This window comes from Stegostoma tigrinum, chromosome 20 (assembly GCF_030684315.1).
Source record: "Stegostoma tigrinum isolate sSteTig4 chromosome 20, sSteTig4.hap1, whole genome shotgun sequence".
Taxonomy (NCBI): domain Eukaryota; kingdom Metazoa; phylum Chordata; class Chondrichthyes; order Orectolobiformes; family Stegostomatidae; genus Stegostoma; species Stegostoma tigrinum.
The window spans coordinates 17,803,296-17,947,474 of NC_081373.1; the positions used below are offsets into that span (position 1 = coordinate 17,803,296).

Consider the following 144,179-nt stretch of genomic DNA (forward strand, 5'->3'; position numbering starts at 1 on the left):
ATGCTGGAGAATCTGAGATAACAAGGTGTAGAGCTGGATGAACACAGCAGGCCAAGCAGCATCAGAGGACCAGGAAGGCTGACATTTCGGGCCTAGACCCTTCTTCAGAAAATTTTCGGAAGAAGGGTCTAGGCCCGAAACGTCAGCTTTTGTGTCCTAAGATGCTGCTGGGCCTGCCGTGTTCATCCAGCTCCACACCTTGTTATCCCTCTTTTCCCATCCTATTCATGTATTTGTCAAGAGCCCTTTAGAAGTCACTATAGTATCTGCTTCCACCACCTCCCCTAGCAGCGAGCTCCAGGCACCCAACATCCTCTGTGTAAGAAACTTGCCTCGTACATAACCCTTAAACTTTGTCCCTCACACCTTAAACCTATTGCCCCTGGTAACTGACTATTCCACCCTGGGAAAAAGCTTCTGACTGTCCACTCTGTTCATGTCCTTCATAATCTTGTAAACCTCTAACAGGTTGTCCCTCAACCTTGGTTGTTCTAGTGAGAACAACCCATGTTTCTCCAACCTGGCTACGTCCTGGTAAATCTTTTCAGTACCCTCTCCAAAGCGACTACATCCTTCTGATCACATTTGATGACTTTTACTATTTGATGTGCATTGATGTATGGTCATAATCTACTACCCATATGTACCACGTGTAAAATCAAGGTGATAGAATATAAAATGTACGTATACATAGATTGTATTGTGGTTCTGCCAAAGTACAGTAAAATTAATTGTTGTTTGGCGTGGCCAAAAAGAATAGATGGTCGAAATCCTCCCAGCATGTGGGCATTGACAAGTCACTTGGGAAAATACACCTAGAGGGCAAAAATTAGATTCTTGAAGTTAAGAAAGTGAAATTTGAATCTGCAACTAAGTTTTGAATGGTGAGATTTGTATGTATTTGTATGCATTGGTGTGTCATTAGTACCAAATCTCACCTCATTGATACATAGTTTCCACACAGTGGGTAGAAAGTAGATGGTGACAATTCCCTACATCAACTGGTATTCTGGGGACTTCAGATTGTTCCTCCGAGCCTCCACCATAAGCAGCAGTCCCAAACATCTCTGGGCATGGTGCATAGACAGTGACCATAAGTAGATCCCATCTATGGACGCTGGCTTTGGGCATGTACTAACAGCACCTCTGTATCCTATTACCCACTTACAGTTCTGCACTTCACTGTCAAGTTTTTGAGTGCATTGGTACCTTCCATTATAACGCAGCTGCTGGGGCACTCTGTATGGATGGATGGGCATCCACTTCATCAACTCCACCAAAATGCATCGCACAGCTCCTCACTTGCTCGCTTAGCATAATCATATGCTCAATATGGTTTCTCACAGAAATTCTGCTCCTGAACAAGATCTTAAAGGTTGAGAGTTCTTCTGTTTTGCCCTACTGTTTAGTGCAGACAGCTTGTCCTGGCTGCAGCATTGATCAATTAAGGGAGCAGACATACTTCTGCACAGAATTGTGCTGTATCAGTATCACACTTGCATCAGGAGATAGCAGCTTATGGTGCAAACATACCACATATGCATCAATCAAATGACCATGTCTCAAAGTCAGGGCAAGGGAGATAGTATTCAGTCAGGGAGTCCCAGCACAGTAAGTCAAAGCATTGTCCAATATCAGTCCAGGGACTTTGACGTGGTCAGGCACTCACTTGGGACAGTCAGAGTTAGGGAGTTTGTATCATTCAAGACCTGAAAGTGGACCACAGTTTATCCCGCGGGTGCAGTGCTATCAGTCTGGGGATTCACAATAAATCATTTGGAAAGTTGCATGAATATCTCTCAGAAGCCTGGTCACCCATCAGCTGATGCTGTCTGTCCAATGCAGTCAGGGGTTAGGCCACAGTCAGTCCTGGAGATCAAATCAATTGAAAGCAATGGGGTTATTAGGGCCTTTGTTGTGGTTGAAAAGTTGGGGAATTTATTTTTGGGAATTGGAGGCAATTGTGAAAGGGGCAAACATCTAAAGGGTGAAATAGAGCACTGTCTGACAGGGGTTACCGAAGGAGAAGAGAGGGCATCACGGGACACAGCATCCCTGATCCTGATGAGGGACAATGTTTCATGATGGGTGACAATTAAGCTCATATGGTAGGAGCTGATTGGGTAATGTTGGGAGATGTAGTTGTAACTCAAAGAGATGTGTGGAGGGACAGTACTGACATGCTCAATGGGGTGCAAGGCAGAAAAGAACATGGATGTTCGGGAGTGCCTTTGATGACTAGGCTGTGCCAAGCACACCATGTGATACCTTCTACAGTCATGTATAAAATTCAATTTGTAGGTGTTTCACCTCCAGGTCTACGTATGGACCAGACTACTGGAATAAGTTTTTATTGTGAATGGAGTGATCATTCTATTTGCAACAAATTTTGGATGCTTCAACTTGGCTTCTGCTGAGCATGCATATATGGTACAAACTGCTGAGAATGTTGTACTAATTGGAACTAAACTGGTTGCGTCACAAATAGCAACTACAGGATTGATTTGGTGTGTGCAGTTGGAATATTACACATCAGTAGGAGCTGATTTCATTCGTAATCATCAAAAACATGTTAAGGGGTTTCAGCCTTCATTTAAAGGTGCTTCTTGCAATTGAAGAACAAGCGTACAGAATCCTCAGAGCTCTTCCACCATCAGCTGTGAAAGAGTTGACCTTCATTGTTCTGGTTGCAGCACTGACCTAGATTTCTTGAGTCCCAAGAGGTAGTCTGGCATTTCGATTTAAAAATAAAGCAGGTGTTCAGATTGCCTCATTTTTCTTTTAGCAGTGGGAATTGTGACTCTACAGCTTTAAACAGGAGTAGTGGCACGGAACACGACAAAAAGAATCCCCATGGAAAAGTTACAGGCTGGCATCCATTCACAAACACCAAAGCACCATGTTGCGTAACTGACAGTGTTTGATGCTGAGATGTGCAAAGCCATTTTCTCATTCTAGGTAATACTGGAATGAGAGCTGGGAAATGTAATATTTATCCATTCATTACTGTGCTAATAGCTGTTTAGTACTCAGATTTTATATTAAATGGAAAATTCCACTCATATTATCAATATTTTAACATAATGGCCCAGATATGAGAAGATTAGAAGTGACAAAGATTTTCAAAAAAATCCAGGGACTTTTAGCCATGGAAGGGGGCACTGAAGGTAAGGAGATTTCATGCAAAAATTTAATATTGTCAGTCGCAAAAAAGCTATATCTGGGATGCATTGTATTGTGACATTAGATTAAGGGGAAACTTTTTGGAACGATATCAGAAAAATTTGTTATCGCACAAAGAATGATGAGTAAGTATGGAGAGTGGAGAGCGTGGTCAAGTTGTTTAAGAAACAGTTAAATGCTGTGTTACGACATACAACTGAATCAAATGAGATTTTCTGCCTTGTATTCACAACATAGTAAAATTAAATCTGTCAAGAACCGTAAAAATTGCTCCAACAGTTCCGAACCAAACAGTTGTTCTGAAGAAGGGTCACTGGACCTGAAACAGAATCATACAGAAGCAAAGCACGGAAACAAACCTTTCAGTCCAACTCTTCCATTTCAACCAGATAATCCTAAAGAAATCTGGTCCCATTTGCCAGCATTTGGCCTACATCCCTCTAAACCATTCCTATTCATATACCCATCTCATTTTGAACAACCCCACCCCGGGGAAAAGGCATTTTCTATTTATCTTAGCTGTGCACCTCATGATTTTTTAAAACCTCCATTAGGTCACCCCTCAGCTCTGATGTTCGAAGGAAAATAGCCCCAGCCTATTCAGCCTCTCCCTATTGCTCAAACCCTCCAACCCTGGCATCATCCTTGTAAATCTTAATCCTTTCAAGTTCCACAATATCCTTACTATAGCAGGGAGACCAGAATTGCAGATAGTATTCCAAATGTTAACTTTGCTTTCTATCCATAGATGTTGCCAGATCTGCTAAGTTTTTCCAGGAAGTTCCAATTTTGCTTTTGAATGAACAACCCAGATGTTGTGAATAATTAATTTCCAGACACTAGTTTCAAAGGAAAAAAATAACAATTTATTAATTACACAGTAATTTTCGCATAGAAAAGTTAAACAAGGTAATCTGATAAATGTCTGTGCTTTAAATGTGAAAGGCTTTCAGCCCCCAACCACACAAAAGACACAGACAAACACAGTTGAAGGATAAATAGAAGAAAATAACACAACTAACCAGATTACTTGCATGATTTTCAGTCCGTTGTTTTCTCAGTGTGGATGTATACACTCTGGTTGCTTTTCTGAAACATTGATCAGCGTCACCTTTTCAATTTATTCAGTTAAAGGGAGGCATTATTCTAAGTGATAACGGGAACTGCAGATGCTGGAGAATCCAAGATAATGAAATGTGAGGCTGGATGAACACAGCAGGCCCAGCAGCATCTCAGGAGCACAAAAGCTGACGTTTCGGGCCTAGACCCTTCATCAGCATTATTCTAACTCCACTTTTGACTCTTTGGACTTCTGGAAGCTGATGTATGAGATTAGGCAGGGATTTTCCACAACATCCTTACTATAGCAGGGATCTTCATGCTGCATAATCAGTAGCCAAGCTAATTTCTCCAGAAAACATTGTTCAAAAGACCAACTTCTCCATCCTGAAAGACCAACTGTCTTTTTTTGAGGCTTCAATTACCACACAAAATCCACCAACTGCTTGAATAGGGTCACTTCTGGACTTGCTGGAACCAATTCCCAGGTACTGATGTCATTCATAGCTAACTTCTGCTGTCTGTTTAAACACAATGCTCTCTCCCAGGTTGCTGTGTATGTAGGAATCCTTTTAATGAAGACTCAGCATGGAATTAACCTCCATGCCTGGCCTCACACATCAAAACTTGTTGGATCCTTCATCTTTATTTTACCAAAAGGTGTTCTAAAGTCTACAAGTCATCTCCAGCTACAAATGTAAACTAATAGAAGAATAAAAATTAAAACTAATGAACTACCGAGGTGGTCAAACCTAAGGTGCTGGCAGAGAGTAGCTGGATGGCCATTAGGGAAAGGGAGTAGGCAGAGAATGCAGGAATCTCCTGTAGCCTTTCTCCTCAAAAACAAGTATACCATTTTGGAAACTGTTGGGGGGTGACCGATCAGGGAAAGCATCAGTAGCAAGCATCAATAGCCAGGTTGGTGGCACTACAATTGGATCTAGGGTACAGTGGGAAAGGGTAAAGGTAAAGAGGACCTTAGTGATAGGAGATTTGATAGTTAGGGGGACAGACAGGAGATTCTGTGACAACCAATGGGAATGCAAGATAGTGTGCTGTTTCCCAGGTACCAGAGTCTGGGATGTCTTGGAGCAGCTGCGGAACATTCTCAAGGGAGATGGTGAGCAGCCATAAGTCAAATGTGCACGTTGGCACAAATGACACAGGTAGAAACAGGGTTGAGGTCCTGCAGAGTGATTATAGAGAGGTAGGAAAGAAGTTAAAAACCAGGACCTCAAAGGTGGTAATCTCTGGATTACTTCCAGTGTCACGTGCTACTGAGGTTAAGTACAGGACGATATGGCAGATGAACGTGTAGCTAAAGAATTGGTGCAGGGGGCAGGGATTCAGATTCCTGGATCGTTGGGATCTTTCCTGGGGCAGAGGTGACCTGTTCAAATGGTGGCATTCAAATGGAATGAGTTGCCAGCGGAAGTGGTTGAGACGGGTGCTTTATCAACATTTAAAAGGCATTTGTACAAATACATGGAAAGGAAAGATTTAGAAGGATATGGGCCAAGTGCATGGAAATGGGCTTAGTGTGGATGGACATTTTGGTTGCATAGACCAGTTTGGCCCAAAGGCCTGTCTCTGAAATGTAGGGCTCTATGAAAGTTCAGCAAGCTGTAATGGGAGGTTAGGCAACTATGTTAGTTGTCAATTAATAAGCTTTCTTATGATAGAAAATAATATTGCAATTTAATATATAAGTTGTGGGATATGCTTGATGACTGGGCTTATTAGCATGTGATGTTTACTAGATAATTGAAAACTCTTTATAATCTTTGTCTATTGCAAGATGTAGAGTTCAACATTGCTAGACAAAGACAAGAAATCACCTTGCAGTCATCAAAACTGGAATGTAAGAAACAGACTTGAAATAAGGGACACCATTTCATATGGCATAAGAAGAGTGCTGTAGATTTCACTTTTAGAAGTTAGTTATTTTAATTTCAAGAGACTACCTATGCTGGTTATAAATGATTTTCTCAAAACAGAAAACAATTCTTGATTCATCGGATTGGCTGTGACTGCAGCAATGTGATGATAATCAACCCCTAGCACTCCAAAGTTGTTCCAGAATATCAAGTCTATCCATTCAGTCACTAAAATGGCCAATTGCTTCTTTTATTCTACGACAAGAAAGTTCACCAGGGATTTTTTAAAAATGAATTCAAAATAATCCACTTATTATAGCATAAACCTTATTCTAAAGGAGTGACAAACACTAGTTCACATCCAAGATACAATGCTGAATTAAAATAACATCCACTTAATACCAAACATCAACATATTCACACAATACAAAAAGTCAACAACTTCAACACAGTTGATAGTTTTAAAAAAAGGCAAAACTGAAAAAAGAAAACTGAATGATGTGTCTGGAAGGTAAGATGGAGTTGTCTTAAGTCATTTTAATATTTTAGTAGATGGTTAACCTCTATGAACCAATGATTCCGGCTGTAACAGTCACTGATCTATAATTTGAGATATCACTAGGATCACTGTGTTGATTGCAACGCAGGGACTGAAGTGAAACTGACAGATTGCGAAGTTACTGTTCTTGGCCTTCCTTCTCAGAATGTTTTCAAGTGCTAATTATCCACTTCTTGGAAGTTACTTCATTCACCTTCATCTGCATTTCCCTGCTGCTAGCTTTCACTTTCACTAAAGGAAGGGACCAGCTTATCTGGATCCCACTTGCACCTCTGATGAAAAAAAAGAGAAACAATGCTACAGAGAGCTGCATAGCAACAGCAGCAGTAGCTTTTTCCTCAGCCTTATACAGTTCTGCTGGACAGAGGGGATGGGCACAAAGATTAATTCAAAAGGCGAGGAAAACTTCAACAAAGGGTCTCAAGGCAGAATATCAGTTCTCGCACCAGTGACTCAAAAGCTCAGGCTTTTATGGCAAGTCATTGCTAACATTTGCAGCCTCCATTCTAGTGGGTTAGTTGGTTCCCAATATAATTCGCTGTCAAGATACCTACCTATGGAAACCCTTTCGAGGTTCCCTCTCAATTCAAGTGGTTGTTCTAGGCTTAAAGATCCATGTACAGGCAAATCTGAACATTTAAGTAGCGGCTAAATTCCACCTAAACAAAGGTTGATGACATGATTGTCAAAGTTTGCCCCTTGATGACATGGGCCATAGTGAGTCAGTTGGAAAAATATGGCAGGATCATAGGCCAGCATTTGTGCACATTCCTAAAGGGCTGTTCAGAAGGTGGAGGTGAGCTGCCTTCCTGAACCATTGGCTGTGCACTATATGAACAGCAAAGTATTGTCAGAAAGAGGGATCTAGAATTTTGACCCATTAGCAGAGAAGGAAAGGCACCATGGTTACAGATAGTGTATGGTTTGGAGAGGAGTTTGCAGGTGGCATTCCTATGGTTCTGACATCCTTGTCTTTCTAGTTGGTACAGGCCACAGGCTTGGAAGCTGCTGTCAAAAGAGGCTTGAGTTCCTATTGAGAATGTACAGTCCATTGTTCGGTTAAAACGCAAACATTTTCTTTGCACATAGTGGTCGCTATGTCTGGCTCTCCCTGTAGATACAAAGCTCTTTGGACTTAAGAGTGAGATAAGTCTGTTTGGGAAAAGAGTTTACACTTACAGATTACAGTTGGAAATTTCTCAGTGGTTGGCTCGTGAACATAGCTATGGGTTGCTAAACATGCCAGTTACCTGGGTATTCAAAAAAGAAATAGCAGCGCAATTGGATCATTATTTGTTATCAGTTTGGAATGAACTTTTCCCATTTCTTATATAATTTGATATTCTCCCTAAAATCAGACACTTATTGGTCATCATTATTGGATCAAACTCTAAAGTTTTTGACAATCATGAAGTTCCTGAATCAATTCTTTGGAGGTTTTCCATTGCTGGTTATGTATCACATAATGCTTACAATGTTTCACAACAGAACTTATTACTCAACTTGCTTTAGTCAGAATATTTCCTTAAAATTGAGACTATTTTTGATCATCTTAAGTGGCAGCTTAAAATTTAGCAATATCAAAGCTTCCTACATTTTTGGGTTCTGTGCTAACAATTCCCTTTAAAAAATCATGCTGTTTCTGTAGAATTAGGGCTAGAACACTGTTTAAGTCAAATTGCTTTCAAACTACTTATATAAGTCACAGAGACTTTCAAACACTTGAAGTCAGATTCTGTGGTCATTTATTGATTACTACTGGCAGCGGTGAATTCTCAGCCAGTTAAGGATTTAATTTGCTGGATGCAACTTTCATATAAATTCTGGGTGTTTGCATCTTTAGCCTTGTCCCTGATTTTTGGTTTCATAATGAAATGCTTGTTAGTTTGGGCAAGCCTCTGAATATTTTCAAAAGTACTACACAAACAGCTTACAAGGGAAATACTTAGATTTTCATGTATCACCACGGAATTGCAAAGTTTAATCTTGTTTTCTTTCCCTGTCTCACCTGTTTTGTGATGATAATGGTAAAATCATTAATATTCACCGTCAAACCCAGTCAGAAACTGATAGCAACTTCTGGAATTCCTCTTAGTGATTCAAGGGTGAGCAATTGAAGAACTTGCAGATTGTGCTTCATGTGTGGAATGAACTTCCTGAGGAAGTGATGAATGTGGGTACAATTACAACATTCAAAAGACATTTGGATAAGTACATGAATAGGAAAGGTTTGGTGGGATATGGGCCATGAACAGGCAGGTGGGACTAATTTAGCCTGGAATTATGTTCAGCATGGACTAGTTGGACCAGTGTGTTTCTGGGTTGTATGACACTATGACCCTATAACTTGCCCTTTTACATGACTAGTCTCATTATAAAATTCATTGAAATATGTATAACACAGTATACAAAAGCCCTTGAGAGGTCACACCATATTAAATGGTTTGAAACTGGGTTTTTAAATGGTGTGCCAAGTTCACAATTATCGCTGAATAACAATTCCAGCCCAATAATGTTATTTTGTGCACATTTATAAGTAAAATATCAATTTTTTCCATTATGATAAAATAGTATTATTTTAAGAGTGTGTTTGCTGTTTCAGCTTCAACTTCACTCGTATATGTTCCAATCAGTTATTCTGTTCCATAAAATTTACTAAGTACTGAAAGGTAAGCAGTGTACTTGACTTAGTGACAGATACAAACTGAAATTCTGAAAGGGGGAATCCACTCAATCCTAGACCTTTGTGACAAGCTTTCTTTCAAGTCAGCAGCAAACATCATCTCTGCACCACTCACTGAGAAATCCTGATCATCAGTTATTCTCGTTTCTACTGGTATATTGAAAAATTGGTTCTTTTCAAATTTACCTTGTTGCAACAAATTGAGGCAGGGAGAAGGGATCCAGTTCAGCCTTCCTCATCAGGGATCATAATGAATTGGAGAATCTCCACTTTGGGTCCACTTGTAACACTTCTTGATGGGTCATGACGCTAATTCCCAATAATTGATCAGTAATGGATTTCACTGGCATGTTGTGGTCATCTTAAAATCTAAATCCTTCCAAGAATTATGTGTGCACAGCTTTTCCCGGAACTAAAAAAGAGGGTTATTATCGACTGTTTGCACAAATGGGTTAGGTGCCTTTGGTTTTCCAGATTGGAATTATTACTGTGCAGATCCAAATGTTTGTGATCACCTCCTGCTCCCAGACACTGAGTATTCCATTGTGAAAGCCTTTACAGCGTGCTTCTTTCCTCCAGACCTTCCAAATATGTTGGTCTTAATGAAGACTTCTGCTTCAAACATGCTTGGCTGGTCACAGCATTTGGTATGCCTTCATTTACTGATTCAAGTAGTAATTCTGAGATCTTTGAGAGGAAATTCTAGAGGATTTCAAACCAGTTCTTTCATCTTTCTGCTCACTGCCCTGATTGTATTGATTTACATTGCCAACAAAATTTGCATACTTTTTTAAAAATTAGAATTACATTCCATTGACTAGACAAATGACATCAATAACTATTTTCAGGAATGCTAAAGTAAGGGGAGATCATCAGAATAATGGTATGCAGAAATTGATTGTTTCTTTTTACTCTAATGTCAAGATGAAAAAGCAGCAACCTTATGCTGAATATTTTGTGGAATAATTATGAAGCATCAGATTAGACACAGGACTTGTCTGCTGCACATTAAAATTTGAAAGCTAAGAATACTTGGTTGTGTGCATCAGAGATGTGTTCTAAAGGAAAATGCAACAAATGTGCCCCCTGGTGGCTAACACTGTGTTTTACATTTATATTGTCGGCTGAATCATACCACACTTTGTAAGTGGCATTTTTGCCAAATTTCACAAAAGGTTCCTATCCATGAGGCTGAACAAATATTCTTGAGTGCTCATTGCAAACTCACCTCATTTAATGTCCACCACACTCCTCTTGTCTGATGCCAGCGCGATTCTCCCACTCACTGCACCAAGTGGATGAGATGGTGTACAGGAGGGACAGCTCTTCCACAGGACCATCAGAGAAGGCCATAACACCAAACTCTGCCAGCCTGACCCATGGTTTCCACCAGCCTCAGCTGTCTGGAGGAACATGCAACAGTAAGGTCAATGGCCTTCGCTGCTCCATCAGATTAAGGGCCACACTTCTCTCTGCTAGCTTGCACTCAGTTACTGCATACGCCTCCCACCAAGGCTCATGCTGTGCCACTCTCATGATAGCCAGCAATATTTTCACTCACTCACACCCAACTAATTTCCCTTATCCCAACAGTGCATGGCTTCTATGCTACCTACACTCACTTGGGATACCTCACCACTTTCCCCTGCCAGCATAAGCAGTAACAATTGTGCCACTCACTTTCATATTAATCAATCCCTCTCCTTGAATTGCAGGGAAAAGGAGACCATAATAGGGCAGAAGAGCCAAGATGGGTGGGGAAGTGCTTGATGTTTAGCTCCTTACCCACTACGATAGGAAGATCCTGATCGTGACCACCCCGAGCAGCCAAATGACTGGACCCAAGGAGCTTATCCTTGATTTACTGCATCAGGACACCCTAATTGAAGGCCATATCCCTTGACTTGACTGCAGACTATTCTGCTTAGACTTTGAGACTTGGCCATTTGTTCAAAGCACAGTCAGTGTGTTTGGTGTGTAGGCTGCTGGCAAATGGTGTAGATAGGAGACTGATGTACCATGGTGCCGTGTAGTACATGTCCATCTCCTTAACTGTTGAATACTGATAGCCATGACAAACTTCCTGGCTTTGTGCTTGTGTTAAAAGGCATGATAAAAATACTGTAAGCCTGTTAACTCCAGCTAAGGGCACAAAGAGCTGAAAAGCAAGGCAGAGATGCTGTGAACATTTAGTTAAGTTCTAAGTGAGTAAGCACTAATAAAGAGAGCGAAGAGTACCGAGCAAGAAGCACACTAAGTGGATTGGAGGTTGCCGTGATTGTGTGAAGAGGTTGGCTTGTGCTGAATGCCAGTCTGTGGACATATGATGCACAAAACAGTTGCCTATATAGCATTTCTGTTGGTGCCGCATGTTCAAGATGGAGGTCTACAGGAGGAAGCAGTGAGCTAGAGTTGCTAGCTAATGGGCTCTGACTTTCATGGCAGGGGTTCTCACTGTCTTGTTTCTAACTGGCAGGTAGGAGAATGGGAAAATGTCTGTTAACAGGGTGTGATTCAGATTGAGGGTGATAAAGAGCGATAATACCCATTAATAGGCCTCTCACTGTTCGCTATCGAGAATCTGGTTATGTAAACCGGAATTTGCTTAGAAAATGCGACTTGTCGCTCTAACTGTTCAGAACGTCCTTGTTTGACTTCTCATATGATTCTTCCAAATTTTTCAAGGTTGTTCAGGACCTGCGAAAATTTTGACCAGTGTTTCAGATAGATTTTACAATGGGATTCAATTTGAACATACCTATATTTTTGGAAAGACGCGCAAATAAAATTAATTCGTAAAGACATCTCACAGTGCTAACAAATGGATAAATAAAAAAAACAGTTTCTGTGTCTGGATTAGAGATGCAGCATCATGTCATTCAGAATACCATGGCTGGGGAGATGTTTTATTCTGCCAGAATGCCCAGAAGTAACCAGAATGAATGTGACACTAAGTTGCTCAGGTATATATTACCGCCATGGTGGTGTTTTGAATAACTGTCTTTTAGCACAATAGAGTTAAGATCTCAAAGTAAATCAGAATTCCACTGGGTTATATTGACAGTTTAGTGGTTCTTTATGAACAGTGAAAACCTTTCCCCATACTGATCATTTTGAAGCAAGGCAGGTAGTTATTTTCCTAAATGGCCACATACATTGAGAGGTGCAAATATTAATTGAAGCAAAGATGACATTCATTTTGCGTCTCAAGTATACCTGTCATAATATTAGTATAGCAGTCAATTAATAGCTATACTCAGAGCTACAATAAAAATTGAATTTTTAAAAAAATTCTGTTAAAATTAGCAGCAAAGGTTTGTGTCTATTCATTGTAGAGTATCTGATTAAATTTTTTTTCAATAATAGGACTGTCATTGAGACTGAGATAATGGGAACTGCAGATGCTGGAGAATTCCAAGATAATAAAATGTGAGGCTGGATGAACACAGCAGGCCAAGCAGCATCTCAGGAGCACAAAAGCTGACGTTTCGGGCCTAGACCCTTCATCAGAGAGGGGGATGGGGAGAGGGAGCTGGAATAAATAGGGAGAGAGGGGGAGGCGGACCGAAGATGGAGAGTAAAGAAGATAGGTGGAGAGAGTATAGGTGGGGAGGTAGGGAGGGGACAGGTCAAGGAGGTGGGATGAGGTTAGTAGGTAGCTGGGGGTGTGGCTTGGTGTGGGAGGAAGGGATGGGTGAGAGGAAGAACCGGTTAGGGAGGCAGAGACAGGTTGGACTGGTTTTGGGATGCAGTGGGTGGGGGGGGAAGAGCTGGGCTGGTTGTGTGGTGCAGTGGGGGGAGGGGACGAACTAGGCTGGTTTAGGGATGCAGTAGGGGAAGGGGAGATTTTGAAACTGGTGAAGTCCACATTGATACCATATGGCTGCAGGGTTCCCAGGCGGAATATGAGTTGCTGTTCCTGCAACCTTCGGGTGGCATCATTGTGGCACTGCAGGAGGCCCATGATGGACATGTCATCTGGAGAATGGGAGGGGGAGTGGAAATGGTTTGCGACTGGGAGGTGCAGTTGTTTGTTGCGAACTGAGCGGAGGTGTTCTGCAAAGCGGTCTCCAAGCCTCCGCTTGGTTTCCCCAATGTAGAGGAAGCCGCACCAGGTACAGTGGATGCAGTATACCACATTGGCAGATGTGCAGGTGAACCTCTGCTTAATGTGGACTGTCATCTTGGGGCCTGCGATAGGGGTGAGGGAGGAGGTGTGGGGACAAGTGTAGCATTTCCTGCGGTTGCAGGGGAAGGTGCCGGGTGTGGTGGGGTTGGAGGGCAGTGTGGAGCGAACAAGGGAGTCACGGAGAGAGTGGTCTCTCTGGAAAGCAGACAGGGGAGGGGATGGAAAAATGTCTTGGGTGGTGGGGTCGGATTGTAAATGGCGGAAGTGTCGGAGGATGATGCGTTGTATCCGGAGGTTGGTAGGGTGGTGTGTGAGAACGAGGGGGATTGTTCGTCCCCTCCCCCACTGCACCACACAACCAGCCCAGCTCTTCCCCCCCACCCACTGCATCCCAAAACCAGTCCAACCTGTCTCTGCCTCCCTAACCGGTTCTTCCTCTCACCCATCCCTTCCTCCCACACCAAGCCACACCCCCAGCTACCTACTAACCTCATCCCACCTCCTTGACCTGTCCGTCTTCCCTGGACTGACCCATCCCCTCCCTACCTCCCCACCTATACTCTCTCCACCTATCTTCTTTACTCTCCATCTTCGGTCCGCCTCCCCCTCTCTCCCTATTTATTCCAGCTCCCTCTCCCCATCCCCCTCTCTGATGAAGGGTCTAGGCCCGAAACGTCAGCTTTTGTGCTCCTGAGATGCTGCTTGGCCTGCTGTGTTCATCCAGCCTCACATTTCATTATCTATTATCCTGTCATTGAGACTTCCTGGTATCATTCTTACAATGCTTCTATTTTGTCTTTAATAATCTAGTCCCTACAGTAGGTGGTAATCTTATCATTGTGTTCTATTCACATGGCATGGTATTCCAATAAGAAACCAGAATTTTACAATTATGTGCAATGAGATAAGCCTTAAGAAATGAAATGATAAGGCTTCTTGCTTGCTTCATACTTGGGATCTGTCCACCTGCTTCCAGACTAAAAAGAGTCAACCCACTCATCCAAATCATAGCTGCTGTACTGTGAAATTACACTGGGAGAAATTTTTTCATTCAGGGTGGGATTCTAACCCTCATCTGGGAGAAAGACCAATTTGACTGGCCCGCAACTTCGCCGTCCTAGCAGTACAAGGATTTAGAAGTGGCTACTGCTGAAACTACATGCAGTCTGAAAAGGAATATTATGAATCTGAGACTTCAGGCAAATTCAGGGATTTTAGACAGATCTGCCAGGCCTCAGAAAGAGTATTGGAGAGAGATCCATGTTTTACGGCTTGTGGGAGGATGCCTACGATGAGCACAAGGGATTCCCCTGAGACTCTCATCCCGGTTACCTGACAGCAGTCCATGAGGTGAAAGTTGCTGGGATACTCACCTTGCTACTGTCGATTCCTGGCTAAAATAGTAACAGAGCTGAAATGAGAACCTTAATTGGCCTGTAATTGGCCACTTAAAGATTACAGTAAGCCCAAGAACAGGAAGGCTGACTGATGCCTTACCCAGCCACCGTAATATGAGAGATCCATTGAGGATGAATGGGGATGCCACCCATTTTGGGTACCCCCATTCCAAAATGTCAGGTGGGGTGCTCGGCACAAAATGGAAGCAGATTAAATATTTAATTCATGTACATACACCTGCGATATTCACCAGTAGCACTGGAGTAGCTTCCACAGATCAAACATAACAATCAAGATATTACTTTAGGTAAGTTTCATTATGTTGTATCTCATTAGTATTACTCAACAATAAAACTAGCTCGGGTGGGGTGGGTGTATAGATTATACAAAAACACAGCTGAAGGATCTTAAAACACGACAGAAACTCAAAAATCCATGCAGTCTTATACTAGTAAAAGTACTGATATTATTTAAATTTTTTGACAATTTTTAAGTTTGCAAAACTGAAAAATTGCATTACAATACAGCATTGTCACAAAAACAGCATGATAGTTTACACAAGAAATCGGTCACAAAAACATCACATTTACATGCTGCATCTCTCCACATGTAGAAATCCCGATTGAACTTTGATGACATAATTAAGATGCTGACCAAGATCATAATAAATTACCATTATTTGTCTTTTACAGTTGCGCAGCTTACCAGCTATTGAGCACGGTATTGCTTAATAAAATTATTTAACATTGGCAATGGCTGACTTACTTATTTTTGTAAGTACTCTTATATTACTTTTGTATATCTTCTTTCTGTGGTTGATACCAAAAATCAGGCACAGCTTAGATTGATCTTCTATGTGAATAAAATTAGTGATCTGAATCAGCTACAAATACGCTAAGTTAAAAAGAAATCCAAGGTTAAAAATGAATTTCTATTTTAAAAGATAAACAATTTTGATAGGGTTAAAATTTAAAGGGATTGATAATTACACTGCTCCCTGACCCGTGTTGTTCAAAAAATTATATTTACCAACTGCCTTGATGCTGGTATTATCAATAGCAGATACAATGGCAAGTTAAGAGTCCCAGCATTTTAAAGAAAGCTCACAAAAGTTCATTGGAAATAAGTACAGTGACCACACAGTATTGTTTGCAGTTACAAAGAACAGTACACCCGAGCACAGGTCCTTCGGCCCACGAGGTTGTGCCAACCAATAATTCTATAAGATCAATATCTACCCTGCATACCCTACATTTTACTATCCTCCATGTACCTATCCACAAGTCGTTTAAAAGTCTCTAAAGTATCTAACACCACTACCACTACGAGCAGCACATTCCACATGCCTGCCACTCTGTGTGAAGAACCTACCTCTGACAGCTCCCCATACCTCTTCCAATCACCTTAAAATTATGCCTCCCTTGTAATAGTCATTTCTGCCCTGGGAGAAGGTCTCTGACTATCCACTCTAGCTATGCCTCTCAAACTTGTAAACCTCTATCAAGTCACCTCTCATCCTCCTTTGCTCCAATGAAAAAAAGCCTTACCTCCCTCAACCTTTCTTCATAAGACCTACCCTCCAGTCTAGGCAGCATGCTGGTAAATCTCCTCTGCACCCTCTCTAATGCTTCCACATCTTTCCCGTAATGAGGTGACCAGAACTGAACACAAAATATTCCAAGTTCTGGTTGCAAAAAGGATTTGAAGACATGGGAAAGTTGTGGAAAATGGATTCACAAGGATGTTACCAGAAAGTCGTGAGAATCTGTAATTCACTGCCTGTAAAGGTGGTAAAGGCAGAAAATCTCTTAACATTAGGAAAACCCAAAGAACTGTGGATGCTTAAATCAGGAACAAAAACAGACGTTGCTGGAAAAGTTCAGCAGGTCTGGAAGCATCTGTGAAGAAAAAAGAAATCAGAGATAATGTTTCAGTGACCCTTCCTCCTCATAATATTAGACATTATTTAGATGTGCATTTGCAATGCCAAGACATCTAAGACTACGCGACAAATACTGGCAAATGAGGTTAGAATAGAATAGGACATTGACTGGAGTGGCCGAGAATGGCCAAAAGTCCTTTTTCTGCACTGTAGATCTCTATGACATTAAGTGCAAGGCTGTATCTACCTGAATGGAAGAGCAGGCCATTTCTCATTTGTCTTGTTTAAAAACAGAACGCCGAGAAGCGACCTAAGTTTTTTTTTAAATTAAAAGGGGTGTTGCTGGAGTAACATCGAATATTTGCGGTTGTGGGAATGAGTAAAACTCCAGGCCACGAACGTGACAGTCACCAAGATATCAAACACGGAATTCAGAAAATAAAACATTCCAGAATGGTGACAATTTAGGAACTTGACCCACAGGGTGTGGCTGAGGCAAATAGCGTAGATGCAGTTAAGGAGAAGTCAGATAAAGTATAACAGGAATTGAGAGTTACAATCAGAAGACTCGAATGAGCAAGGAAGCTTGAATGGAGCAAAGGTCAGTATGGGCTGGTGGGGCCGATCGGTCTTTTTCTGCAAAATTGGCAGCAAAGTCTGGTCGTCGCCTGAAGAGTTCTGAATTGGCCGAAACAAAAAGAAAAATTGAGGAGAAGCTTTTACACCAGAGCGGCCTGACAGAGAGGAGGCCGGATAAAGCGCCGGGAGCAGATTCGGCCGGAATTACGCCCGAAATTCCGCCACCCGTTTCCTTCGGCGACACCCCTTGTCTCTACTGACCGTAGAGCAGGAGGAAAGCCAAAAGGGGAGCGGATCTCCGTAACGCAGACTATGGAGAATCATACAGAAAGCGCTTTGCAAACCGTGCGGGCCACATCCACACAGCCAAGGCTCGGTTCACAATGGCGGGGTTCCCCTGGCAACCGTCACCAAGGAACGGCGCCGCCGCCTCCCGGCATGCGCCGATACGCCGCATCGTGAAAGTGCTGCAAAACGCAGCGTAGAACTGATCGGCGGTAAAAAGCCGTAAAGGAGAGTCCGGTCGCTAGGGGGTGGGGGAAGGGAGGAGTTGGGTCGAATAAGGAGTTGAGCCCGTTTGAGGGAATTGGGGAAGGTACTGGTATTCATGTAGGAGGAAATAAATTTGAATATACAAGTTCGCCCGCAGATCTGGCTTAAACGTCCCTTTCCCATCCCCCTGTCCCTTCTCCCTTCCCCCACCCCTCCCTGCCTCCTGTCCCCCCACCGTAACGATGGAGGAGAACATGGAGGAGGACCCCAGTTACCAACAACTAATGATGGACGATCACAACCACAACAACTGGGAGGCCAACGCGGACGCTTATCACCATCAGCAGCAACAGCATCGCCATCAACACCATCATCCCAGCCAGCCCGTTCTGCCCGAGCCGGGGGGCACGCCGCTAGCGCAGCAAGATCCCAAGGTGCTCCTCCCGCACCCCACGCCTCTCAACGGGGAAGAGCGAGGGCCGGCGTCGCACAGGGAGCCCGACACCGAGCCCGTGGCCGGCAAAGTAACCCTGAACATCAACAGTTCAGCCTCCAAGTTCTGTAAGTCAAGCTAGAAGAAATCTGAGCGAGAGAGAGAGAGAGATAAATGCGTCAACAGTCGATCGTTAAGCCAGTGAGGACTAAATATTTTTAGATGGTTGTGTATGTTTGAAATCTACGATTAATCTCTTGGAGACCGTGGAGTTTGCGGTGCTTGATGGTGACTAGTGTTTTCTGCACTCTTCTGTCTGCTCTACAAAGCGGCATTGAGCCCCATTTAACTGTAGTGTGTATGTAACTATTGTGATTACAGTTATGTAATCGGAAACTGGAATAGAAATACAGTTCAGTTGAAAGGCCTGGTTTCCTTAATGCTAGTCCTGAATTGGGTGCAAATCTAAATTAACAGCCTATTTGTAAACTTTAAATCTAAAAGACTAATAGTTTATATATGGAAGTTTATTTTAATAGTTACTAGCAGTAAATAACTATTCCTAGTTACTTTCTGTCCTCGGATGGAAAGCACAGATTATTTTCACCAGAATGGATTTTGCCTTCTTAAGAAATGTTAGGATGTTTTCCACAAGTAACCTGGTTGTGTTGTCTTTAGCATTAATTTAGATATTTTTGGACATGTTGGACTTGTCTCATTGACAACTGATGATTGATGCAGTGTAGTTGATAACTGGAAGTGATTCAATAAATTGATTCTGTTAATGTAGTGAGAATGGTAAACCATTCTTTCAGGGCCATCAAAACCAGCAGATTGAAGCTGCTTTAAAATCACTCTGACATTTATTGTAATTGATTTTTTTTTTAGTTTTCTTTAACATTTGAGCTGAGCTGGATTGTGAATAATAAAAATAGCATAATTATAACCTGGAATTAAGGGATTTAGTTAACCTTGTTACGTGTTGTCCTGATATTTGTGTATCACTGCACTCGTCTGACATTTAATTTTTCAGCTTCAAAATCCATCATCGTGCTGAAACGTTTGGAACTAAAGGATTTGGGGTTTCATCCGCTGCACCACATTGAGTTACTCAACCTGGTGATTTGCTGAGCAGGGGTGTAATAATTAACAAAATACTGCAGATGCTTGAAACCTGGAGCAAACACAGAGAATGCCAGAGAAACTCATATCTGGAGATAGAAACAGTTTAACATTTCTAATATGACTTCTTCAGAATGTTAACTGTCAACAGATCCTGCCAGACGTGCTGAGTTTTTCCAGCATTCTCTGTATTTGGTGTATTCATTGGTCTAGGTGACATAAACAAAAACAGGAATTGCTTAAAACTCAGCAGGTCTGGCAGCATCTGGGGAGTCCAATGAAACATTACCTCTGTTTTCTGTCCACAGATGGTGCCAGACCTGCTGAGGTTTTCTGAGCAATTTCTGTTTTTGTTTGTGAAAGAAGAGAGAATTATGTGATTTATAAGTTAGTTTTGTGGTTTTGAAAAGTGACTATAGTTTCCTTCTGCAGTCATTCAGTGTCATTAAGTTCTCACTGTGCAGGCTTTAGAATCAATTTTGTGGAGTTGGTTGAAAAATCCCATGTGTTCAGGTCTTTTGAAGAGATCTGAGACTGCTTTTCCACTTACACTAAACTTATTCCAGACAGTAAACTATAACTAATAAGTAAGTCAAAATTCAGACTGCTTACGTGGTTATAGAATCCAGCAGTGAAGTACAGTTAATTCCAGTTGCTGCAGTATAATTTTAAGAAAGAAACAAAATGATATTTTATCTGGATGAGATGTGAACTATTTGTAAAGCACCATTTATGACCTTTGGGGGTTCCAAGGTGTTTTATAGACAGTTAGCCATTTTCTTCTGGTTACGGTTGTAAAACGGTGAAACATGGCAGCTAATTTGTGTACAGAAAGGTCCTGCAAACAACAATGAGATAATGCCAGTTAGTAATAATGTTAGCTGGGGGGAAAAGATTGACCACAATACTGGAACAAGCGCCCTTGCTGGTCTATGAAATAGTGCTTGAAATCTTTTTTGTTCACTTGAGACCACAGATCAGGCATCAGTTAACTGCCATATATAAAACATGGCACTAGCTGTGTAACATCCTTTCAGTATTGCACAGAAAGTGACAGCCTAGATTAGGTACACAATTTGCTACATTAGCAAAATAACCTGCAACCTGCAATCTTCGGACTTGAATGAGAGTCATACTTTAGGGCTTGAAGGGACAATTTGTTTCAGGATTACTTCAGCCATAGAGTTCTCTTTTAAATCTTTCCCCTCTCACTTAAACCTCTGCCTTCAAATTTTGGACTTTCCTACCCTGGAGAAAAGATCTTGGCAATCCACCCTATCCATGCCCCACATGATTTTACAAACCTCTGTAAGCCTACCCTGTGACCTCTGATGCTCCAGTAAAATAACTCCAGCCTATTCAGCCTCTCCCTATAGCTCAAACCCTTGAACCCTGGCCACATTCTTGTAAGTCTTTTCTGAGGTCTTTCAAGTTTAACAACATCTTTCCTGTCGCAGAGAGAAAGTCCTTGAAATGTTCTGAAGTTTAAACAGTGCCTGGACACAGAAGAAATTTCATACAGATGATGTCTGTTCTTTGCTTGGTGTACCCAGATTGAATATTTGAAATAACAAAGTGTGAAGCTGGATGAACACAGCAGGCCAAGCAGCATCTCGGGAGCACAAAAGCTGACATTTCGGGCCTAGACCCTTCATCAGAGAGGGGGATGGGGAGAGGGTTCTGGAATAAATAGGGAGAGAGGGGGAGGCGGATTACAAGACAGTTGCAGTGGGAGAGAGATCCCCTGAGGTTGGTCCGGAGGGAGGAGGGTAACTTCTTCAGGTTAGGCACAACATCTTTCCTATAGCAGAGAGAAAGTCCTTGAAATGTTCTGAAGTTTAAACAGTGCCTGGACACAGAAGAAATTTCATACAGATGATGTCTGTTCTTTGCTTGGTGTACCTAGATTGAATATGTTCCCATTATCACTGAATATTTGAAATGTTGTTTACTTCAGCCTAAATTTAAAAAAAACCTCTTTTCTATATGTTTTGATTTTATACTTTTGCATGTCCCATTCCAAAAGTTTACTGCTGCATTTGTTACAAGAAAAGAGAAGTATTTTCTCTGTCCTTAAAAGAATAAAATACATAATGTGTTGTAGAATATCCATCTACAGTGGAATAAGGAACAATTATTTTTTTTTCTTCTTTTATAAAGTATTGGAAGTTTGGTGACTTGCAGACTTGCCACTTTTCAAAGAGGAATGATATGGAGTTTCAAAGCATTGAAAACATGGGGTAGGGCTGTGGATGTTGGCAGCATGGACTTAACTGAAACATTTGATACGGTCCCTCATTGTAGGCCAGTTCAGAAGATTAAGTCACCTGGGATTCACAGTGAGTTAGTAAGTTGGATACAAAATTGTCTTGGCCATAGACAGACAGTAGTTGTAGAAAGGTGTTTTTCTAATTGGAGGCCTGTGACCCGTGGTGTTCTGCCAGGATTAGTACAGGGACCTCTGTTGTTTGTAATATGCATGAATGATTTGGATGTAAGTGTAGATGGTCTGGTTGGCAAGCTTGCAGACACCGTGAAAAATCGTGGTGCTGTGGGTAGTGAGGAAGATTGCCAAAGGTTACAGCAAGATGTAGATCAATTGGAAAGTTTGGAGGCAAAATGGCAGATGGATGGTGTGAGGTGATGCATTTTGGGAGGTCAGTTGCAAGAGAAAAGCATACAATTAATGTCAGGACCTTAGGAGCATTGTTACATAAAAGTCTATAGCTCCCTGAAAGTGGCAACAGAAATGGGTAAAGAAATGAATGGCATGCTTGCCTTCATCAGTTGAGGCGCTGAGTATAAAGGTTGGCTAGTCATGTGGCAGCTATGTAAAACTTGAGTTGGGCCACATTTGGAATATTGTGTGCCGTTCTGGTCACCACAGTAAAGGTAGGTTGTGGAGACTTTGGTGAGGGTGCAAAAGAGGCTAAGAAGGAAGTTGTCTGGGTTGGAGTGTATTAGCTATAAGGAGAGATTGGATAAATGTGGATTGTATTTGCTAAAACCTTGGAGGCTGAGGGACAACCTGATAGAAGTATATAAAATTGAGAGGCATGGATAGGGTGGATAATTGGAATTTTTTATCGCCAGGTTAAAAATGTGTAATACTAAGGGGCATAGGTTTAAGGTGAGAGAGGGAAAGTTTAAAGGAGATGTGTGTGACAATTTTATTTTTACATAAAGGGTGTTAAGTGATTGGAACACGCTGCCAAGGGATGTGTTAGATGGAGATACAGTAGCAACACTTAAGAGACATTTAGACAGACACATGAACAAACAAGGAGTAGAGCGATACAGACCATATGCAGGCAGATGGGAATAGTTTGGAATGGCATCATACATGTTTGGCTGAAGTTCCTGTGCTTTATTGTTCTTTGTGAGTAAAGATAAAAGGGAAGCAAATATCGTAGCAAGTATTTAGTAATCATTGAGTATTTTTGGTGACCATGACAAGCAAGTAAAATAATAACCATTGGGTGTCATTGGAGTTTCAATGGTGAGTTATTTCTGAATATTTTTAGAAATAGGAAATTTGCATTGTGCTTTAATGAGCCCTGCCCCTTCTCACAGTTAAACCATTATCAGTCCATCATATCCCTCAAACCCTTCTTTTGCAGCTGTACCACATCATTTAAAGGCAGATGATGGCATAGTGGCAATATTGCTGGATTAATAATCCAGATCCCCAGATTATTGCTTTGGGGACACAGAGTCAAATTTCCCCATGGCAGATGATGAAATTTTAATTCAGGAACAAGCTAGCCTAATAGGGACTGTGTAACCATGGCTGATTGTTGTAAAAAAACCTGTCTGGTTCACTAATGCCCTTTAGGGAAGGAAATTTACCATCCTTATCTAGTTTGGCCTGCTTGACCAGACCCAGAGCACGCAGTTGACTCTTTAGTTGCTTATCTTTTTTTTTACTTGGATAGCTGTAACATAGTTTAAAGAAATTTGATCAGTCAGAGGTAGGAAGAAAGGCATAATAAAACACACAAGCTTTTCAGGTTTGAAAGGAAGCAGGAAAGATAGAAGAGTGGATGTCATGGTGGGGGAAGCATTTCGCATGGGTAAGCTAACATGTGTCCATGTTAATTTATTTCATTGTTTCAATTGTTGGCACTGTTCTCTTTTTTTAATAAAATTACTCTCAATTCCTCATGATTCTCCTGTTCTCAGCTTACATTTTCTTGTCAGATACTTAGTGGTTATGCATCTTAGCTCTTCTAGTTCAAAAATGGGATTTTGGAAATTACATGAAGGATTGTTACCTTTTTGTCCATCTATATAGATCTACGTTTGTCTTTTAAGTTTGATTAATATGTATCCATTAATGTCCCCATCCCTACATTATCACCGCCGTCAGCAATAGTAGCGACAAAATATAATAAATTTAGAGGCATTCTTCCGAGTGAGAGAGTGTACATGGGAGGAATTTGGAGCCTTGTGTGTATGGTACATGAGGCATTGCATGAATTTCTACTTGTTATGCAATAAAAAGATTGGTGATTCATTTCCCTATAATTTTAAAGTGTTTTTTTTCAAGTTTTATATGGATTTATTTGAAACCATTCTTTCATTTCAAAAAACAGTGCTTTATGTTCCTGCCCAGATTCAACTGTGAAGGTGACTTATGTTTTCATTGACATCTACCAGTCTTCAATTCATTTTTAAAAATGAACCTGAAACATTCTTTTTCCCTCCAAAAATTTAAAAAATGTAAACACTGCTTAAATGGTAAGTTAATTCCCTCCTGAACAGTATTTTGGTCAACCCTTAGCAGATGGTCTGCAGTAGTTCAAGAAGGCAGCTCATGACCACCTTCTCTCAGGCAACTAGGGTTGGGTATAAATGCTGACCAGCCAGCGACACACACACACCACGAATGAATTTTAAAAAAGAGAGGAATAGCTGTGAATTGATTCCAATCTCATTCTACCTTGAGTTGAAATTCCAAAGGCAAATCCTGTTTGATACCTAAGTATTGTGGAGGATGAAAATCTGATATAAAAACAGAAAGCACTAGAAATACTCAGCTCCTTTGGCAACAATGGAAAGAGAAACAGTGCTGTAGTTTTGAGTTGAGAACTAATTTTGATAAAAGGACACGAACTTGACGCATTAATTCTGTTTCTCTTTCTTCCCAGATGCTGCCAGACCAGCTACCAATTTTTAGTGATTACTGTTTTTTTTCCCTTTTTCTCAAATGTAGCAGCTATGAAACAACCAATTATGGAAACATGGGCAATTATGTTCTGACTTTTGAAGATAAATATGCTTTATTTTCTCCCTGTGCAATGTTAAAAGGAGGTATTTGACAAACATTTTTGAAGGGATTTTCATCTACGTGCAAATCAATTTTCCAGGATGTTATCATGGCTGTGACCATGTACCATTGCCAATTGACATTTTTTAACAAGAATACATTTTGTTCACTAAATGTCCCTTAGGAAAGAAATCTGCCCATCTGGTCTACATGTGGTTGCAGACCTATAGATAAAAGTGAAATGGTGCATTTTGGAAGGTCTGATAAGGGAAACATATAAGCAATGAATGTTAGGTCCCAAGGGGAGTACTGAAGAACAAAAGGACTTTGGTGTACAAGCCTTGAAGGTGTCAGCATAGGTAGACAATATGATGGAGGCATACTAAAGGGAGATTATTCAAGAAGATTCTTAGTGACAGGATTTACTTGCATTTGGAAATGAATGAACTCTTGAAGGATCGTCAGCATGGCTTTGTTGGGGGGAGGTCTTTAGTTGGGGGACGGTTTCTGTGGTACTGGAGCCAGGTTCTCCTGAACCACTCATGGTTACCGAGCTCTGAAGGGATCTTTGTCCAGGCTTCATCTGTAACGTCTTGTCTCTCAAATTTGAGTTTTTTGAAGAAGTGATAAAGATGATTGAGGGTAGAGCAGTGGATGCAGTCTACATGGACTTTAAGGCCAGTCTTGGTGGCTTTCCAGAAAATTAAGTCAGTTGACTTGATAAGTTGGATACAAAATTGACTTGGTCATAGAGACAGAGGGTAATTGGAGAGGGGTGCTTTTCTGCCTGGAGGCCTGTGGCCAGTGGTGTGCTGCAAGTATCAGTGCTGGAACCTCTGTTTAGAATTTCTACTGTGTGGAAACAGGCCCTTCAGCCCAACAAGTCCATACCAACCCTCAGAGCATCCCACCCAAACCCATCCCTGAACACTATGGGAAATTTAGCATGGTCAATCCACCTAGCCTGCACATCTTTGGACTGTGGAAGGAAACTGGGGCACCCAGAGGAAACCCACGCAGGCACAGGGACAATGTGCACACTCCACACAGCCAGCTGCCCAAGGGTGGATTTGAACCTGGGCCCCTGGTGCTTTTGAGGCTGCAGGGCTAACCACTGAGCCACCGTGCCACCCCAATCAAGAACAAGCGAGCTTTTGCCCTTCTGCTCCACAGGAGGTTTCTGTCCTCCCTGAGCTTCCCTTAGGACATCTGCATTACTGTGTGACAGGTGTACAGCCCTAGTCAAACTCCCCACCTGCCACATATATGCCCGGTAATATATGTAATTTATATCATTTGGAAGAGATGTAGGTAGCCTGATTAGTACATTTGCAGATGATATAAAAATTGGTGGAGTTGTGGATTGTGAGGAAGGTTGTTGAAAGATGGAGCACCTTACATATCACTTGGACAGTTGAGTGGAGAAATGGCAGATGGAGATTAAATCTGGACAAGTCTGAAGTTGGGATGTCAAATGCAAGAGGAACGTATGCAGTAAATGACAGGACCCAAATGAGCATTAATATACAGAAAAATCTTGAGGTGCTAGTCCATTGCTCCCTAATCATGGCAACAGATGTAGACAAGGTAGTAAAGAAGGCATAAGGCATGCTTGCCTTCATTGGTTGAGACATTGAAGATAAAAGTTGGCTAGTCATGTTGCAGCTGTATAAAACTTTTTTTGGGCCATATTTGGAGTGTTGTGTGCTGTTCTTGTTGTCGTACCACAGGAAAGATGCGGAAGCTTTGGAGAGTGTGCACAAGAGGTTTACCAGGATATTGCCTGGAGTAGAGTATATTAGCTCTAAGGAGTGATTGGACAACTTGGATTGTTTTTGCTGGAGCAACAGAGGCTGATGGGGTGACCTGATAGAAGTATATAACATTTATCAGGGCATAGATAGGGTGGATATTTGCAATCTTTTCCGAAGGGTGAAAATGGGACAAGTACAAGGGTTTGTAGGTTTAACTGGAAGGGGAAAAGTTTAAAGATGTGCGAGGCAAGTTATTTTTACGCAGATGGTAGTAGAAGTAGATGCAATAGCAAGACTCGTTTAGGCGGGGAATAGAGGGATATGGACCATACGCAGGTAGATGTGTTTAGTTTAGGTTGATGTTGTGGTCGATGCAGACATGGTGGATTGAAAAGCCTATTCTACTGCTATACTATTCTATGCTCTATGTTTGATAGAGGTGTCTTAAGGTGCCTTGATAGAGTAAATATTGTTTTTCACTAGCAGGTGATACAAATTTAAGCTATTTCATTTTAAAAAAAACAGCATTGAGCTGAGGAAGTATTGTTTTAGGTAGAGAGTTGAAGTGGCCTGGAATGCATCGTCAAAAGGCTGATAGAAGCAAATGCAATAACACTGGTAAATAGGGTTAAAAAGAAGGGAAGTATAACAAGTTTTAAAAATCAATCAAAGCGGCATCACAGGGGTGATAAAACAAAATGGCCTCCTGTGTTTTATAGCTCTGAATTTTGAAGTCACATGATAGTATATAGCACAAGCCTGTACCCTCTACTTTTGGTGCTGAATGGTGCCCAGTCTACCTCGGATTACTCTGGAAGTGCTCTGGTGTGATCCAGGTATGTAGCTTGTACTTCCCAATGTCTGGGGGGCATGGAATACACTCAATATAACAAAGTTACAGGATTGGGACTCAGTGGTTAGCACTGCAGCCTTACAGCACCAGGGACCTGGGTTCGATTCCACTGTCGGGCGACTGTGTGGAGTTTGCACATTCTCCCTGTGTATGTGTGGGTTTCCTCCGGGTGCTCCATTTCCTCCCACAGCCCAAAGATGTGCAGACTAGCTGAATTAGCCATGCTAAATTGCCCATGATGTTCAAGGATGTTTAGATGAGGTGGATTTGTAGGGGGATAGATCTGGGTGGGATACTCTGTGGGTCGGTGTGGACTTGTTGGGCCAAAAGGCCCGTTTCCACGCTGTAGGGATTCTATGATAAGCTGTTGAAAATTGTGATTTGTAGGCCAACCTATAGAACTGCACTGGGTATGGAATTTATTCTAGGTATTTTAGATCTGCTAAAGAAAATAATTTGGTCCAGAGTTTATTCTTTCCTGCTTTGAGTTATATCAATTCTATCTGTTGGAAGTAGGAACTGCTGTAGCCTGTAACTGTGGAATTTGGAATAATTTAACATCTTTGTACAAATTACCTTTAGTACATGAGGTGTAACACCATGGTGTGACAATGCTTGAATTAGCTTGAATTGTTATGTTCGTATAATTATATGTGTAACTGAAATGTGGTGGCTTACTTGACAAATGAGCAGTAAACTAAACTCCTTCAGTGTCAATGACCTGTAAATTTACCGTGTAGTGTGATACTAAGTGAGGCTGACAAGGATTGTCTCAATTTTGTATTTGTTTGCTGAATTCGGTTGAAGTTGTGAATGCTATACCTGACTTCAGTGTCTTTGAGCCAGGCTTGTTTATTACTAACTCTTGTGGAAGTGGGCATGACTGAACATTGAATGAGGAAAGAATCAAATTTGATGCTGTGTGCCACATACACAATTAGGCGTGTCACTGAACAGTTGCTAACGCATATTGAGTCAGGGCTTTGTGTACAATGAGTTCATAAATTCACATTCTATTGTTAACATTTGTCTCCTGATTATTTGACTGGGAATTTTATGGGATAAGGCCTTAGGCAGGACGTGACCTGTTTGTCAACCCCAATATGCTTGTGTCTGACGTAAACCTAATATGATAGCAAATTTAAACTGAAATAAAAATTGTACTTTGTAACCAGGTACTGTGGTACCAAATGAATGACACTAAAATCTGGAGACTCCTGATGACCCAATTCTGCATCCAATTCTGAATACTGCAGTTTAGGATTAATGTAAAGGATTTAAAAGAGGGTGAAAATTTATGAAAATTATTCCCAGGATGATGGATTCAAGTTTGTTGGTCTTAGGGAAGAGAATGTTAAGAGGAGATTTGAGAAGAGATATTTAAAATCAGTTGAGAGAGTAGGCAAAATAGAAATGGAGAAATTATTCCTGTTGACAGCAGGGAAAAGGGGCTAAGAGCTCATATTTAAGGTGCTTGGCAAAAGAATCTGACAGCTCGAGGAAAAGCTGTTATTAATTCACTGCTTGAAAACAGTAGAAACAGATTCAATCATGGCTTTCAAAAGGGACAACACTAGAAGGAAAAGAAATTGCAGGGCCATGGGAAAGTTTAGGGAAGTGGTGCCAGCTAAATTTCTTTCGTAGAGCATTGACACGGACTCGTCTTGCCAATTGGCTGCCTTTTGTGTTCTAACCATTCTATGATTCATTGTATTCAGGATGGAGCAGGAGGTTCCGTCATGTTTACTTTACAATTTTTTTTCCTAGTCTGAGCCTTTTTAACAATACCTACATTTTAGTGTTTATTTGCGGATTGAGCAATAGAGGGTAGATGGTATGAAATTGTCCATGTTTTACAAATACGACCTTCGATAATTAGCACAAGAAGTGATAACTAGCTTTAGGTTTATTTGTATGCACCTCCCATTTTAAGCAGTAAATCATTGATTTGAGGGTATGTCCGGTACTCAAGATCACTTGGTTGTCAACACAGGTCGTAAGGTTTAAACATTTAAATGTACTTTTTTGTGAAATGAGAAAGGTTGTTAGAAAGAATTGGCGTTTTAGTTTTCTTTTTACAGAGAAGCATTCTGACTGGAGTTAGCTGTATAGAGGATTATTTATTAATAATCTGCTAATCTCAAATTGCTGCACTACAAATTCTGTAGTTATTTTCTTGATTATAATCGATTTTAACATTTTTAATGAAACCGGTGTAATCTTATCAGTACTTAACTTAACATTTGATGCAGCAAGTTTAATTTTCAAGGATAGTAATATTTTGCTTCATGTAAGAACTGTATACATTGAATTAGAGATTGCAGGGAGTGCTGTAGTAATAATGATATTTCTTTATTATCTTTGCTACTACTGGAGTCACAGCACTCACTCTTGACTTTTATGTCTACCGGTGAGTCAGATTGTTAAGATTGGGAGACCTATTATCTAATGGTCATCCAAAGAACTAGAAATGATTGTTAAAGCATTTCTTGCAATCTTAAATTTCTTTTAATCTGTGTTTAATTTGCTAAATTGTGTTTGAATTTTTGATATTCTGTTTAGTGATGAACGTTATAACAACAGAGGACTACCAGCGTACTTACTGGCCAAAATTGGATAGTGCCATTGATCAGCTTTTGACACAGTCTCCTGGAGACTGCATCCCCATATCTTATGAGCAAATATACAGGTGAGAAAAATAAAATTTTAGGCATTGATAAGACTGTGGTTGAAGAAATTATCAGAATTTAACGAGCTTACTTTGTAAAAGTAATGCTTGTGATGCCTAATTTTACAATGAAGACCAAAATGAATCATTTGTAATAAGTTTGAGATCCCCACTTATATGTGAACTTGAAAATATTTTTTAAAATGACTAAATGAAACCCTAAATGACCAGAGAAAACAGTGTCTTTGCATTTACTTGCTCCTGAGATTTACTTTAATTATTTGCACCCCCATCCCTTTATAGTGCTGCCTTTTAATGTGCCTTTGGCAATTGTGTTCTGAGAGATTCTGGATTGATTCCCAAGCTAGTTGAAGTTCTAACCCTGCATTGCATTGACTGAAGCTGACATTAATTGCCCTATGCCCTCAGTACCTTTCCTCTATATGTTCGAACTCGTTTATGCAATATTCTTGATTGATAGCCCATCCTATATTTGTTCTTTATCAACCTGTTTCTCAGACTCCATACACACTTGTTTACGAGTCTCTCTGAGGTTCTGAAATGCCATTTATCATAAAATAACTCAAATCAAACTTTGATGTGAACAATAACAAAGATTGATCAGTTGTAACAAAGTGATGGCTGACCAACCAAGTTATTCAAACTGCAAAAACATAAATATTTTTTCACTTTTATTTTGAACTTTTACATATTTGTCTGCATAATAATGGTGACAGCATTTCAAAACTAACTTATTTGCTCTGAAAGCTTTGGAATGTCCTGAGTGATTTATTAAAGCGCTGTATAAATGGAGAATACTTAACATTGTTTTTAACTCTTGTCTCCAATTGAAATTTTGTGTGGAACTATGACCTTTTTAACACCTTGCCTACAATGTTTCATTTGGATCCTGGGATTTACAGAAAAGGAACAGATAAAATTGAGAGGGCAGTTAAATTAGAATTGTAAAGAATAAACAAAGCAGCTATTTTATGGAAATATATAATTTAAATTGAAAAATAGGGGCACGTTCTCCTGGAAAGTTGTATTTTTTTACAAATGATTTATTAGAAGAGACACACAAACTCACAAACAATTATTTAATCTGTCTGTTGCCTACAAGGTCAGTATTTGTTGCACATCCCTAATTATCCTTGAACAACCATTGATTGCTCAACCATTTCAGAGAGCATTTATGAGTCAGCCACGTTGCTGGGGGTCTGGACTTGCATCTGGTTCAGACTGGGTAAGCTTGGAAAATGTGCTTTTGTCGTGAATCTAACGTTTTTTTTTTAAAAATGACAATTGCTGAAACCGGTTTTTCATAGAATCATACAATCCATACAGTGGGATTTTAATTCCAGATTTTCTTTAAAGTCCACCGACTGCTTTGAGTTTATTGAATCACTGCAAATTATTGGCTCTGATTAAATGCATATTAATTGCATATGAAATTCTATAAAACACTGCAACTCCTGATCCATTGTGACCAATGGCATAGAACATCTGATTTTCCTGGAACAGGTTCAGAGGAGGTTCACGAGATTGGTCCCACAAGTGGAAAGCATAACATGAGAAACCTTTGATGACTCTGGGACTGTACTCATTGAAATTTAGAAGGATGTGGAGGGATCTAATTGAAATTTTCAGAATACTGAATGGCCTGAACAAAACAGATTTTGCGAAGATGCTTCCATTGGTAGGAGAGTCCAGGACCTAGCCTTAGAGTAAAGGGAGGACCTTAGAGAAATTATTTCAGCCAGAGAGTGGTGAATCTATGGAATTCACTGCCACAGAAGGCTGTGGAGGCTAGGCCATTGAGTACATTTAAGACTGAGAGATAGGTTATTGTCAAGGGGATCAAGGGTTATGAGGAGAAAACAGGAGAATGGGGTCAAGGAACTTATCAGCCACGATTGAATGGCACAGCAGACTTGGTTGGCTGAATGGCCTAATTTCTGCTCTTATGTATTATGGTCTTATATGTGCCAATGCCCGTCACATGAGATGCCACACAATTTCATGGACAAGTTTATTAGTTATATCTGAATGAATTTATTTGCGTTTGTAAGGCTCAATTTGAGCATGTAGTTTGGTATTCAAGAAATATCAATTAATATCCGCCAGTCTGTATGAAGTTTGCGAGTTAGCTAGTAGCAAACATAAATGAAGAGTACTGTTAATTCTTCTCCTCAAATATCATAATGAATGAATTGGTAAGTCAGTAAAATTCTTAGTTTTCAATGTGTTAATTAAGATCATATTATCTTTCTTTGAACCGCTTGCAATAAAAATTTTTAAAGAATTTATTCTTCATGGAATGAGTGTGTTGCTGGTTAGACCAGTATTTACTGTCTAAACTTAACTGCTCTTGAGCTGCTGCAATTCATGTGGCGAAGGTATCCCTCATGAGGAGGGAGTTCCAGGATTTTTAATATAGCAAGAATGAAAAATTAGTGATATTTAAGGTTTTGGAGTAGATCTGTAGCTTGGGTTGTGGGTGTTGAGGTTGGTTGGCTCGCCGAGCTGTTTTGTTGTTCCGCAGACGTTTTGTTACTGTGCTGGGTAACATCCTTAGTGCGGCCTCTGATGAAGTGTCGGTGTGTTTTCCCACCTGGTTTTTAAACACTGGGGTCCATTGTGATGGGTTGCCTCACTTCCAGGTTTCCTCTGTAGTGGAATGTATATGGGGTCGACCCCAATGTGTTTATTAACAGCCTGCTTTGTGGAGTGCCATGCTTCCAGGAATTCTCTTGCTTGTCTCTGCCTAGCCTGTCCCAGCATTTTGATGTTGTCTCAGTTGAAGTCATGGTTCTCCTTGTCCATGTGGATTGAGATCAGTGTACTGCTCATGTCTTTTTGTAGCCAGTTGGTGCTCATGTACTCTGGTTGTTAGTTTCCTTCCTGTTTGACTGATGTAGTGTTTCTCACCGTCTCTGCAGGAGGTCTTGTAGTGAGTTTTGAGAAGACATTGGTCCGGTCCATAGTGGGGAGTGGGCCTTCAGTTGGGGTGAGCACTTATCGTAGGGTTGATGTAGGTTTGTGTGCCACTCTGTGCAGTGGTTGTAGAAGCCTTGTGGTGAGTTCTGATGGGTTCCTGATGTGGGGTAGTGTGACTACAGCAGTGCCGAAACTAAACAGAAAGAGGGAATTCAACACCCTCAACACGCAGGAAAGACAAGCCCTGGACAGATTAAAGAAGGACAACAACATCACTGTACTATCTGCAGACAAAGAGTGCATGACAGTGATAATGAATAAAAAGAACTACATCTCCAAAGCACAAGCACTACTTGCCGACGAGAACACATACTGGCCAGTACAAACTGACCCGACACCACAACTAGGCAACAAAATCCTATACATGCTACAAAGACTTAAACAAACAGGACACATCAACAAAGCAGACTTCTTAAGAATGAAACGGTGCGGCACGGTGGCTCAGTGGTTAGCACTGCAGCCTCACAATGTGCCAGGGACCCAGGTTCGATTCCAGCCTCGGGCGACTGTCTGTGTGGAGTTTGCACATTCTCCCCGTGTCTGCGTGGGGTTCCTACGGGTGCTCCAGTTTCCTCCCACAGTCCAAAGGTGTGCAGGCTAGGAGGATTGGCTAGGCTAAATTGCCCGTAGTGTTCAGGTGTGTGTGGGTTATTGGGGAATGGGTCTGGGTGGAATGCTTCAAGGGGTGGTGTGGACTTGTTGGGCCGAAGAGCCTGTTTCCACACTGTAGGGAATCAAATCTAATCTAATTGAATCTTAAAAAAAACCTGAAGGAAACAACACACCCTGATTATATGGCCTCCCTGAAGTGAACAGGCTGAAGTCCCCCTCAGGCCTGTAGTCTCCCTACCAGGCACTCCATTGCACAAATTAGCCAGAGAACTAAAGAAGACTCGGGCGCCTAGTCAATAAATCACCTCACTCCATCCACTCAGCCCAAAAATTCTTCAACTCCATCAAAGACATAAAGATAGAGGACGAAGAGATCATGATATCGTTTGATGTCACCACCCTTTTTGCGTCAGTAGACATACCACTAGCAAGGGAAACAATGACAACACTACTTGAACAAAAACACGACCCCAGTGAAACCATCTCCAAGGCCAACATGCTTAAACTACTGGACCTATGCCTGACCACCCACTTCACCTTCAACAGTCAAACATATGAGCAAATCAACGGGACACCCATGGGATTGCCTATCTCCGGACTCATAGCAGAAGCAGTGATGCAAAGACTGCAAAGGATTGCCTTTCTGCAAATCCAACCTAAACTATGGATACACTACATAGACGATACCTTTGTCATCATTAAATGGACCAAATTAGAAGAGACACACAAACACATAAACAACAACCTCACTGGAATAAAATTCACTAGAGAGGAGGAGAAGAACAAACCAGTCCCATTCCTGGACCTCATGGTAGAGTGCAAGACAAATGGGGAACTACAAGCGAAAGTCCGTAAAGCCACACATACAGACGGGGTATTGAACTTCAATAGTGACCATCCCAGCACACACACACAAACCTGCGTGCGAATGCTATTTAAAAGAGCAACAACACAATGCAGAAACATGGAACTACGCCAAGAAGAGGAGGAATACCTCTTCCAAGTGTTCAAGGATATTGGATATCCAAAGAAGTGGGTCAGGAGATGCCTACAGGAACAGCATCAGAAAGATTCTACACGCCCTGACACACTCATCACACTCCTCACACTATCCTACATCAGGAACACATCAGAACTCACCGCAAGACTTCTACGATTGCTGGGCATCAGAGTGGCACACAAATCCACATCAACCCTACGATAAGTGCTCACCCCAACTGAAGACCCACTTCCCACCATGGACCGGATCAGTGTCATCTACAAGATCCCCTGCAGAGACTGCAAGAAACACTACATTGGACAAACAGGAAGGAAACTAACAACAAGAGTACCTGAATACCAATTGACTACAAAAAGACATGATCAATACTCCCCCATCTCAATCCACATGGACAAGGCGAACCATGACTTTGACTGAGACAACACCAAGATCCTGGAACAGGCTAGGCAGAGACAAGCAAGAGAATTCCTGGAAGCGTGGCACTCCACAAAGCAGGCTGTTAATAAAGACACAGTGCTTGACTTAGTATCCATTCCACCAGGGAGGAAACCTGGAAGTGATGCACCCCATCACAACAGACTTAAGTCGTCATTGGATAAGCATATGGACGTACGTGGAATAGTGTAGGTTAGACGGGCTTCAGATCAGTATGACATGTCGGCACAACATCGAGGGCCGAAGGGCCTGTACTGTGCTGTAATGTTCTATGTTCTATGTTCTAAAACACACCAACGCTTCATCAGAGGCTGCACTGAGGATGTTACCCAGCACAGTAACAAAGCGTCTGCGGAACAACAATTAGCGATATTGTTCCAAGTCAGGTGGCTGCTGTGGAGAACAGCTTTCAGGTGACAGTGTCCCTATGATTGCTGCCCGCCCTAGTTTTTTGGAGGTTGCAGGTTTAGGATGTACTGTTGATGGAACCTTGATACATTGCTGCAATGATGTGTAGAAAGCACTGCTGCCATTGTGCCTTGGTTCTGATGCAAGATGATGAATGGGGTGCAAATTAAGTGGGTAGCTGAAGTGTCCAGCATGGTGTTGGGCATTTTGACAGTTATTGAAGCAATGTTCTTCCAGCTAAGAACAGAGTATTCCATCACATTTCTGACTTTTCTGACCCCCAACTGCCTCAGCTCCCAGTGGCTCCAGTTTTGCTCACCTTGATGTGTATTCTGTCAAATATTGCGTCGATGTCAAGGGCAGTCACTTTCATCTTATCTGTGAAATTCAGCTCTTCGCTTATGTTTGGACTATGGCTGTAATGACATCAGGAGCTGAAAATCTAAACTGATTGTCAGTGTGTGGATGATTGCTGAGCAAGTGCTACTTGATAGCACTGTTGATGACCTCTTCAATCACTTTTCTGGTGAAAGAGGATCAACTGATGGGGTAGTAATTGCCAAGTTTTCATTTTGTCCTTTTTGTGAACAGGACGTACCTGGACATGTCCACATTGCTGGGTATATGCCAGTATTGTTGGTGTATTGGAAAAGTTCGACTAGGGGTGCAGCTATTTCTGGAGTACATCTTCAGTACTAATGCTGGAATGTTGTCAGAGCCCTTAGCCTTTGCAGTGTTCAGTGCCATCAGTCATTTTTTGACATCACAAGTTGAATTGACTGGCTTCTGTTATTCTGGGAGGAGGTCGCGATTGATCATCCACTTGAACTGGAGCTAAACCTTACTGAAGAGTTTGTAGGATTGACCATACTGGGCGAGCTGTTTTTTCTGGTGCCTAGGTTAGTGCTGGGTGGTCTGTGGTTTTGTTCCTTCTTTAAACATGTTGTAGTTTAACATACAGACTGGTTTGCTAGGACACTTCACAAGATACTTTAAGCATTTACTGTGGATCTGGTGTCACGTATTGCCAGACCAACTAAACATGCCCAGTTTCCTTTCCTAAAGGAAATAAATTAGTGAACCAAATGTAGTTTTGCAAAAATGGATGGTGGTTTCATTGTCACCGTTGTGACTAGCTTTTAGCTTCAATTAATACATTTAGAACTAAGTTCCACCAACTGTTGTGGTGGGATTTGAGCCCATACACTCTGAGCAGTAACTGGGACATTTCTAAAGAATTCTAGAAGATTATCGCCAAGGCATAAATGATCTCTTCAGCCACTAAAGGAAGGCTGTTTAGACTGGAAAGAGTGCAAAAAAGATTTACAAGGATGTTGCCAAGACTGGAAGATTTGAGTTGTATGGAGATGCCAAATAGGCTAGGGGTTGTTTTTACCCTGGAGTATCCCTTCCCTAGGAGGCTGAGCGGAGACCTTTATAGAGATTTATAAAATCATAAAGGGCATAGAAAAAGTGAAAAGCCAAGCTCTTTTCCCCAGGTTACAGGAGTCCAAGACTAGGAGGCATAGGTTTAAGGTGAGAGGGGAAAGATTTAAAAAGGACCTGAGGGGCAACTTCCTCAAACAGAGGGTGGTGCGTATGTTGAGTGAGCTGCGAGAAGAAGTGGTAGAAGCAGGTACAGTTACAACATTTAAAAGACATTTGAACAGGTACCTGGATAGAAAAAGTTTACAGTGATATGGGCCAAACACAGGCAAATGGAACTAATTCTGTTTAGGAAACCTGGTGGGTATGGACTGGTTGTGTTGAAGGTCTGTTTCCATGCTGTATGACTCGGGCTTCATTTAAGACCCAATGATGCAGGCCATCAGGTACAGAGAACCTGTAAGCCATTAGCCCCAATTTAGTCATCGGAGAAGAAATAGAGTGAAAATAAAGCATAGGAGTAGGGAGTGGACCATTTAGCCCGTTGAGTGTCTATGCCGTTCAATGAGATCATGGTTGATCTCCTAATCCTCAATTCCTTACCTGTCTTTTTCCCATAACCTTGATTCCCTTACTGGTTTTAAAAAGCCTGTCACACCCTTGAGTATATACCATGTCTCTGTCATGGCAATCATGTCATACTTGTCTATTTCTATTTATACTTCAGTGGTCAATCCATCTTGTTACACATGCTGTGTGCATTCAGAAAAAGAGCCATTAATTCTGTCTTAGTTTAGTTTTGGGAAACCTGATCGGTGTGCAAAGTGTGTGTGCCTTTGCCTGTGCTCTGATTGTCTCTCCCACTCAGATGTTATTTGGTATTGACTCTGTTTTGTTTATACATTCTGTCCCTTCCTGACGTACTGTGGTTACCTGTAAATGTTGCTACCTAGCCTTAAATAGCTCCCAGTTTTTTGCCCATCATTGGATGAAGTGAAAACCCACAATGTTGGAGATGAAGCATGAAATGCAATATGTAACAAACATGTTAGAATTAAATGATTAGATTTAATTATAGAACTACATCCTATGCCTTTGAGAAGCTGGAGCCTTGAGTTGCTATGGGTTCCATACTGTAGACTAAAACCAGTTTGGCTGGCTTGGTTTTTGGTATGCACCAGCATGTACAGTTTGTGGAATATGATTGTCAGCACTACTGCTCAATCAGATTGAGCTAGCCCTGTTTTCATACAAGTTGTGTTCACCGTTCTACTCTATTGTCAAAAAATCAGTAGCTTACATGGTAAAGGTAGTTTTCATACTGAAAACGAAGTTCATTCTGATAACATTGTATATGCGGTATTCAGTGTATGTTTATATTAGCAAAAATGCTTGTATTTCTTGTTTCAGGAGAGTCAACTCCTACTCCTTCAGTCATTCTTTTGGCAGATTGCCATTTCGTTTAAATTTGTTGCTATCATTTTGATGGCCTAGGTTTAGCTGGGTGTGGCTTCAGCCTGTTTCTTCCCTTCTTCCTTTATCTTCTTTTTAGTACAGTTCGCTGAATCACAGTTTTTGTAGTGTACAAGCAGGCCATTCAGCCCATTGTACCTGTCTGAATGAGCATTTCACTTTGTGCCATTCTTTTGACTTCTCCCTGTAACCCTGCATGTTGCTCCTTTTCAAATAACAGTTCAAAAGTAAATTAAATATCTTGGATGAGCCTGCCTCTGCCATTGGGTAGGACAGTGGCTCAGTAGTTAACACTGGTGCCTCACAGCACCAGGAACCCAGGTTTGATTCAAGCCTTGGGCGACTATGTGGAGTTTGCACATTCTCTTCATGTTTGTGTGGGTTTCCTCCCATGGTCCATCCAATCTAGATTGGATGGCTTGGCCGTACTCAATTGCCCTGTAGTGTCTATGGATGTGTGGGATAGGTGGGTTAGCCATCGTAAGTATGGGGTTACAGGGATGGTGGGGGGGGTGGGAGGTGGAATGCTCTTTGGAGGATTGGTACAGATTCACTGGGCCAAATGGCCTCTTTCTGCATTGTAGGGATTCTGTGACTCTATACATTTCAGGCAATGCATTCAGACCGTAACAATTCACAGTGGGAAATTTTTTTAAATTTCCTATTGCTTTTTTATCCTTTTCCAATTACTGCTGACTGTCATTCTCAATAGTTTCTTGAATCACAGTTGGTCACATTTATATCATCTCACCACTTGCTGAAGAGAAAACCATTACATAGACAAAACTTGGACAGGAAGGTCCCTGGAAGAGAGATGCAAGGCCTCTGGTTAAGTTGAATTGTTGCTGTTGAGAATAAATTCTTTAATGTTCAAAACTAAAATTTATTAAATGATTTCACTCAACAAGCTTAATAATATAGTTTAACGTATTAATATGGTTAAAATTTGCCTATCTGTATTTTACATTGGAAGCCTGTAGGATCATAAGTCATAGGAGTGGAAGTAAGGCCATTCGGCCCATCAGGTCCACTCCACCATTTAAATCATAGCTGATGGGCATTTCAGCTCCACTTCCCTGCACTCTACCCGTAGCCCTTGATTCCTTCTGAGATCAAGAATTTGGCGATCTCTGCCTTGAAGGCATCCAACATCCCGGCCTTCACTGAACTTCGTGGCAATGAATTCTACAAGCCCACCATTCTCTGGCTGAAGAAATGTCGTCTCATTTCAGTTTTAAATTTACCCCCTCTAATTTTAAGGCTGTGCCCACGGGTCCTAGTCTCCCTGCCTGATGGAAACAACTTCCTAGCGTCCACCCCTTCTAAACCATACATTATCTCGTAAGTTTCTATTAGATCTCCCCTCAACCTTCTGAACTCTAATGAATACAATCCCAGGATCCTTACGTTCATCATACGTTAAACCTACCGTTCCAGGGATCATCTGTGTGCATCTCCGCTGGTCATGCTCCAGGGCTATTATGCCCTTCCTGAGGTGTGGGGCCCAAAATTGGACACAGTATTCTAAATGGGGCCTAACTAGAGCTTTATAAAGCCTCAGAAGCACATCGCTACTTTTATATTCCAACCCTCTTGTGATATACGACAATGTTGCATTTGCTTTCTTAATTACGGACTCTACCTGCAAGTTAACCTTTAGAGAATCCTCGACCAACACTCCCAGATGCCTTTGTACTTCTGCTTTGCGAATTTTCTCACCATTTAGAAAATAGTCCATGCCTGTATTCTTTTTTCCAAAGTGCAAAACCTCACATTTACTCACATTGAATTTCATCAGCCATTTCCTGGACCATTCTCCTGAACTGTCGAAATCTTTCTGCAGCTTCCCCACCTCCTCAGTACTACCTGCCTGTCCACCTATCTTTGTATCATCGGCAAACTTCGCCAGAATGCATCCAGACCATTAATATATAAGGTGAACAGCTGCGGCCCCAACACTGAACCCTGCGGGACACCACTCGTCACCGGTTGCCATTCCGATAAAGAGCCTTTTATCCCAACTGTCTGCCTTCTGTCAGACGCCAATCCTCAATCCAAGCCAGTAGCTCACCTCGAATATCATGGGCCCTCACCTTGCTCAGCAGCCTCCCGTGAGGCACCGTATCAAAGGTCTTTTGGAAGTCTAGATAGATAACATCTACTGGGTTTCCCTGGTCTAACATACTTGTTACCTCTTCAAAGAATTCCAACAGGTTTGTCAGGCATGATCTCCCCTTACTAAATCCATGCTGACTTGTTCTAATCTGACCCTGCACTTCCAGGAATTTAGAAATGTCATCCTTGACAATGGATTCTAGAATTTTACCAACTACCGAGGTTAGGCTAATCGGCCTATAATTTTCCATCTTTTGCCTTGATCCTTTCTTAAACAAGGGGGTTACAACAGTAATCTTCTAATCATCTGGGACTTTCTCTGACTCCGGTGACTTTTGAAAGATCACGACCTGTACTTCTCAAATAAACTTGAGTTCCTGTGCTTCAAATAAACTAAACTCCTGGAGGGTTACGTGTACTTAGTGCTCCAAGACATTATACTTGACAACAAGTCAGGCTAATTACAGACTGCTCCAGGATCTACTCAGCCTTTTGCCCTTGTCCACTGCTCTGTATTGATGAATTATTGCTCCTGATAAACTAGTAAAACCATTCTTTAGGCCGTTGAAGAGCTATCTTTATTTTCTTTGAACAGTAACAAGCAAGCAGCTAATTTAGCATAAATGTTTCTGTTTTTCCACATAACTTACCTTTTAAAGCAATGCAAAGGCACTGTTCATAATTACATTCAAGAAGTTATCTCATATCTATATATAAAATGCTACCTTTTGAGTGATAAAGCACAGTACTTTGAAGCTCCTTGGCCCTTAGATAAGCTACATTTTTAAATATTTTAATTCCTGAATTCAAAACTAGATTACCTATAAAATGATGAACGGTGGAGACTGAGCTGTTATTTATGTTTGGGGGGAACTTCCAACTGAAAAGTTTTAAATTGACTGACTCCCATTTTATTTCAATGACATATTAATAACATGTGCTCTACAGAGAGATTTGGTTAATTTTGAAAGTTAAGAGATTATTGATTTGAGTTTTTAATTCGAGGACTGTATCCCACCTCCATACAGGAAGAAACGTGTTTCTTTCTGAGATCATGACATTTCAGGTATTATTTCTTCACAGTGGGTAAAAACTTTACTGTCTGTTTTCCAGATAATGCTTTGAATCTCTCGTATGTTTACATTTCAGAGTCACACTATAAAGCTTTAATATATTTTGGGGGGGAAAAAGGAGAAAGGGAGACCGTTATTTCTTTTGAACTGGAGCTAGGGATTTGTAAACATGCGTTATGGGATCTAGGGCATTGGGATAGACACAACTGTCTTTTTTTTAAAATCTCTGTTGTGATGCAACATTCCTGGAATGTTTAAGTCCAATTCTTTATGATGCAGGCCTGCAACCGTTAAACTGCTCTTAATTAGTAACTGTGGGACTAAATTGGCAGTCTCTAAATTGACAGAGGCCACAGGGAGATAGATGTGGACTCGACTCAAACTGTTCATCTGGAATAGGAGGTAATTTATTCCCTACATGTAATGTAATTGAACTCCTAGTTATTAATAGATCATGGCTCTTAGATATAATTGTGCTGCTATTGACAGCCCACAGCTCTTCACAGATGGCCAGTCTTGAGTTGCTGGATCTTTTTGAAGTCTGACTGATATAGCTCAGTGATGGTGCCACATAACATAATGGAGGGTATCCTCAATTTGAGGCTGAAATTTAGTTTCCACAAGGATTGTGCACTGGAGGCCACTCTTACCAATGCTGTCTTGGACAGATGCATGTGCAGCTGGAAAATTGGTTGTGATGAGGTTGAGTATGTTTTTCCCTCCTGTTGGTTTCCTCACATTTTACTGCAGACCCAATCTAACAGTTAACAGGGTGTAGAGCTGGTTGAACACAGCAGGCAAGCAGCATCAGAGGACCAGGAAGGCTGACATTTCGGCCTAGTCCTTTCTTTTTTTCTGAAGAAGGGTCTAGGCCCGAAACGTCAGCCTTCCTGGTCCTCTGATGCTGCTTGGCTTGTTGTGTTCATCCAGCTGTACACCTTTTTATCTCAGATTCTCCAGCATCTGCAGTTCCTTCTATCTCAGTCTAGCAGTTATATCCTTTAGGAGCTGGCCAACTTAAATTCCCACCCAGAATATCTTTGTCACCCTCAACATGGAGAAGTACTGATTCATCAGCTGAGGGAGCACGGGACATGGTAATCAGCAGGATGTTTCCTTGCTCATGGTTAACCTGAAGCCATGAGACCACCTTAGATAAGGTGTAGTCATATATGCTTACCTTGATTGCCTTACTTTTATATTCCATTTACGTTGAATTAAAGATCAGCATTCCATTTACCTTCCCTATTACCTGTTGAAGTTAGATACTAGCTTTTGTGATTCATGATTGAGGACCCCCAGAATCCCTCTGCAGTCTTTCCCCACTTAAAGGATATTCAACTTTTTTGTTCTCCCTGACAAATGCCTACACTTGCCTTTGTATACATTATATTCCATCTGCCTGGCTACTCACTTAACCTGTCTACATTCCTCTTTGGACTTTTTGTACCATCCTTACTATTTGCCTTCTCACCTATTTTTGAATCATCTGCAAAATTGGTGATTTCCCTCATCCAAATCATTAATATATATTTGTAAATAATTGTGGTCCAGCATCGATCCATGTGACAATCCACCAGTTTCAAGTTGCCATCTTGAAAACTCCCCCTTAATAAGTGAATATAAATGTAGTCGATTGTAAAGAGTTAAATGTCTGAACTCACTAAATAGATCATTCAGATTAGATTGATAACAATCTGGAATGTGCATTTCCTTAGCTTCCTCCTGACCTCATAGCAAGTGATAAGTTCTGTTGAATGTGCAAAACTGTTGCTCCTTGTAAGAATATTACTGGGAAGAAATTCTGAGACCACCTTTAGATGAGTTTCTTGCTCTTCCAGTTTTTCAGTTAGCCTTTTAATAAAAAAAAGGTAAACATTTATTTGGCAAGTGGTTGTACTAATTGAGCTTAATAGACACTTAAATGTTGCACCTTGGAATCATTTAAAAAGAATGGTGTAAAACGTATGCTGAATAGAATGAGTTATGTCTGTATTGCAGAGTGGGATTTTTTTTGGTACGCCCATTAACACTCTTCAGCAAGCTCTCTTGCCAAGATGGGTGCAATCCAACAATTCAAGATGCTCATTGGCATCCAAGATAGCAGTCCACTCTATCAGCTTCTCACTCATCACTTAAATCTTTCCTTCCCATTTTTATCAATGATTTAAATAATCAGATAGAAAGTAACAACAAGTTTTCTGATGACACTAATAATAGCATTGTAAACAGTATGGGTTTGAAAATGCAAAGAAAAATTAATACATTAATTGTATGGTTAAGACTGGGCAAATTGGTTTCATAATAGGTAAATATGATCGCTTAAACCTAAAAGAGTTGGACAAGGATGTTTTCTAAATGGCAAAACGGTAGAAACAGTGGAGATCTAAATCATCTTGGAAGTTGATAGACAGGCAATGAAAATAATCAAGAAGTCTACAGGAAAGTGAGACTTTTTAATTTGAATGCTTAGAATGCAAGAGGCTTGAAACTATGCTATAGGTCTACATAGCTTTGATTAGAGCATATTTGGGAGTACTGTGAGCAGTTCTGGTCACCATACCACAGGAAGGATATCCCTGAAAGAACTTGTAGCTTAGATTTACCAGAATGACACCTGGACTCCAAAAGTTAAATTTAAAGAGGGTACGTGATGTCGGCCCTCATTTTTTGCTAGGGTAGAGAGCATCTCCACTGTGACAAAAATAATGGAATCTCTGGAATTGCAAAGTGTAATTCAGTTTGCAAGAAGGGCCATGTTGGATTTGACATTGATATTTTTTATTTCTCTGTCCACAGATGCCACCAGACCTACTGCGGTTCTCTAGCATTTTCTGTTTTTATTTCAGATCCACAGCATCTGTAGTAGTTTGCTTTTATTTGTGCTTAATGGTATTGAGATTCTTGTATTGTTGGAGCTACAAAATTCTCAATAATCAATGAGTGGGCCTGAAATGTGAAGGGGAAAGTGTGGTAGGTGGAAGTGGGTGCTGTTGCCATAGGGGCATGAGGAGCCAAGGGGTTTGGGTTGATAGACATGGGCTAATATGGATGGGACACAATGAGGGGTTGAGAACAGGGGAATTGTTTTCTGTTGAAACCTTTACTTTTGTAGTTTGAGTGCAGTTCTATAGCACGTAGACAAGATTTTCACTAAACCCATTTTGATGAGTAGGAACCCTTTTGGGCTCCTCCCTGGTCACATTAACCTGACTCCCAATCCAGGCCCTTCCCCCACCAGACCAGAAATCCAAAGCTCGGGTGGCCCTTTTTAAATTTCAGATTGTATAGTCGGGAGTTTTTTGAATTTGCACTCCAGACTTGGGAACGAAAATTGGGACAGTGCCTGCATTTTTTTGAGTTTTCAGGTTTAGGTGTGATTTAATTTGAAATGGCCAAGAAGCTAAGTGGAACTGAGTTCCTCTTTATCTAGCCTACCTCTGCTGATTTTTGGCATTTGGGTCCAGTCATTATTATTTGAAAATTAGAATTAGATCTTTTAGGGGTAACATTATGAAATTCTTCTACAGCGAGGCAAAGGTTGGAAATCTCTTCCGCCATTGGCAATTCATGCTGAAATAATTGATCATTTTGAAACTAAGATTGATTAATAGATTTTAGTTATTGTAAAGGTTTTAAGATATGTGGGGAGAAAGGCATGTTGATGGCACCAGGATGTAGGTTGTGATCTGTGCTATGATCTCATGGAAGGGTGGAATGGGCTCAAGGAGATAAATGGCCTTCTATTCACATGGCTGCAATGTGTACCATCCACATGATGCACTGAAGCACCTCATGAAGTCCTTCAAATCTGCGATCTGTACCTCTAGAAGGTCAAAAACAGCAGATGTATAGAAATGCCATCATCAGCAAGTCGTGCACATTCTGATTTGGAAATGTATGGCCAATTCATTTATCATTGCTGGGTCAAAATCCTGTCACTCCCAACTAATAGAACTGATGGACTACAATGATGCAAGAAAGTTCTTCACTACCACCTTCTCCAGGTCACTTAGAGATGTGCAATAAAAGATGTCCTTGCCTGTGACTCCCATAGCTCAAACATGAACTAAAGCAAGGGAAAATGTAGCTTTGATAAATGTAGGATAAAACTTGCAACACTGCCTCAACAATGAACTTTAACCCCTCCTGGCAGTGATTCTTACATTTGTTGATTTTCTCAAGGTGAAATTGCTAAATTATTTTCAAATGGTTAATTTTGTGCATTGATAAAGACTGATAACTACTACTGAAACTATCATTGTTTCCGCTTCACATCTCTGTGGATGTACTTGCATGATGTGGACTGCAGTGATGTAGGTAACTCATTGCTATCTTCCTGAGGGCATTTCAGAATGAGCAATAAATACTAATTTTTTTTTCCCAGTAGAGCTCATAGGCTATGAATGTGGATAAAGATATGAGTTCACCCTGTTCTGGATTTAAGATGTGGTATCTGAAGATAGGAAAAAAAATTATTGTAAGCAGTCAAATCCCTTGGTCAATTAGTTGCCCAGTTTTCAGAACTTTGTTTTCCCTCAACTCATCTGATTTACATATAGTGGAGTAGTACAGCATCTAATGAGCAATGCTAAGGCTAAAAGCTAGATTATGTTTCTTTTTCTTTTTTTTTAGCTGTGTTTACAAGTGTGTGTGCCAGCAGCATTCAGAACAGATGTACTGTGACCTCATCACAAAGATAACCATTCACTTAAGACGAGTCTCAGAGGAGCTGCAGGTACTATTATACTGGATATCTGTTGTTTTCTTTGTGTACCTGCTATACATTTTATTGGGCATTATTTTTATTATGGTAGTGGTGGTTATGGTAATAAATCTGAGCAATTATTTCCCTGGTTAAAACCTGAGACTAAGTGCCTTTCACATGATGATGTTAATATTGAGCCTCTGTACCTGTACCCAGTTAGATACATTGAGAATTGTACCAACATAAGCTATTCCTATCTTGATATTGCCAGTTAGATATTGGGCCCGATCAGTTTTTACTAGTCAGTGTTCATTGTTGTAAATGCTCTGTTTTAATTAGCCCAAGCGCCATCAGCTAGGAAACGTTTGAAGGGTAAATTTTATCATTCGATAGCCTTTGCTTAACTTCACAATCTTGTGAGTGTGAGAAAAGAAGAAAAAGAATTGTAAGAACAATTTCCTTTCAAATAAAGTTTTTTTGTTACCTCAGGATGTCTGAAAGTAATTTGCGAAGAGGGTGGTCACTGTTGTAGTCAGTGTGGCAGCTATTTTGTGTTTAACTAGTCTCTGCAAACTGCAGCGTGATAGTCACCAGATAATTTGTTTTGTGATGCTTGTTTGAGGGGTGCCATTGGCTTGTGCATCGAGAATAACTTTCCTGCTCTTGCTTGAAACGGGCAGTGGTAGTTTTTTTAATCATCTGCTTGAAAGGCTAAGCAGGTCTTCAGTCATTAAAATGATACTAAAAATGGCACCTCCAACAATGCTGTGGTTGAATGTCAGCCTTAATTTTCATGTTGGAGTTCTGGAATTGGTCTTCAACCAACTTGGAGCTGAGATTGCTACCAATTGAACCGCTGCTGGCATCAATTTCTGTTATGTGGTTGGATTGGTGAAACTGGAAATGTAATCCTAAGAGAAGTGAATGTTGAGAGCAGATGTGACACAGTTGTTCAATATTGAATGCTCAGGACAGCGTGGATAGAAACTCTTCCCATTGGTGGAAGGGTTACAGTTCAGAGGGCACAGATTTAAAGTGATTCATAAAAGAACCAGAGGTAACATGAGGAAAAGTTTTCTTGCATATTACTGTTCAGAATCTTGAATGCCTTTCTAGAGAGTTTGTGGAGGGTGCTTCAATTATGTCTCACTAAAGAAAATTGGATAATTGTTGGAAGAAAAAATTTAAAGGGCAAAGGCAGGGATTGAGTCCCACTGAGTAACTCTTAAAGAAAACTGACATGGACATGGCCACAATGGCTGTACCCGTACAGGGGTGCGCTCTGTTCGCAATAAGCAACTGCACCTCCCAGTTGCGAACCATTTCAACTCCCCCTCCCATTCCTTAGAAGACATGTCCATCCTGGGCCTCCTTCAGTGCCACAATGATGTCACCGAAGGTTGCAGGAACAGCAACTCATATTCCGCTTGGGAACCCTGCAGCCCAATGGTATCAATGAGGATTTCACAAGCTTCAAAATCTCCCCTCCCGCTACTGCATCCCAAAGCCAGCCCGGCTCGTCCCTGCCTCCCTGACCTGTCCTTCCTGTCACCAATCCCCCTCCTCCCACCTTAAGCTGCAACCCCATTTCCTTCCTACTAATCTCATCCCGCCCCCTTGACCTGTCCGTCCTCCCCGGACTGACCTATCCCCTCCCTACCTCCCCACTACATTCCCCTCGAAGGCTCCATTCCTGCCCCTTTAACTTGTCTGTCTGCTCTCCACCTATATTGTACAAAATGTGAAGGAATGGAATTGTGGGAGATATAGCAGTTTGGATCGGAAATTGGCTTGCTGAAAGAAGACAAAGGGTGGTAGTTGATAGGAAATGTTCATCCTGGAGACCATTACTAGTGGTGTACCGCAAGGGGCGGTGTTGGGTCCACTGCTGTTTGTCATTTTTATAAATGACCTGGATGAGGGCATAGAAGGATGGGTTAGTAAATTTGCAGACGACACTAAGCTCGGTGGAGTAGTGGATAGTGACGAAGGATGCTGTAGGTTGCAGAGAGACATAGATAAGCTGCAGAGCTGGGCTGAGAGGTGGAAAATGGAGTTTAATGCAGATAAGTGTGAGGTGATGCACTTTGGTAGGAGTAACCAGAAGGCAAAGTACAGGGCTAATGGTAAAATTCTTAGCAGTGTAGATGAGCAGAGAGATCTTGGAGTCCATGTACACAGATCCTTGAAAGTTGCCACCCAGGTTGACAGGGCTGTTAAGAAGGCATACAGTGTTTTAGCTTTTATTAATAGAGGGATCGACTTCCAGAACCAAAGAGGTTATAGTGAAGCTGTACGAAACTCTGGTGTGGCCGCACTTGGAGTATTGTGTACAGTTATGGTCACCGCATTATAAGAAGGATGTGGAAGCTTTGGAAAGGGTGCAGAGGAGATTTACTAGGATGTTGCCTGGTATGGAGGGAAGGTCTTATGAGGAAAGGCTGAGGGACTTGAGGCTGTTTTCATTAGAGAGAAGAAGGTTGAGAGGTGACTTAATTGAAACATATAAAATAATCAGAGGGTTAGATAGGGTGGATAGGGAGAGCCTTTTTCCTAGGATGGTGACAGCGAACAGGAGGGGGCATAGCTTTAAATTGACGGGTGAAAGATATAGGACAGATGTCAGAGGTAGTTTCTTTACTCAGAGTAGTAAGGGAATGGAACGCTTTGCCTGCAACGATAGTAGATTCGCCAACTTTAGGTACATTGAAGTCGTCATTGGACAAGCATATGGACGTACATGGAATAGTGTAGGTTAGATGGGCTTGAGATCGGTATGACAGGTCGGCACAACATCGAGGGCTGAAGGGCCTGTACTGTGCTGTAATGTTCTATGTTCTATCTTCTCTATCCACCTTCGATCCACGTCCCCCTCTCTCCCTATTTATTTCACAACCCTCTCCCCCTCCCCCTTTTCTGATGAAGGGTCTAGGCCCGAAACGTCAGCTTTTGTGCTCCCAAGATGCTGCTTGTCCTGCTGTGTTCATCCAGCTCTACACTTCATTATCTCGGATTCTCCAGCATCTGCAGTTCCCATTATCTCTGATATGGACATTAGCTGATGGGCTTCTTTCTGTGCTGTTACCGTTGTGTTTCCTTTTCATCTATCTTTAGAGGCCTGCTTAAGCAACATCTTGCTTTTAAAATTCTCCATCTCATTTTCAAACCCCTCATGCTTTACCCTTCTCTGTAATTTTGTAACTTCCTGCAGCCTACAATCTCTGTGATGTTTACTTAATTCTGGCCTCTTGAGTCTCCTCAATTTTATTTGTTCCACATTGGTCGTCACAATTCAGTTGCCTTCGCCCTAAGCTCTGGAATGCCCTTTCTGTATCTTTCTACCTTTTGTATTTCACTTTTAAAACCTACCTTATTAACCAGATTTTGGTCGAATGTCTTAATTCTTCTCATGTGGCCTGGAGTTATTCCAGTTTCATGTTGCTCCTGTGAATCACCTTGGCATATTTTATTGCTTTATGCAGGCAATGTATGCCTAAGTTGTTCTATTTAAATAAATTACTTTGTGCAGTGTATTTGAATAATTTTGAAACTGTGAGATTGTTGCTATGTACCTGTAAATTGATGCTTGAGCGAAGTTCTAAAATCTGACTGTGTCTTCCTGTTCTACTTTAAATCATTGTTGATAATTTTGGATCCCATTGATAGGTTTCTGCGATAAAAGATATTTGTTTACTGTTGTTCTTCCTCACATCATTGGTTTGCCAGTAGAGCTAGGATGCCAGAGAATGGGTCCTTTTCATTTTGTGGCAATGTGATCAACAGCATGTGCTTTCCATCGGTGCATGGCATTAAAGTAACATTAGGGTTTCATCCCATCAGCCAGTGCAGAGTTTCAAACTTTGCCATCCTCATGCTCCTTGTATGACTGAAACTTTTTGTGACTAAAGAAAGATATGAGAATGAAGTATAGCGGTATTGCAAAAATGCAGTCTGTTGTAGAGACTGTTTAAGTTTGTTTACAAAGAATGCTTCTGAGGTAAGTACTTTCCTTTCCTAAATTATTTAATTAAACAAAATTCCTTTTTTTTTGGATAGTCATCTTGCAAAAAATCCAATCTAGGTAAATGAGTTATAGATGAATTGGGAAACCTCATGCTGCTCAGAAAGTAATTCTGAATCCCTGTTGTTATCGGCGGGGAGTTGCTGGTATCACTGATACCTCCAGATGCAGCTCATATCTGTGGCACACAGTCCAACATAAATTATTGAGCAAGATTAATGTGGATGGGATTGGGAGAAATGTATTGAGATGGATAGACAACTGGTTGGCAGAGAGAAAACAAAGAATTGGAATTAATAAGATATAACAGTATGAAGCTGGATGAGCACAGCAGGCCAAGCAGCTTCAGAGGAGCAGGAAAGCTGACGTTTCGGGTTGAGACCTTCCTTCAAAAGGTTTCTGAAGAATGTTCTCGACCAGAAATGTCAGCTTTCCTGCTCCTCTAATGCTGATTGGGCTGCTGTGTTCATCCAGCTTCACACTGTTTTATCTCAGATTCTCCAACATTTTCAGTTCCTACTATCTCTGTAACAGTTGGAATTCATGGGTTGTTTTCAAATTAGCAGGCAGTGTCTAGTGGGGTGCCACAGGGATTGGTGCTGAGACCCCACCTATTCATAATATATATTAATGATTTGGATGAGGGAACAAAATGTAACATCTCAAAGTTTGCAGATGATACCAAGTTGGGTGAGAAGGGTGAACTGTGATGAGGATGCAGAAATCCTTCAGCAAGAACTGGACAGGTTGGGTGAGTGAGCAAATCAATGGTAGATGCGGTATAATTTGATAAATGTGAGGTTGTTCACTTTGGTAACAAAAAACAAGGCAGATTACGACCTGAAGGGCTGTAAATTGAGAGAAGGGTGTGTGCAGTGGGACTTGGGTGTCCCTGTGCACCAGTCGCTGAAGGTAAGAATGCAGGTGTGGCAGGCAGTAAAGAAAGCAAATGGTTTGTTGGCCTTCATTTGTGAGAGGTTTTGAGTACAGGAGCAGGGATGTGTTGTTGCAGTTGTACAGGGCGTTGATGAGACCACACCTAGAATATTGTGTGCAGTTTTGGTCTCCTCTAGTAAGGAAGGATGCTCTTGCTCTCAAGGGACTATCCAGTATCTCATACCCTTTTATAAGATCATGAACGAACTGTCACAGGCCTCAGCTCTTCAAACCCCCTCAACTCTTCGACTATTTCAAAAATCTAACTACCTCCTCTAACTATTTTGTGATCCAGCCTCCACAACTGTTTGTCTTCGAGAATTTGATGCATTCATGACCCTCTGGGTCAATTTACCCTAGCAGATTCCTTATATCCTCCCACCTAGTTTTATGTTTCATCAGTAAATTTCAATACGTTTTGCTGTGGCTCCTCCTCTAAATCATTAATGTAGATGCAGAATAATTGAGGCCTAGGTTTGATCCTTGTGGCATTAAACTAATTATGTCTTTCCAACCTAAACAAAAACCCGTTCATCCTGACTCTGTCTTCCGTGTGTTCCAAATCCTTAATCTAGGCTAATAAATTACCTGTAATACTGTGAGCTGCCTTCTCCCAGTCTCTGAAAAAATCCATCCAGAACGGCATCGATCCATCCACTGGGCCAGCCGGACACTTAGGATACCTGAGTTCTCACTGAAGCAATTCTTCTTTGCCCAGCTCAAGGGAATCGAACTCGATGAGGACAAAGGAGGTGCTTCAAAGACTTCCTGAAGGCATACCTCAAGAAGTACAGGATAGAAATCAATGCTCAGAAGAAACAAATGGAGGAACCTCCTGTCTGAAGGGAAGTGTAACTTCTAACCAAACCATAGAACAATGGACGTGATTTTCACTGTTCGACAACTGGGAGAAATGTCAGGAACAACATCGACTGCTCCATCAGATCTTTGTTAATCTGACCAAAGCTTTTGTTCAGCCGGTCAAAAAGTGTTATGGAAGATCCTGCCAAAGACCGGCTGTACTGAGAAATTCGTCAGCACCCTCCATCTCCTCCATGACAAGATGCTAACGATGATCCTCACTGATGGGAGTTTAATAAAAACCTTTCACAGTCATGACTGGAGTCAAGCAGTGATATATTATCACCCCCATCCTTTTCTCCATTTTCATTCCTACCATCCTTTGCCTTGTCCAGAGCAAGTGGTAAGGACATTGTCTACGGGATGGATGAATAACTTTTCGACTTCAACCAATTAAATCCAAGAAGAAAATGGCACTGACATAGCTTGTGGAACTTCAGTACTGTATGCAGATGATGACACTTTCTCTGCTGTTTTGGAATATAATCTTGAACATTGCATAACACTTTTGCAAAATGATACTGAAGAATTGATTTTGGCCTCAATCTCAAGAAAACATGAGTCATTTCCCAGGGCAAATTCCAGTCTCTCCCTCCATTATGATCAAAGGAGAAATCCTCCCAAATGTGGAATAATTCCACTACCTGGAGAGGCAGCTGTCATTTAAGGCAGACATTAATGTGGAGATCCATCGTGAGTGCTGCCTACAGACACATTAGGATGGGAGCCTTCAACAATCGCAATATCTGTGCTGGTACAGCAAACCTATTATTAACCAATACCTATGGGAACAAGAGTGTGCTGGTTGAGCAAATATTCTGATTACGTGGACCTCTTGATCAATGTAAAAACACACACTAAGTGATAGAAACGTTATGCAGGAGGTATACACACCACTGTTATACTTTATTTACAGTATAAATCACTGAAATAATGATGCAACTTTGCTTTAAATAAAACTTCTCACTTACAACCTGAACTGACCACCTTGGACATTTTGGAGATTGCGATAATGCAGTAAATTTCTGTATTTCAAGTATATAATTTTTGCTGGTTTATTGAGAGTGCAAGTTCGTAAGGTGCTGGTTAAAACAGTTTGCTGGGCTAAGGTTCTCAAGCATAAGACTTGTCAGTGTTCAACTCTTCTTTGTTGTTTAGAAACTTTGACATACATATGTATATGCTGCATCAAGTGCTAAATCACACTTTTTAACGCTGTTCAATGCTGTTCAGGTGCATTCTGTGCGTCAGCTGGGATGGCGGGTGTACAAATATCATCCTTTTTAGAAGTCAGTAGGACCGGCATTGAGGTCATGATCATTCAAAACCAACCTCAAGGGAATCGAATGAGAGGAGAACAAAGGCTTCAAAGACCCCTTGAAGGCTTACCTCAAGAAATACAAGATCGAAATCGATGCTTGGGACACTCCAGCTCAGAAGAAAACAACTTGGAGGAGACTCTCCTGTCTGAAGGGACACAATTCTTCAAGAGCATCTCTTGGCAAGAGGAAATATGGAAAAGAAGGCTGAGAAAGGAATGCCAGTGATCTTGAGTCTAAAGACCAGTTTCACCTGGAAACACATGCCAAGTATCCGGTTGGCAATGCAGCTCTAGAATCAAGCTCATCTGCCACAGAAGGACCCACAGCACCCATGATCAGTGGCATGGAATATTCTAGGTGGAGAGTTGAACTCATTACTGAGTGAATGCCAGTGAATGCTGTGAGCACTTACCTTTATGTAGTAAACTTTTAAGTGACACCTTATTAAATGCCTCTGGAAGTCCAAATACAATCCATCTCGAAGCCCCCTTTTCACAACTCCATTTGCAGTATTCTCAAAGAACTCTTGCAACATTTTCAAACATGATTTTGCTTTCAGAAAGCCATGTTCACATTGTTTGATTGCATTAAGCTTTTCTAAGTGACCTGCTATTTATTTCTCAATTACGGACTTTAGCATTTTCCCGATGACCCGCTAGACCAACTGTCTTGTTTCCTGCTGTTTGCCTCCCTTCTTGAATAGAGAAGTGACAGCAGTTTTCCAATCCTCCGCAACCAACTCAGAATCCTTTGAGTTCAGGAATATTTCAACCAATTCCTCTACTATATCTGCAGCCACTTAATTTAAAATCTTTTGATGCAGGCTGCCAGGTCCTGGCAACTGGTCTGCCTTCAGTCCCATTAGTTTGTCAAATACTTTACCTGTCATGGTAGAGAACATTAGGAGATCTTTTCTCCATTTGTGCTATACCTATTTGATATCTTTGGGATGTTTACAGCATCCTCCCCTGTGAAGGTTGTTGCAAAATATTGGCTTTATTATCTGTCGTTTTCCTATTCCCTATTATCAGTTCCCCAGCTGCATTCTCCAATGGTCCCAACCTCAGTTTAGCTACTTTCTTTCCATATACACACCTAAGCTCTGCAGTTTTTTGTAAATATTTCTTGCCAATTTAATAATTAATTTGATCTTAATTAGTTATATAGTCAGCCACAGCTGATTCCTAAGAAATTCCCAATTATCTGGCAAAGTGGCAGTTTTTGATGCTTTGTATACCTTAGTTTTTGATTAGATTCTCCCTTCAACTACGTTTTCAACCATAGGTGATTTATCCATCTTGTGGAGTACTTCGGTTTGACCAGAATAAGTTTAACTTAGTGATATGAAATATTTTCTTTTATGTCTGTTATTGCTTCATTAAAGATTTAGTTTGTTTTCTCCGCCAGCGTTAAACAATCTTCCTGTATGTAATTACTCTTATTTAAGTTGAGGTCACTAGTTTGAGATGGATGAACACAGCAGACCAAGCAGCATCAGAGGAGCAGGAAAGCTGATGTTCAGTTCTAGACCCTTCTTCAGAAATGAGGGAGGGGAAGGGGATTCTGAAATAAATAGAGAGAGACGGGGAGGCGGATGGAAGGTGGATAAAGGAGCAGATAGCTGGAGAGGAGATGGACAGGTCAAGGAGGTGGGGATGGAGCCAGTAAAGGTGAGTGTAGGTGGGGAGTTAGGATGGGGGTTGGGTCAATCAAGGGAGGACGGACAGATCAAGGAGGAGGGGATGAGGCTGGTAGGTAGGAGGTGGGGGTTGGTCAGTGAGGTTGGAGGAGCGGAGAGGTGGGAGAAAAGATGGATAGATCAAGGAGGTGGGGATGACTTGGGCTGGTTTTGGGATGAGGTTGGGGATGGGGAGATTTTGATGTTTCTGAAGTCCACATTGAGACCATTGGGCTGCAGGGTTCCCAAGTGAAATATGAGGTGCAGTTCCTGCAACCTTTGAGTGGCATCGTTGTGGCACTGGAGGAGACCCAGCATGGACATGCCCAAAGAGTGGGAGGGAGAGTTGAAGTGGTTTGCGACTGGGAGGTGTAGTTGTTTGTCACGACCGGAGCATAGGCGCTCCATAAAGCAGTCTCCAAGCCTCCACTTGGTTTCCCCGATGTAGAGGAGGCCACATTGGGAACAGCGGATACAATACACCATGTCAGCAGATGTGCAGGTGAACATGTGTTTAATGTGGAAGGTTTTCTTGGAGCTGGGATGAGGTTGAGGGGCAGGTATAGGGGCAGGTGTAGCACTTCCTGCGGTTGCAGGGAAAGGTGCCGGGGTGGTGGGGCTAGTGGGCAGTGTGGAGCAGACAAGTGTGGAGAGAGTGGTCCCTCCGGAAGGCAGATAAGGGTGGGGAGGGAAAAGTGTCCTTGGTAGTGGGGTCAGACTGCAGGTCGCGGAAGTGAAGAAGGCTGATGCGTTGAATCCGGAGGTTGGTGTGTAAGGACAAGGGAGGTTCTGTTTTTGTTGTTTTTCCTGTCTTCCTTTGACTGACCAACCCCCATCCCAGCTCCCCACCTACACTCACCTTTACTGGCTCCATTCCTGCCTCCTTGACCTGTCCATGACCTCTTGCCCCCCCATCTGCTTTTTTATCCAACTTCTATCCGCCTCCCCCTTTCACTCTATGTATTTCAGAATCCCCATCCTTTTCCCCTCCCCCATTTCTGAAGAAGGGTCCAGATCCAAAGCATCAGCTTTCCTGCTCCTGTGATGCTGCTTGGCCTCCTGTGTTCATCCAGCTCTACACCTTGTTATCACAGATTCTCCAGTATCAGCAGTTCCTGCTATCTCAAATTCTACCATGTTGTGATTGTTTTCTCCTTTGCAATCTTTAACTAGAGATCCTTTTTTAAAAAAATTTACCTCAGTGCACATTACAGATCTAAAATAGCCTCTTCCTGAGTTGGTTCCACGACATATAGCCCTAAAAACGATCTCTGCACTTTAAAAAAATTCTCTCTTGTGTTATCCTTGCCCATCTGATTTGTCCAGTCAATACACAGATTAAAATCATCCATGACAATTGTAGTGCCCTTCTTGTAAGTTTCCACAATTTCCTAATTTATACTTTGTTTTATAGTGAGACAACTCTGTGAGGATCTACTGTTGACACCCACTTGTGGTTTCTTTCCCTTGCTATTCTTTACTTTCACTAAACTGATTCCACATCAAGGTCTGTTGCACCAAAGTCACTCCTCACCATCGCACTGATACCATCCTTTATTAGCAATGCTACCCCACCTCCTTTCCCTTTTTTGCTTATTCTTCCACAATGTCAAATACCCATGAATATTGAGATCCCAGTCTTGAACAGCCTTAGCCATGTCTCTGTAGCTATCAATCCTATTCATTCATTCCTTGGTAAAACGGTAAAAGCTGCATATTAAAATTTCTAGGCAGCAAAATTTAGAAAGATTGTAATGATTCAGATTTTTTGAGAATTCAGTCAGATTCTTTGAACAATTCTTTGTTCCTTTTAAGTTGACTGGATTTATATTTACAATTGTCATTGTTTAGTATACATTTACTCTGCTGCACAAGTGATTTCCTTATAATTAAACAACATCTTGGTAACATATTGTTTAAGTATGTGTCGTGCATTGGATACTAGCTTGTAATAACTAGCAGATAAATTCAACTTGAAGTTGTCTGATGAGTATTCTTAGGTGGTGCTGAAAATGCGACTTTGGGCGCAGGCTTTGCTGCTCACCTAACAATAAATCATTTTAGCCAGTAGGTGTCATTACTGCCTAATGTAAAATCATATTATGTGATGTTCTCACGTCCTTTTCTTTACCAGTTCTCTCTCGGATGTTTTCTTCATTGCCTGAAAGTGATCATTTCTGACATCTGAGTACTAAATGTGGTTCTTTATTCTGTCTCCAAGTGTTCATTAAAATGCATACTTTCAGCTGTGATCAGTGTATAGTAATTGGTGGTGAATATTGTGTTTTAGCCAAACCTTACTGATATCAAAGCTGCTACCTACTTCTACCTTTATTTATGTAGTTAAGTGCTGCAGCATGTGATGAATTTCATCTTCTCTATTTCTTGTATAGTTTACCTGCTGTAGTTCTTTAATAACATCTCCATTGGATTAAGAACTTTATTTACTTGGTATTGGTGCATTGGCAAATAGCAAACTTGTTAAGGAGGGCTACCCCTAAACTGAAAATTAATTTCATGAGGTTAATGAATTCTAATTCAATGGGTGTGAACCTCCATCAAAATATATTACGTTTGAACATTTTAATTTTTATATACAGATTTATAAAAGATTAGGAAACTAAGTAAGTTTGACAGAAAGCTAGTAACCAAGAATTAATACCGTTTACATTCAGTTGATCCTGAATGATATGCACACACTTTAGTTTTAGAAAGAATGTATAGTAAAACATTTTTGGTAAGGTGATTGTCGGTAGCCGAGTTCTTCAAGTGTTGAGTTCTTTTCTAAAGTACATGGAAAAGCACTTTATATTTTAAAACACATTTTATTTAAAGAAAGCTGTTATTTCTCATAACTGAATCTCCATTTGAGTAGTATAGATTTGAGGGAAGTAAAGGTAACATTTTTCCATATGACAAAATACTTTATCTTTCAGTGTGTCCTCTCTCACTCTTTTAGAATCAGATATACAGCACAGAAACAGGTCTTTTGGCTCAGTTGGTCCATGCTGATCAGGTTTCCTAAACTGAACTAGTCCATTTTCTTGCATTTGGTCCATATCCCTCTAAATCTTTCCTATCTATGTGCCTGTTCAAATGTCTTTTAAAATGTTGTACCTGCCTCTACCACTTCCTCTGGCAGCTTGTTCCATTTAGGCACCGCCCTCCTTGTTAAAAGGTTGCCCCTTAAATGCAGTAACTTATTCTCACTGAAGTCACACATATTTACATGTGTATAGTGCCTAAGTTGGTAAATTCAGCTCAGTGTGTAAATATTTGGGTGAAATGATGTTAGTTAATATTAGATATGCAGAGTATTTTTTTATTGCTTTGCCTATTATGTTTCTAGGCAGTCCCTGAAAAGCCAAAGCTGCCACTCTGGATCTCAGTGTCATTGGCTGAAGGTTGTGTTCATGATGGTGTAGGACAGGAACAAAATTGCAAGGGTTTAGGAAATTGGGAACTAAATGACTTGTTAAGGCTTACAATCAAATCTTCATTTCAAAGTAACAATGGCAACAAATGAAAATTTATACCTGTTTTAGTATTTTCCTATTGAACTACTGTACTCTAACGGCTGCTCTAAATTTTCCTAATAAGCCACTGGATGGGAAAGTAGTGTGAGGCTATTATTACTAGAATTTGCCCCTGATACTCAGTGATTTCAATTTTGCTAGGGCACCTTGATGCCGCACTCGGTCGAATGCAGCTTTCATGTCAAAGGCTGTCACTCTCACCTCACCTCTGGAACTCAGGTTTTGTGTCCATGTTTGAGGATATATGAGGGCAAAAGCTGAATGGCCCTGGCAGAACCTAAACTGGGGAAGGCAGATGCCAAACAAGTTAATGCTGAGCAGGTGCTGCTTGGTAGCACTGTTAATGGCATCTTCCATCACTTTACTGATGGTGAAGAGTCGACTGGTGGAATAGTAGTTGGCTGGGCTGCATTTGTCCAGCTTTTTGTGTACTGGGTATACCTGGGCAATTTTCTACCTTGTCGGGGAGTTAGTAATTTAACTACTGGAAAAGCTTGGTAAGAAGAGTGGAAAAGTCTGGAGCACAGATCTTCAGAAATAATGATAGAATTTTGTCAAGGCCCGTAGCTTTTGCATGAGCCAGTGCCTCCAGTCATTTCTTGATGTCATGTGGAGTGAGTTGAATCAGCTGAAGACTGGTATCTATGGTGCTTGGGACCACTGGAGGAGGCCGCGATCGATCGTCTACATGGTACTCCTGACTTTGTACTCCTGACTTGGTACTCAAGGCTGAAGATTACTGCAAATACTTCAGTGTTTTTAATTATTTACTCATGGGATGTGGGCATTGCTGGCTGGCCAGCATTTATCGCCAGCCCGTAGTTGCCCTTGAGAAGGTGGTGAGTTGCTTTCTTGAACAGCTGCAATTCATGTGCTGCAGGTTGACCCACAATGCCCTTGCAGGGGAGGGGCTTCCAGATTTTGATCGAGAAATCAAACGGTGATGGAATGGTGATACATTTCCAAGTCAGAATGGTAACTGGCTTGCAGGGGAATTTGCAGATAGGGGTGTTCCCAGTGGAATTGGTAGTGGGTTTGGAAGATGCTTCCTAAGGATCTTTTGGTGAATTTCTGCAGTGTGTATTGCGGATGGCACACTTGCTACTGAGCGATTGAGAGTGGATGCTTGTAGATGTGCTTGCAAACAAGCAAGATCCTTTGTCCTGGATGGTGTCAAACTTCTTGTGTTGTTTGAACTGTCCTCATCTAGGCAAATGGTGAGTATTCTATCGTACTCCTAACTTGTGCCGTGTAGGTGGACAGGCTTTGGGCAATCAAGAGGTGAGTTATTATGCTGATGTATTCCAAGTCTCTGACCTGCTGTTATAGGCATTGTGTTTATGTGGTGATTCCAGTTGAAATTCTGGTCATGAGTAGCTCCCACAGGCAGATGATAGCGGGGGATTCAGTGACAGTAACACCATTGAATGTCAAGGGACGGTGATTAGATTGTCTCTTATTGGAGATGGCCATTGTTTGGCATTTGTGTTGCGCGAATGTTAACTGCCACTTGTCAGCTCAAGCCTGTATATTGTCCAAACCTTGTTGCATTTAAATATGGACTGCTTCAGTATCTGAGGTGTTGCAAGTTATGCTGAACTTTGTGTAATCATTGAACAACAGCACTTCTGACCTTATGAAGGAGGGAACGACATTAATGGAGTAGCTGAAGATCATTGGGCCTAGGACACTGCCCTGAGGAACTCCTGCAGAGATGTCCTGGAGCTGAGATGACTGTACTTGTAGGAAGTCAGTCATCTTCCTTTGTGTCAGGCATGAGTCCAACCTGTGCAGAGCTTGACCCCAATACCTATTGATTGCATTTTAGCTATCTTTTGCACTGATGTACTGGGTTCTTCCACCATTGATGGGGCTCTCTGTGTGAGCTGTCTGCTCCAGTGAGTTGTTTAGTTGTCTACTGCCATTCAAAGCTGGATGTGGCAGGACTACAGAGCTTATATTTAATCTGTTGGTCATAGGATTGCTTAGCTCTGTCTATCCTGAGCTGCATATGCTGTTTGGCATGTAAGTAGCCCTGTTTGGTGGCTTCACTATGTTGCCATCTCATTTTTAGGTATGCCTGGTGCTGATCTTGGCATGCCTTCCTGCATTTGTCCATTGATCCAGGCATGATTCCTTAGCCAGGTGGTTATGTTGAGTGGTGGATACGCTGGACCATGAGGTTGTAAATTGTGTTGGAGTACAGGTCTGCTGCTGTTGACGGCCCGCAGTGCCTCGTGGATGCCGAGTTTTGAGGGCCTAAATCTATTCAAAGGCACATTGCCACACAACACGATGGAGGATATTTTCAATATGAAGGTGGGATTTTGTCTCCACAAGGACTATACAGTGGTTGCTGTTACCCACACCAGCCAGGATAGATACATATGCAGCCAACAGACTAGTAAGAGTGAGGCCAAATTGTCGGTCTGTGCTCCAGAATAAAAGAAAACTGATGATTCATACCATAGGACTTTGCTTTTGCTATCTCCTATTGATTGACCTGTTTTGGAACTTGTACAAAGAGGAGTGATAGTTGGGGTGTACCACACCTGGCAGGAAAATTATTGGACAGGACAAATGACACATGAACATTCGGTACAGTACCGTTATATTCAAAAATAATTGGGACTCCTATTATAATGATTGATTGATAAGGTGATGTGATTCAATACTATGCTTTTGGTGCAAAATTCATAATTTTCACAATGTTTTTGTTTGAAGTGAATCGAATGTCAGAGAAATATGTGGCTACCGGCCATCATGAGATGATCTCGCACTAGCTACCTAAACACACACAGTTGTTACCAACTGTGTTACAAGTTGTTCAAAACTGCTTATAGTTGGCATTTGTGTGTTTAGGTGTTTTGGAAAAGATACCTAGCTGGATAGGGAAGTGACTGTATGCATGTACTGTTGGTCATATATAAACAAAATAATAAAAATAAATAGATTGGGTCTGGAAGGAACAACACTTAAAAGTTTGCAATGATGAGAGTCTGGGCAAATTTCCTGCCTTTTGAGAATAAGTAACCTCATAAAGTCAGAAACCACCAATTTAGAAAGTGTCCAGTCACCTGGTCTCCAGCAAAGCTCAGTTGTACGCTACTTGGCGAAAAGGTCAGAAATCATACGACAACAGGTTTATTGGAAAACTCAAGCTTTTGTAGCTTCATTCCTTCTGCAGGTATTAACCTAATGCCTGAAGAAGAAGTGAGGCTCTGAAAGCTTGTGTTTTCCAATAACCTGGTTTTGTGTGATTTCTAACCTTGTCCACCCCAGTCCAACTCCAAAACCAGCACCTCCATGACTTGGGGGAAAGCTTGATGACCGTATTCCTCCCTCAACCTGATAATTGTCAAATAACATTTGTGCACATAAGTGTTTGGCAATCACCATCACCAACGAGAGAATCTAAACATCACCTCTTTGTTGAATTTCCCACTATCATACCACACCCACAGTGATGGAACATGATGGTGAACTTTGTGATTGTATAATATGAACATCACTTGGGTTATTTGAAATGTGACAGCAAGCTTGTATCACTGTGGGGCTGTCAGAAGCTAAGTAGAATGCTATTTGTTATTGAGTGACAAGAAAATTTATGTTGCTACATACTGACCTTAAGTAGTGATGAATATAGAGAAAGAACTGAGGCATGATAGTTCTGAGAGATGAATTACTAATGTGTATAGTAAGCTGGTTTTCAGCTTTTTTTGCTTCGAAGGGCCACCACGCTATGTTGTAAAAATTCTGTAGAACCCCTACAATGCCTGCATGTCGCAAAACCTGCACAACTTAAGTGGCAAGTAACATTTGCTCCACACAAATGCCAGCAATGACCATCTCCAATAAGAGACAATCTAATTACTATCCCTTGACATTCAAAGGTATTACCATCACTGAATCCCCCATTGTCTGCAGTGGTTCAAGAAGGTAGCTTACCATCACCTTCTCCAGGAAACTAGTGATGGATAATAAGTGCTGGCAAGCTAGTGGCGCCCACTACCCACAAATGAATATTGAAAAAAAAACGAAAATCTGTCCACCATCAACAAAGCCCAAGTCAGGAGTGTAGTGGAGTATTTTTCGGTTAGCTGCATGAGTGCAGCTCCCTCAATATTTAAGAAACCTAACAGTATCATATCTGAACAGGTTGATTAAAAATATCTTCAAGATGAAGCAGATTATTTGACATCCTCTCCACTTAAAAATTAATTTAAACCTTAACCATTTAGTCCTACCATCACCACCACTAGTGCACAATGGTAGCGGTGTGTACCATTTACAAAGTGCATTGCTTCCACTTGCTAAGGCTTCTTTTGAGAATATCTTCCAAACCCCTTGAGTTCTACCACCAAAGGGCAAGGGCAACAAATGCATGAGAATATCACAGCCGCAAATCCTCCTCTAATTTACACTCAATACTGACTTTGGTAAGAATGAAAAGCAATATAATTCAATGAGTTAAATCCCAGATTTCTTAACAGTATTGTGAATATAGCTACAACAAAAATGGACTGCGGCGGTTCTAGAAGACAGTTTGCCATCACCTACCCAAGGGCAATTTTGAATTAGTATAAATGCTGGTCTTGCCAGTGGCAGTGAAGTTCCAAGGAACAATGGTAAAATCTATTATACTGTCCATACAGAATACAAATGTAATGGTTGTCTAGTTATGATTACCTTAAAGGGTTTCTGTTGAAAGTGGTGGTGTAAAACTGAAGCAACTCCCAAGCCAGGTAAAGTTTACAAGTGCATCTGCTGATAACAGCGAATGCACAAAAATGGAATAAAATGAGCCAGTACTCCACAATATTTTATTGTAGATTTATTCCATTTGTTGAAGGGAAACTGAAAGAAATTCTCCAACTCTAAAAGATAATCAGAAGAAAATCCCAGAATGTCTCTTTACACCTCACTTACAACCAACATGACTGAAATCTTCTGTTAATTAACTAGTGCTGTACATGCTCGCTCACTTATAGTGTATTGTGTAAAGGGAAATCGTCCCTCCCAGACAGTAATTTCAACAGTAGGATCAACATTGTAACAGTCCATTGCTTCTTTCAGACAGGTGATCGGCTGCAGGTTTAAATTTCCTGTGTTAAGATGGTTAGCCCAATCATGGCGATTTGTTCCTCATAAAGCGTGAAATTTGATTTAAATATTTCTGGTGCTGTCGATGTTAGTGTAACAGATGTGTTTGCGACTGGTGTTTGGGGAGTCAAATGAGAGCTGAGCCAAAATGAACTTCCCACTGTGAACTCCAGACAAATTTACATTGGTATACTTATTGTCCCAACAATTTTAACTCCCAAATCCATCTCCTTTCTGACACCCACCTGTGTACATTAATAAGTGAACATATTCCAATGAATTTGTTTTAATTTAGATATTTCAATGGTACCTTAATTAATTCCAGCATGGCACCTTACAGAAGAAGTATGTTTTTACTTGATATGATTATAAATAACTGTCATTCTGAATTCTTTGATCACCTTTTTATTATTTTATTACTTACAATCCTGTAACACTATTGCTGAAACCATTGATTGGTGAAGCCGTTTAAGATACCATCAACATGTTTAGTTTTGTGAAACAGTTGAAAGCTTGAAACAAGAAACAAGGTAGAATCTGATAGGGGTTTGAATGACATGGGCTTTGCTCAGATTCATGACTGAGTTAGGCGAGAATTCCAGTGAGGCCCATCTTGACATTAGGAGCATTTACCTCCATCTGTTATCCTTTTTCTAAGTCATATGACAAGTTGTCAGTTAAAGGGGGATTATAGTTTGTTAAATGCCTTGTTGATAGCAACTTTATATCTTAACAAACTCAACTAATAGTCTAGATCATGTAAGACAATGCAGCATACAAACCAGAGAGGAGATCTGGTGGATACAGCTAGCTGCTCGCTCTGAGTGATCTCTGTATTGCCTACAACCAAACAACAGACAGGGCATAATCTAGGTTTTAAAAGAGTGGATCCAGAGAGAATATTTCCTCTTATGGGGAAGAGAGTAACTAGATTCATCAGTATAAGATACCCATAGATTGATGAGAATGTTGAACTTGCTACTGCAGAGAGTGGTTGAAGTGAATTCTGTAGACACATTGAAGAGGAATTTAGTCAGTCTCGAATCTTGTGTGCAATCCTGTGCAAGTTATTTCAAACAGATGAGAGAAAACATACAAAATTATTCTGTTGTACATCAGAGAGGATGTGGATGGGACACTAGTATTTTGAGGGTATCATAATCTTGGGGATATGAACCATCCATAATGGCTGCATTTAATTGATCACACTAGATAGAATAGTAGCTTCAAAGTAGATTTTTTTTTTCCTTTTTTTTTCCGTCTGGTACCACTGATTACATTGAGCAAGATAGCACCACAATTTCTTTTGCTCTGATCCTCCCCTCCCTGCTGAAACTAATCGGGGGAGGTGATGAAATTACCCCTGAATATAACAACAATAGCGCATGAAAAGACGTCAAGGCCAGGATATTTGGGTTATGCATTTGCCATGAAATTGAGAAGCTGTTTTTTCCTCCTTTTCCACTTGCTTTATCTTTTCATCGAACTTTTCAATCTTTTGATTATCTCACTTTCTATACTATGGTTATATTTCTAGTAGTTCCAGCCCTGAAAGTGCTGCGTTTGAGTAATCTTTCTGCATATGTGGAGTCCCCCAAAATATTTTGAATAATCCATGCTCAAAGCTTATTAAATTTCTACAGTAAATGCAGCAATTCACTACTTCCTGTGGTAGGCAAAATGATGGAAAGATGAGTGAATCAGAGGTGGTGCTCACCACTTCCATTGACTACGACTTGCCAATGGAGGTACATAGTCATTGTTAGTAATATTTCTTGGAATCATTGTACATTTGGCAGTTCTTTTTATATAGAATATAGAATCCCTACAGTGTGGAAACAGCCCCTTAGGCCCAACAAGTCCACACCAACCCTTGGAGCAACCCACCCAGACGCTTCTCCTTATAACCCACCTAAGCTGCTCATCTCTGAACACAACGGTCAATCCACCTAACCCGCATATCTTTGGACTTTGGGAGGAAACCGGAGTACTTGAAGTAAAAACACAAAATACTGAAAGTGAACAAATGCTTTGCTGGCACCCAAAAAATAAAACAGTCTGTTTTGTATTTTGTTTTGAGAACCCTTTTTATGTGAATTGCATTGTTTCATGCAAAGACTTAGTTCTCTGTTTACAAGATGGGACTTGAATTAGACCAACATTTTATAGATCATGAAATATTCATAGTGCTGCTAGTTGTGACTGAAATGATAAAACTTTCATCTCTGAATCAGAAGGATTTGAACCTGCAACCCAGGACTTGAACTTTAAAATGAAGGCTGGCACTTTAACGCAGTAAGGAAGGAACAGCTGAACTGATAATGCTACTATCTTTTTGAATGATATGTTAAACAAAACGTCAGTTAGTGCTAATATGTGGACATCTAAACAAGATCCTTTGGCCTTAATTTGAAGAACAGAAGGGAAGATATTCCTAATATTTTGCCCTCAATCAATATCATAAAAACAGGCTGGTCACCAGCTCGTCAATGTTTGTAATTGAGTGTGTGTTTCCTATAAATTATTGTAAGTATATAATTTTAAAGTAATTTACCAAATGTAAAGCACTTTGGCATGCCCTGTGGTTGTAAACAGTGCTATATAAATGATAGTCTCTTTATATGCTGTGTTCATTGTAATAGAATGATATATTCCTACTGTTTACTTATGTAGGATAGGTAATCTGCATACCTTCTCTTTGCAGGTCAGCTGTCCAGATACTTACATTGAGAGGTTTAATGCAGCACTCAGCCAGTACATGGGAGCTCTACAGAGCATTGTGCCTCTATTCATTTACATGGTGAGTAACTGTTTCAACAGCAAGACTTTTGTCATTAACTGTTTTGACAATCGTTTGGTTTTCCTCTTCAAAATAAACAGCATTTTTGCAGTTCACTTTCCTTAGCTCTATTCAAATACTGAATTTGATGGAAGGATGTTGCTCTTCTAAATCAACCAATTGTAGACTCCAGAACTTTCAAGTGCAAGCTCTATTTTATACTACACAGTTGTCTTTTAGTTTGCCTGTTTGCTTTGTATCTGTGAGAAATTATGTTGAAAGTGGACTTCATTTGTAGAACTTTAATAAAAAATCATTCGTCTTTGTTTTATTTCTTAAGGCATGCATTCAGATTGGTTTTTAATGCCACTCACCATTTATCAAGTTGTACTGAATAACCTTAGCTACAGAGATAATAGGAACTGCAGATGCTGGAGAATTCCAAGATAATAAAATGTGAGGCTGGATGAACACAGCAGGCCAAGCAGCATCTCAGGAGCACAAAAGCTGACGTTTCGGGCCTAGACCCTTCATCAGAGAGGGTCTAGGCCCGAAACGTCAGCTTTTGTGCTCCTGAGATGCTGCTTGGCCTGCTGTGTTCATCCAGCCTCACATTTTATTATCTTTATAACCTTAGCTACTCATTTTTTTTCCCCTCTCTTCCTTGTGATAAATGTTTAAATGTTTAACCATATTCAATCTAGATCCACATCCTCAAATCCGAAATTCACTGTGTGAAAACCGTTGTCAAGCCCAGTTCTCTCATTCCAGTGATGTTGCTTTGAAGGGTACGCCTTGCCACAGGCTGTCTTGAATCATACTTTAGTTAGAGTAAGTTACATATATGTTGTAGGCTGAGATTCAACAACAATCTGTGGCAGTGAATCTTAGGTGAAGTTGTCAGAGTATTTGTGGACTGCAAGGCAGGATGTTAGAATTTTGTGTTTGTAAAATATTGATGTTTATAAAATATTAGGAGGGAAAGCAGCATGTGGTCCCTTTAAAAGATGATGTGCTTTTTCTATGCTTAGAGATGCAAAAAAAGTGTATAGGCAGCAGCTTGTGGGTTTGCAGGTACACAATTCAGAGTGCCTGAATTGAAACATTTGTATCAAAAGGCTGCACAGTCAGCAGGCCAAGCAGCAATTTTGTTTTGATATCAAAGCAACAAATTTTGAATTTAGCCAATTAACTTTGAACGAGTCACCCAGATACCAAACACCAATTAAATTTAAACCTGATGGTTTTGACCATGTAAAACTGATTCTATTGTAAGGAATATTGATATGTCATCAAGTTATTACAAGAAGCTGCAACTCCGTGAAGATGTCAGTGTGAACTGCCATCTGCAAGAGTTCACAACTCTCAAGAGAACTGCTAGCTCTATCAGACTTCTGTAAGTTTTAGAGAAAGCACCATCTAAATCAAAGGTACCTCCTGCACAATTGATTAATATTTCTGACAGAAGAATTTGATAGAGAATGCATTCCTGACACAGCATTTAATAGAGAAGGCACAGAATATTTTGAAAGATGTAATCTGGCTGTAATTTTGACAGACTAAATTCCTTTTCTGTTTTATATATGTGGGGCTTGTTTGCATTGCAGCAGCATACCATTAGAATCATGTTTGTTCCGAAATAGTAGTTATAAAGGGTTTATTTAGTTTGTTAATAATGTAGTTAATTTGCTTAATTTGCTTTGTTAGAGTTATACATATAAATTGTTATTTGTTGATCATGAAGTCAGGGTTTATTCTACTAAACCACCAGAAGTTGATGAAAAAATGGATTACATCTCTTCTTGCACTCCTTTTAATAGGTTATAGGGCGAGGCGCTCCTCTGCGTGTTTTGTTTTTCGTTATCATAAGTTGTGGGTGGGAGGGGTGGAAGTTTACCTCTGCTTTATAATAATTTCAAACTTTGAACAACTCTCCATGTAAAGAATTTTAATGTTGGCCGCACCCTGAGTATTTGAAGTTTTGCAGCTCAAAATATACATATAATACATTTTCTAAGGCTCTGAAATTTGAATCTTAATTAAACTACATCAGATAATTTTAATAAATGCCTTATTTTGACCTAAAGTTGCGTAGATATTCATGATGTCTGTTGAAACTTACTATTTGTTTAAGTAAAATAATAAGAAAACTGAGTCTCTGAGCCTCTAATCACATCTGAACTGAAATTATGCATTTCTTGCCTGCTTCCAACACACATTGTTCTGGATGCTTATTTTGTTTGTAATGTTAGAGTTGGGATTCCTGAGCGATTCCTGTTTAATGAAGTTACTTTTCATTTTAGTTCTGATTGGCTTTCAATTTTGATAAAATGGATTGCAAATGATCCCTACAGAAACATTTTAACCAAAGTAAATCTGATTCGTAAGTGAAAAAGTTGTTTTGTTAATACAAAATGGCTGTCCAAATAGAATTTATCTTTTTCTCTCTTGCATCCAACAGTTATTTGCCAATTGTGGAAATTACTGACAGTGTTGCTGGAGTGAAGGGAATTTGTCATTGATTTGATTTATATAGCATAGGCTCTTACAATGCATATCCGTACCTTTCTTAAATAGCATCAAGCAACTGACTTCCTGTTAATGATGGTCCCTGTCTCTTCTAGCTTGTTTTAGAAACTCCCCAGTTCGCAACAGTAAGACAGACTGCTTCGTCCATTAAATCTTCACTTCAGGGTTTTTTTTATTCCTCTTTGCAGCAGCCCGCAATTCCACTCTATGACTTGGCCCATTCTGCCTATCGGTTTGTTTCTTCAACCTGCGGTCTTATCCCTTTCAATATAATTTGTTAACTTTGCTTTAAAAACAGTCAGAAATTCAAATTTGATGCCACGAGCTATCTCCCACGTAAGGAATTTTTAATTATAATCCCTTCTTGAGTCTTAAGGGTTATCTAAGTTATACCCTATTACTACTGATTTTCAAGTTAGGCCAGTGTTAAAACCTGGTATCATAAATACAGTAGCTGTTACCTGTCACTAACTAACAACGTGGCAGGTGGTGGTTCAAGAACATGGACACCCCGAAAAAAGGCTGATTGCTTAGAACTGATGAGCATCTGAAAGAGGGTCATTGTTGGCTGTCTTTTATTTCAAGGATGATGTTTACACAGTCATAAGTTTTTTTTCCTCCGGTTTTTCACCAAGAAAAGATGAATTCTATCCTTGATCAGAGAAATGACACCAAATGAACTAATCCTTCAATTAGCCAACGACATCAGGACTTGCAAGCTTTTAATGTTAGATTACAGAGCATGTTAATGAAGCAGTAATAGTTAACTATCTGAAACAACACCAGGATTTAAAATCCTGCTTTGGTGTGAAGGGCAGTTGCAGGAATTGTAGCAGTACATGAAATTATGGTGATCGTTATTGTTTCAGCAACCAGTGAAAACACTCTTAACAGTGTTTAATTATTTTAACCCTTCATCACCTTGATATCCTTGGTCAAGTTGTTTATTAATTTTCTAATCGCCGGTGGATAAAGCCCATAACACTAATGTTTCATTCTTGAAAACATACTAGCAAATCTGCATTGCACTTTTATGATTTTGTTTTGAGATTTAGAAGAACAAAATGATAATAAGGTATATAAGAAGATGATGTGCTGTAGACTGGCGACTGCCTCATGTTGAACCAGACTGTTGGTGTGATAGTTGACTTGAGATATTGGACAATCTTTTTATTTCACTTGAATGTCGGAGGCTGAGGAACGACCTGATAGAAGTTTACAAAATTTATAAAGGCATAGAAAGAATGTAAAATCAGTATTTTCCTCCAAGGTACAAATGTCAATTCCGGGGGGACATGGATTGAAGCTAAAAGGGGGAAAATTTAAAGGACATGTGAGAGGCAAGGTTTTTACATAGAGGGTGATGTGTCTGGAACGTGCTATCGCAGGAGGTGATCCAAGCAGATACAATAACAACAACTGTCCTTTGTTGAAATGAGCTAATGTCAGCATATTTGTGACATTGTTAAGGTTGCCACATTAGTGACATTGCCTGGCTCCAAAGTTCCCTTAGCTCCTCTCCTGTTGAAACTCCTTTCTATACCTTTGTTACCTGCACACTTGATTATTCTTATGCAGTGCAAGCTAGACTTCCACATTCTACCCTGCCGAAACTGTAGTCATCTGCCCATATTCTTGCTCACACCAAATCTCATTTAGCAATTACCCATCTTCCGGCTGAGCGGCGCGAGCACTTGACCAAGTTATTGCTCACATTTTAAAAAAACTCTTAAGTTCCTACCTTATCATACCTTCCCTATGTCTATCATTTCTTGCAGTTTCATAAACTTCCAAAATATCTGTTCTCTTCTCATTTCGGCTTTTTGTTTGGAATATGGAATCCCCATATTTAATTGATCCACCATTAGTGGCTGTGTCTTTAAGCCTCCTTCCTTTAGATTATCGATCAAGCTTTTGGCTGTCGGCCCTAAAAACCATGTTTAATTTAGTTTAAAAGAAGTAAATTTGTAACGGTCTTGGGATGCCTTTATTACATTGAAGGTGCCATATAAATACCAGTCATTATTGCAGGATCAAATCTGGTTCTATTGCTGATGTGAATTGAGTTTTTTTTTAAATATTGTGTTACTGCATTGATTCCTGTTGACAACTTTCTCTTTTTTTTAACAGAACAAATTTTACATTGAAACCAAACTCAACAGAGATTTGAAAGATGACCTCATAAAGTTGTTTACAGAACAGGTTGCAGAAAAGCATGTTCCTACCTTAATGCGTGAGTGGTGTTAATTATGTTTGCGCTCTACTTTCTGTGCCAAACTTGCGTTAACCCTGAAGTGGGGATGAAAACCCTTTATCAAACATGTGCTTCTGATATTAATAATTCAACCTTTAGTACTAATAATATCAAGTTTTTTTCCTTGGTTATTCTAAGTTATATCAATAATTTTGGAATTGGCAGTCATAAGATTCTTGAGAAAAATTTGTCCTCTCCTGAATCCTGAACTTTGTTGTCAGCACGTTTATTCAGCATTTCCGGGACATGTCTTGGGGATATGCAGTTTTATAGGGTAAATCTAAGATTTACTGAGCAACAGTTGTACTGAATCTGAAGGTTAAATCTCCTTAACATGTTTGATTCTGACTCCTTCATTTTCTGATATATTTGTGTATTTCATTTTTTTCCTATTTTTGTAGTAGATGAAAAGTCCCCTGTTTATATACACTAGTTGATTTTCTTTTCCAATTATGCAAGTCTGAAATGGTGCAAGGGGGATGGAAGTTGCTTTCAACAACTTACAGATTACTTTAGGTCAGTGTCAATTTAAGTTTGGCACAAAAACAGAAGCTGCTGGAAACTTGAGTTCGGGAGTTGGGAGATGATGTTATGGCTGTACAAGACATTGGTTAGGCCGCTTTTGGAATACTGCTTACAATTCTGGTCTCCCAACTATAGGAAAGATGTTGTGAAACCTAAAAGAGATCAGAAAAGATTTACAAGGATGTGACCAGGGTTGGAGGGTTTGAGCTGTAAGGGGAGGCTGAATAGGCTGGGGCTATTTTCCCTGGAGCGTCAGAAATGACCTTTAGAGGTTTATAAAATCATGAGGGGCATGGATAGGGTGAATAGCCATGGTCCTTACTTCAGGGTTGGGGAGGCGAGGTCCAGAACTAGAGAGTATAGTTTTATCGAGAGGGGAAAAGATTTAAAAGGGATCTGAGGGGCAGCTTTTTCACACACAGGCTGATGTGTGTCTGGAACAAGCTGCCAGAGGAAGTGGTGGAGGCTGGTACAATTACAACATTTAAAAGGCATCTGGATGGGTATATGAAAAGAAAGGGTGTAGAGGGATATGGGCCAAATGACAGCGAAAGGGACTAGATTAATTTGGGATATCTGGTCAGTAAGGACGAGATGCACTGAAGGGTCTCTTCCCATGCTGTACAACTCTGTGACTCTATAACTCAGCGGGTCTGGCAGCAACTGTGGAGAGAAAGCAGCAGTCAGTGTTTGAGGTCCAGTGACCCTCCTTCAGTACTACTTTTGATAGCTAGAGTGTGCAACTTTGGATATTGGGCTGAAGTGAGTGGTGTAAACGTACAACAAAAGAAGTAGTTTCAACTGTGAAAATTCTAAACTAAGAAGGAAAATTGACGTGTAAAGTCTAAAGCAAAAGAGGTGAATATGGCGCCCTGTGAAGGAATGTTGACCATGAAATGTGTCAATAACAAAAATGAGCCCTAAATGTTACTTGAGGACCAATAGGCCTAGGGTATATAAATATTACATTTGATAAGGTTGAAATTTTCAGGCAATGTAATAACAATAATTTGCCACATATGGATATTTTAGCTGAATACCTGCAGGTGTTTCCCATTCTTATATTCAACTTTGGTTTTGAGAGTGAGAGAGCTTAAAAGGCTAACATTGCTGGACTAAATGATCCTTCCCTTTTCTTTATTCTGTTATTGTATTAGCTTGAATGAGCAATTTATTCTTGCTAATGAATCTGAAAGCTATGAGCCCAACCAGTAGTCCAGGATTGAGCACATTGTTTAGACTGGCACTTCCACTGCAGTGCAACACTGAGGGAGCATTGCCTTCAATAAGTGTCATCAGTTCAATAAGATATTGGACGAGCCCTAAAATATCCCATGACACTACTTAGAGGAGAACAGTGAGTTCTTCTTGTGGCCTGACCAACATTGCACCCTCAACCAGCTTCACTAAAAACAAACATAACTAGTCTTTTCATCTTGTTCACTATGGCTGTGCATTGGACAATGAATGAGCAAATAGGTCCCTCCATTTGCCTGCATAACATCAGTGACTGCATTTCAGCAATAATTATGTTTGAAGTGTTCTGACTACTCTTTAGGGATGTGATAATTTCCAAAGTCAACTTATTATAATTTGTTGTATAGAAACAAGATCACAGTTTTTGAAATCGATAAGTCATATGGACTGACTTTGATTCTACAAATGTAGGTGATCAAATTTTATTTCACAAAGTAATTCGCATTAGCTCAAGATTGAGTAAACATTTCAACATGGAAATGGGACAGAACAAATTTCTTGGATAAAGATTCTTAATCCTAAGCATTCACCAAGATTAACGCCTGTTGTGGATGATATTGGTTTAGTTAAATGCATATGTTTTGCAGGAGAGAAAAGTTAAAATGCCATTATGCTTTACCTCTACTCCATACCATTTGGATTGTGCGCATTGATACAGAACTGTATACACCAACTACAATAATGTGGTTGGCAGATGTCCATGTCATATTGCACTCTGATCTTAGCCATGGGGTTTTATATCTGCACGCCTCTAATTCTCTAACTCGATTTCTAAAATGCCAACAGCATGTGTGCATCCATTTTATCACAAGATTAAAAAGTGACCTTTTAACAAAGTTTTGTTTGGGTTACAGTTCTACTGGAGGCACTGCAAATTCTGACTGATGTGAACAGGTCTCTTGGCAGGATTCTTTCCATTTGGCTTTAATGGACCCATATTTGCTTAATAAGTCAGGATCCGGGTTTTTCTTTTTGCTACCTTTTTAGATTGATGTGTACTTGAAGCCACTTCCAATTTGACATAAAATGTAACTGCACTGTTAATCTTATGCTTGACAAAACAAAAACGAAAGAACTGCAGATGCTGGAGCTCTGCAACACCAATAAGAAAATGCTGGAAAATCTCAGCAGGTCTGGCAGCTTCTGTGGAGAGAAATCAGAGTTAATGTTTCGGGTCCAGAAGTTCTGAACAGCATTTGAAGAAAAGTCACTGGACCTAAAACATTAACTCTGATTTTTTTCCACTGATGCTACCAGACCTGCTGAGATTTTCCAGCAATTGCTGCTTTTGTTTTAATGCTTCCTGTTCTTGGCCTCCTGACCTCTTTTCGTGACTCTTTAATTCACCTCGAGTACTATAGCCCTTGTTGTGCTTTACCTGTTGCTTCTGCTTCTATTTCAGCTTTACTAATAGAAGCTCAGTCAACTCCATTTAAGGTCACCCCTTCAACCATGGCAAATATAGTTAAAGGCTTATATACACTTAGACCTGGTAAGTAACAGTAAGTGAAAAATTTCTTTTTTATTTTAAACAATTTATAACATAGAAAATGCAGAATGACAAGTTGCAGTGGCATAGTGGTTATATTACTGGGCTAGCCATCTAGAGGCCTTAACTAATAATTCAGAGCAATGAGTCCAAATCCCAAAAATTAATTTAAATGCATCTTTAATGAAAGATAGCATCAGTATTGGTCACCTAAAAATCAGCAACTGCCTTAGAGGCCAATTGACTTAGTGGTGTCTATCAATATGAAAATGGAACAGAACAAATTTTTTTGACAAAATATCTTGATCCCAAGCGTGCAACAAGAGTAAAGCCTGTTGTGGATGATACTGGTTGAGTTAAATGCATTGATTTTGCAGGAGAGAAAACTTAAAGGCCTTTTACACCCTCAAAAATTCAACCGCATTTTCAACGCGATTGTTGGGGTAAGGCTGAAGATAACAGGAACTGATATGAGATTTAACAATGGGCTGTTATGTGAATGGAATTATGCTGAGTCAGTCAAGTCTGCTACCTGCTAAAACTGCAGGAAATCGGGAACTGCTGTCTGCACCAGATAAAACATACATTTGGACATATCAATGCTCATGTGCATGGATAAGCCCAAATAAGATGTGTATTTGGACACAATGTTCAGGATTAGTCATGAGCATGCATAATCCCAAATAAGGCACACTCTTGGCACAGACCCTTGGGTATAAAGAGCGTGAAGAAATTCCTTTGTTCAGCAACACTTAACATTGTGCAATAAGGTATCCTACATCAGAAGGTGATGTGAAGTTTCACCCTGGCCAGTTGTGAACTCTCCTGGGTAATAACGTTTGGGTTTAGTTACAGAAATTAGGGTAGAGAAAGACGGTGATCAAGATATCTCTAATAGTTAAACGTGTGTGTTATTTGTTAAAGTACTTAGTAAATGAATTGTGGTTTTATAGAGCTGTAAGTGTCTCTGCTGTGTCATCATCTATGTATGTATTGTTGTCTCTCAGAGATGGGCAACATGATGAAAGAGATGCTTTGTATCATTTTGCTTCATGGTTGATCTTTTCTAACTGATTTTTTTTGCTAGTTTTAGATAATAAATCTGAATATAATTGCATTAATTTACTTGGTGTCAGAATATACTGCCTCCTCCCTTGTTGTTTCCCCAGATGAGCTTACAAAATGTTAGGAATGTTTTGCCTGCACTGAATACAAAGCTGCCATAGTTTGTTTCTTTCATTCATTTTTAGTCTTATTATCACGTGAATGTAATTCCACATTTGTTTGTACTTATTACTTTCAATGTTATGAAAATTCTAATATTCTGATTCTCCTAACTCGTCCCTTACTATGGCAGTACAATAATAGATAAGGCATTAACCTAATCTGATTCCTGACTGACGTATGTAGTATGAGAAATAGTATCAGGCATTGGATAGACAGTATTTTGGATTTGTAGACTACTCGTGTATCTAAATGGCAACACGAAGCAGAAAAGTTGCTACGTCACTCCAGGCCAGTTACATTGTGCAAAGTCTCTTTGTTTCCGAGTCAAACAGACGCTTTCAGCTACAAAGAAGTTATTTTGTTCGTTATAAAAATTAAAAACATTTTATTGATCATTAGAATTATTTCTTATTTGACACTGTTGAACTCATTGGAATAAAAGTACAGTTGAAAATATTCACTTGTAACAAAGTATGTAAATATTTTTGAGGTTTGTAGGTTTCAAGATTTAGTACCTGACAGATATTCATTTCATGTAAAATAAAGACCAAATGTAGAAAATTTCCTTTAATGATCCTGCTTTAAGAAGGTTATCTTTCCTGTTCGCTCACTGAATAAAATTGAATGGTAGATTTAATTAAATTTTATTTAAGTAATAACTCTAAAGAAACTGTTTATGATGATGACACTTGAATCAGATGAAATGTTTCAATTTATCTCTCAACATTGTGAATTTTCTAGTTAGTCAATGTTAGCCGCTACTGACTCTATATGTATTAATTTTAGTCAAGAAACAGTACGTTTGCCACAGTTTGGATTTAAGGCTCTTTCTGCATTTTTTTTTTGATGGTATGAATTGTAATCACCATACCAAAACATCATAACTTCTATTTGCAGTTCAATATTTAGATTCAATATTTTTTGTGAAGTGTTTACAGCCACAGAAATATTACTCATGGAAGTTTGTGACGATGGTGCCTCCAGTTTAGACGGAGTATTTAAAGGTGGTTGAAATCTGGTATATTTTTCATAAGATGCCAACTTTATTATCATAGGAAAAAGTTAACAATGGGATAAAAAGAGGAACATAATACTTTATAACTTTAGTCATTAACTAGATCTGCTATAGCTGCATAAAAATATAGCTGTTGACCATCTCAGTAACCTTGTTTGTTCTTTAAATTATTTTCCCAGATTGGGCGCAGCTGGCACCTAGTCTTTTTTCTAAATTTATCCCAAATATTCTTCCCCCTGCTTTGGAATCCAAGCTCTCAGAATATGCTGCTCAAGACCAAAAACTCCAGCGAGAACTGATACAGAATGGCTTTGCCAGGTAAAGTTTAGACTCAAATTTAGAATTTACCTACATTCCAAAAGATTCATTGCCAGTTTGGCTGCTTCTTTGTCTGTGTTATTTGGTTTATCCATCCCAAAAGAGCCGAGAATGTTGGAATGCTGATTGTCATTTTCACTATACTTTTGGATCTCTTAGCATTTGCTGTAGTTAATTGGACATTGTCTGTGCAGTGCTTTTTTATTACACATCCTACTTTGTACATTATCAAACTTTTGTCTGCTATGGCAGTTCCTACTTTCATGGCTGTTTGGTCAGTCTTGAGCTGCCTCCTTTAATTGAGCTGTTTTCCTTGTTTAGTCAGTCAAATCTGAAATGATTGAGATCTGGTAGTGCTCTGTGATGTACTTTTTTTTGAAGTCCTGTTAAAATCCAGCTGCTCCAATACAAATTCCACAATGATCGTCACACAGTGGAAGAATGGCACTTTAGAGCCCTGTCTTTGTGCAAAGGAAGTTCTTTAAGTTTTTTTGAGAAGATTTGTAGCTTGTGTTGTGGATGAAGGTTGTAGACTTCTTCACCAAGCCAGTGTGTTTGATTGCAGATGTTTCATCACCTTGCTAGTTAACATTGCTAGTGAACCTCCAATGAAGCTTCACTGGAGGTGCGCTGATGATATTACCTAGCAAGGCGACAAAAGGTCTGCAATCAAACACACTGGCTTGAAGCTCTTTGAGGATCAGCAGACCCGCTGCCTGAAGGACATTCATTCTGGCACATCAGCCACTAAACTTGTCTGCTATAAAAATACAGGTAAAGGTTTACATGAGCTGTTTTGTGTGAAAATTTCTATTCAGATTCTGAAATCTTCTCGAGCAAGAGAACAGCTCAAATTTGTCACCTGTGGAGAGGCTGCTTCACACGACGACCAACTTGCCTTTGAACCAAAAGTACAAGTTTTGCCTTCTTTATAAGAGCCTTTCAACTGAAGCTCTGAGAATCTTTACTTTGCCTACTCTGGTCAGATAATTACACCTTTCCTTGCAATAACTTTCTGCTTGGGGTAGTGAAGATTTTGACCAAGATTCTGCCAATGCCTATTGTGCTATCACACTAATCTCACTCACAAAGTATTCAGAAGTTGCCCCTAATTTCCTCATTTTTGCTTCGGAGGATCCATCGCTGCACCTCTCTAGAGATTTGCTATTTATCAGATTGTTGGAGCATATTTCAATGGAAAAGTGTACGTGCAAAATTCCTAAATCCTTCCTTCGCACATTCTAAAATTTTTTAAGTTGCGTGTCTCTCACCTCACTGTGTCACATCCACGTCAGTTAAGGCAACTTGTTTTACACTTTATAATGTCATGTGATTTGTTTATAAAGCTAAACCATTGCACACATGAGGCCATAAATATGTTAAGATTGTTGTGCCGTTAACAGATCATTTATTCCAGCAATTTGCAATGCAAATATAATGTAATGGTAATGATAAGGTGAACAAATCAACTAGCATCATTTACAACTAAACTTGACATTGGAATAATTTCTGGCCTATTGTTTACCTTGTTACTGTGTGTAAGCTTTTTTATTCTTAGAAGTATAGAACACATAATTCAAGTTGATATTTGCAACAATCTGACATGAAAACTGCCCTTCCTGTGTAACTGTACAGTTGCAGGATAAATTGTACACAATTGCCATGCTTTTGTGTCACTATCCAGCTGAAATGTCTGCAATAGTACTAATTTTGAAATGGAACATTAAGGTACTTCGGGCAAGTTGGGACGGGCAAGAAATGTTGCCTCAGTCAGTGACATCAATATCCCACAAATAAATAATAAAAACTTCAAAAAAAACTTAAAAATTGCTATTTCTAACTTACTTTGCTATTGTAGTTGTTTCAAAATATGTTTACAGGGAATTCATGACTTCCAAGAAGTGATTACACTAGCTACAACAAAACAGCATGTTTCCAGATTCTGAGAAACTACTAAATATAGTATTGAGATCTCGTCACAGTAGTCCTGCCACCTGTGGTTTACTTTTTTGCTATCGAAAATGCTCCTTCTGGAAGGAGAAATGTAAAAGAAAAACCCCTGTGTGTAGATAGTGGTATAGGTGACATAATTGCAAATACAAGTTCACGTTTGTAAATGTGCTGCTGCTTTACACCACATTTACAACTACAACAAATTAGTTGTAATGGTGGAGCAGTCTCGACGAGTTAAATATTTCTGCTGGCATAATTCTGCTGGTATACCTTGTATCTTACGGGCATGTTCATTCCTCTTTGATTTGTCTGCGCCGTATGTGATGGTAGCACCTATGCCATGGCATCACGTTCTACATGATGATGTTGGATCCAATGGCCACTGTTCCAATGAACCTGTTTGGGGAATACTGGAAACAGAATGGGTCTTTAGTAATAATGGGAACTGCAGATGCTGGAGAATCCAAAATAACAAAGTGTGGAGCTGGATGAACACAGCAGGCCAAGCAGCACCTCAGGAGCACAAACGCTGACTTTTCGGGCCCAGACTCTTCATCAGAGTCTTTAGTAACGTGAGCAGTCAGCATTTGCATCAGACACAAATGACAGTTTAGCATAGCCCTAATGCCTTTACTGCCTTCGTATAATGGACCTTATTCTGACATATGTAACCATGCTATGCAAATACAATAGAAGATTAAGTCAATTAGAATTACTGATATCTGATACCATCCCATCCCCCACATCACCCAAGGAATGCAGCATTACATAGAAGAACATGTTGAGACGTATACTTAGAGTTCAAGATGAGAGGCCCCTGTGCAATCTGTTTTACCTTGGATTGATATTGTGAATTGTTGCCCGTGGATGCCACTTTCAAGGTTGACTGTGATTACTCCTGCTTCAGAGGTTACTGCAATCAATCTACGGCAACAAGTGACATGGACAGGATTGCCTGTGACCAGGATTTGTCTTCTACATAGCTGGACACTGCATGCATTTCAGATGCAATGCATATAGTTACTTTCAGCCTGTGCTTTATAAGTGTCTGATTAATACAGTTGTCCCTTGAAAGGCCTTGCATTTATTCAAAATAGAACCACCTGCTTAGTCAGGGAAAAAAAGCATTTACTATGCCCTCTTGATGTGGTACGAACCACTTTCAAGTTCCAATGAGCATTCATAGTTTGTATGAGTATGGAAGGCAACACAGCCTGTGTTTGGCACAGTGAATTGCAAGCTTAGCCCGATAATCGAGGAAGCCCTTCCTCCCCATGTACGATTGCCCATGTCCTACAATGCACTACCTTCTCGTACCCTTTATACCCTCTGCATCCCAGCATGCTGTGTCCAATCTGCACAGTTAAATTCCCCACTGTCCCAATAGTTACAACGACTTCGAAGAGACCCCCCCCCCACCTTTGACTCATGCTGACCCCCAAGACTGACCATTGCACCCTAGGTACCACCCCTCCCCCCAAAAAAAAGAGATGAGTAACTGGCCTTGTGGTGATCTTGGTGCAGCTCTGCAAATGACTTACTGCAAATGCCTGTTGGTTACACTAAACTGGCAGAATTTACAGTAGCCCATTCCGCACACTCCAGTGATACAGTACCCCTGACTGTGACTATCTACAACAGCCTGTCAACTGTGTCCAAGGTCCTAGACTGAGATTGGACATTGCCCTTGACTGATGAGAGCACCCTCTTGACTTGACCATGGACAACTTTGTGACTTGGAAATTTAGTTGAAGTACATGCAGTGTGTTTACTGCATAAGCTGCTTGGCACTTGGTGCCAATATGACATTAATGGAGCAGGGTGCTCTACAGCAACGTGTTCACACTTTGATCCCTGCTGATAACCGAGCAAGCCACCTGCCTTGTGCCTGTGTTAAATGGCAAGGCAAGATGGATGTTCTCTGAGCCTTGAAGTTCTGAATGAAATCGCAAAGTGCAAAATGACAAGGCTGCGAACATCCAAGTGTACACAGTGTTAAGGGAGCAAGCGAGGATCCCTGAGATGCAGCCTGTTTCGGTTCTACTTGAGTTGGTTGTTTGTTCCTGAGTGCAAAGTGTCCTGTCACAAACTTTATAATGAAAGGTGTCAGTGCATTCAAGTGTACAGTGTTTAAGAACTACTTCCTAAGTAATTCGGTGAGGTGCTATGATAATGTGATGAGTTCAGTATCTATCTAATGTCAATCTCCGTAGACAATGGGGTGGCTTGGTGGTCACTACTTGTGGAGCGTCACATTGCTGTCTAAGGTGTGGGTCAAGAGGAGTGATCTGCAAACTAGAGCTACCAGGTATCGCTTGGACTCTTGTGTTGGAAATTGTTGCTGTCTAGGTTCTGTCTGGTGCATGGGAAGATATGAAGCTGTATATCTTTGAGGTCTAATCTAATAACTGTAAATGCATGCAAATAGGCCCTGTTGCTACTCTCAAGCAAGGTTCTCGTTATCACCGGTCAAATCTTGATTGCAGAATTGGTGTCTCTTTATTCTTGACATCGAGAAACTAACTTTTCTAACCTTGTGATATTTTCCCAACCAATTCTCTATCATCCATGTTGTTCAGGGATTCAATGTCATGACTCCATATGTAATAATAGATTACCTCCATGTGTTTAGGTTAAAGGAAAATGCATAATTACAATTCAGGATTACTGAATTCGTTCTTTACGTGAGGGTTTTGATTTTTCTTGAATATTGGGCTTCCACCATTTTGAAAAGGCAGTGTATTTTAAAATATAACTCCGACACAGGTTTCATTATGGATGTGTCTACTTATGAAGCATTTAAAAATTGATCATGATATGCAGTACTTGTACTTTCAAGATGATGCAGATTACATAACGGTGAGAACAAGGGGAGACTTTGTAGTGTCAGATACCAGATGTGGGCTAAAGACCTCAGTCCTTGTAATTTGTCTTGGGTAATAATTTCATTGCTACTAGTGCTCCCATTTCTGTTTTTCTGTTGCATTTTTTTGACTGCTTTCACTTTTTTTTTATTATTGTTCCCTTGAGCCTTTTGTTGCAAATGACTGTGATTGAATAAACAATATAACATTTCTTTATGACACATGCTAAATGAGGATTTTTTTTAGTTGTTGCTGTACTAAGCTTCAAGTTGTAAATTTGGCTTTGGTAAACATTATTCACTGAAATGAGCTATGTTAGATTTTAAATCACACATCTTTTCCAATTGTTTATCCTCCCAAATATGTATTCCATTTCTCTTCTAAAAGTGCTAAGTCAATAAGCAATGTAATAGCCTGAGAGGGAGCAGTCTAGCACCCCTGGGGACTTCAAGCAGTAAGAGTATAAATGGATTAGAATTTTTGTCAAAACTAGCTTAGTAACTTCTTGGGCTCAATGATCATCTTGTATGCAATAAACAATTGAATGTTCCAGATTATTTCTGTTTGCCACAAATGCAAAGCAATATATTGTTGCTAAAAACTGGCAAGAGCACTGGGATTGTATGATTCTGCAGCCTGAACTTCTGTCAGCTTCAATTACTTGCATTAACCTGTTGAGAGTAGAGATATCCTACGCACAGGTGATTTCAAATATCCTGCTGGCAGCATTTCAGCTTCAGGAAAAACACACAGTATAAGAACAAATTGGGCAGATGGCAGTGTTGACTGATGTGACGTTCCCGGGCCAACAAAGTGGTTTTCTTGCCAGAACCGTTATTGTAATATGGTGCATTCCTAAGCAAACCATATAGAGCTGTGGGTCAACCACTAACTATTTTACAAAGTTCTTCTTTGCACTTGTCTATCTTGCTGCCCCTTTTCAAGACATTCCTTAAAACCTCCTCATTTTACTAAACTTCTGGTCATCAAATCTAATCTGGTTTGATTTGCAAATGGTAGGTGAGGAAGAGCAGTTTAACACAATGAGTTGTTAAGGTTTGGGATACACTGCCGAGAAATATGATGGAGGCAAGTTTAATTGAGATATTCAGAGGAGCATTAGTTGATTACTTAGACAGAAATAATGTGCTTGTGTTTGGGGGTGGGGAGGGAAAGCTGGCGATTGGTGTTATCTAAAGTTCATTTGAAGGGTCAGATCAGACATGATGGACTGAATTGCTTCGTTCTGTGCTGTAACACTTCAATGGTTCTGTGATATCATACTTTGTTTCATGATGTTACTGTCAAACACATGGGCTTTTATTGTCTGGAAGGTGCTATATTAATGTAGGTTATTTCGATACATATGATTTGTTGTTCAGAGGCTTAGTAAAAGGCAAATTGAGATCTGCCTCTGCCATTTATTACAAACACTGTCATGACTAGCTTATTCAGAAGGACTCGGGACCTTGCTAAAGAAGCTGGCTTTCACTGAAGAAGAGTTGAGGACTTTGTTTGACAGCAGCCTCTGTGTTTATTTCATTGTACTATTAATAGTACATCATAGAATTGAGACAAAACTCAAGTACAAAGTTATATACCTTTCAAGTGTGAAGATGAGGGAAGTTCAGTTGATGTAGTTCATATGAATTTTAGCAAACTTTTTTATAAGGTATCAAATGGGATACTGAAGGTTAAAACACATGGAATTCAGGAAAACTTGGCGAGATGGATAAAAATTAGCTTCGTGATAAAAGGCTGCTTAAGTGACTGGAGGCTGGTGTTTAGCAGCGTAGCACAAGGATCAGTACTGGGATGCTTATTGTTTGTTATATGCATAAATGATATAGATGAAAATGTGGAGGGCATGTTAAGCAAGTTTACAGATGACAGCAAGATTGGTAGGGTGGTTAGTAGTGTAAAAGGTGGTTGTAGATTACAGGAAGATGTAGATGGGTTATTCAGATTGGCAGAGCAGTGTCAGATGGTATTTCACCCTGATAAGTGCAAGGTGGTGCACTTTGGAAGAAGAAACAAGATGAGGGGCTGTTTAATGAGTCGCAGGACACTGGACAACTCAGAAGAACAGATGGACCTAATTATTCTCAAATCCCTGAAGTCAGCGGAGCACATGAGTCGGAAAGTTAAGAAGGCATATGGGATATTTGCTTTCATCAGTCATGGCATAAAGTGTAAGAGCAGGAGCTAATGTTGGAGCTGTGCAGAACTTTGGTTAGACCACAGCTGCAGTACTGTCTGCAGTTTTGATTACCTCACTACAGAACAATGCGATAGCATTGGAGGAGATACAGAGGAGGTTCACCAGGATGTTGCCTGGGATGGAGCAATTGATCTATGAGGAGAGACTAGATAGGCTTAGATTGCTCTCTTTAGAGCAGAGAAGACTAAAGGGCCTTAAGATTGAGGGGTATGGATAGGGTGACTAGGGACCAGCTGTTCTCTTGGTTGGGGTGGGAGGAATCAATCACAAATGGACATAGTTTTAGGGTAAGGGGCAGAGATTCAGAGGGGGTTGGAGAAAAAAACCATTTTCACTGAGAAGGCGGTGAAACTCTGGAATACACTGCCTGGGAAGGTAGTGGAGGTTGAAGACTTATAAACTTTTAAACATATTTCGGTGAGCACTTGAAACATCGTAATATTTAAGGATATGAGACACGTGCAGAAACTTGGGATAGAGCACTTTCTTTGCTAGCTAAGTTGGTGCAAACTCAGTGGGCTGAAGGGCCTTTTCGGCACTGTATGACTGACTGAAAGAGTAAAGATTTTAAAAATTGTGATTGTTTAAAAAGACCTAAAATCATTCTAGAATTTCAAGTAAGTATCATTTTCAAATAAAGGATATAAAGATTGTGCAAGTTCAACATTCCGTTGTTTAACCAACCCACTGTACCTGAACCTTGTTCACCCAGCACCACTTATTCTCCACCTCATCTGTACCTCTTCTTCAATTAAATGGAAGTGTGTCTATAAGAGTAACTTGTATCCCACCTAACTCCTCTTCAAACATTCAGTTTGAATTGAGAGACCGCTGTCTCTAAAATGCCTGTTTGATTCTCCGTGCTACAACATGAGGTGTCTGTGGTTACATAGATAAAATAGGAGTGAAAAGTAAAACATAGAAGAGCCAGAGAGAAACAGACAAATGAAATGAAAACATAATGTCACAGTGAGAGAAAGAGAAAGACAGTTATAAAATTAAGGTGATTGCTAAATGAAGGAGAGAATTCAAAACAAGGGACAGAAACAAGTGTGGAATTGGAGGAGATAGAAATGACTTAATTCAAAAACTACTTTTTAACGTTCCCATTTGACTTATTTAAATCAAATTTGACATAAACCAATGCCCTTTAAATACAAAGGCAGAGGATTGTGGAATACAACTCCTGAAGTCTGGTTAAATACAATGGAATCCCATAAAACACAAATATTATTTGACATGCTGAGTCATTTAATCAGCACCTGTGATAATTCTTCCTGCCCAAAAATATTTCATTGTACATGATCATCTTTAGCAATTGAGACGCGTGAATCCAATTCACTAAACCAAAATATTTGGTGTACCCGAAATCATGCCCCCACTCGAGCAATGTTAGTAATACTAGGCAAAATTAATAACTAAATATCACAAACAAGCTCCAAACTTGTGAATAAGTGATCTGAAAAAAAAACTTGTTCATAACTTGCTGTCATTGTCTTTTCTCAAAAACTAAATACAAATTATTTTTTCTCCAAGACTGCAACTGTAATACCTAACAAAAGTTACATACAGGTGTTACTGTAGTGTGTTTTTATTTCTATTAGCAAAACAGCTTGAATTGTTTCAGTCCCAAATATTTGAAGATTTTAACTACTACTTTCCACTTTCTCATTTAATTAGAGGGGATCAGTCACGGAAAAGAGCTGGAGAGGAGCTAATGTTTAGTAAGTGATTTTAGTTTTGCATGTGTTTTCTCAAAGCTTTTCTAGTAACATTGCAAAAGTATGCTAATTGAATGTGAAGCGTAGTGTTTGGGAGTTTCTGCTAGATTCCATTGACTTTTTTTTCGATAAATTTCAATATTGAAGAGTTTCAGGGATAAATCACATGCAGCGTAAATGGAGTTTTCAGTCTTTTTGCCTAGCTTAAATGTACACCTTGCTATCAGTGTGCAGAAAATCATGGCCATTGTTCTTGAATGAACTAATAACCATTAGGAGTTTTCACATATTGCGTCTGTCTGCTGCCTGTTGAAGGACTCTTCATTCAAAGCTTTTATATTTGTAACTTCAGTAATGAACTGATTACTGCCCCTCCCCCTGCCCCCCGTGAAGCTAGTAAAGGTTCTGTTTAGTTTGTTTGTTCTTTTCAGCTTTTATCAAGTTTCTCTCAGGTGATGGATTAGCCATTAATAAAAATGTTTAATTTTGTTACAGATTAATTTGTATGAATAAAGCTATCGGTTACGTATCACTCTTATGTAACTTGAAGAATATTTCCTAAAACCTATTATTTTAAAAAGTACATTATTATAAAATGCTGCCTGATTGCAATAGTCCATGGAAGATTTTGGGTTGGATTTTATATGAATAGAGAAGCCTCGTATTATGGTGATCCGAGCCAGAGGGCAATTTTTGAACAAGGGGCCAATAAAGGGCTCCCTCTGGGGGCCTTGTCCAGTTGAGGACAGTAGACAGCTTTTTGATGTTGAGGGTCAAAAGGAGGCCTTTTCAGACTCTGAGATCAGTACCTCCACCATCAGATAGGAAGTTGCAAATGCTGGTAGGGAAAAACAGAGGGCACCTTGAGTAGGAGTTGCTCTCTGGAGAGTTCATGCTAATTTTTTTTTAAGTTGAGTGGAGTACTGCTGCCAGGAGAGCACCTTCATTCCTTGGCCTCAGCAAAGGGTCTGTATGCTGGGTGGAGAATTCTGTAATGGGACCTTTACCGGAACTAATTAACTCCACTATTTGTGAGCATTCTTTTTACCTGTCCCTTCCCTTGCTCCTCGTCCTGAATTCTTGAAAATGCCTGAAGGCAGGATGCTAGCATGTTGGCCATGAGCAAGGAAGAGCAGGTCCATTGGCTTCGGGTCTCAACTCTGCAAGTGAATGAAAATTTGACCCTTTGTTTACATGTTGATAAATGGAAACTTGATTTTTTTAAACAACCTCTTGAAACTAGAATAATTTGGGCCATAGTTTGTACATGGATTGATAATTTCAACCAAAGCAGTAACTCCTAGTTGTAACTTTACTCATGTCTTAAATTAGTTCCCGGCAGAAAAATGGTCATTTAAAAAAAAATTGCAAATGCTTACCTTTTGTGTCCTGTAATGATTGTGTTAATCCAACAATTCTGATTCTGTCTCTTGTATTTTAGATGGGTCAGCATCAACATCATCATGTACAAATACAAGGGGATTCAGATAGTGAAAAACTGAAGACTCATTTTCTCTTGCCTTGGAAGAAGGACAAAACTGAAAGGCTCTTAAACCATGCAGTGAGTCACACATGGAGTGGCATTTGCTGAAGTTCAAACCTATTTTACTCTTGCCCTCCCCTCTTAAGAGAAGGACTTGTCATCTTTTTAAGTTTTGTTTCTGAGGATCATGCTGCTAACAGACTTGGGAATACTCTTTGCAAAGGCTCATTATATGGTGTGCCTGGACTGGTTGTATAGTGTAAAAGTTCATGTTGAGTGAACTTCAGCATCTTGGCAATGGTTTCCGAATGGAATTTAATCCTTTTTTGCAAGAAGCACAGTTTCCAGCAATCTTCTAGCATGCTAGCCATTTTCATGACTTTTAATCATCCAAACACCCCGATAAAGGTGCTCCCTGTTCTGCCATGTTGGTCAGGGATTTTTTTTTTGTCTTTGTTGAATTCCTAAGTGTTTGTTCTGTATAAACAGGTTTTGTAACTTTGTCTTTACTGTCCACATCAGTTAGAACATTCTTCTGTCGCAATCACTACTAAATCTACTCCAATTGCAACTAATTTAACTCAGTGGTTTCACAATAGTGAGAAATCATGCACATCCAAATGTGAATGTATGGTGAACCAGGGATGTTTTGTTTAAAAAATCTTGAGAATTCATTGTTGGTAAAGGATTAACCAAAACAATGTATGCAGCAGTAAACATAATTAGTCTTAAAACCCAGTCTATGTACACAAAACCTCACTTGCATCATTTTCAGTGAATGTATTTTCTATTGAATACAGTATCACGCAATGTTTATGTAACAATCAACGAAATAATTAATATCCCACTATACCAATTCTGAAGCATTTTACCAATTTTACTATTGTGACATATTTTGCTATTGTAGGTGTCTTGACTGCATGAAGACTGCCATTTTTTTTAAACCTTATTCCCCTCGCCTATCATTTTGAATCTGGTTAATTAAGCAGGCGTTAGAATGTGAAGTAATTTCTCCCTCATACAGTTGGTCTGCTTATTAAATTTGAGCAGTTAATGTGTGGTTACATTTCTACAGTTGTTTTCAATATTACGCGCTGCCTCATTGTGAAGGGCATGAATTTTTAGGACCCAGAAGGAAAGGACAAAAGCACAAGAGGGAAGATGTTCCAACAATTTCACATTCAATAATAGCACGATATTACTCTTAGGGGTAACATTCGAAGTTGGTTCAGCATGACTGTAAAAGCCTCAGCAAAAATGTGAGAGAACAAATAATTGTAATTTTGGGTTAACATTGGGCAACTTTTACCCATCTGGCGAGAGCAGTTATTTCAATTGTGCAATAAAACCCAAAATTGGTTTTGGTTACTAAATAACACTTTTTTTTGCTTATTTGTGTAACTATTTTAGTCATAACTTATCTTTGTAGCCTTTAATTGGAGTCTGTTTCCATAATATAAAGAATGCAATAGATTTTTTTTATCCATGAGTGAAATGTTAATGGTAAGGTGTAACCATGAAAATCAGTGATAACCCATGGTTCTTGTAGAGTGTAGAAGTTCATTTAAATTAACTTATTATCTGAGTGTTGCAAAGTATAATTTCTCATTCTACAAAGCAATGGCATATGACTCCTCAGCAGCCAATCTAAAGTGCTTTTCAGGTTTCTTCTTAAGGCCACTTCTGTAAGTTAGAATACATACTTAACGTTTTAGATGAATCAACTGTTAATTTGAAACATAGTGATCTATTTCCTAACTCTCAACCCTCTTGGTGACTATAATAAAAAATTGGGCTTCGTTGACAAAAAATAGAATATGGCTCTCCACCTTTGGTTGAACTGATCTTGTGGCACTAACAGACCAATGAGAGAATGTTCCCCCAGTTCCAGATTCTTATGAAGTGGCTAATAATGGCTCCAACTATTTTTGCTTATTACTGAGAGATGTTTATGATTGTTTTAATTCCAGTCCTTTCCCTGTCCTTTACTATTTTTATGGATTTTCCATGCTTAACTGTGATGAAGAAATTTGATTAAAGATTTCCCTTTAGTCTAATGCACTAGGTGCCAACAGAGCTGAGATCCTGAATGGTGCACACTGTTTTCAGGGGCTTTTGAGCAAGCTGGCAATTTTGGTGCAACAGTACTGCACTTCTGACTGGTCCTTCAAAGCCACTTTGAATTTACTATAGAATTTACAGCATCAGAAGTGGCCATTTAGCCTGCTTGGACAGCCATTGTTAATGTTCCACATGACCATCCTGCTATCCCACTTCATCTAACTTCAAAGTAGTTTCTAATGGCTTTCCAGCTCATACGTGTGACTAGCTTCTCCTTAGATGCATCTAGGCTATTACTTCCTTGTGGAGCATGTGTCTCATTCTCACCTCTCTTGGTAAAGATGTTATGCTGCCTCTTATTGGTTGGATTTATTGGTGCCTATCACGTATCTATGCCCATACGTTTTGGACTGACTCAGCTGGGGTAATGAGAGACATAAGTTTTCAGTCCTATGACGGAACTGGTAAACTTATTTCAAAAAAATGGTTAAAAAGACATTAGGGGCTTAATTGTAGTCATTTTATATTTTTCTTCTGTACAGTGATGGAGAGTGTAAACATTTAAGTATCCAGCAGCAGTGTCTAATTTCACATCATGCACACCATCAATTTAAAACACTTACTTGCATTTTCATCCTGGAATTATGGCCATCTGTGCTGATACTGCTATGTAAACTCAATTTTTTTTTCCTTAAATACTTTTACTATTTTGGGTAAACTTTTCAAAGAAAAATCTTCTAATGTACAGGTATACATTCCAGATATATATCATAGTGCTTCACGTAAAAGTGGGAAATAATGAGGACACCAGTTGACTTTTCTGTCTACTGAGATGATATTCAAATGGAAATAATTAATTTTATAATGCTGATGCCAGTTTCTAATATTTATGACATTTGGTTAAGGGAAGGGGTACGATTTCCATAGTTATGTTCTTTGTACTGAAATTATAAATGGGTCTTTAAAGAATGTATTTGTGATTTTGACCACTTTCTGTAGAATTTGACAGACTAAATTAGTTGCAATTATGAAATCTTCTGCTTGGTTCAGATATGATAGAAAAGCTGTTAAAATTCATAATTTGCGCAAAGCAATTTTTTTAACAATGTACAATTAAGAGTTGAAATAATTTGACTTAGTTACACAGTTTCTATGCATTAAAGCACGATAAGGATAGCAGATAGATGAGGTGATTCATAGCTGACCATAGCTTTCAGGTTGGCTTGCACACATGTCAGAGCAAGTTCTAAGTTAAAGAGTATTAGTTTCTTCTAACCTATGCAGCGTCAGCTTGCGTTTCACCATAACCCCCTCAGGGAAGACTCAAGGCTGCAGACAAAATTTATTAATATGCTAAAGGTTTCTCTGTATTTAATTGCTGGCACAGTTTTGTCATTCTTTCATCCCTGCTGACATTTTCATTTATCAAGCAGATGCCCAGTAAGTGGCATGAAAAGGCAACCTCTTAGGAGACAAAGACGCAATGGCAGGTTTTGCTGAAAAGTGTCGCTTTAAAAAGACATTCTAAATGCTATTATCGGAAAAGTATATTAATAAAAGTTTTTATCTTAAAGATGTCAACAAAAGACCTTCGCTTATGATGAAATTTCATGACCAAATGTTCAATTATTTCAAATAATTGCCAATTGGAGCTCTGGTGACCAAGCATCAGGAACAGAGAACAGAAGTTCAAATCTTTCAACCAGACACAGTAGGAAGCATTAAACAAAGTTTGAGGATGACAGGAGAGGATTGATAATAGGCTTTCATTGTATATCTCCCAGTGATTGCTTTGAGTGACCCTGGTAGTTTCTTATTGCCAAGTTACCTACTGCATTTACAAAAGACTCAATATTGAACCCTTGCAGTGAAAATGAAAGTGGGGTATTGGTGAGAGAAAGGGGTTGCAAATGGAGATAGTGCGCAAAAAATGAGATATATGGACATATGTATATATATTAAATGTATTCTGACCTTGGTTGCAGCTTGAATTAGTAATGTTCTTTTCAATTAATGCTTAAATTTCCAAATTTATATTCTAAAGTTTATTTATGAAGTTGTTCCCTTTTCAATGTGAGTTGTTCTGCCAAAGGTGGTTGCAGGTTACAGATATGGTGCAAGGAAACCAGCAGTGATTTAAGCAGAACAGTCTATTGACACTATTTTGAACGGTTTAAATTCCAAGATTACCAATGTAAAAATTGTAAAGCAGTTTATATATTAACAAATTCAGATAGGCAGAGTAAAGCTTATGCATCATATGTGTCCTGTCATATGTCACAACTGGCTTCACAAGTTTCAATGCTTCTCACCTACTATGTACTTATCCAGGAAAAGTATTTAGCTTTAAAATCCTAATCCAGTTCAGAAAGAAGATAATTCTGGAAAATGCCTTTCTGACCCCAAAGACAAAGGGGTAACAATGTTTGCAAAGTAATTTGTTCCATATTACACAAGCCAAGAACGTTCCGTAAATTATCGTGATCTTCTTTAAAAAGAAACACATACTAAAATCTAAATGCCTTCTGAGAAGCTTAGTTCACATTTAGGGCATGTAGTTACTTTTAAATAAGTCTGTTTTCTGCACTTTTATAAGGAATACTTCAACCTAAAAAGTGAAGTACAGTATCTTCATTGTAATATACATAGCTGTAAACACTTATAGAAAACTTGACTGATCTTCACCTGAACTGCTTTATAAGTATTGAATGTTAAAATAATTTTAATTTCACATTTCTCTGGAAAGATGACTGTATAACATACCCGTGTTTCTACATTCCCTGTCAGAATACCACGTCTGCAGATAGTTGGGCTATATTGTATATTATTGGGAGATCCACAATGCAACTAATGCTTGTCCATGTTTAACTTACTCCAAGTGAATAGCCTTAACCCACTGGTACTTGATTGGTACATAGCACCATTGGTTCCTGGAATATCTGGTCATGTTTTTATTCTGGACTTCTGCACCTAGACAAAATGGGCTGCGCTCCTGTAATTGTGAAAGTGCTTAATTGGTGCAAGTCAGAAAGCAGACTCCAGGTCGGAACTACCTTTTTACTGGGGAGAAAAGAACTCTTTTGGAGTGCCTCTGCAGAGAACTAGATTGGGCTCATTCCTATTCCCAACTGATACTGAGCCTTGAATTCATTGCAGAGATGTTGGTTTTAGCTCTAAAAAGGAGGCTTCTCCAAGGGTTATTGTATAAACATATATCAATTAGTCCAGACCTAAATGTACTGGATGCAATTTCTGACCTGTGCTCGATTTACTGTTCAAAGTTTAGGAGCTGTTGGAGAGCTAATATACTAGGACCTGAAGAAAGATTAGGGAGTTTGCTCCTGATTTGTTTTGTGGCCTTACTAAAAATGGACATGGGATGAGGGCAGAGTAGGACTTTATCTAGTACATTTCAGATCTCAATACCCAGCTGGTACTCTAGATACAGACTCTCACATGAAGAATGGTCACTCGATGAACACCTGAAGGCCACAAATAACTAAAACCCTTTGGCCAAGCGAGGAATCAACTTCAGGATGGGAGACAAGAGGAGGATAATGTGGAATTGGCCTCTGTTGGAGGGAAATACTATTCTTCCTAAAATGTGTGGGCAAAGAGATGTCATTTTAACGTGTTTATTTCAGTATGGAAACTTAAGAGGCCAATTGAAATTTCATCACAGGCAGAAGTTTAATTTTGCTTACCTTTTTCCAATAGATGTTTGTGGACAGAATACACTGAATTGCTTGCCTATGTTCTTTTGAAAATATATTTTATTGTATAGATAAAATGATTGTATTTTAATTTTGAATGCAAACTTTCTAATCTGGATATGTTCTTTAATAAGGCACTTTAAGTAAATTGGTACAATTTTTTTGTTTCAGTTTATCGAGCCCAGAACACTCCTTCCTTCCACAGATTTTCAAGGCTATTAGACTGTAGGGGATTATTAAAACACCTAGGAGATTGCAACATTGGGGCTTAAGGGAGTATCATTTTTTCTCATGCTGCATATTGCAGTTAAGTGATATTCATTATTGATGATATAAGTTGACTGTCATTTAAAACTAAAAGTTAGTCCTCTGCAGCACATTTTTTTTACAAAAGTGCTCAAGCCTCTATAACAACGTTGGAGCAGTTCCCATCAAAATCCTGTTTTGAGTACTTTGTGGGGTTACTTAGTGTGTCTTCAGATAAAAATGCTGCTGTAGTATTGTGGTCCTGTTAATGTATTTTTGAATATGCTTGGAGAAAATAATTGCAGGCAAAGAAGAATGTTTGAGTTTACTTGGTTTCAAAATGCAACCTGTAGAAAACAACAAAAGATGATTCACTTTGAATAAAATAAATTTAAAATTAAAGTGATACATTGCATAAGACAAAATAATTAAATTAATGTTTGCACTAAAGTAAAGTCATACTATATGGTAAAGTCACTTATTTTGTTAAAGGAAAATTGATTATTAATTTGGTATTGGATGTCTGAAATGTGATCTGCAGTACCTTGGGTGTGTAAGCTCTTTCAATAAAAAATATCCAGTTTGCTGCACACTTTCCAGGATTTATTTTTATACCCTTAAATATTGAAAATAACGGTATTTATTTTTATTGTCTTAATTATTTTGTGAGACAATAAAAGTTTAGGTCTTGATTTTGTGCATATAAAATTGTAGCCTTTGATCTGGTTGTGTTTTTTTATTTACTCTTCATTTTCAGTGGCTTTTTTTGCATTTATGACACCAATATGTATTCTAGTTTGATCAGGGGCCCTCATTGATTTAGTATGTTAATTCTGTATAATTCTTGTGTTACAGCTAAAGTTCCATCATATGTCATAAAACTTATCAAGCTGTTTTTTTTCTGTGGAACGCCCAACTGGAGGACTGTCTTGATTTTTCATTTACTCCATGTTTGTTACAACACATTTCCCATTGCATTGTGTGAAATATTACTTAGCTGGCTGAAATCTTATGACTAAACAGTATTGTAAATCTGAATTAAAATAAATACCTGTTGGAATTCAGAATTATTTCATTATAGCAAGGATGAAATATCTTCCCACTTAAAATGTGACTAACCTGACTAACCTTTCTGTGGCAGAAAAAGTAACTTCATTAATGTAATATAACATCTGAAGGTGCTTTACAGGAGCATTATAAGCACATAAAAAATAGGAATGGGAATAGATCCTTCAACCCTTTGGGTCTGCTCCATCATTCAATGAGATCATGCCTAGTTTATTTCAATATCTGTTTCCTTAACTATCTCCTTATCCCATGATGTTTTTGATACATAAGTTTATCAGTGTCAGTCATAAAACATGCTCAATGACTGCAAAGGTTGACCACCTTCTGAAAAAGTTTTCCTCCTCATCTCAGTCTTCAGAGTCCCATTGCTCATTCTGGCTATGGTCTGACTAAATGAAATTACCTCTCACTCTTCTAAACTTTAAAATAAAAATATTGGCCCAGTCTATTTCATTTTCCTCTGGGACAGTTCCTCTGACCCAGGAATCAATTTTGAATCTTTGTTACATTCCCTGTATGCTAAGTATGTATTTCTTTAGAAAAGGAAACAAAACGTGATATTTCATTTCCTGTCTCACCAACAATCTCATAATTGTAGGAAGAAGTCTTTGGTCCTATAATCAAATACTAAAAAGCAACACATGACTCAGGTACTGAATTGCTTGTTGTGCTTGCATATTAACACACAAAACAAGAAACACAAATCCATTTGAAGTTCAACATTTCTCAGCATCTCGCCATCTGAGAAATTTTCTGTATTTCTATTTTTCTATCAAAGTGGATAACCTCACGTATTTCTTCACATTCTATTCCATTGGCTAACTTCCCGCCCACTCATTTGACTGTTCTAAAGTCCCTTAAAATGCTTTTGTATCCTAACAGCTCTCACACCCACCTTGCTTTGTCTCATCCCAAATTTGGATGTATGGTTAATCCCTGTATCCCAATGATTGATATACATTGTACATAGCTGGGACCCAACCACTAATGCTTTAGCACCTCATCAGTCACAGCAGTCAATCTGAAAATTATCTATTTGCTTTTTCTGTTCATTAACCGATTCTCAATCTTTGGTGCACTGCCATCAAATTTTATGAGCTGTAATTTTGTTTTCTAGCCTCATGAAGGACCTTATCAAAAGCTTTCTGAAAATTTTAAGTATACTACATCCTCTAGTTCCTCCCACTCTCTTATCTATTCTGCTAGTTGCATCCACAGGAAAAGTCCAAGTTAGTTAAGCTTTTCATAGTAATTACTGTTAGAGACCATGATTTTTTTTTCTTGATTTAGATAAGGGAGTTGGAGTTAAGAATTGAACTTTAAACAGTAGCTTGGTTTTTAAAAGAAAGACAAAAGACTGATGTTTGCTTGTAGGAATTGGTCTGGGAAAATGTTGCAGGTTAATTATTGCTCTAAGAACACTAAGTGAACTGGCACAGAAGTAATGTTATGCTCAGGGACTGGCAGCTGGTTGGATGTTGGATTGGTCACTCAGGGAAGGATTGGTTTGCCAGCACCAATCACAAAGAATGTGGAAAAAGAGAAAAAGTAGAGCGAACTGGATTGTGGGCAGGAGGCAGATTTGCTTCGACTGGGAAATATTTTTGGTTTATCTTTTTCCCTAGTTACTCTGCTAATGTCTCCCTGTTGAAATAAGTAAAAAGTCTCCAGAGGTCTATGGAAGCTCTTTGCATTGACTAGTGACTTCAGAATTCAAGCAAGATGTTCAGTCTGTGTAATATAACCCAGCATCAAAGGATTTCATGAAGACCTGATACTCATTGTCAAAATGATTACCAAATTGTAAAATTATGATTTATTTCTTTTCAGCTTATTCCTTAACTGTGTGTGTGTGTGTCCGTCAGTGTGAGTGGGGGAATTCTGTATTCAAAGAAGATTGAGCCGAGATCGTAGATGATAATTAGATTGTCGTGTTGTTCATCTGAGTTGTGCTGAAGTTACATTATTAAATTAATAATTTTGGTTGAAATTATAAACTAGGGAGCTAAGATTTTGTTATCTATAGTGTCTGGTTATAAACAATTGTGCACTCTTAAGGTCATTGAATGTTTCGATTTCACTACGTTTTGAATTTGTGATAGTGCGGCTGATATAATTTGGTTTGCTGTCCCCGTATCATAATAGAAGTTATTTGTAACATTGATTGCATAGGTTATTAGGGCTGATGGCCTAAAGGTTGACCAAAGAAGTAAGTTATAAGGCACATCTTAAATGATGAAACAAAAGTAGGACTGCTTTTTTTTTGGGGGGGGGAGCGTGGGGTGAAATTCCAGAGCTTAGCGTCAAGGTAGTTGAAGGAATGGTCACTATAGATGGCCTTATCAGACCTGGAAATGCTCGGTAGGACTGCAGATATTTCTGAAGTTTGTGAGGCTGGAAATTACGACCAAGAGAATGTGGAATGAATCCATGGCGAGACTTAAGGTTGAGAATTTTAAAATTGAGACGTTGCTGAGGTTAGATTCTATTTAAGCGCAGTCAGAATTGTCAGATGAGTGGAACTTAGTGCAAATTGGAGCATGGCCTGTGGAGTTTTGGATGAGCTCAACTTTCTAGAAGAGAGAACATGGGAGGGTAGCCAGGACAGCTTTCGACTAGTCAGGTCTAGTGTTAACAGGGTTGTGGTTGAGGCAGGCATCAATTTATATGATGCCATTGAGGTAAACATAGTCTTACTGATGGCTTGACCCAGGTGGCTGGATACTAACTTTCAGGTAAAATATGAGACAGGTTCCAATTTTCTAGCTCAGTTATGGTAAGGGTTTTGGAGCTGGTGGCTGGAGAATACACTTTGTGGTGGGAAGTGAAGACAATGACTTCAGTCTTAACAACATTTAGTTGCTGCTCACAATGCGTCTGCAGGTTCAGACATGATATGGTGAGTTATAGGTGCATTTGCTGATTGTTTACCATGTGGTGAATTCATGTATTGAATTCTCTTTCAGTCTTTTTATCTTTTAATTACCATTCCACATTTGCCATACCATGAGTGTCTTATCTCCCTTTTAGTTAATCAATTCTTTTTCTGTTGCTTTTTGTCCCTCTTCCCACTTAATACTTTATTCTCTTTACTCTCCCTGATTCCCATGACCTCATTCCCATTTATCTTTCTGTTCCCATCACCCCCTTTCACATTATCTATCTTTGATTTTTTTATGGTCTTTCCCTCGCCTACAATCACCCATTTTCACTTTTAATCTTCCTGTTACTCATCCATTTCCCAGCATTTGCACACTGAAGTCTGAATGAATTCCCATGTTTCATAGGTGTATTTTATATTAGCAAAGTGGTTCACAAGTTGAGATCATTAAAGTCGTGTTTGAAGCTGTGCTAAATGCATCACTTTGAAGCTGGGTTTGAATTGCACTTATTATGGTGAGATGATCATAACATAAATATCATTTCATATGTCTGAATGTTATTAGCTTGTAATTAAAAGGCAGAAATCTTGAAAATGAGCGTGATCTGTAGGAGCAGTAGAGTGCATTGCACCTGTTTCCTTCCTCATCAAAAGCACAGGCAATAATATAGGTACTTTTGATTATAATTCTCCACATCCTATTGAAATCTAGTTTTGAATGAAGTCGGACATTTCCACTGTCACAATACCAAGGCTCATTTCTCCAACTTTGCCTTCTCATATTAACCTTTTTTTCCACTTAAGTGCTGAGATCACATATTTACTTTTAGGAATATGTAAAAATCTAGATGGTATCAAACAGTTATGACACTTGCAAGATTAAACAGGATTTCTTTCCTGTCATCAAGAGTGAAGTGAATTTTTTTTTGGAAATGAGGTCAACATTTCAATGTTTGATGGTGATCCATTTGCTGATTACAGAAAGTTAAGAGACTCTGGGGGGCTGGGGGGAAAGCCAAGTAAAGCTTTTAGGAAACACAGAATAGGCTTATTGCCTCTAATTACTGTAAAACCTAAGCTCTGGAAGAGACTTTGCTACCCTTTTGCAGATGGTTCCCAACTTCCTGGATATGGTTTCTACTTCCGAAACCCGAGAGACAAAGAAGAAAACCTCCAAAGCTGCAAGCTCTTGCTCTTGTCCACACCCTCCTGCCTCTGTGTCTGTTCACCACCACCACACCCCCTTCAGGTGTTATGTAGCTTTGATCACCATTTGCTTTTAGAAAAGTTTTCTTCCTTTACAGTCATAATATAAAAGCTGTGGGCATCGCTGATTAAGTCAGTATTTATTGCCCATCCACACTTGCTCTTGAGAAAGTGCAGGTGAAGTGCCTTATTGAACTGATGCACTCGTTTTGCTCTAAGTACACCAAAACGATGAGAGGGAGGATGTTCCAACATTTTGACCCAGTGGCTGTGAAGGGACAGGGATTTAGCTCCAGGCCAATTTGCTGAATAGATTGGGGAGGAGCTTGCAGGTGGTTGTGTTCCTGTGCCGCTGTTGTCCTTGTTCACCTCGATCTGGACAGAGTTTGTCCTTGGTGCTAAAAGTTGTAGGTATTTGAAAGTGCTATTGACACACACTTGGTAGGTTGCAGTGCAAATTATACATAGTGACAATAGGAAATACTCTGTGCCTCATGTGAATAGAGTGCCAATCAAATGAATTGCTTTATCGTGATGATGTTGAATATCTTTGCTGTTGGGGTGGGTAATATTCCATCAAGCATTTAGCAGGCTCAGTGATTTTGGACGTGACACCTTACAAATACCAGCCTTTCCAACAATGCAAGAATTAAAACATGCAACACAATTCTCTGCCTTTGACCTGTTCTGTAGTCCCAGTATTCATGTGACTTAACTGGTTAGGTTTAAGAAACAAGAGTAAAAGCAGGGAACTACTGACCCACAACCTTGTATTAATAGCAGGGAAAAGCTTGAGTGCATCATACAGTATGTCATTAATGTCCATTTGCATAAACTGAACTAGTCACAGCCTACCAACTCAAGAGTGATCCAGTTCATCCTTGTCTCCTTTTTCTGTCCATCAGCCAATTCTTAATCCATGCCAGTATGTTAACTCATACACCAGGTGCTCTGATTTTGCTAATCAACCTCAAAAACTCTCTGCAAATTGAAACATACTACATTTATCAACTCTTTATTAATTTTGTTAGAAACAAAAGGATCAGTAGTAGTCCATTCAGCCCCTTGAGACTGTTCTGCCATTTAATGAGATCATGGCTGATTTGTGGCCTAACCTCATACGCTCTTTTAGCAGATTAAACATCCTCAAAAATTCCAATATAATGTCAAACATGACTGTTTGCAAATCCCTGCTGATTACACCCAATCAGATCATATATATGCAAATGGCTCACAAATGCCAAAGCATTTAACTTACTAGTTAAAAGCAACGTCGTAGACTAACTTGTGGGTTAGTGTAGAGGAGCTTTTTTAAAAAAAATGTGGAAAGTTTATCAAAAGAATGATTGATTGATTTTTAAAGCTTTTCCTCCATGTTCTTTTATCACTATAGCATTCACTGTCTTTCTACACAGTTATTGGGCTTAGAAATTGTATAGCCTAACATAGGGAAGATGAGGGGGCCATCACAAGAGATGGAGAGGGCACTTTGAACAATTTTGCATGAGGCAGGCAGGTTTTTCCTGACTTCCTGAGGATAAAAATCGCGGTCTTAGAAATGACTTTTGCGTAAGTATACAAGAGAACAAAGTGTGAAGCTGGATGAACACAGCAGGCCAAGTAAGTATATATGGTTTTGGTTCCACTTTTTTAATGTACCTTTTGTTAATGCGCTACATGTTATTTTCAATGATAAAATTATTGACCCATACTTGGGCCTCAGCTCTTCACAATATATATCAATGATTTGGATGTGGGGACCAAATGTAGTGTTCCTAAATTTGTAGATCATGCAGTGCTAAGCAGGTATGTGTTCTAAAGAGATAATGGGAACTGCAGATGCTGGAGAATTCCAAGATAATAAAATGTGAGGCTGGATGAACACAGCAGGCCAAGCAGCATCCCAGGAGCACAAAAGCTGACGTTTCGGGCCTAGACCCTCTGATGAAGGGTCTAGGCCCGAAACGTCAGCTTTTGTGCTCCTGGGATGCTGCTTGGCCTGCTGTGTTCATCCAGCCTCATGTGTTCTAAAGAAGCAGTTTTAGGAAGATTTAGACACGCTTTGGACTTCAGTCTGAAGATGATTGCAAAAATTTCAGATGACTCCTTTCACATCGGCATCCTGGTTCTTCCAACCACCCCCACTCAACTTATGGATGGTGGGGACAATTGCTAAGCCTCTTCTTCCTTCCTTTAGTTGTTTGAATATTCATCATTAGATTTCCTTCCCTGAAGCATATTAGTAAACCAGAAAGGTACAACAATGCATTGATATCATGATCATTAGAGATAAGCCTTTTTTACCTTTGAGATTATCTTTATTAATAGAATTTAAAGCTGCCTCGATGGGATTGGAACTAATGTTTGATTTAAAAGGATGCCATTGTCCCCAGCTACTCAGGCTAAAAAGTTGCTTTTCACCTCTGCCATGGAAGCAAAACACAGCCATTTAAACCAGTCCCCCTCCACCGACACTCTCATCCGCCTAGCTGAACTCGTCCTCACACTCAACAACTTCTCTTTTGACTCCTCCCACTTCCTACAGACTAAGGGGGTGGCCATGGGCACCCGCATGGGCCCCAGCTATGCCTGCCTCTTTGTAGGTTACGTGGAACAGTCCCTCTTCCGCACCTACACAGGCCCCAAACCCCACCTCTTCCTCCGGTACATTGATGACTGTATCGGCGCCGCCTCTTGCTCCCCAGAGGAGCTCGAACAGTTCATCCACTTCACCAACACCTTCCACCCCAACCTTCAGTTCACCTGGGCCATCTCCAGCACATCCCTCACCTTCCTGGACCTCTCAGTCTCCATCTCAGGCAACCAGCTTGTAACTGATGTCCATTTCAAGCCCACCGACTCCCACAGCTACCTAGAATACACCTCCTCCCACCCACCCTCCTGCAAAAATTCCATCCCCTATTCCCAATTCCTCCGCCTCCGCCGCATCTGCTCCCACGACAAGACATTCCACTCCCGCACATCCCAGATGTCCAAGTTCTTTAAGGACCGCAACTTTCCCCCCACGGTGATTGAGAACGCCCTTGACCGTGTCTCCCGCATTTCCCGCGACACATCCCTCACACCTCGCCCCCGCCACAACCACCCCAAGAGGATCCCCCTCGTTCTCACACACCACCCTACCAACCTCCGGATACAACGCATTATCCTCCGACACTTCCGCCATTTACAATCCGACCCCACCACCCAAGACATTTTCCATCCCCTCCCCTGTCTGCTTTCCGGAGAGACCACTCTCTCCGTGACTCTCTTGTTCGCTCCACACTGCCCTCCAACCCCACCACACCCGGCACCTTCCCCTGCAACCGCAGGAAATGCTACACTTGTCCCCACACCTCCTCCCTCACCCCCATCCCAGGCCCCAAGATGACATTCCACATCAAGCAGAGGTTCACCTGCACATCTGCCAATGTGGTATACTGCATCCACTGTACCCGGTGCGGCTTCCTCTACATTGGGGAAACCAAGCGGAGGCTTGGGGACCGCTTTGCAGAACACCTCCGCTCAGTTCGCAAAAAACAACTGCACCTCCCAGTCGCAAACCATTTCCACTCCCCCTCCCATTCTCTTGATGACATGTCCATCATGGGCCTCCTGCACTGCCACAATGATGCCACCCGAAGGTTGCAGGAACAGCAACTCATATTCCGCCTGGGAACCCTGCAGCCCAATGGTATCAATGTGGACTTCACCAGTTTCAAAATCTCCCCTTCCCCTACTGCATCCCTCAACCAGCCCAGTTCGTCCCCTCCCCCCACTGCACCACACAACCAGCCCAGCTCTTCCCCCCCACCCACTGCATCCCAAAACCAGTCCAACCTGTCTCTGCCTCCCTAACTGGTTCTTCCTCTCACCCATCCCTTCCTCCCACCCCAAGCCGCACCCCCCGCTACCTACTAACCTCATCCCACCTCCTTGACCTGTCCGTCTTCCCTGGACTGACCTATCCCCTCCCTACCTCCCCACCTACACTCTCCCCACCTATCTTCTTTACTCTCCATCTTCGGTCCGCCTCCCCCTCTCTCCCTATTTATTCCAGTTCCCTCCCCCCATCCCCCTCTCTGATGAAGGGTCTAGGCCCGAAGCGTCAGCTTTTGTGCTCCTGAGATGCTTCTTGGCCTGCTGTGTTCATCCAGCCTCACATTTTATTATCATTTAATGCTCTGACTGAAGGTGAGACTTCTGCTCCCCCAGCAGGAGAGTGACTCTTCAGAGAGAACACTACCTTTTAGCCAGGAGGCTCCAGAGGTGTGCCATAGCATTTCTGAACAGATTGATTAAATTGCATGTATTTTATACATAGATACTTTTAAGGTGTGTGCTACAAGGAAGATTCTTCACTTATTTTGCAGCGGTCAATTGATAATCTATTGCACTTGACATATTTTAAAGGCTTATTTCTGTGAAGATGTTTACACATTAAACTGAGGAAGCAAACCTAGCTTGGAAATAAACGTGAATTTATTTGGGCATAACCTTTTGTGTGCTGATAATATTTTCCCCAGCAGTTCCCTGTTCTTCGAAAGCTAATTGAACATGCATTTTGAAGGTGATAAGATTTCACAGATGCAGAGATGGCTAGAATTTCAGTGCAGAAAACTATCACATCTAGATTTCTTGTTTTCTGGAGATCAGTTTGATGTGGCAGCTGCAATTGCCAGGATCAAGAATGTATTTTATCATAGGAAAATGAGGGCAGAGGATGAAACTTAGAACTTGTAATAGCAACTGTAAAATCGACTTGAGAGTAGACCCAGTATTTATTGATGTGACATTTTAAAACCAGATACATGGTATTAAAGCTAAGATGTATTTGTGGTTGCATGTTAAGCCGAAATCAATCTCGAATCAAACAACTAATTTTCTACTTAAATATTTTGTTCGGGGAAACAGAATTGACAATGTTTGCCATGATCAAAAATCCTGAATGTCTGTCCAGTGCTTGGAAGCGAGACACAGTTTAAAGTTTCAATTCCATATAAAGTGCATCTGCTGAACACAGTTTTAAGAATATTATTTCTATATTTATAGCCTGGCAAACAAGTAATTGCTTTAAAATTTATTTTAATTAAGTATGCTTTTAATTGCTTTTCACCTGGTAATAATTTTATCATTGAAAACAACATGTAGCTGGTTAACAAAAGGTATATTAAAAAAAGGAACCAAAACCATATATACTTACACAAAAGTCACGTTTCTAAGAACTCGATTTTTATCCTCCAGGTAGTCAGGAAAAACCTGCCTGCCTCACGCAAAATTGTTCAAATTCTCCATCTCTTGCGATGGCCCCCTCATCTTCCCTATACTAAGCTATGCCATTTCTAAGCTTAGTGTAGAAAGACAGTGAATGCTATAGTGATAGAAGGACAAAGGCACAGGTGGTCTGAGGTGCATTTGTTTTAATGCGAGAAGTGTAGTAGATAAGGCAGATGAGCTTAGGGCTTGGGTCGGTATCTGGAAGTATGATGTTATTGCTACTACTGAGACCTGGTTGAGGGAACGTCATGATTGGCAACTAGTTGTCCCAGGATATCGATGCTTCAGGCGGGATAGAGAGGGAGGTAAAAGGGGAAGACGATATCACAGCCATACTGACGGAGGGCCCCATGGAGGACTCAAGCAGTGAGGCAATATGGGTAGAACTCAGAAATAGGAAGGATGCAGTAACAATGTTGGGGCTGTACTACAGGCCTCCCAACAGCAAGCGTGAGATAGAGGTACAAATATGTAAACAGATAATGGAAAGGTGTAGGAGAAACAGGGTGTTGGTGATGGGAGATTTTAACTTTCCCAAAATTGGCTGGGATTCACTCAGTGTTAGGGGTCAAGATTGCGCAGAATTTGTAAGGTGTGTCCAGGAGGGTTTTCTAGAGCAATATGTATGTAATCCAACTCAGGAAGGGGCCATACTGGACCTGGTGTTGGGGAATGAACCTGGCCAGGTGGTTGAAATTACAGTAGGTGACTACTTTGGAAATAGCGACCACAATTCCGTAAATTTTACAATACTCATGGACAAGGATGGGAGTGGTCCTAAAGGAAGAGTTCTAAACTGGGGGAAGGCCAACTATACCAAGACTCAACAGGATCTGAAGAATGTAGATTGGTAGAAACTGTTTGAAGGAAAATCCACATTTGATATTTGGGAGGCTTTTAAAGAGAGGTTGATTAGCAAGCAGGAGAGACATGTTCCTGTGAAAATGAGGAATAGAAATGGCAAGATTAAGGAACCATGGATGACAGATGAAATTGTGAGACTAGCCAAGAGGAAAAAGGAAGCATACATGAGGTCTAGGCGACTGAAGACAGATGAAGCTTTGCAAGAATATCGGGAATGTAGAGCGAATCTGAAACGAGGGATTCAGGTGGCTCAGAGAAGACATGAGATATTGCTGGCAAACATGGTTAAGGAAATTCTCAAAGCCTTTTATTCATGTATAAAGAGCAAGAGGGCAACGAGAGAAAGGATTGGCCTACTTAAGGACAAAGAAGGAAAGTTATGCGCTGAGTTAGAGAAAATGGTGACTTTCTTAATGAGTACTTTGCATCGGTATTCACAAGGAGAGGGACATGACAGATGTTGAGGTTATGGATAGATGTTTACTTACTCTAGGTCAAGTTGACATAAGGAAGGAGGAAGTGTTGGGTATCCTAAAAGACATTAAGGTGGATCGCAACTCATATTCCGCTTGGGAACCCTGCAGCCCAATGGTATCAATGTGGACTTCACAAGCTTCAAAACCTCCCCTTCCCCTACTGCATCCCAAAACCAGCCCAGTTCTTCCCCTCCCCCCCCACTGCATCATAAAACCAGCCCAGCACGTCCTCTCCCCCCACTGCATCCCAAAACCAGCCCAGCCTGTCTCTGCTTCCCTAACCTGTTCTTCCTCTCACCCATCCCTTCCTCCCACCTCAAGCCGCACCTCCATTTCCTACCTACCACCTCATCCCACCTCCTTGACCTGTCCATCTTTCCTGGACTGACCTATCCCCCTCCCTACCTCCCCACCTATCCTCTCCTCTCTACCTATCTTGTTTTCTCTCCATCTTTGGTCTGCGTCCCCCTCTCTTCGTATTTATTCCAGTTCCCTCTCCCCATCCCCCTCTCTGATGAAGGGTCTCGACCCAAAACGTCAGCTCCTGAGATGCTGCTTGGCCTGCTGTGTTCATCCAGCTCCACGCTTTGTTATCTTATTAAGGTGGAAAAGTCCCCAGGTCAAGATGGGATCTATCCTAGGTTTCTGAGGGAAGTGAGAGAGGAAATAGCTGGGGCCTTAACAGATATCATTGCAGCATCCTTAGACATGGGTGAGGTCCCGGAGGACTGGAGACTTGCTAATGTTGTCCCCTTGTTTAAGAAGGGTAGCAAGGATAATCCAGGTAATTATCAACCGGTGAGCCTGACGTCAGTGGTAGGGAAGCTGCTGAAGAAGACACTGAGGGATAGGGTCTATTCCCGTTTGGAAGAAAGTGGGCTTATCAGTGACAGGCAACATGATTTTGTGCAGGGGCGGTCATGTCTTACCAACTTAATAGAATTCTTTGAGGACGTGACAAAGTTGATTGATGAGGGAAAGGCTGTAGATGTCATATACGTGGACTTCAGTAAGGCATTTGATAAGGTTCCCCATGGCAGGCTGATGGAGAAAGTGAAGTCACATGGGGTCCAGGGTGTGCTAGATAGATGGAGAAAAAAACTGGCTATGCAACAGGAGACAGAGAGTAGCAGTAGAAGGGAGTTTCTCAAATTGGAGACCTGCGACCAGTGGTGTTCCACAGGGATCTGTGCTGGGACCAATGTTGTTTGTGATAAATGTAAATGATTTTGGAGGAAGGTGTAGGTGGTCTGATCAGCAGGTTTGGTGGAGTAGCAGATAGTGAAGGGGACTGTCAGCGATTACAGCAGAATATAGATAGATTGGAGAGTTGGGCAGATAAATGGCAGATGGAGTTCAATCCGGGCAAATGCGAGGTGATGCATTTGGAAGATCAAATTCAGGGGTGAACTATATAGTAAATGGAAAAGTCCTAGGGAAAATTGATGAACAGAGAGATCTGGGTGTTCAGGTCCATTGTTCCCTGAAGGTGACAACACAGGTCAATAGGGTGGTCAAGAAGGCATATGGCATGTTTTCCTTCATTGGTCAGGGTATTGAGTACAAGAGTTGGCAGGTCATGTTGCAGTTGTATAGGATTTTGGTTCGGCCACATTTGGAGTACTGTGTACAGTTCTGGTCACCGCATTACCAAAAGGATGTGGATGCTTTGGAGAGGGTGCAGAGGTTCACCAGGATGTTGCCTGGTATGGAGGGTGCTAGCTATGAAGTGATGTTGAATAGATTAGGATTATTTTCATTAGAAAGGTGGAGGTTGAGGGGGACCTGATTGAGGTCTACAAAATCATGAGGGGTATAGACCGGGTGGATAGCAAGAAGCTTTTTCCCCCAGAGTGGGGGACTCAATTACTAGACATCATGAGTTCAAAGTGAGAGGAGGAAAGTTTTTAGGGGAGATATGCGTGGAAAGTTCTTTACACACAGGGTGGTGGGTGCCTGGAACGCGTTGCCAGCGGAGGTGGTAGATGCAGACACGTTAGTGTCTTTTAAGATATATTTGGACAGGTACATGGATGGGCAGGGAGGAAATGGACACAGACCGTTAGAAAATAGATGACAGGTTAGACAGAGGATCTCAATCGGCGCAGGCTTGGAGGGCCGAAGGGCCTGTTCCGGTGCTGTAATTTTCTTTGTTTTCTTTTGTTCTTTGACACGGAGGAAAAGCTTTAAAAATCATTCTTTCGATAAACTTTCCACTTGTTTGTAAAAAAAGCTCCTTTTCACTAACCCACAAGTTAGTCTAAGATCAGAGATAATGGGAACTGCAGATGCTGGAGATTCCAAGATAATAAAATGTGAGGCTGGATGAACACAGCAGGCCAAGCAGCATCTCAGGAGCACAAAAGCTGAAGTTTCGGGCCTAGACCCTTCATCAGAGAGGGGGATGGGGGGAGTGAACTGGAATAAATAGGGAGAGAGGGGGAGGCGGACCGAAGATGGAGAGTGAAGAAGATAGGTGGAGAGGGTGTAGGTGGGGAGGTAGGGAGGGGATAGGTCAGTCCAGGGAAGACGGACAGGTCAAGGAGGTGGGATGAGGTTAGTAGGTAGCTGGGGGTGCGGCTTGGGGTGGGAGGAAGGGATGGGTGAGAGGAAGAACCGGTTAGGGAGGCAGAGACAGGTTGGACTGGTTTTGGGATGCAGTGGGTGGGGGGGAAGAGCTGGGCTGGTTGTGTGGTGCAGTGGGGGGAGGGGATGAACTGGGCTGGTTTAGGGATGCAGTAGGGGAAGGGGAGATTTTGAAACTGGTGAAGTCCACATTGATACCATATGGCTGCAGGGTTCCCAGGCGGAATATGAGTTGCTGTTCCTGCAACCTTCGGGTGGCATCATTGTGGCAGTGCAGGAGGCCCATGATGGACATGTCATCAAGAGAATGGGAGGGGGAGTGGAAATGGTTTGCGACTGGGAGGTGCAGTTGTTTGTTGCGAACTGAGCGGAGGTGTTCTGCAAAGCGGTCCCCAAGCCTCCGCTTGGTTTCCCCAATGTAGAGAAAGCCGCACCGGGTACAGTGGATGCAGTATACCACATTGGCAGATGTGCAGGTGAACCTCTGCTTAATGTGGAATGTCATCTTGGGGCCTGGGATGGGGGTGAGGGAGGAGGTGTGGGGACAAGTGTAGCATTTCCTGCGGTTGCAGGGGAAGGTGCCGGGTGTGGTGGGGTTGGAGGGCAGTGTGGAGCGAACAAGGGAGTCACGGAGAGAGTGGTCTCTCCGGAAAGCAGACAGGGGTGGGGATGGAAAAATGTCTTGGGTGGTGGGGTCGGATTGTAAATGGCGGAAGTGTCGGAGGATAATTCCGCCTGGGAACCCTGCAGCCATATGGTATCAATGTGGACTTCACCAGTTTCAAAATCTCCCCTTCCCCCACTGCATCCCTAAACCAGCCCAGTTCATCCCCTCCCCCCACTGCACCACACAACCAGCCCAGCTCTTCCCCCCCACCCACTGCATCCCAAAACCAGTCCAACCTGTCTCTGCCTCCCTAACCGGTTCTTCCTCTCACCCATCCCTTCCTCCCACCCCAAGCCGCACCCCCAGCTACCTACTAACCTCATCCCACCTCCTTGACCTGTCCGTCTTCCCTGGACTGACCTATCCCCTCCCTACCTCCCCACCTACACCCTCTCCACCTATCTTCTTCACTCTCCATCTTCGGTCCGCCTCCCCCTCTCTCCCTATTTATTCCAGTTCCCTCCCCCCATCCCCCTCTCTGATGAAGGGTCTAGGCCCGAAACGTCAGCTTTTGTGCTCCTGAGATGCTGCTTGGCCTGCTGTGTTCATCCAGCCTCACATTTTATTAAGTTAGTCTAAGATGTTGCTTTTAATTAGTAAGTTAAATACTTTGGCATTTGTGAGCCAGTCACTCTGTCTGCTGCAAAGAAGAGAGAACCTGAAGAAAAACCTATGAACTGAAGGGCTTGGGAAGCAAGAAGAACTCTTCTTTGAGCACTCAGAATTGGTGCTACTGAACTGTTTTCCTTGTATTTTTATTCCTTCCCTCCATCCACAACACCAATGTTTCTTTGTGTAAGGGTCGGTGATGGGTGTGGGTGGGGTTTTAACCTAGTTATATGTTGACAGTTCATTATCTGTGGTTAGAATCTATTTCTTTGGAATAAATAATAGTTCTTGTTAAGCACAGAACTGTGGTTTGTGTTTTCTGTTGACCTGCATCTATTCAACAGATGAATTATGGACTTTGTGTACTTGGATAGAATTTTTTACTTTTATGATGACTTTTGGAGTAGCGCGGCTTGATTTCCAGGGTGCCCATATGAAGCATGACAACAGGATTTGTGGATCACTAATCAGACCTCATTTATTGCCCACCGCAAGAGGGAATTGAGAGTCAACCAAATTGTTATTGATCTGGAGTCACAGCTAGACCAGGTAAGGATCACAGATTTCCTTCCCTAAAATACATAGTGAATCATATGGGTTTTCTTTACGACAATTGTCAGTAGTCATAGAACATTACAGCACAGTACAGGCCCTTTGGCCCTCGATGTTGTGCCGAAATGTCATACCAATCTCAAGCCCATCTAACCTACACTATTCCATGTACGTCCATATGCTTATCCAATGACAACTTAAATGTACCTAATTTGGCGAATCTAATACTGTGAGCCAAGCAGCATCTTAGGAGCACAAAAGCTGACGTTTTGGGCCCAGACCCTTCTCTGATGAAGGGTCAAGGCCCGAAACGTCAGCTTTTGTGCTCCTGAGATGCTGCTTGGCCTGCTGAGTTCATCTAGCTTCACACTTTGTTATCTTGGATTCTCCAGCATCTGCAGTTCCCATTATCACAGAATCTACTACCGTTGCAGGCAAAGTGTTCCATTCCCTAACTACTCTCTGAGTAAAGAAACTACCTCTGACATATGTCCTATATCTTTCTCCCCTCAATTAAAGCTATGCCCCTCGTGCTCGCCATCACCATCCAAGGAAAAAGGCTCTCCCTATCCACCCAATCTAACCCTCTGATTATTTTATGTTTCAATTAAGTCACCTCTCAACCTTCTTCTCTCTAATGAAAACAGCCTCAAGTCCCTCAGCCTTTGCACGTAAGACCTTCCCTCCATACCAGGCAACATCCTAGTAAATCTCCTCTGCACCCTTTCCAAAGCTTCCACATCCTTCTTATAATGCGGTGACCAGAACTGTACGCAATACTCCAAGTGCGGCCGCACCAGAGTTTTGTACAGCTTCACCATAACCTCTTGGTTCCAGAACTCGATCCCTCTATTAATAAAAGCTAAAACACTGTATGCCTTCTTAACAGCCGTGTCAACCTGGGTGGCAACTTTCAAGGATCTGTGTACATGGACTCCAAGATCTCTCTGCTCATCTACACTGCTAAGAATCTTACCATTAGCCCTGTACTTTGCCTTCTGATTACTCCTACCAAAGTGCATCACTTCACACTTGTCTGCATTAAACTCCATTTGCCACCTCTCAGCACAGCTCTGCAGCTTATCTATGTCTCTCTGCAACCTACAGCATCCTTCGTCACTATCCACAACTCCACCGACCTTAGCGTCGTCTGCAAATTTACTAACCCATCCTTCTATGCCCTCATCCAGGTCATTTATAAAAATGACAAACAGCAGTGGACCCAACACCGACCCTTGCAGTACACCACTAGTAACTGGTCTCCAGGATGAACGTTTCCCATCAACTACCACCCTCTGTCTTCTTTCAGCAAGCCAATTTCCGATCCAAACTGCTATATCTCCCACAATCCCATTCCTCCGCATTTTGTACAATAGCCTATTGTGGGGGACCTTATCGAACGCCTTGCTGAAATCCATATACACCATATCAACCGGTTTACTCTCATCTACCTGATTGGTCACCTTCTCAACGAACTCAATAAGGTTTGTGAGGCACGACCTTCCCTTCACAAAACCATGCTGACTATCCCTAATCAATTTAGTCTTTTCTAGATGATTATTAATCCTATCCCTTATAACCTTTTCCAACACTTTACCAATAACTGAGGTAAGGCTCACTGGTCTATAATTACCAGGGTTGTCTCTACTCCCCTTGAACAGGGGAACCACATTTGCTATCCTCCAGTCTTCTGGCACTATTCCTGTAGACAATGACGAGTTAAAGATCAATGCCAAGGGCTCGGCAATCTCCTCCCTGGCTTCCCAGAGGATCCGAGGATAAATCCCATCCAGCCCAGGGGACTTATCTATCTTCACCCTCTGAAGGATTTCTAATACCTCTTCCTTCTGAACCTCAATCCCACCTAGTCTAGTAGCCTGTATCTCAGTATTCTCCTCGACAACATTGTCGTTTTCTAGAGTGAATACTGTTGAAAAATATTCATTTAGCGCTTCCCCTATCTCATCTGACTCCACACGCAACTTACCACTACTATCCTTGATTGGGCCGAATCTTACTTTCGTCATTCTTTTATTCCTTAAACACCTATAGAAAGCCTTAGGGTTTACCCTGATCCTATCCGCCAACAACCTCTCATGTCTCCTCCTGGCTCTTCTGAGCTCTCTCTTTAGGTCTTTCCTGGCTACCTCGTAGCCCTTAAGTGCCCTAACTGAGCCTTCACATCTCATCCTAACATAAGCCTTCTTCTTCCTCTTGACCAGAAATTCCACCTCCTTCGTAAACCATGGCTCCCGCACTCTACAGCTTTCTCTCTGCCTGACAGGTACATATTTATCTAGGACACACAGGAGCTTTTCCTTGAATAAGCTCCACATTTCTAATGTGCCCATCCCCTGCAGTTTCCTTCCCCATCCTATGCTCCCTAAATCTTGCCTAATCTCACCGTAATTGCCTCTCCCCCAGCTATAACTCTTGCCCAGTGGTATACACCCATCCCTTTCCATCACTAAAGTAAACATAACAGAATTGTGATCGCTATCACCAAAGTGCTCACCTACTTCCAAATCTAACACCTGGCCGGGCTCATTACCCAGTACCAAATCTAATGTGGCTTCGCCCCTTGTTGGCCTATCTACATACTGTGTCAGGAAGCCCTCCTGCACACTCTGGACAAAAACTGACCCATCTATAATACTCGAACTATAGTGTTCCCAGTCAATATTTGGAAAGTTGAAATCCCCCATGACAACTACCCTGTCTCTCTCACTCCTATCGAGAATCATCTTTGCTATCCTTTCCTCTCCATGCCTGGAACTATTTGGAGGCCTATAGAAAACTCCCAACAGGGTGACCTCTCCTTTCCTGTTTCTAACCTCAGCCCATACTACCTCAGTTGACGAGTCCCCAAACATCCTTTCTGCAACTGTAATACTGTCCTTGACCAACAATGCCACACCTCCCGCCCTTTTTACCATCTTCTCTGTTCTTACTGAAACATCTAAATCCCGGAACATGCAACAACCATTCCTGTCCCTGCTCTATCCATGCCTCTGAAATGGCCACAACATCGAAGTCCCCGGCACTAACCCATGCTGCAAGTTCACACACCTTATTCCGGACGCTCCTGGCATTGAAGTAGACACACTTCAATCCGACTTCTTGCTTGCCGGTGCCATCTGGCTTCCCTGAAATTTTATTTCGGACCACCCTACTCTCAACCTTTTCTATAGCCGAACTACAATTTTGGTACCTTTAGGCTAGCTTTTAATTATTGATTTATTTATCAATTATTTATTCAGGGGAGATGATGGCTCAGTGGTATGATCACTCGCCTCCTCATCCAGAAACTCGGCAATTAACTGGGAACCCAGGTTTGAATCCTGCCATGGCTGATGGTGGAATTGGAATTCAATTTTAAAAAATCTGGAATTAGGAATCTAATGATTATGACACCGTTGCCAATTGTTGTGAAAATCCATCTGTCCTTAAGAGAAGGAAAACTGCCACCCTCGCCTTATCTCCTACGTGTGACTTGAGACCCACAGCAATGTGATTGTCTCTTAACAGTTGTGACACAGGTAGACAGGGTGCTAAAGAAGGTGTTTGGCTTCATTGCTTAGACCGTTTAGAACAGGAAATGGGATGTCATGTTGTCTTTGTACACCACATTTGTTAGGCCACTTTTGGAGTACTAGTTTTTCTGGTTGTTCTGCCAAAGGAAGGATATTATTAAACTGGAGAGGGTGCAGAAAAGATTTACAAGGATGTAACCAGGAGTGGAGGATTTGAGTTGTGATGAAAGGCTGGACAGGCAGAAATGTTTCTCATTGGAGTGTAGGAGGTTGAAGGGTGACCTTAGCGAGGAGTATAAAATCATGAAGGGCATAGATAAGGCGAATAGCCAAGTTCTTGGGTGCGGGAGTTCAAACCTAGAGGGCATAACTTTAAAGTGAGAGGAGAAAGATTCGAAAGTGACTGGAGAGATAACTTTCACACTGTCAGTGGTTTGTATGTGGAGTGAACTGCCAGAGGAAGTGGTAGATGCAGGTACAGTTACAACACTTAAAAGACATTCGAACACGAATAGGACAGACTTAGAGGGATATGAGCCAAACTCAGGCAAACGGGACTGGTTTAGTTTAAGAATCCTGGTTGGCATGGATGAATTGGACACAAGGGACTGTTTCTGTGCTCTATGACTGTATGTCTACTGAAATGGCCTAGCAAACCACTCAGTTAAGGGGCAGCTGCGGAAAGGCAATAAATGCTGGCTGGCCAGTGAAACCCATGAACCATGAGTGAATTTAAAAAAACATGATCTGCAAAGGTAGAATTTGAATCCATGACCCAAGAATATTAACCGAGGGTCCTTGATTATTAGTGCAATGGCAATATAATTAATGGACTAATAATTAGAAATTAAAATTTCTGTCAACACCTGTGATTCGTAAATATTTATTACTTCAATTCTTCAACTTTATAAACCAGAACAATTATAAGGCATAAATTACAATTGTATAGCATTACTGCAAAGTAAGGCATGTTTGCCAGTCTCAGATTCTAAAGTCCATTAAGAGTTAAGGTCTGTCACCGTTAATTTTAGTGAAGCCTAGCAGGAAATCATGCTGAGGTTCTTGATGTTAAGGGTATACTGGATGGTCAAGGTCATTATTAATTCTTGCCTGTGTGTCCTGAAGCCATTGTTTGAGCCCATGATTGTTAGAGCCCATCATTGTTAGAAATCTACGCACATAGCAACAATGTCAACTGGAGGGGTAGCTTTATCACTGTTGTAGGCCTGTAAATCAACTAGACAGCACTCAGATTTCTAATCTTCCTCCACACACATAGGTGTCAGATTTTAAGAACCTTCTCACAAAACAGCCGGGGACGGGGACGTTAATGTAGGTTCATCAAATCTGGATCGTTGATGTTTAAAATAATTAGAATGTTTCTTAATTTAGTACTTGAATCAAATTACAGGATGGAATGTTATAGAAGCCTGAACAACAACATTTATCATGAAAAATGTAGCAGAATCACATGAGAATCCAATGAGGCCTATCTCAATGTCTAGAATAACTTGCTGAATCCTTTAACCAGGTTTCAAGCTTCGAGGTGAGATTCTCATTGGGCAGCTGTGAGTTGCTTATTAACAGGGAATATTGCTTGTCCACAACTTTATTCGGTGCACAGCTCATCTCATTAATATACAGCTTTTTATACCACTACCCACCATGAACAAAATAATACTGAGAATTTTAGACCTGGAAGACTGAATGGGTATCTGGGAACTTCAGCTGATCATTGGACCATAAGAGGTTGGAGCAGAATTAGGTCATTCAGCCCATTGAGACTGCACCATTCAATTATAGCTGCTATTTCTCAACCTCATTCTCCTGCCTTCTCCCTGTAACCCTTGATCCCCTTACTAACTTAGAACCTATCTATCTCTGTTTTAAATACACTCAGTGATTTCACCTCCACAGCCCTCTGTGGAAACGAGTTCCACAGACTAACCAGCCTCTAGCTGAAGAAATTCCTCTTCAACTGTCTTGGATCAAAGTCTACATCCAAATGGTTCTTCCCAGATTTGGTTATTTGTAATTAAGAGAAGACTCAAAAACAGGAATTTGCTTAAATGTGAACATTTATTGACGAATAATAATAAATGTTCCTTTTTTCATCTTTTAAGAATGAAAAAGAAGGGGAAAAAAAAACAAAAGCCTCATGCCCTTCTGCCTGTCGGGGAACCCTCAATTGATGGCTGGTCTGGAGGCTGAGGTTGTTCCTGGCACTGTTTGCGATCTTGGTCCGCGGCGAAGTGCAGCAACTTGGAATGAAACACTCTCTCCCTTGCTCTCTCTCGTATAGTATCACAAAAAACCAGTACAAAAACACTGCCAGCCTGGTACAGGACTTTTGTTTATTTGTGCTGTCGGAGGCACAGATGGGAATGTTCACAGAAATCATCCAAGGTCATACGGCTTGTTGAGTGTCATCATCAATTTTAGCCCTTCAGCCCACCCTACGTGACCTGTCTTCTCATGCAGCTGTTGAATATCATAATTAATTGTTACTCCTTTGGCCCATCATGTACATCATCTCTCGTGCTCGTGAAAACATCTTCTCCACTTAGACTCTATCCAGGCCTCCCAGGATCGTCTAAGTTTCAGTGAGACTCCCTTCTCATCCTTCTAAACTCAGGCTCAAAGTTCTCAACTGGTCCTTATGGGACAGGCCCTTCATCCCTGGGATTGTTCTTGTAAACCTCCTCTGGACCCCTTCCAAAGCCAGCACACTGTTCCCTAGATACAGGCCCCAAAACTGCTCACAGCGTTTCCAAATGTTGGTTGACCAAAGTGTTGTACAGCCTCAGTGGTATGTATCTGTTCTTGTATTCTAGCCCTCTCAAAATGAACGCTAACATTGCATTTGCCTTCTTGACTGCCAACTGAACCTGCATGTTAACCGTAACAGGATCCTGAACTTGGACTGTCAAGTGCTTTTGTATTCCAGATTTCCAAAGCCTTTCCTGAGTTTGAAAATAGCCTATGTCTATTTTTATTCCTGCCAACGAGCTTAACCTCATGCTTTCCCACATTGTATTCCCATCTGCCACTTCTTTTGCCCACTCTCTTAGCCTGTCCCAAATTCTTCTGCAGCCTCGTTACTTCCACCTAGGATCATAGAATCACTATAGTATGGAAGTAGGCTATTTGGCCCTTTTGAGTCCATGCCAACTCCTTGAAAAGCACTCCCCAACCCCACCCCGACCTCCTGACACAACCCCTACTCTATCCCTTTAACCCTGCATTTCCCATAGTTAATCTGCCTTACCTGCATGTCCCTGGGCAATGTGGGCTATTTAACATAGCCAATCCACCTAACCTGAACATCCTTTTACTATGGGAGGAGATCCACACAGACATGGGGAGAACATGCAAACTCCACATACAAGTGGTCTGAGGGGGATTTAAACCCAGGTTCCTGCCACTGTGCCACCCTGTCTTTCTATCATCTGCAAATTTAGCAACCATGTCCTCAGTTCCTTTGTCTAAATATCATTAATGTATAACTGGAATAGTTGTAATCCCAACACTGATCCCTGCAGAACTCTGCTAGTCATTGGCTGACATCTTGAAAAAGAACCCTTTATCCCAGCTCTCTTCTTTCTGTTAGTCAGCCAATCTTCTATCCATGTCAGAACTTTCGCCTAACATCATGGGCTCTTATCATCTTTAGCATCTCCTGTGGGCTACCTTTACAAAAATCTTCTGAAAATCCAAATAGATCACATCCACTAGTTCTCCTTTGTCTAACTTATTTTGTCCTCCTCAAAGAATTTGAACAGATTTTTCAGGCATGACCGCCCCTCAACAAAGCCATGCTGACTCCGCCCTATTTTACCATGCACTTCCAATCTCATTCCAACCACCACTCCACAATCTCATTCTTAATAACGGACACGAATTGTCCCAATGATCAAGATCAGGCAAACTGGCCTATAGTTCCCTGTATTCTGCTTCTCTCCCTTCCTAAACAGGAGTGTTACATTAGCCACTTTCCAGTCCTCTGGGTCCACGCTGTCTGCGGTGATTCCTGAAAGATCACCACCATTGCCTCGACAATCTCCTCGGCTATCTCCTACAGAACTCTGAGGTGTAGTCCATCTCGTTTGAATGGTTTTAGGGCAGCACAGTGGGTCAGTGATTAGCACTACTGCCTCACAGTCCCAGTGATCTGGGGTCAATCCCAGCCTCCTAACCCTAACTTTAACCCTAACCCCAACCCTATCGCAGCCTTGTGCCACCATCTGTGTGGATATTGTGCATTCTCCTTGGGCAGGAGAGAAGGTAAGTTATTTGATCAGCATTGGTGGAAGAGGGTGATAGTTATGGGGGAGGGTGGTTTCTGCAACACGGTAGAGAGAGTGACTGAGGAGGATTCCGAGAGAGTTTGTTCTTACCAGCTGTATAGAAAAGTGGGGGGTGGTGGGGATACGGTTTCAAACCCATACAGATCAAACCTGGGAATGACAGTACTCCCCATAATGGGCAGCATAGTATAAAGTCCAATTAGAGTAGAATGACATTGCTTCGTTAGAAGCTCCACTGATGATGTTACCTAGCATGGTGACGAAACATCTGAACAAAAACAAGCCAGCTCGACGAGCAAGTCAACAACCTCAGAGGTGATTCCTGCAAAGGGAGTAAGGTTTAGAAAAAAGTTAGAAAGCAGGACCTTTAGGGTTGTAATCACAAGATTACTCCCTGTGCCATGTACAAAGAACAAAGAACAAAGAAAATTACAGCACAGAAGCTGGCCCTTCAGCCCTCCAAGCCTGCGCCAATCAAGAATCCTCTGTCTGACCTGTCATCTATTTTCTAACAGTCCATGTCCATTTGCTCCCTACCCATCCATGTACCTGTCCAAATATATCTTAAAAGATGCTAATGCGTCTGCGTCTACCACCTCCGCTGGCAACACATTCCAGGCACCCACCACCCTCTGTGTAAAGAACTTTCCACGCATATCTCCCCTAAACTTTCCTCCTCTCACTTTGAACTCATGACCCCTAGTAATTGAGTCCCCCACTCTGGGGGGAAAAAAGCTTCTTGCTATCCACCCTGTCTATACCCCTCATGATTTTGTAGACCTCAATCAGATCCCCCCTCAATCTCCGTCTTTCTAATGAAAATAATCCTAATCTACTCAACCTCTCTTCATCGTCAGCACCCTTCATACCAGTCAACATCCTGGTGAACCTCCTCTGCACCCTCTCCAAAGCATCCACATCCTTTTGGTAATGTGGCGACCAGAACTGTAAACAGTACTCCAAATGTGGCCGAACCAAAGTCCTATACAACTGCAACATGACCTGCCAACTCTTGTACTCAATACTCCGTCCAATGAAGGAAATCATGCCATATGCCTTCTTGACCACCCTACTGACCTGTGTTGTCACCTTCAGGGAACAATGGACCTGAACACCCAAATCTCTCTGTTCATCAATTTTGCCTAGGACTTTTCCATTTACTGTATAGTTCGCCCTTGAATTTGATCTTCCAAAATGCATCACCTCGCATTTGCCCGGATTGAACTCCATCTGCCATTTATCTGCCCAACTCTCCAGTCTATCTATGTACTAGTGAAGCCAGGGATAGGAAGAAAATGCAATTGAATGCGTGAAGAATGAGCTGGACTTCAGGTGTTTAGATCATTGGGATCTCTTGTGGGGCAGGCAGGACCTGTATGAAAAGGACAGGTTGATCTAAACTGGAGGGGCACCAATACCCTGGCAGGGAGGTTTGCTAGTGCCACTCGGGAGGGTTTAAAGAAGTGTGATAGTCGCTGCTCTTTGGGAGGAGGGCTTCATGGGAAGGGCTAACAGGAAGGGGATTGGGAAGTTTACAAGCTCCCTGACCCGTAGAGATGGAGGTTAGAAGTCCCGCTAGAGGAGAGCTCGTTCTTAGCTTCCAGTGCTGGAAATCGAGAATGTGTAACAGGATGAAAGTGAAGAAGAAAATGACTGTGACCACATGGTACAGGCAAGATGAGTGTCTCGACCCACTGAAGTGAGTACATTTAGAGGTAAAGAACATTACACACGAGCCCACGCACTCAACTCAGCCTGCAGGGTCCCTGATCCTTGACCACCTGAATGCACTGGCTCCCTATGTGCTCTACACTTTCCTGTCCCCAGATATCACTGACCACCCCATTCACACCAATACTTTTGAACCCTGAGCCTGGGAAAGAATAGGGATGTTGTAAGATGAGGGCCAATGGGGCCAAATAGGACTCATTGCCCTATTTACACTTTGTTCATCTTGTTTCCAGTCACTACAGCAGCCACTCAATGTAGACATCAATCCATGATTGATCCTGTGTGGCTATGAGGTTATGCCTCACACTGGAGCAATAACAGTGGGGCCACACAGAGAAACCAACAACCAGATGTAAGGTCAAAGCTGTTAATTTCTAAACAGTGCTCAGTCATGGACCATGCAATGCTACTTGTGCCACCAAAGTGTCTCAGTTAGTTCACCCTCTCCCTCCCATTACATCTCAGTGTAGCCCCTGTGCCCACAGCTGAGAGAGAGTATGCTCAGCAGTGGAGCCTGGTGCCCCTGAAGATCACTCCATGGGATGTTTGTTTCTGGGGGGGGTTGGGTGGAGGTGTTGATTGTCTTCTTGACAGAAGCAGGACAACCCTCCCCCAGCTTCAACTTCCAAGGGTCAGAGGGGCATGTGCAGGGTGGGGATGGAGGGTCTGGCCACCTCTGGGAGTGTCTGAGGGAGTGATATGTTGTTCCTCCTCCAGCTAGGTTCCTCCTGTCATTGACCTTTCTCCATGTGGGGAAGGAAGCACTAAATTTGCTTGTGGCCATGCCTTTGGTCCTGAGGACTAATGGTTGGCAAGATTAGGTTACATTAGATTAGATTCCCTACAGTGTGGCAACAGGCCCTTTGGCCGAACAAGTCCACACCGCCCCTTGGACCATCCCACCCAGACCCATCCCCCTATAACCCACACACCCCTGAACACTACAGGCAATTTAGCATGGCCAATCCACCTAGCCTGCACATCTTTGGACTGTGGGAGGAAACCGGAGCACCCGGAAGAAACCCACACAGACATGGGGAGAATGTGCAAACTCCGCACAGACAGTTACCCGAGGCTGCAATCGAACCTGGGTCCCTGGCGCTGTGAGGCTGCAGTGCTAACCACTGAGCCACTGTGCTGCCCCAAAGATGGCGTACATGTGGCTGCCCCTCTTTAGCAGACCGCAGTTGGCTCCCCACAGCAGTGCCAACCTGTTCACGGAGGGATCCAGATGGTCATATGACTTCCTGCATTGGTAAAATGAGCAACGATGGTCCCACATCCCAGTCTGCTGCTCCGGTCCCTCCCTGTGCATATGGACCAAGTCCCTTTGCTGACATCCCAGCAGCGTCTTGTGCCTGGGCCTGAGCAGGACCCTGGTCTCTGGCCATCCTCTGTGTGGCAACCTGGGCTGCTTTCTTCCTGTGACAGCAGCAGAGCTGTTGCAATGAGGTGCTCACCCAATTGTGCTCTCACACCATAATCTAATGCTCTGACTGAGGCATCAGCAGCTGGGCTAGTGGAGGTTGCAGGAGTGAACTTTACCAATGGTCTCTCTGAGGCCTTGGCACTGTCTTCCTCGACGATCCAGGAGCTTGAATTAAATGAAGCTGGGTTGCAGCCCTGTTAATGCTGGTGCGAATGGGAGAAGATGGTGAGGTGTCCCGAGTGAGTGAGTAGGCAGCTCAAAGGGCACACAGGGCTGGAGATATGGTGGGTTTGGAATGGGTAAGAGAAAATGCTGTGGGCAACAGCAAGAGTGGATAGTGCATGAGCCTTGGTGTGACGTGGGTATAGTGGTAGAGATAGAGTGAGTGTGAAGTAGCAGAGAGGAGTGAGGAACTTACGCTGGTATAACAGAGAAGCTCATTGACCCTTCTGGCAGCACTGCCGGCCATGCCACCAGACCACAGAGATGACACTGACCTGCATGGTGACCTCTCACCAAGCTGCCAGGGTCTGGTAGTGAAGCCTGCTCTGCCACTCTTCCAGAAGGAGGATTCCCCTCCTCTGCACCACCCTCTCAACCTGGGTCTCATGGTCCCTGCCAGATCTTCCCCTCGTCCAGCATCTTCCGGAAACATGTTCAAGTGAAGATCAAATTCAAGGGTGAACTATACAGTAAATGGAAAAGTCCTAGGGAAAACTGATGCACAGAGAGATCTGGGTGTTCAGGTCCATTGTTCCCTGAAGGTGGCAACGCAGGTCAATAGGGTGGCCAAGAAGGCATATGGCACGCTTTCCTTCATTGGGCGGGGTATTGAGTACAAGAGTCGGCAGGTCATGTGGAGTTGTATAGGACTTTGGTTCGGCCACATTTGGAGTACTGTTTACAGTTCTGGTCGCCACATTACCAAAAGGATGTGGATGCTTTGGAGAGGGTGCAGAGGAGGTTCACCAGGATGTTGCCTGGTATGGAGGGCGCTAGCAATGAAGAGAGGTTGAGTAGATGACGATTATTTTCATTAGAAAGACGGAGATTGAGGGGAGACCTGATTGAGGTCTACAAAATCATGAGGAGTATAGACAGGGTGGATAGCAAGAAGCTGTTTCCCCCAGAGTGGGGGACTCAATTACTAGGGGTCATGAGTTCAAAGTGAGAGGAGGAAAGTTTAGGGGAGATATGCGTGGAAAGTTCTTTACACAGAGTGTGGTGGGTGCCTGGAACATGTTGCCAGCGGAGGTGGTAGACGCAGACACGTTAGTGTCTTTTAAGATATATTTGGACAGGTACATGGATGGGCAGGGAGCAAATGGACACAGACTGTTAGAATATAGATGAGTTAGACAGGGGATCTTGATCAGCGCAGGCTTGGAGGGCTGAAGGGCCTGTTCCTGTGCTGTAATTTTCTTTGTTCTTTTCTTTGTTCTTTGAGCAGGGAAGCTTTCGAATGCCAGTTCTCGTGGGGCACAGAGCAGCCTGCTAAAGGTGACTTGGGTACAAGGCCTTCTGGTACTTCAGTGGACCTCAGAGTGGTGAGGGAACAGTGTGTGGTAGGGTGGGACCAGAATCTGAGGGGTGTTATATGGCTGGGTGGTAGTGAATGAGGTGGGTTTGGTAAGATATAGTGACAGAACCCTCTGGGTCTCCCTCCAAAAACCCTGAAGGCACTTGTACTTCGCCAAAAAACATGATCAGTCAGCCAAGATAATAAAATATGAGGCTGGACGAACACAGCAGGCCAAGCAGCATCTCAGGAACTTTTGTGCTCCTGAGATGCTGCTTGGCCTGCTGTGTTCATCCAGCCTCACATTTTATTATCTTGGAATTCTCCAGCATCTGCAGTTCCCATTATCTATGATCAGTCAGCCCATTGTTTAAATCTGCACGACCGTCTCCAATTCAAGCACCTTTCCTTTTACACTCTGCAGCATTTTGAAAGCTGCTGTGTAAATCCAAAGGAAGTCAGAGCCTTAAGATAAAAGCTGCATTACATCTGTCATCAATATTAGAAAGTGTTACATCAAAGTGAAGAACACTTACTCGGTGTGGCATCAAGCAGCTTTTGTTAAATGTGACGCAGGTCAACTGGAATAAAAAACAAAAACCCAAGAAGCAGAATTAATTGAAATAAAAGCGGCTATTTCACAGGTTTTAAAATAAGAGGAAGTGGATAATGATTCATCTTATTTAGTTCTTAGTTAGGACTCATGACCTTTGAGTGAAATGCTCGCTTAAAACACTGGAGACTTGAATGTATCACTGTCGTTTGGTTGAGATATTAAAGCTGTGGCTCAGTCTAAAATCCTAGAGCACTATATTGAAGAGCACAAGGGAGATCTCCCTGGTGTGCTGCTCAATATCTATCCCTCAACTAACTTCAGGTTACTAAGAAATTAAAGAATGAATTAATCACATTTTTAAAGGTGCAGTTGGATGACCGCGGTGTGAGTGGTTCTTCCTCAGCAGCTTCCTTTTAGGTCCAAGTCTCTGCACAACCAAGCTCTATCACTATGGCCTCAGTATAAATACCTTGTAAGCTTGTCGAAGATTGTTGAACTTTCAACTTAGTCCTTTATTTTCCTAGTTTAAATTAAGAAAGACTTTAATGTTAATTATTACCCTATTGCTTCATTTTTCAACTTATTTTATGAGGGTAAGGCATAACTTTTTAACCCTGTTTCTCTTACTATTTAGTAACGGTTGTGAAGTGGCAGAATGTTTAGTGACAGAGATTGGACAGATACATCGCAAAGGCAGAGCTTGTTGATGGGGCTTTTTAGTTTTCATGCAGATCCCTATAAGCAGACTAACGCACATCAGAAAGCGAGTGAACTTCTTGAATATGTCACAGATGGTGTTCTGCACGATGTGTCCCGGATCTAGCAAGGAAACATATCATGTTAGATATAGCAATGAACCAGGTTTAGTTCAAAACCTATTTATCACGTAGCATTCATAAATAGTTCATAATCCCTGCAGTATTTGAATGGGAAAGCCAAAAAGCAGAGAGAGATTTTTAAAAATTCCATAATAGGAAGGTGGGCATTGTTGGAAAGGTTGCCCATCCCTAATTGCACAAATGACCCAGTTCTCTGCAGACGCATGTAGGAGCCCTGAGGGCCATGCTGTCTGCCCAGTGCCAGGGATTGAGGATATCTGCTCAGGGTTGGAGAAGAACTTTGTGTGGAAGAGCAAGGATCCCATTGTAGTAGTCCATGTTAGAACTAACAACATTGTTAAGATTAGAAAAGAGATTCCGCTGAACAGATTTGATCAGTTAGGAGTTAAATTTAAGATGCAGAATCCACCAGATAGTAATCTTGTGATTTCTGTCTAAGGCACAGGCAAACTGGCACAGGGCACAGTGAAAGAGTTAAATGTGTTTGATGTGGAAGGAAATGGCTTCATTTCATTCGGCTCTAGAATCAATAGCATGGTAGAAGGGAGTTATCCTGTTGGGACAGGCTTCACTGGAACAGAGCTCGGATTAGTGTCCTGTTAAATCGATAACTAAGGCTGTAGACAGTATTTTAAACTAAACAGATATGATTCAGGACATGGGATATATAGGCTTAAAGGAAAAGAATATGGCAGCTTGACAGGTTAGCTGTTTAGGTAATGACACGGGGAGTGGGACGGGAAGCAACAAGCATCGAAAAATACATACAGAAGCAGCAAACAGAGTCTAAGGGTGAAAAGTGATAAAAATACAAAGCTAATGGCACTTTATTTAAATGCACATAGTGTTTGAAACAAAATAAATGATTAATGACGCAAGTAGACATTGATGGGCGTGATAGTATAACTATTGCAAAGTATGGTCACAACGAGATCAAAGCTAGGAGCTCAATATTCAGGGATGTTGACTTCTCAGAAGGACAGCAGGGAAGGAGAAGGTGGGGTGGAGGGGGACCTATGTTAGGATGAGATGCAATAAGTATGATAGCAAGAAATGATCCCAGTTTAGAAGATGTAGAATCCGTGTAGGTGGAAGTAAGCGAAGGCAAAGGGGAAAAGACATCAGTGTCAATAGTCTATTCATCCCATAACAGAAGCCAAACCCTAGAAAGAGTGTAAATCAAGAGATAATGAGGGAATGTAAAAGAAAAGTGTGTTAATTATGGGTGGCTTTAATCTTCAAGTAGACTAGGAAAATCAGATTGGCGGAGAGAGCCGCAAAGAAAAATTCATGGAGTATATTCAGGATTGTTTTCTAAAACAATATGTTGCAGATCCAACCAAGGATTAGGCTATTTTGGATCTGGTAATGCATAACAAGGCAGGTTTAGTAAATAATTTCACAGTAAAAGATCCCCTAGGCAACATGGACCATAACAAGGGGGAATTTAACACTATCTCCTCTCCACCTATCTTCTCCTTTATCCATCTTCTACCTTCCTCCCCCTTTCTCCCTATTTATTTCAGAATCCCCGTCCCCTCCCCCATCTCTGAAGAAGGATCTAGACCTGAAACATCAGCCTTCCTGCTCCGATGATGTTGCTTGGCCTGCTGTGTTCATCCAGCTCCACACCTTGTTATCGGGGAATTTAACGTCTGTTTTGAGAGTGAGAAAATTGCTTTGGCTACAAGTGTACTAAATTTAAGTGAGGGCTTCTACAAAGAAATGAGGGCAGAGGTAGCTGGAGTGGACTGGGAAAGGTGCTTAACAGCGAAGGCAGTTGATCAACAATAGCAAACGTTTAAAGACAGTTTATGAGTTGCAACAAAGATATATTCCACAGGAAAGAATGATTCTTGGAAGGAGTAGGTCACCCATGTTTAACCAAGGAAGTTAAGGATAGTATCAGATTGGAAGATAAAATATACAATGTAGCAAAGATTAGTGGTAAACCAGAGGATTGAGAGAGTTTTAAAAACCAACAAAACTTGACCACAAATTAATAAAGAGAGTACAGATAAAGCCTGTGGGTAAGAGATTCTTTAAGTACATAAAACGCAAGGGAGAGGACAAAATAAACATACGCCCCATTGAAACTGAGACTGAGGAAATCTATTGGGGAACCAGGAAATGGCAGATGAGTTAAATAAATATTGTACCTCAGTCTTCATGGTAGAATAGCATTCTAAAAAATGTTAAATATTCAAGAGGCAAAAGAAAAAGCGAAAACAAATGCAATAACTATCGTTAGAGAAGAAGTCATAGGGAAACCAATAGCGATAAAAGCTGATAGATCCTCTGGACATGATGGGATGTATCCTAGGATATTAAAGGAAATAGCTACAGATATTTTGAATGTACTGGTAGGAATCTTCCAGGAAACATCTGATTCTGGAAAAGTCCAGAAGATTGGAAAACTGTCAATGTAATGAATTTATTCAAAAAGGGAAGGAGCCCAGAAATAGATAACTAATGGCCAGTTAGTTTAACGTCGGTTATTAGCAAAATGTTAAAATGTTACTTTGGGATGTAATTGTAGAGCATTTAGAAATGCATAATAAAGTCAATGCAACATTTATTAGTGACTTGAATGAGGAAAGTGAATGTACTATAACATATAACTAAGTCTGCAGATTACAGTGAAATAAATGGGAAGGCAAGTAGTCAGAATGACATAGTGTCTGTGAAAGTGTATATACAGGTTAGGTGTTTGGGCAAAAATTTGGCAGATGGAATATATTGTCAGAATACATAAGGTTATGCACTTTGGCAGGAAGAATATAAGAGTTGGATATTATTGAGAAACACTGCAGAAAACTACAGTGCAGTGGAATTTGTGAGCCTTCATGCATATATTGCAGAAAGCTGGCAACAAAGTTCAATGGGCATCAGAGAAGGCAAATGGAACATGGCCTTTATTTCCCCAAAAGGAACAGACTGTGACAATAAAGAAGTCTTTCTAAAACTATACAGGTCACTGATTGGACCACAGCTGAAATATTGTGACTATTTTTGGTCCCTTATCTAAGGAAAGATATAGTGGAGGCATTCCAGAAAAAGTTCATTAGGCTGATCCTGGGAATGGAGCAATTGCCGTATGGGGAGTTGTTGAGAAGGTTGGGTATGTATTCATTAGAGTTTAGATGAATATGAGGTGATCTTATTGATAAACACAAGGGTTTTAGGTAGCTTGACAGGGTAGATGCTGAGGGGTTGATTCCCTTTGTGAAAAGTCTTGGACCAGTGGGCATAATCTCAGAATAAGGGGTTGCCCATTTAAAAAAGAGGTGAAAAAGAATTTATTCTACCAGAGGCAAGTAAAGGATTCCAGGGTCTTGGTGAAAAGGCAGGGAAGTGGAATTAAATATTATCAGATCAATCATGATCTCACTTGATGGTGCAGGAAACTCGATAGACTGAAAGGCCCCAGCTTCTGCTCACTTATTATGGTCTTAATGTGGTAGTGAGCCACCTCTTTGAATCATTGCAGTCCAAATTCAGTAGATGCACCCATGATGCCTTTAGGCAGGAATAGATGATTGGTAATGTAGACTTCAGTGTGAGTGATGGGCAGCGCACAATAAGGACAATAAGAAGCATTATTCTTTGGTAACATGTATAAACTGAGACTACAGCCTGATTGCTTCCCTGGTTCAGGTAAATTGAAGAGAGTGTGTACAGAGTTGCAAAATTTCTCTAGCAGCCTTTCTCTCTCACCAATAGCACCACAAGTAGACCAACTGGACAATCATCTTGGTGTTACATGTGAGATGTTACTAAATGTAGGGTTATGCAGTTGTGTGCCACCCCTATGTGTTAAACTCCCTACAGTAACAAGACCTTTCAGCCTTTCTGATCCTGGGAACATCATCTTTGGTTTCTTGATTCTGTTTCTATTTATGGTACTTCTGAGTGAAGGAGAGATTTCTTATATCTTAAAACAACGGAGACTGCAAGATACATAAATGATAGGATAAGAACCATTATTTACTTTACATTTACTGACCTCAATAGCAGGCAGAAGCAAGCAAAGACTGACAGGTTTTGACGGTCATAATATGACTGCTAATGGCTTCACCCAGCTGGTTTCCTCCATGCAGAAATTGTGTCCTTTTTTTTAAATTCTGAAAGCACTCAGCAAAGCACAAGCTGGATGTGGAAAGAAGTGGTACAGTGGTGACATCTCCACAGGACCAAAACAATCATAAATGTCACTATTCAGTATCAACAAGCTTGCACAGAAACAGGGAAATATGTCCACAGACTAATTCTAATCCCCATCTCATTGTTGCAGTTATTACCAGCAGAGGCAATGCTATTTGTCTTTGATGTTGTTGATGCTATTCTTGGAGGGAGTTAACTTTTCATCTGAGAGGGAACAAACACAATAAGTAGGGTAGATTCTCAAGCCATAAGTAGCATTGCTAAATCACCATCCGTTATAGAAACTACTCAAATTTAGTATAACAAACTCATTTGCGATAATGGGAATCAGAAACAGGCTCTCTGTTTTGCAGGCAGTCAACCAAGCTAAAATCCTCCTTTAAACATTTTATTGTTCAGATCTTCAACATTGCTGAAAAGAGAGACATGTTGCTGAGGCTTTTTGTATCTTGCACCTACCAGGACAAGTGCAAGAATGCCAAATTTCAGACAACCACAACAACTTATACTCCAGAAAAGAGGTGTTGGTGAGAGGGGAAAGATTTAAATAGGAATTTTGGGACAACTTTTTCAAGGGTGGTGTGTGTAAGGAATTAGCTGCCAGAGGAAGTGGTGGAGGCTGGTACAATTTAAAAGGCATCTGGATGGGTATGTGAATAGGAAGGGTTATAATGCGAAGGTGAACCTATCCCCCTTTTGATATCTAAAATCAAAATGCCCAGAGACGCTTGCCTCACCTCTTGATCTGCTAAAGGTAGTGTGAAAGTGGCGTGACCTGCCTCTCACCACCAACCCCACTCCATTATAAAGCAGTGGTTAAATGAAATGAAATCCTTTCACTTACTCTATGATGAACAAGTAACAATTTATTTATCCAACTCTAACAGTGAACAAATTAACAGAACTACTAGCAAACCAAATAATTCTCCCTTAACTACTAACTATTCCCAAATAAAACAAAATTCTAACAGAATAATTCAAATGAAACAAAAGCTGTTCCAATAAATGTGAGTTCCACTTATATAAACTAAAATAATTTTTAAAAATTTATCCCTTGAAATTACAGCCAGGGTACACCTTCTGGAATGCTCCATGTTCCCTCCACTGATCCTCAGTCAGGAACACCTTTCTCCATCGAATTCTTGTGTCAGAACATCTCTCTCCATCGAATTCTTCTATCAGGAGTATTAGCTAAGAGTGTCACTACACCTTTAGTTAGATGAGAGCTGAGAGAATTCTGAGAGAGTCAGTGATTTTCTCTTTCAAGCTGATGGATTGTGAACTCTATTAGATGGCAGTTGCTCTCAAACAGATTTTCATATGCCTTCTTCTTTTATACCCTTGACAATCTATTAATTTCTTTCACTAAGATTGGACCTAGGTTGTCAAAATCATCAGATTTTTAAATTTAAGATAACACGGTGTGAAGCTGGATGAACACAACTGGCCAAGCAGCATCAGAGGAGCAGAAAGGCTGATGTTTTGGGTTGGGACCCTTCTTTCCTGCTCCTCTGATGCTGCTTGGCCTGCTGTGTTCATCCAGCTTCACACCATGTTATCTCAGATTCTCCAGTAGCAGTTCCTACTATCTCTGTGACAGATTTTAAATTTAACTGGTTTTTAGTCTTTAAGGGCCTGGTTTAAATTAATTGGCTGATAACAAGACAAACTACTGCCTGGGTTGATAACCACATAACATTTTGTTACAATGTTTCAGCTTCAGGACCTCTGTCTGCACCTGCACATTTTTTTCTTTAAGGCTAGAAAAAAACACATCATCTTTTAAAGGGACCATGCCCTGTTTTCCCCTATCATTTTACAAGCATCAAGTTCTAACATCCGGTCTTCCAATCTACAAATACTCTACCCAACTTTGCAACAGAAGGTTTTGGAGGGATGTGGACCAAATGCTGGCAAATGGGACGAGATTAATTTAGGATATCTGGTTGGGAAGCATGAGTTGGACCGTAGGGTCTGTCTCCATGCTCTACATCTCTATGATTCTGACTCTATGACTGTGTTTGGCTGAGGTAACGGTGAACTATTATTGGTGGCTACAGATCCTTGTTGCTTTCTCTGTGGCAACCCTTCAGCCTATCACTATATTCTTGCCAAACAATCAGTGCCCTTTTCCCCCAAGAGTATAAATTGATGCTTTAGTTTGAAATTTGGTGTCCATGTATTCATCTTGAAGAGACAAAAAGCTTTGGCAAACTATCCCTCTTTTCAGTGATATTCAATATTTGTGTTACCAAACTGAATTCAGTTTTATACATTGACTTCTAATACAATGAATTGCGTGACTGTAAAACATAATGATTCACATGATACGTAACACATATTTAGAAACTTTGAATGACATGGCAGGCTAGGATAGTGGGAAACAGAGATAACTCATAGATTTGCCATGCAAGGCCAACTATTTCCAGATGAAGGGGCAAACTCTCTTTTCACTTGAAGGCATTTTGCTCCTGGCTTTACCTGCATAGGTTTTATATTTGGCAGAAGTTTCACGCTAATGTGGGAAGTCGATGGATTCATTAATAAAGCCCAGCTCTGTTTACTACTGTGAGAAGTGGAATGCTACTCAGTGATAGACATTGATTCCACATCTGTCACTCTCTCAACTTGACAGAATCATGGAAATGTTACAGCAGACAAGGAGGCCATTCAGTCTATCTATCATGTCTGTTCTGGCTACTCCATCAGCATTATGATATTGTGTCATTCTCCTGCCTTCTCTTCATACCCTTGTACATTGCTTTATTCAATGCCGTCTTGAATGTCACAATTAAATCAGCCGTCACCACACTTTCAGACAGTGCATTTCAGATCCCTAAATGCTTGAGGTGTTAAAAGAATATTCTCACATCACATTTGCCACATTTATCAGTTGCTTTAAACCAGTCCCCTCTCATTCTTGATTTTTTTACGATGGGAACCATTTGCCACCGTCTGCTTTATTGAGACCTCTAATGTTTTTGAAAATTTCTACTGGATTTCCTCTTGGCCTCCTTCTTTCTAAGGAGAACAGTACAGCTGTCCAAATTATCATCATACCCGAGGGTTCTCATTGTCGGAGCCGTTTTCGTAAATCTCTTCTGAAGTCCCTCCAATGCTTGTTTGCATTCTTTCTACTGTGTGATGGTCATAACTATGCACAATACTCTAACAGAGGTCCAACAAGCTACTTGTATCAGTTCATCATAAATGTTTCCAATCTTGTTGTCTATTTCTCTAATAATAAAGCCCAAAGTACTGCCTGCTTTATGTATTTTTTAAAATTTGCCTTACCATCTTCAATGATCCATGCTTATGTAGATCCAGGTCCTTTTCCTGGTACATCCTCTGAAGTATTATACCCCATATTTATTTTTGTTTATGTTCTTCCTATAAAGTCATCAGCTCATATTACAGCACGTTGAACTTCATCTACCACCTATCCACCCACTCCACCACCTTGTCTATGTCCTATATTATCATGCTCATAGTTTATAATGCTCCCAACTTTAGTGCTATCTGCAAACTTTGAAATTCCACCCTGCACAACAAAATTTAGATCATTAATATGCATTGCAAAAAGACAGGGCCCCCATACTAGCCCTTGAGGGCCACGGCAAAGCTTCTTCAAGCTTGAAAAATGCCCATTGAACATTACTCTCCATTCCCTATTACTCAAATAATTTTGTATCCGTGTTAATGCTATCCTCTTATTTCATCAGCTGTAACCTTTCTCAATATAGTGGCACTGTATTGAATGCATGTACTCCGCAACAACAGAATTATCCTCAACAATAGAATTACCTTCATCAACTCTTTCTGATACCTTCTCAAAGAACTCCAGAAGTTTGTCAAACATAATATCTCCTTTTGAAATCTAAGCTGGTGCTTCCTAATCAACCCACCTTTTTCCAAGCAACTACTAATTTTATCCCAAATAATTGTTTCCAGAAGCTGCCCCACCACTGGTGCTAAACTGACTGGCCTGTAAGTATTGGGATTAGCCTTACAACCTTTTTGAAAGGGCGAATAGTGTTTGCAATTCTCCAGTCTCCTGCCACCTCCCTTGGTCTAGGGAACACTGAAAGCTTAATATAATAAAAGACCTCCCAACCCCATTATACTCTCTTCCACCCTCTTCCATAAGGCAGCAGATATAAAAGTTAGCATATACATATGAATAGATTGAAGAACAGCTTTGCCCCTGCTGTTATTAGATTTCTGAATGTTCCCCTCTGGTTTTAAATTTGAAGTTGATCTCATTCTCTGTGCACCTTCTCAGCAGCTGCAACATTATATTTCTTGCTCTGTTCTATTACCCTAATGCACTTTCTATGGTATGATGTGCCTGTGCTGCACGCAAAACAATAACTTTTCACTGTACCTAGGTACATGTCATAATAATAAACCAAATCAAATCCAGATTATGGCCAATTTCCAATGTCACTGTCTTCAATATCTCTAGAGGCACCTCACTGGTCCATTTGTCTGGATCATGTCAACATGATCCATGTGCAATTACAATAAGGCTAAATACCATTTGCCGAGATAAGATTTATTTTTCTTGTGTTATCAGTTGGCAGCAGAATATTGGGAGCAGAATGTTCGTTTGGGTAGCAGTAGGCAGAAAACAAGAAATGATAAAAATCAGGATGATGAAGAATCATCCTCTTAAAAAAGCACAACAGCAAAGAATCAACTATAGCAGAAGGAATCAGTAATTATTATGTCTTTACTTATTACTAATTCTTTGTGAGAGATTCAATCACAGACGTAAGCCTTCAGTTATTTATATTTATTATTTATTTGCAGGCTTTTATAAGTTGTAACTGAATTAGCAATGGCTGTGAAAATCCTTGCAGTATTAATTTCCTGGTGACTTCCAGGTTTGAGGGGAGGTGGCTACTCAGGAATGTCAGAATCAGCTCTGTTTAACTGCACCCAGGATACAGAGCAAGTGAGGCTTCCCAAATCATCCATTCTTTGACAAAGGTGCAATGTGTAACTGTGCATCAAGGTTTAAATCCTTAGTCAGGCTTCCATGGCAAATGATATCGCCGATTACATGCATCAAGCAATTAGTATCTACTAATCAAGATTGTTTACCTGAATGAAATCGGAAAGGCTCCTGTAGTATAGACAAATACACATGTTGACAAGAAAGAGGCGGATAAACTCAGACTCAGTACATTGAAACATTAGGCAATTTATTTTGCTGTCCTCCTGTCGATTTGAAGAATTGATAACCCATCCAGCCATGTCACCCTATCAGTTTTCAGCCATTCTAGAGCTTTATTTTTTGTCACTATTGTCTAGGTATAATCATCTAACACCTCAGCCACGCTACTTGCCTCCATGTGTAAAATCCCTTTTTTGTCCCTAATTAGCTTTACTCTTCCTCTTATCACCCTTTTACTGTTTGTATTCCAACAGGAAACTTTGGGATTCTCCTTTATGTTAACCTTTTCTCTCAATCCCTCTTCACTTTTCCAGTACACTTTTACACTTCCCCCCTGTACCTTCTGCATTCCTCTTGGTTCTCAACTCTATGTTCTGTCCGACAACAGTCAGAAACAAACTTTTTCTTCTTAATTTGAATTTCTATCTCATTTTAGAGACGAGGACCCGTGGGCACAGCCTTAAAATTAGAGGGGTTAAGTTTAAAACTTAAATTTAAAATTTCTTCAGCCAGAGAGTGGTGGGCTTGTGGAATTCATTGCCACGGAGTGCAGTGGAGGCCGGGATGTTGGATGCCTTCAAGGCAGAGATCGACAAATTCTTGATCTCAGAAGGAATCAAGGGCTACAGGGAGAGTGCAGAGAAGTGGAGTTGAAATGCCCATCTGCCATGATTAAATGGCGGAGTGGATTTGATGGGCCAAATGGCCTTCCTTCCACTCCTATGTCTTATGGTCTTATTTTGCACCAGGGAAGCCCTGGATTTATTTTATCTCCCTTTCTGTTTAGAAGGAATTCACCTTGACTATACCTGAACCATCTCTTTGTAGGTGGCTCGGTGTTCACATGCCGCACTTGTATTTCAGTCCATCTGGCTCAGCTCTACTCTCGCCCAGCTCTACTCTCACCCCATTGACGTTGGCTCTCCTCTATTTGGTTATTCTTGCACTGGATTGTCGATTGTCACTTCTATCATCATCTTAAATCTCATGATACAGTGATCACTATCTCTTAAATGTTATTTAAAAAGTCTGTGCTCATTCAATTCTGATTTCTTGCACATTCTCAATCTTTATTGTTTCACTGTCACATTTGCAATGCCAAGCCAAACCTTTCTACCCTTTATATCTTCCTTTTTATGATCCTTCCTAAAAACTGCCCAGTTTGTCAAGGCTTTTGAAGTCATTTATTCTGATATTCCTTTATGAGCGTCAAAGTTGAATTCTGTCTGATAGGCCACTTGTGAAGCTCTTTTGGGACAGTTCAGCTACAGGCAGCAGAGAAATGCAAATTGTTGTTAGAAGACCAATCACTTGCTTCTGGAATCAAAGGTTACAAAACCATGAAATTTACAGTCTATTGCCTGAAGTGAGAGAGTTATGTAAGTTACTGTACAGCTGCCTAACTTCAAAGAAACTTGGACATTTACGTGAAAGAAGTAAAGGCTTTTTGACATGTCAAATCCATTCCAAACACTGGTGATGTGTGGCTTATTTTATTGTAGTCTGCTAAAGGAAGCAAGATGAGCAAAGAAGTTATTACTTTTATATGTTACAGATCACTTAGGGAGACTGGGTTGCTGTGGCAACATGCCCTTTTGCTTGTTGCAGTCAAGAGTGATGAATAGTCCTAGAAAGGCTCCAAATTTCTTATCATAACATGGCTGACGAGGAATCTTCCCTGCTTTTACTGCCTCCCAGATGGAAAAAAAACAGTAGAACTGGTGAATACTGGCCTGACCTGTCTTATATACTTCAAAATGGAGAACCAGTATAACCAGTGAATTCAATTCCAAGTATGACTGGCATTTCCCCCTCGGCTGCCATTGACTTGCAGGTTAATACTTGATACGCTCGGCCACATTATGTTCACTCATTCCTTGTGGACTAATTCCCTGGGTTAAACACAAAGCTGGATCTTCAGGCTCAGAGGGGGGATAGTACCTATTGTGTCACAAGACCTTTCAGCCTCTGATAAGGTGTCAATTGCAACATCAATGTAGGAGTTTAAAACAGACCTGTGCCTTTAAAACAACAAAGAATTGGGCCAGAGCATTTTATAATTTCCTCAGTTTATTGCTTCCCCAGAGCCATTTCCTGTTTTACTTCTTTAGGACTGAACTAACATTTCACTTGCAGAAATGAGTCCTTATTAACAGGGATCCAACCTGCTGCTTTCCAGCATTCTGATTTTTACAGTTTTCCTGCCATTTCAGATCAATGCCACCAATAGATATCCAACAGGTTTTATACAAAAATGTTCCTTAGAAGTCTATTGACAATGATTCTTTACTTCATATTCTATGTGGGTGATTGATGAGCGTCCCTACCGATTGATTTTTTAACAAGAGCTAATAATATACATTAAGTTAGCATGGTGTCTTTTCACTTTGTTAAGTGCATTATTCCAGTTTAACAGTTTGAAAATACCACCTTTCTGATAGTTTTAATGGGTGCATTTGTAAAGCATTGCCAATTGACTGGTTTACTGTTTGAAGAATATGGTATAGATGCCAATACACTCATTGACTGGCTAATCAACCAAGGAATGTATTCTTTTGATGGTTCAAATTAGAATACACACCACCAAGCAACCAATGCATGCTTGCAAAACCTAAAGCCTAACCTCCATTGTTCATGTGATTCAGCAATTGGACATTTGCTGAACTATCCCGATTTTGTTAATAGCTACACCAATAAATATTTTACAATAACTAGTTGAGTTCACAACATGGTTCATTTGCACTTGCCAGAAGCAATGTACTTTCATAAGCAGGGACCTCCTCTCTGCACACAAGAAGAATATGTTCAAGTCTTGTTCATTTCTATGGCGTTCAGAGAGTCAATAGTTGTCCATGAGAATGCTTTTGTAAGAGAGTTGTTCTGCCATTGAATCAGCACCATTTTCTCCTGCAGTATAAGTTGTTGTGGTGATTTCAAACTTGACCTTCTTGCCCTGATGGGTGCAAGGCAAGAAGTTTCGACAACACGTCTCCTCTCAGCAATATTCAATACGGTCAATTCGTGATGTATGATTTTCATTAAAACTGATAGACTATCAAGTTGCTTATAGTAACCTAAAGCTCTATATCAGATTCTTTAACATGCTTCCACATCCCCATTTAACAGGACAGTGCTGGCATCAAAGATTTTCATCATTCATTCATAAGTGCCTTGGCTTAGAGCACAGAACTCCAGTAATTAGAACCAAATGTGCAAACACCATCGGAAAGGCCATGAGGACTTGGTTCACGCTTCTGAACTGAAAAAATTAGTAAAGGACCATAAAGGGTAAAGTGTGAAATGAAGCAGAAAAAAATGGAGTTTGAATTTTAAAAGCCTGTTGGAGGGAATTAAGATCTATTGTTTGAGGTTCTATGCATGCTCTCTGTAATCAATAATAACTTGCATTCAAACAGCATCTTTCATATAGTAGGACATGCCAAAAGTGTAGAACTGGACATTTATCAGGCAAAAAAAAATGCACACTTAATCAAGGAATGTGGCATTAGAACAGACAGCCAAAAGCTTGGGTTTGAAGAAGCATCTTAAAGAAGGGATATGTGATAAGACAAAGAGCTGTGGAGTATAGATAGCTGACACTACAGGAAACAAAAATCAGCCCAGATAAAATTACATAGGTGGTGATGTTTTTCATTTCACTGAGGAATGCTGGTACTGGGATGGGTGAGCACAACAGGCTGTCAGGCTTGCCATTTCCATCACACCTCTGTCAGATTTCAGTTTGATCATTTTAATGCTGTCAAATTCCATGGACAATAGTCAGGAGAGATTGAATCAGATCAAGTGAATGAAAAGAAAGAGCTATGTGTGCTGCAATTAGACTGGATTGAGGAAAAAAAAATGAAAGGAAAGTTATCATTTGATGGAATGCAAAACCTTTTTCCCTGAGGGCCTGTTTGCTGTTTTCTTTATTATATTGCCCAGTGAAGGATTATTTGTACAGGACTCTCAGGCTGTTGAGTTTCCATTCCATCATATTCAAGAAGGCATCAGAACATCAACAATTTTTACATTTGAAAAACTAATTTCCAACAAATTCTCCAAAAGCAAAAGTTTTACGTTTTTAATAATTCCCTTGAAAATATATTTGTTCAAAAATTGAATGACTCCCGCTATTCATTTTCAATCAACGTGTACATATGTGATTTCTTAGTGCGCTGTGTCTTCTGCAACAAATTGTACCAAAATTTCCTCTTTACATTTTCACCACTGTCTTCATGAATTGTTGGTTAGTAACATTCTTCTGTCCCATGAGGTGATGGTTTTTGCTGGGGTGATCAACTCTATGTTAAACGTTTCCCAGTCTGACCTGGGAGCACCAGCCCAGCATGACAGCCTGCATTGGCAGTAGATTAGTCTATTCCAACTCCTGGTTTCAACTAATCACTGCAAGCTTGAAACAATACCTTCAGAACAAGAAGGTTCTTAGCAGAGGAGAAACATAGATTCCATGAATGGAATGATTAGAAAAGGTGACTGAAATAGTGACCAAAGAGAGGTAAAATTTGAACAAACTGTGCAAGGGAGACAGCAAACCAATGTTTGTGGAAAGATGTTCAGGGTGTTGGAAGAGTGCAGATTGTAAGTGTCCAGACTGAAATGTTGTAAAATTTCAGTAGATTATAGCATCATAAAAAATATTAATAAGCTTAAGTCAATCAGATTCTCAAGCCTTCTCTGCCATTCAATAAGATGATAGCCCATCTGGTTATGGCCTTAACTTCATTTTCCTGACTTTCCCTCATAACCCTTAACTCTCTTGCCAATCAAAAATCAAATTCAACTTTGGACATATTCAATGATTCAGCCTCTAGTGTTGTCTGTGGATGACAATTCCAAAAGGTAACGAGATTCAGAAAGAAGAAATTTCTACCCATCTCCATTCTAAATGGGAAACACCCTGTTTTTATTGCGTCCCTGGTTCGGGATTCCACCTCAGGACAAAGTATTCTCTCAGTAGCTAATATGTCAAGCCCCCTCGGGTCGTTAGTTGTCTCATAAAGACCATCTCTCTTTCTCTGAAACCTCAGTATAAGCCCAACTTGCTCAGTCTTTTCTCATAAGACTCCTGCAGCTTAGGGAACCTTCTCAAATCTCCTTTCAAGGTAACTAAAGTCTTCTGAAGTAAGGAAACAAATGCTGTAAACAATACTGGAGGTGTGATCTCACAACTGTTCTGCACAATTATAGTAAGATTTCCTGACCTGTATATATTATCCCTCTTGTAATAAAGGCTAACATGTCAATTGCCTTCCTAATCGTTTACTGCACTTGTTTGCTAATATTTTGTGATTCATTTTTGACACTCAGGCCATTCTGTTCCGCAGTATTTTGAACAATCTCTCCATTTGAGTACTACTTTCCTTTCTATTCTTCCAGTAAAAGTGGGCAACCATTTTCCCACATTATACTCCCACAGGACAGCATGGTGGTGCAGTGGTTAGCACTGCTGCCTCACAGCTCTAGGGACCCAGATTTGATTTTGCCCTCGGGCGACTATCTGTGTGGAATTTGCACATTCCCTCTGTAGGTTTCTGCTAGGTGCTCCGGTTTCCTCCCACAGTCCAGAGATGTGCCAGTTAGTTGGATTGACCATGTTAAATTACCTGTAGTATCCAGGGATGTGCAGGTTACCCATGGGAAAAACAGGGTTATAGGGATAGGGTAGAAGTGCGTGTTTAGGTGGGCTGCGAATTGGACAGTCACTGAATGGCCTGCTTCTCCACTGTAGAAATTCTACAAGAAGATTAACTAGTGATTCCCTGTAAGCCTCAAAGGGATTATTGCACCTAGTTTCAATTTAATTCTAACATTGTCAGGTTTTAATTGTTTCTTTGTAATATGAAGAAAACTGGTTATGTGCACTTTCTATCCATTCTAAATAAATGCATTTAACTGCGACACCATTCAGGACTAAATAGAACAAACAAAAGTTTGTGTTGCATTGAAACACCATCTTGTGGTAACATTGAAGAGACACAGAAAGACAAGGCCATGAGAATAGATATTAGATTTTTGAAAAGTTCTGGCAGATTGGAAAACCATAACTGCAACGCCACTATTCAAGGAGGGAGACAGAAACAGAACATTATAGGGTATTTAGCCTAACTTTGGTCAATGGCAAAATACTATAATCCATTGTTAAGGAGGTGTAGTTGAACATTGAGAGAAGGCTGAGAAGGTGCAGGAATGTGTGGCCTCTGTTTTCCCTGGGTCTTCTCCTCATCCTGCTGAACACTCTCTTTCTTTGCACCTTTCTCAAATATCCTTCCAATCAAACAAACAATCTCCAAAATCGTGGTCATTGGTGACTATCTCCCAGGTGTCTTGCTTGCAGGTATCCTTATAGCTGAGGTGTGGACATCCAGCAGCTAATGACACAATAGCCAGTTCACTGTAAGAAGTTATTTAGATGCATGACCTTATCCATGTAGTCAAAGTGACTGAACCATTGCACATATCATTGACTTAGAAATGAAAGTGTGCTGACGGAATTAAAGTGCTCTAAGACTTTGGAGTTGCCTTCCTCTGAGATGCAATAGTTATGTCTAACTGTGAAGGTAGAATCTGTTCATTTTCTTTTCCTGTCTTTCATATAGTATCCCAGTTTAAATCTCTAGAGGAGGGTACAAAAGACTCACAGTTTGATGCTCTTAGTTAGAGCTGCTGTTAGTCTCTCTCTCAGCTTGGATATAATAACTACAGTTTCTGTGGTGTGCTCCAAGTGACAGGTTGATGCTGGCACAGTGGAGCCTAGATCTGTGAAGTTACCTTCAGAATCACATTGCCAAAGCTAATTGATGGTGTTTTACCAACATTCTGGACCATGCCAATTGTCTTCTCAGTACTGAGGGTTCAACAAAACTCTCCGCAACTGTGAGAAATGTTGTCCATTTGCTACTAAAGGTGTTGATGATGTGAAGGTGCTGGTGTTGGTGTTGGACTGGGGTGGACAAGGTTAGAAGTCACACGACGCCAGGTTACAGTCCAGCAGGTTTATTTGAAATCACAAGCTTTCGGAGTGTAGTCCCTTCATCAGGTGAAGTGAAGAGAAGCACACAGTCACAGAATTTATATGCAGAGAGATCAAAAGATTATACAAATGGTGTGAGTGGAGTGTTGACAAACTGAATATCAAATCTGTATGGGTGGTCAAAAGAGTCAGATGGTGTAAGTAAAGTGTTACCAGCTGAACAGCAAGTGAAGGGATGACCCATAATCTGATTAATTGAAGCAGAGAGATAGTTACCAAAAATTTAAAACAAAGGTGGTGCTGGAGACAAACCAGATTACTGGAGTAACATGACAGGTATTAGAATCGCATGACAAGGGTCTAATCAAAGTAACAAGTAATCTAAAACTGTAGAAACTAATTAAGGTAGAGAGATCATAACAATTGATTAAGGTGATGGTGTCAAAACAGGACAGTAAGAAAGATTCTACAAATACAAAACAATAGAATGGGGCTACATGAACCCAAGATCATAGCTGAGGTGGTCTTCATGGGTATGGAACTTGGTTACCAGTCTCTGCTTGGCATTTCTGCGTTGTTGTGTATCTTGAGGGCCACCTTGGAGGATGCTTACCCAAAGATGGGATGCTGAACGTCGTTGTCTGCTGATGGAATGAAATGCCACTGCGGAATTGATAGTATAGAGCAGCTCTCTAATAAGTGCATCTTTGTCTTGAATCTCAGGCAGCGAAAGTTGAACAGACTTCAATCAGTATGAGTGGTAAGTAAATGCCGTCTTCAGTCTAACTGAAGGTGCATGGCAGCAACAAGGTGCAAACACAGCTGGTGCCAGAGCTCAGCTTTTTTTGTGCTGGTGTACTTTTGAACAAAAAAAACTTCCAAAGTTTTAGCTGTGGGGAGAAAATAGATAAGATAAGGACCAACTTGGCCCTCAAATTTAAACTGTCCTGTGCTGAACAAAAGTGGTATTCTTTGACCAGGAACAATACCCTTGACTTATGTTTGATTCTGACTTGATAGCATTCACATTCAGGCACCAGAATTCATTTCATCAAAACCTTAGCACCATAAGATCTTAGATAAAATGTGAGGCTGGATGAACACAGCAGGCCAAGCAGCATCTCAGGAGCACAAGCTTTTGTGCTCCTGAGATGCTGCTTGGCCTGCTGTGTTCATCCAGCCTCACATTTTATCTTGGAATTCTCCAGCATCTGCAGTTCCCATTATCTCTGACACCATAAGATCTTTGTGAATTGGCTTCCCTGAAATGCTTACAGTGTTCTAGAAAAAGACCCTTGAAACCGTTAAGTATGAAGTTGGATTTTCCAAATGTCCCAAATATTCTGAAAAATCCTAACTGGATATAAATGCACTCCAATTTCTAAATTTTGGCACAGCCTGGGAGGAGTGTTTTGAACAGTAACGTCTCACCTGGCCAAGACTGGAGTACTTTTTGTAACTGATCAAAGCCTTCAGAGTTTGTGAATTTGACGAGCACTTTCTGCTGTGCACTGGCCTTAGTGACCCTGATGAGTTACTAACAGGTTGGGAAACCCTCTCAATGGCTGGAATATCTAGGCTTACGTGTAATATAACCACAAGCAGATCCTCAATAACTTTGAAGTTACATACCCACCCCCATAAGCAAAATGCTGGAGAAGCTCAACAGGTCTGACAGCATCTGTGGAGGGAGAAACAGAGTTAATGTTTCAAGTCCAATGTGATTTTTCTTTAGAATCGAAGGGGCCTGGATGCATTTTTTAATTTTATTTTTCCATGTTATCCTCTAAGAAGTGGATATAAAGCGGATGACATAAAGAAGTGGATGATGAAATGGCGGACACAGTGTAGGAGGTAGGTTGGAAAGTAATGAATGATCCAACAGACCGGCTGAATTACAAAATTGAGGAAGATAATGGTTAGACCAGCGTACATTTCAGTCAAGGTTGATTTTAGGGAAAGGAGTCAGCAATGATATTGATCTGATCAGTAAAATACAATGAGAAGCAGCTCTATTACCAACAATGAATTTTGATGATTGGTGATCTTATCAGAGAGGAAATTAGACTTTAAAAATCCCAAAAGAACTGTGGATACTGTAAATCAGGAGCAAAAACAAAGTTGCTGGAAAAGGTCAGCTGGTCTGGCAGCATCTGTGAAGGAGAGTTAACGTTTTGGGTCCAGTGACCCTTCTTCAGGACAGTTTGAGAAAGGGTCACTGGACCCAAAACGTTAACTCTGTTTTCTTCTTCACAGATGCTACTAGACCTGCTGGGGAAATTAGACTTGATAGATTCAGTTTTTTGAAAGTTGAAGAGACTTGGAGGGAGTTATTTTGCGCCACAGAAGTCTGAGATCATGTGAATCAAGATGAGCAATTGGGAGAGCAAGTTGAACATAAGCTTCTGTGTCTGTTCTGACCCAGAAGCTGGCGTTTTTTTTCAATTAATAAATTGCTACATTAAAAGGCACCAGGATATGTTGCCCGGAAATCTCTTCCAACAGGGTTTGGAGAATATCCAAGGAAATTCAGCACTAGTTTTATCCTTTCATCTCTTCTTTGAGCCCTCTTCAATGCATTTAATTCTTTGAAAGATTGCAGCCTCTGAATGAATCTTGCTGATTACAGCAGGTGACAGTTTTATGCATTCATGTGACCTTCCACTGTGTGTTCCCTTGCTAAACAAAGTTAATCTCCTTGAACTAACTTGGTTAATGACTTGTGTCAAAGTAGAGAAACATCATATGAATATGCCATCATTCATTTGTCAATATCACCAGCAATAAGGCTGAGGTGTCCAAAGCCGTAGTCAATATCCCAAAGTGACATTACCACTAATTAAAACAGAGATGTGATAGAATTGAAAGAGACATGATCCAGTTTTCTGAAAGCTTTGAGGAGCGGATTTTGTCTTGACAATGAATCATTTGACTTTGGCAGTGATCAGAGAACAGGGTCATATCAGTATAAAAGTCACCAAAACCAGAAAGGGAACCCCATCCCTTCAGAAATGTTGCATTGTGGTGTAGTATGTCAGAAAACCTAAGGTATGCCTGCCAATTAATTAAGCCTTTAAAAGAGTTTGATGAATAGGTGAAAAAGAATGGCATTGATGACTGCAAATGCTGATGTGGTCCATAAATACAGTTCAGGGTATCACTGCTCCACGCTGCTATGAATTGTAATGTTATTTGTAGCTCAGGGGTGAATATTGTTGGTTCTAATAACATTCTTGAGCACTCTAAGGAATCAGGGAAAAATGTCCCACAGCTTTGCCTTCCTAAAATTTCTACTTGTCACCTTCTGTAGGAGAGTTCCAAATAAGATAAACTGTGCAAAGTTTGTGGAAGGAAAGGATTTGGTGAGAATATAATTTATTCTATATTATTTTATATTCTTGCATTAGGTCATAGGATTGTCCATTAGAAAGTACTTACAAAGCATTGTAAGATAACAAAGTGTGAGGCTGGATGAACACAGCAGGTCAAGCAGCATCTCAGGAGCACAAACGCTGACGTTTTGGGCCTAGACCCTTCATCAGAGAGCTCCTGAAATGCTGCTTGGCCTGCTGTGTTCATCCAGCTACACACTTTGTTATCTTGGATTCTCCAGCATCTGCAGTTCCCATTATCACTGATACCAAGCATTGCAGTAGGATTTCAAGACAACAAGTTAGTTTGGTAAACTGTGGAAAAGATTATTTTTCTTTACAACAACAAAGGGGTGGCACGGTGGCTCAGTGGTTAGCCATGCTGCCTCACAGCACCACAGACCTGGGTTCGATTCCACCCTCAGGCGACTGTCTGGGTGGAGTTTGCGCATTTTCCCCATGTATGCGTGCATTTCCTTTGTGTGCTCTGGCTTCCACTCTCAGTCCAAAGATGTGCAGGCTATGTGGATTGGCCATGCCAAATTGCCTATAGTGTTCAGGGATGTGTAGATTGGGAGGGCTATAGGGGGATGGGTCTGGGTGTGATGCTCTGAGGGTTGGTGTGGACTTGTTGTGCTGGGGGCCTGTTTTCACATCGCAGGGATTCTATGATGCTTCAACAAAGACTCTAGAGTGCAGTGTCACTAAGCCCAGTGAGGATGATGGTATGTTTCTGCTTTGTACACCTTCTCAGCTTCATCCTGCTGTCTGCCACGCTGAGCAAGGCACAGATAATGTCACCATAAGCATCTTGACCCGCTTCCTCATTGTAACCTTCCCCTTCAGATTTTCTGCTTTGCAATGCCCAGGAACTGCCTCCTGTCCAGCCACAGCAGTCTGAAGAAGAAGATGGAGGGAGAGTTTGGCAATGATGGAGCCGCACCATCAGCTAGGCTGGAACGTGAGCCATCACCTCAGATTCTGGCACAGTACATACCTTGAAATTGCCCGGTATAGGCTTGTGACAAGGGTGTGGTAAATGTCTGATGGCAGCAAAATACAGCCATGGCAGAAGTTAAGGATGGTGATGTGCCAAGCTCCCAGAAATC

At 40.9% G+C, this 144,179-nt stretch overlaps 1 protein-coding gene across 1 annotated transcript; it reads left to right on the forward strand.

Annotated features, from left to right (window-relative positions):
• Positions 1-17,867: 17,867 nt before the first annotated feature.
• cacul1 (CDK2 associated cullin domain 1) lies at positions 17,868-94,294 on the forward strand. Its single transcript, XM_048551021.2, has 9 exons — positions 17,868-18,402; positions 29,835-29,961; positions 46,078-46,180; positions 66,312-66,407; positions 71,046-71,148; positions 74,354-74,443; positions 76,862-77,000; positions 85,719-85,762; positions 87,201-94,294. Exons 1-9 carry the CDS (start codon positions 18,084-18,086, stop codon positions 87,248-87,250), a joined length of 1,071 nt encoding a protein of 356 aa, XP_048406978.1. The 5' UTR covers positions 17,868-18,083; the 3' UTR covers positions 87,251-94,294.
• The last annotated feature ends 49,885 nt before the right edge of the window (positions 94,295-144,179 follow it).

Coding starts and splice junctions, on each gene's coding strand:
- cacul1 (XM_048551021.2), top strand. CDS start 18,084: ATGGAGGAGAACATGGAGGAGGACCCCAGTTACCAACAACTAATGATG. Junction 18,403..29,834: donor CAGTTCAGCCTCCAAGTTCT/GTAAGTCAAGCT, acceptor TATTCTGTTTAG/TGATGAACGTTATAACAACA. Junction 85,763..87,200: donor TGGAGAGGAGCTAATGTTTA/GTAAGTGATTTT, acceptor CTTGTATTTTAG/ATGGGTCAGCATCAACATCA.